Source organism: Brassica napus, chromosome A1, assembly GCF_020379485.1.
Source record: "Brassica napus cultivar Da-Ae chromosome A1, Da-Ae, whole genome shotgun sequence".
In the NCBI taxonomy this organism is placed as follows: domain Eukaryota; kingdom Viridiplantae; phylum Streptophyta; class Magnoliopsida; order Brassicales; family Brassicaceae; genus Brassica; species Brassica napus.
Genome location: NC_063434.1, coordinates 13,953,886 through 14,098,064, shown reverse-complemented (window position 1 = coordinate 14,098,064; position 144,179 = coordinate 13,953,886). Strand labels below are relative to the sequence as shown.

At 34.9% G+C, this 144,179-nt stretch overlaps 12 protein-coding genes, 1 long non-coding RNA gene and 1 pseudogene across 16 annotated transcripts; 4 read left to right on the top strand and 10 right to left on the bottom strand.

Annotated features, from left to right (window-relative positions):
- The first annotated feature begins 18,352 nt into the window (after positions 1–18,352).
- On the top strand, positions 18,353–18,949 carry LOC125607870. Its single transcript, XM_048777355.1, has one exon. The coding sequence runs from the start codon at positions 18,353–18,355 to the stop codon at positions 18,947–18,949; it is 597 nt and encodes a 198-aa protein (XP_048633312.1).
- A 2,438-nt stretch (positions 18,950–21,387) lies between these two features.
- On the bottom strand, positions 21,388–23,676 carry LOC106353715 (acetolactate synthase 3, chloroplastic). The gene has a single exon (XM_013793507.3). It carries the CDS (start codon positions 23,530–23,532, stop codon positions 21,574–21,576), a length of 1,959 nt encoding a protein of 652 aa, XP_013648961.2. The 5' UTR covers positions 23,533–23,676; the 3' UTR covers positions 21,388–21,573.
- An 8,360-nt stretch (positions 23,677–32,036) lies between these two features.
- LOC106361406 (zinc finger MYM-type protein 1-like) lies at positions 32,037–35,608 on the bottom strand. The gene has a single exon (XM_022693337.2). It carries the CDS (start codon positions 35,519–35,521, stop codon positions 33,167–33,169), a length of 2,355 nt encoding a protein of 784 aa, XP_022549058.2. The 5' UTR covers positions 35,522–35,608; the 3' UTR covers positions 32,037–33,166.
- A 614-nt stretch (positions 35,609–36,222) lies between these two features.
- Positions 36,223–38,612, bottom strand: LOC111214734 (zinc finger MYM-type protein 1-like). Its single transcript, XM_048776948.1, has one exon. It carries the CDS (start codon positions 38,599–38,601, stop codon positions 36,247–36,249), a length of 2,355 nt encoding a protein of 784 aa, XP_048632905.1. The 5' UTR covers positions 38,602–38,612; the 3' UTR covers positions 36,223–36,246.
- A 489-nt stretch (positions 38,613–39,101) lies between these two features.
- Positions 39,102–40,488, top strand: LOC106361399 (probable xyloglucan endotransglucosylase/hydrolase protein 11). Its single transcript, XM_022719127.2, has 4 exons — positions 39,102–39,337; positions 39,448–39,548; positions 39,637–39,824; positions 39,907–40,488. The coding sequence occupies exons 1-4, from the start codon at positions 39,139–39,141 to the stop codon at positions 40,265–40,267; spliced, it is 849 nt and encodes a 282-aa protein (XP_022574848.1). The 5' UTR covers positions 39,102–39,138; the 3' UTR covers positions 40,268–40,488.
- A 19,470-nt stretch (positions 40,489–59,958) lies between these two features.
- On the bottom strand, positions 59,959–66,564 carry LOC106447644 (WAT1-related protein At4g01450-like). 3 transcript variants are annotated; one of them, XM_013889621.3, is made up of 6 exons: positions 66,245–66,562; positions 65,989–66,051; positions 65,771–65,887; positions 62,847–63,234; positions 62,622–62,773; positions 59,959–60,353 (listed from the first exon to the last, which is right to left on the bottom strand). In XM_013889621.3, the coding sequence occupies exons 1-6, from the start codon at positions 66,430–66,432 to the stop codon at positions 60,203–60,205; spliced, it is 1,059 nt and encodes a 352-aa protein (XP_013745075.2). In that variant the 5' UTR covers positions 66,433–66,562; the 3' UTR covers positions 59,959–60,202. The 3 variants fall into 3 exon arrangements, with proteins under 3 accessions (XP_013745075.2, XP_013745083.2, XP_048632882.1); XM_013889629.3 differs by having other exon boundaries at positions 66,365–66,561; XM_048776925.1 differs by having other exon boundaries at positions 59,959–62,773; positions 62,933–63,234; positions 66,245–66,564.
- Positions 66,565–76,617: 10,053 nt separating this feature from the next.
- Positions 76,618–77,828, bottom strand: LOC125607128. Its single transcript, XR_007338438.1, has 3 exons — positions 77,527–77,828; positions 76,996–77,430; positions 76,618–76,810 (listed from the first exon to the last, which is right to left on the bottom strand). It is a non-coding gene; the product is annotated as an uncharacterized LOC125607128 (long non-coding RNA).
- A 7,810-nt stretch (positions 77,829–85,638) lies between these two features.
- Positions 85,639–92,161, bottom strand: LOC125575463 (non-specific phospholipase C6-like). Its single transcript, XM_048776886.1, has 3 exons — positions 91,405–92,161; positions 90,467–90,969; positions 85,639–86,265 (listed from the first exon to the last, which is right to left on the bottom strand). The coding sequence occupies exons 1-3, from the start codon at positions 91,980–91,982 to the stop codon at positions 85,793–85,795; spliced, it is 1,554 nt and encodes a 517-aa protein (XP_048632843.1). The 5' UTR covers positions 91,983–92,161; the 3' UTR covers positions 85,639–85,792.
- A 323-nt stretch (positions 92,162–92,484) lies between these two features.
- On the top strand, positions 92,485–99,893 carry LOC125607126. 2 transcript variants are annotated; one of them, XM_048776894.1, is made up of 2 exons: positions 92,485–93,202; positions 94,163–99,893. In XM_048776894.1, the coding sequence occupies exon 2, from the start codon at positions 95,140–95,142 to the stop codon at positions 96,043–96,045; it is 906 nt and encodes a 301-aa protein (XP_048632851.1). In that variant the 5' UTR covers positions 92,485–93,202; positions 94,163–95,139; the 3' UTR covers positions 96,046–99,893. The 2 variants fall into 2 exon arrangements, 1 of the variants encoding a protein (XP_048632851.1); XR_007338436.1 differs by having other exon boundaries at positions 92,493–96,772; positions 97,733–99,893.
- Positions 99,894–100,423: 530 nt separating this feature from the next.
- LOC106376642 lies at positions 100,424–100,955 on the top strand. The gene has a single exon (XM_013816746.3). It carries the CDS (start codon positions 100,567–100,569, stop codon positions 100,774–100,776), a length of 210 nt encoding a protein of 69 aa, XP_013672200.1. The 5' UTR covers positions 100,424–100,566; the 3' UTR covers positions 100,777–100,955.
- A 354-nt stretch (positions 100,956–101,309) lies between these two features.
- On the bottom strand, positions 101,310–108,214 carry LOC106447613 (annotated as a pseudogene).
- Positions 102,966–107,697, bottom strand: LOC125607121. The gene is made up of 2 exons (XM_048776867.1): positions 107,294–107,697; positions 102,966–105,774 (listed from the first exon to the last, which is right to left on the bottom strand). The coding sequence occupies exon 2, from the start codon at positions 105,771–105,773 to the stop codon at positions 104,709–104,711; it is 1,065 nt and encodes a 354-aa protein (XP_048632824.1). The 5' UTR covers position 105,774; positions 107,294–107,697; the 3' UTR covers positions 102,966–104,708.
- An 8,546-nt stretch (positions 108,215–116,760) lies between the features above and the next one.
- On the bottom strand, positions 116,761–117,919 carry LOC125607114 (probable carboxylesterase 12). Its single transcript, XM_048776854.1, has one exon. It carries the CDS (start codon positions 117,847–117,849, stop codon positions 116,875–116,877), a length of 975 nt encoding a protein of 324 aa, XP_048632811.1. The 5' UTR covers positions 117,850–117,919; the 3' UTR covers positions 116,761–116,874.
- A 1,491-nt stretch (positions 117,920–119,410) lies between these two features.
- On the bottom strand, positions 119,411–123,537 carry LOC106447604 (bidirectional sugar transporter SWEET11-like). Its single transcript, XM_013889571.3, has 6 exons — positions 123,267–123,537; positions 123,100–123,136; positions 122,750–122,960; positions 122,504–122,665; positions 122,295–122,414; positions 119,411–119,973 (listed from the first exon to the last, which is right to left on the bottom strand). Exons 1-6 carry the CDS (start codon positions 123,316–123,318, stop codon positions 119,695–119,697), a joined length of 861 nt encoding a protein of 286 aa, XP_013745025.1. The 5' UTR covers positions 123,319–123,537; the 3' UTR covers positions 119,411–119,694.
- Positions 123,538–144,179: the final 20,642 nt, after the last annotated feature.

The following is a 144,179-nucleotide window of genomic DNA, read 5'->3' as shown; positions in this document are numbered from 1 at the left end:
TCAAGCGACTACTTTTGAAGATGGGTTTCTCTAGTGATTGGGTGGCTTTGATGATGCAATGCATCTCTTCCGTTAATTACAAGGTTCTCTTGAATGGGCAGCCGAAAGGGCATATTGTCCCAGAGAGAGGTTTAAGACAAGGAGATCCGTTGTCTCCGTATTTATTTATTTTATGCACCGAGGCCCTTATAGCAAATATTAAGAAGGAGGAACGAGAGAAACGACTAACGGGTTTGAAAATCGCGCGCGGCAGCCCGCATATCTCTCATCTTTTATTTGCGGATGATAGTTTATTCTTTTGTAAGGCTACGAAGGAGGAGTGTGGTGTAATTTTAAAACTGCTTAAAGACTACGAGGCAGTTTCGGGTCAACAAATTAACTTTCAGAAATCATCAGTACAATTTGGTCACAAGGTTCCGGACAATATAAGATTGGAAATTCACAATATTCTGGGTATTACTAATTTGGGTGGGATGAGCAATTATTTGGGTATTCCGGAAAGTCTTGGGGGGTCCAAAATACAAATTTTTGGTTACCTAAATGACCGAGTAAATAATAAAGTTAATGGCTGGACAGTTCGGTTTCTCACAAGAGGGGGAAAGGAAGTTTTGATCAAATCAGTGGCTACACCGATGCCAACACATGTAATGTCATGTTTCAGGCTTCCTAAAGGAGTGACTAAGAAAATAACGAGCACCCTCTCTCATTTCTGGTGGGGTGGTAGTGGTAATAAAAAAGGAATTCATTGGCTTTCTTGGGATAAAGTGTGTACTCCTAAGGAGGAGGGGGGGCTGAGTTTTAGAGATCTTCAAGATTTTAATACAGCTCTGTTGGCTAAACAATTCTGGCGGTTAATAGATAAACCAGATTGTTTGTTTTCAAAAGTTTTTAAAGGACGTTATTATCGGAATACCGATCCTTTGGACGATCACAGATCATATTCATCCTCTTATGGATGGAGAAGCATCTGCTCAGCTAGATCTCTGGTTAAAAAAGGGCTAATCAAAAGAGTGGGAACAGGACAATCTATCTCTGTATGGACAGATCCGTGGATCCCCGCTCCTCGCCCGAGGTCAGCAATACCAAAAACAAATACTCAATTTTTAAATCCTTCATTAAAGGTGGAACATTTCATTAATCCGATTGACTGCTCCTGGAATGTAGATTTGCTTAATGCTTATATACATGCTGATGATGTGAAACTCATTAGAGGTTTAGCAGTAAGTAGATCCTACAAACTAGATACAGTGGGATGGAGTTTTACGGAGTCTGGTAAATATTCGGTTAAATCAGGTTTCAGAACTGAATCTTTATATCCAGATAGAGTGCATAGGAGTATTTGCTATGGACCAACTGTTAAACCGTTATTAGCCTTTTCTTGGAAACTGAAGTGTCCTCCAAAATTGAGACATTTTGTGTGGCAATTTCTTTCTGGCACATTACCAGTTTCAAAGAATCTTACAACTCGAGGGATTGTTTGTGATACACGATGTAGTATGTGTGGGGCAGAAGAGGAATCAACTAACCATGTACTCTTCGAGTGTCCCCCAGCTTTACAAACATGGGCACTTTCTAGGATTCCTTCCTCTCCAGCGATCTTTCCATTGTCGTCCATTTTCACTAATATGGATTATCTATTTTGGAGACTACCAAAGGAGGAGGATCTAAATTATTTTCCATGGATATTGTGGTATATTTGGAAGGCTAGGAATGATAAGATTTATTCAAATAAGGATGGCAATCCACAGGAGATATTGCGGTTGGCCGAGGTGGAAAGTAAGCTATGGATGGAGGCACAGTTAACCGTGAATGACCCTAGGGAGAATTCATATAATGGGAGTTTACAACAATCTGCGGATTTAGACCTGGAAGTTTCTAGAGTTTGTTATATTGACGGAGCTTGGAAAGAGGAAGACATATTTACGGGACAAGGTTGGTTTTGCAGAAAGAGTGGATCGACTGATGTCATGATGGGGGCAATGAATATTCGTAGAAGTTTGTCACCCTTGCATGCTGAGTTTGAAGCACTAATCTGGGCAATGGAATGCATGAAGACCCTCCAATTTTCTGACGTAGTGTTTGCAACGGATTGTTCTCAGCTGGTGAAGATGGTGTCGACACCTGATGAATGGCCTGCTTTCTCTACACATATAGAAGAATTCAATCGCAGTAAGACTTTCTTCCTTCAATTCCGGATCAGACATATCCTTAGAGCACAAAATACCTTGGCGGACAAGCTTGCACGCGGTGCGAGGAGTTCTCCTTCAGCTTTGCTTTATGTCGATTCAATCCTACCGGTTTGGCTTGCTAGACCGGTTGGAGTTTCTAGTTAGTTTTAGTTGATGTTGTCAAAAAAAAAAAAAAAAAAAAAAAACAACAAACTTTATACTGATTTGAATCTAGGTGAATTGGGAATCAAGACTAATCTTATAACCGGTATATGTGCCTATGTATACGTAATATATGTTAGTGTTATCATTATGTACTTGTATAAACAACAAACATTAATTAGCTCTTCTTTTCAACAAAAAAAAATTTAGCTCTTTTGTTGAAGATAAAATTAGCTATTAACTATAGCATATAAATGGAGGTTCAGTTAGTTCTAATAATAGGGGGAAGAAGAAGAGGCCAAGTTCGGTTGGATTTAAAAGAGAAAGTGACAATGCCCTTAGAATGGAAGGGAGTGAAAAGACAGTGTTAGGGAAGGAAGAGGGGACAATGGATGATGCAAGTTACTCTCATCATGTGATCCATCACTACTTTTATATCTAGTTTACATATATTTTATTAAACAAATAGTCCCTCTATAGTATTAACTGTCGTTGTAAAGCGAAAATTTTGTTTCAAAATAAATGTTGTTTGAAAATTTTAATACAATTTTTTTTAATTTTGTTTTTAATTTTATTTTGCTAATGGTTGAAATATGAATGTGTATAGATAATATTGTTTTTATTTAGAAACTGGATAAAATTAAATATTTTTTAAGCATGTGTGCATAAGTTTAAAATGACAATTAAATGAAAATGAGGAAATATTACAAAAATTCCATCAATTAAATAGCCAAAGATTGACATTAAACAAAAGATGTTGGGATTCTCTACAATTGAAACACAACCAAAAGAGATAAATTTGAACTAAAGTTGCTTTCCAAAAAACTATCCAACGCTATTAAACGACATAATATTAAAGAGAGTAATTAACAAAATATATAATTACTTAAAACGAAGTTATCATAATTATGTAAAATTTTGACTTTTTAATTTCATATTGCAGTGAACCTATTTTAAAAATATTACCGGGTCTAACTTTACATATATTAATACATGGATAAAAAAAAGTTAAAAACTATAACCGTAGTAAAACGATAGATAAACTAAAAACGAAATTGAAGGCAACTTAGAGCATCTCCAATTTATTACTCCAAATTTTACTCCAAAATGGAGTTGATTTTTACTCCAATGTATTACTCTATCTTTTTACTCCAATTTTTTTTATTTAGTTAATAATTGTTAGTAGTACCTTCAACTTATAAAAATTTAACAATTAACCAACTATTTTATGTTTACAAAATTTTCATAATAATATATTTTATTTAAATTAAATATTTATCATTAATAATTCAAGTGCAGTTTTTATCATATGCATTTTTTATAATTCAAAAATATTTATATGCATTAAAAGAACATAAAAAAAAACAAAATTTTATTGTAATTTGAATTATGTATTGTGTCCCATTGTTTGTGCATATATCAAGTTCAACAAGTATACATGTTATCAATCAATATTTTGACCCACAAGATTAAAAAAATCATCTATTCCGTTTGAATAATACTTCACCGATTTTGGTAGTTTCGAAAACAATTTACAGAATTATTAAATTACTTATTTATATTATATTATATTATATTATATTTTATATTATTTATTCTTAGTTTTGACTTTTATGAGTTTATGCATATTTTATGTAAACTATTCAATAATCTTTTGCGGAGTATTATATTTTTCATATTATTATATTATTTTAATTATGAAATAAAAATATTAAAGATTAGAAGGACCATTTCATAAAATTGAAAAAGTTCAACTCCAAAATAGAGTAATGGGTAAGATTATTCCATAAATGGAGTAACCCTAGCAATTACTCTATTTTAGAATTGAATATGAAGTAGGGTCGGAGAAGATTTTACTCCAAAATTAAGTTTGGAATCAAAAATTGAGTAGGGTTAGAGATGCCCTTGTAATAAGAAATTGTTTCAGATTATGGATCATTCGATGACCATTTTTCACCTTACCCCTGATTAGAGGTAGACACTTTACCCGATATCCGAAGTGGCACTCGAACCCGATCCGAAAAACTCGAACCGAAATCCGAACCGAAGTAGCAAAATACCCGAAAGGGTATTAAATTAGGAGAGATTGGATACCCGAACGGATAATACCCAAACCCGAATAGATATCCGAAGATAACCGAACATATGTATAATGAACCTTATATTTCTAGTTTACATGTCTCATTTTATATAAAATATTTATATTGATACTACACATACTTTAAGTTCATATGATATACATACAATTACAGAAAAAAATTGATTTGCTACTCACTTAGAATGCATGTCAGGTTTACTATTTCAAAAATTAACAAAAAATTACATCCAAAATTTAAACAAATAACTAAATTAATACATTTTTAGTTTTAAAATATTATGTCCAAATCTATTAACCATGCAATCTATTAAAAAAAATTAGTTAAGTGAAAGTTATATTTTTAAATACAAGAAATTTGAGAAATGAAAATTTTAATTTTTTTCTCAAAATCTAAATATCCGAACCCGATCCGAAATAACCGAATCCTAACTAAAAATTCTCGAACCCGACCCGAAGTATATAAATACCCGAACGGGTCCTATACCTCTATACCGAAATATCTGAAAATCTAAAATACCCGATCCGAACCCGAACAGGTGCCCGAACGCCCACCCCTACCCCTGATAATTGAAGAATCTCTTTATATTTTGAGTATTTTTAGCATTTTAGAGTTTCTTATTGATCTTTTTATTCCTTTAAAAGAAAAACTAAACAAGTAGTAGTTTAGAATAGGCATGGGACTTATTATCCGGGATCCGAATTTGTTCCGAGATCCGCTCCGGACTCCCTCCGAAAATAGGATATCCGGGGTGCCTGGATCCGAATCCGGATAGTAAAATCTTGGATCCGTCCAAACTGAATCCGAATATCTTAATTTTTAGGCCCAGATATCCGGATCCGGATCCGTATTTTTAAAACACATTAACTTTTAAATTTCATTAATATTTATACATGAATTAATCTTATAATATTATATTTTATTTTTTACGATATTATAGACATATATAATATATGTATAAATATTTGATATATGTATTATATTAACAAAATTTGCATTTTTTTAAAAAAAAATATTATTTTTATTTATTTTTACGGATCTGGATCCGAATATCCGCGGATAATAGAATATCAGGACAGATATCCGAAATCCGGATCCATATATTAAATTCACGGATCCGACGGATCCGGATCCGAATCCGGGTACCCTGAATTTTCCGAATATCTGGATCCGTCCCATGCCTAGTTTAGAAGACACCATTCAAACAGTAATGAAAAACATAAATATATCTTCAAAAATGGCTAATTTCTTGTATCTTATATATTAAAACAGAAGTCACAACCTTGATTCATATGTAATTTTTTTAAAAATGAACTTAATGGACCTATTCCTAGAAAATCATGTAACATTTAATATCTAATCTTATCATTTAAATTTTGGGTCTACCAGAAATTTTTATTGGGCTATATCAATAATTAGATATAAATCAATTGGAATTATAGATATTATAAATTATATAATTTAATGTTGTAATACTATACCTCTATATGCTAAATATTTAAATATTTGTCGATGTTAACTTTTAAAATTATAAAGATTTTTCTTAAATAACAAAAATCATATTATCTAACAATGATTAATATTTACTATCTTAAACCAATGAAAACAAATTTTAAACTATATATTTTATTTTAAAAATTAAACATAAACTAAATGTTTAATTATTTACTTGATAATATAAATCTATAAAACTAAAAGTTTAATTTTTAAAAAACTTTATAAATTTGTGAAATGTTACAATATCTTTGAATATGACAATAAAATTATATTTTACTAATTTATATATATATAGTTACGGTTTTAATAATGAAATAATAATCCGAAAATATATATATAGAAGAAGATACTAATACATGTGAAAGTTTGATATAATCTATTCAATGAAAAAAATATACAGTAAATTTATAATGTTTTAAAAATTGATAAACACATATATATTATAATTATACTAATTTAGAATTGAAAACAAAATATTTATATAAAATTAAATATAAAAAATGTGCGTGATTGCACGGATCGAGATCTAGTGGAGATATATTAATGGTCCAAATCGCGTATTCAGTTGTTCCACTAATTAAAGAACCGAAAAGGTAATAACTAAAACTAAAGAATAGATCTAGGCTTAATTATATCAAAGTGTACGCGGAGCTGTTAGTACTCGTAAAGTTTTATGTTTTAAAGATAGTTTAGATCATGACCTGCGGGACGACGCGGATTTTGTTTTAAATTGATTTTTTAAAATAAATGAATTGAATATTATTTAGTGCTAAGACGAATTTATTTGTATAATATTTATTTTATATGATTTAATTAACATTATTATAGTTGTTTATGTAGTTTATCTTACTAATAATTAGTTCATATGATAAATTTGTTATTTATAATTAATGTTAGGGCTATTTGCAAAATTGAGTGAAAACTCATCCCTTTCACCCCATAAGTCAAATCTAAAACTAATCCATGTTTTTTTTTTTGATTTTTTTTTTGTCCTATTCACCCCATAAGTTCATATTATTCACGAAAATGTCATTAGTTTTTTTTTCTTTTCGAAAATTGTTTTTTTACTCTCTCAACCTCATCATCTTCAAGTATTTACAAGATTAACATTGCCATCAATACACCAACCACCATGAATAACCAATTTGAAGCTCGTAATGCATCTCAAATTGATTTACACTCTTTTTTTTTAATCAATTTTTATGAACTAAAAACAACATCTCTTTCACTTTCTCTCCATATTCATCCAAAGAAAACCTAAGATTTTGATTCTAAAATTTATATGGTTCACAGAGCCATTAAAGGTTACAATTCTTGGTGGGTCACTTTTGTTTGAGATTCTGGGTGCTTGGAGAAGACTTTTGTGTGCTAAAAATGATATCTCACTGGTTGAAACTATGAAATTAGTTTTTTTTTTCAGATCTATTTGTCCAGACGACTTCCGGGTAAGTCGTCTGGCTGTAGATGACATACATGGAAGTCTTCTGGTCAAGGCAGATGTTAGTTTTGCAACTGAAAATTAAAACAAAAAAATATTTTTGTCTAGACGACTTACACGGAAGTTGTCCTTACACGAAAGTCGTCCATGATTTTATTCCGAGATTCTTTTCAAACCTTGCTTATCTTGGTCGAATTCCATGTAAGTCGTGGAACGGACGACTTCCGTGTAAATCATCTAGAAAAAAATAATATTTCTTGTTTTATTTTTCAATTGCAAAACTACCTTGAGACGACTTGCATGGAAGTCGTCTAGGTATAACAAAATAATGATTTTTAATTTTCTACTGAACGACTTACATGTAAGTCGTCCAAAAAAGTTAAATTTCTGACACAATCTGATCAAATGCAAAACTAACTCGTTTACCTTAGACGACTTACATGGAAGTCTTCTCGAATTTTTTTTTTTAACAAACAAAGATGGACGACTTCCATGTAAGTCGCCTAGGTTAAAAATCAATTACAAAACTAACATAAATGGACGACTTCCTATAAGTCTACCAGACGACCTCCGTGGAAGTCGTCTGCGTCAATGTTTAATAAACTTTCATTTTCACTAAAACTATAAAGATTTTTTAATTTTTTTTTGTTAATTCATGTATATTAGTCAATATTGGGGCTACGAAGAGCGGAATATTTTTTTTTATTGTTGATAAGTATGATTTTTCTCGATGATGTAATTATGTAGTCGTCTTTATTTGTTAAAAATAATTATTTGGTATTTTTATTTTATTATGTAGTAATAGGTGATATGTTAATATATTTTGTGTTTGTTTTTTCAATAATGTGTTGTGTATATAGTAGTATTTGTTAGTGGTGACGTGAACCTCTCATATAAAGCATATTTAACTTCAATAACTTTGCATTTATATATTTGTTGCTTCTAAGATTAACGATTTCAGAGTCAAAATTATATTTTACATTTTTTCAAAATTTTGAACATTATTCTTTTGAGATGTTTTTTGCCATATCTCCATATTTTGATCTTGCCTATCACCATCTTTGTATTTTGTTTACCTCACCGGTGCTTCTCCCAAGAATGATTGTTATGTTTTGGAGTAGAGTTCTTATTGTCCGTCTTGTCCTGTGAGATTATCTCGTATTTGTTGTAGATTGTTGGGGTCAAAAACGGTTGCGACGAAGTTAACCTTCAAACGTCCGAAGAAATAAGTGAGAATATTTCTACGACAAATACTCTTTCGAAAAAGAGTTATTTTTACAAAGAACCTTGCAGAGAAAACACGAGACATCGGAGAAAAACCCGAATAAGGTCGCTGTGTAACGACCGAACGCGCAAACACGAGACATCGTAATTTTTATTGGGGTTTTTTCCAAAACTAACCCACAACTTGATTTTAACCCCAAACCTATACCCAAACTTGAATCAAATGCAAAACTAACCTAAAAGCCTTGTGAAATTACAGCTCAGTCCCTTGTGACCAAACAAAAAAACAGAAGATATTTTTACGAATATAGCCCTAGTAAGTCGTCTGAGTCGTCTGAGATGTTGGAAGTCGTCTGGACAACTTCAAAGTAAGTCTTCTGGTGTAGCTGATCTTAAAAATAATTTATAAATTTTTTAAAAAATATTTTGATAAGCGAAAAATTAAAATCAAGTAATTATAAACAGTTTAAAGTGATATAAATTAAAATATAACAAAATTGAATTGTTTTCAACATAGATGAGTGTAGGTAATGAATCATGGTATTCTTTGGTCTAGGGTTTGGGAACATATGTTATAGTATTGTATGTATTCTTAGGGTTAGATTTTGGAAAGCTTGAATGTTTTTTTGAAAAATTAATTTTTTACTTATACGTGTTTATTTTTGTGTATAGTAAACACTTTTGAAGTTTAATTTGATTTTATGAAGTGTTTAGTTAGTTAATTAAGTTAAGGGGTTATGTTTAGGGTCTAGACTACTTACATTTCAGTCGTCTGGTGGAGAAATTAAAACAGACGACTTACATGTAAGTCGTCCAAATATTCCCGCCTAAAATTTTTAAAAAAATTATTTTTCCGCTTAAATAATTTAAACCAGACGACTTACTTGTAAGTCATCTGGGAAGTCTTCTATTTTAGTTTCCAGCTAAAAATATTTTAATTTCCCGCTAAAAATATTAAAGTCTTCTGGACGACTTACAAGTAAGTCGTCTGAATCAAAAATATTTAACCTAATTGGATTTTTTGTCTCCCTATATAAAGAAAAATTTACACATTCTCTCTCCTCCTCTCCAATGGCTACAACAAAAATGTAATGTTCATCATTATAAAACTCTTCAACCTCTCTCTAATCTCTTTGACTTGAAAACACCAAACTTTATATGAATTTTTCAGTTTTGTCTCATGTATTTCCTACTAATCTATCTCTTTTGCAGGTTTTTAATCAGCTGGTACTCATCTTCTACTAATTTAAAGGTAGATCTATTAATTTTAGATATGTATTTTTGTATGTTCTGTAAAGGTAGATTTATCTAATCTTCCACTCATTTTCTCTGTTTTTAAGTCATTTGAACGTTTTTGGATATGCAGGTTTTTAAGATCTGGATTTGATATGCAGGTTTTTCAGATCTGGAAGACTTCTGAGACGACTTACATGTTAGTCGTCTAAAATATAATGCACTAGACGACTTCCAGGAAGTCGTCTGGACTTCCTGGAAGTCGTCTGGACTTCCTGGAAGTCGTCTGGACTTCCTGGAAGTCTTCTGGACTTCCTAGAAATCATCTGGATTTCATGGAAGTCTTTTGACGAAGTCTGCCTTTCATAATAGATCTGAGTGTTTTGGTAAGTTTTTATGTCTGATTTTTCTTCAGTTGGTAACTTCTTGTTGTATAAAGTTCTTACTTTTTTTGCCAAACTAAAACTCTCCAAACCCACTCTAATCTCTTTGACTTCAAAACACCAAACTTTATATGAATTTTTCAGTTTTGTCTCATGTCTTTCTTATTAATCTATCTTTTTTGCAGGTTTTTAGTCAAATGGTACTCATCTTCTACTCATTTAAAGGTAGATCTATTAATTTTATATATGTATTTTTGTGTGTTCTATAAATGTAGATTTATCTAATCTTCCACTCATTTTTTCTGTTTTTAAGTCATTTGAATGTTTTTGGATATGCAGGTTTTTCAGATCTAGATTTGATATGCAGGTTTTTCAGATGTGGAAGACTTCTCGGACGACTTACCTGTTAGTCGTCTAATATATAATGCACTAGACGACTTCCATGAAGTCTTCCAAACTATTTCCATTCCAGTCGTCTGGACTTCCTGGAAGTCGTTTGGACTTCCTGGAAGTCGTCTGGACTTCCTGGAAGTCGTCTGGACTTCCTGGAAGTCGTCTGGACTTCCTGGAAGTCGTCTGGACTTCCTGGAAGTCGTCTGGACTTCCTGGAAGTCGTCTGGACTTCCTGGAAGTCGTCTGGACTTCCTGGAAGTCGTCTGGACTTCCTGGAAGTCTTCTGACAAAGTATTCTTCCATATCAAGTGGAGTCCAAGCTTGTCTTTGTAGAAGAATGATCTATAATAATTTTGTTTGTGGTCTGTTTTATGAATCGCATGTCTACTCTTTTAGTTGTGATTTTTTTTGTAAAATCAGTAATAATGTTTCGCAAGATGTAATACATGTGCTAACAATGTGTTTACACATTTACAAATCAATGAAATAATAGATTTCAGTAGCCTTTTTCTTATCTTTGGATCTCTCATATGTAATAATAAACTCCAATGGCCTTTTTCTCATCTTAAGAAACAAGAATGTTGGTAGCTTCATATTGATACAACATTTTAAGAAGCATTTTAACCCTTCTTCCAACTCGTAACAATAATCATCATTAGTGTCTATAACAATAATATTTAAGAGATGGAAACAAACAATAGTAACTAGTCAAGGCATATCATATTTTTTATTTGAAAAACTTAGTCAAATTTAATAAAACTAAGGGAGAGAACATATTTTGTAAATATGAGTTTTACATATCTTGAAGTTACTTATCACTCTTAAAAATACAAGTTATTCAAAAACTAGCGTAGAAGACTCTAAAACTAGCGGAGAAGACTTCCACAGAAGTCTTCTCGGATCAGTTAGAAACTTTAATTAACGTGAATGTTGGTAACCTCATAAATATCACCAATTAAGTTATAAATTTCATTCAGTAGCCCAAATATTCATTAAGAAACATGAATTAACAAGAAAATGTTTAAAAGTTTTTATAGTTATAGAGAAAATGCAAGTTTATTAAACATTGACGTAGACGACATCCACGAAATTCATCTAGTAGACTTACAGAGAAGTCGTCCATTTAGGTCGACGCGGACGACTTCAATCTAAGTATTCCAGACGACTAAAATATAAGTCATCTGGTCAACGCAGAGGTTATTTTTGCAATTGACTGTGAAATCTTTTATTTGAGACGACTGAAAAATATGTCGTCCACTTTTGTTTGGTTAAAAAAAACTTCAAAAAAGCTAGACGACTTACATTTCAGTCGTCATAGGTTAGTTTTGCATTTGACTAGATTATTTCAGAAGTTTGACTTTCTTGGACGACTTACATTTCAGTCGTCTCGTAAAAATTAAAATATCAATATTTTTTAAAACTAGACGACTTACAATTAAGTCGTCATAGGTTAGTTTTGCAATTGGAAAAAAAAACTTCAATATTTAATTATACATAGACGACTTACAATTCAGTCGTCCGTCAGACGACTTACTTGTAAGTCGTCCAAGATTTACGAGGTTTGACCAGAATCTCGGAATAAAATCATGGACGACTTACATGTAAGTCGTCGGGCGGATGACTGAATTGTAAGTCGTCTGGGCATAATTAAATATTGAAGTTTTTTTTTTCAATTGCAAAACTAACCTATAACGACTTAATTGTAAGTCGTTTAGTGTTAATAAAATATTGATATTTCAATTTTCACCAGACGACTGAAATGTAAGTCGTCCGGGAAAGTCAAACTTCTGAAATAATCCAGTCAAATGCAAAACTAACCTATGACCACTGAAATTTAAGTCGTCTAGGTTCTTTGGAGATTTTTTTGTAACCAAACAAAATCAGACGACTTAACTTTCAGTCGTCTCAGAAAACATATTTCAAAGTCAATTGCAAAAATAACCTCTGCGTTGACTAGACGACTTCCAGGTAAGTCGTCTACAGCCCTGTAAGTTGTCTGGACGAACAGAACTGGAAAGAAACTCGATTTCATACTTTAAATTGGTGAGATAACTTCCTTAGCACACATAAGACTTCTACAAGAACACAGAATCTTAAACGAAAGTGACCCACCCATAATCGTTTGCTTCTTTGACTCTATGAACCATAAAAAAATGTAGAATCAAAATCTTGGGTTTTTTTAGCTTAATGTGGAGAGAAAGTGAGAGAGATGTTGTGTTTAGTTCATAAGAATGGAGAAAGAAGAAGGGTAAATCGATTTTGGGAGCATTAAGAGCTTCAAATTGGTTGTTCATGGTGGTTAGGGTATTGATGACAATGGCAATCTTGTAATTACTTGAAGATGATGAGGGTGTGAGAGTAAAAATGTCATTTTCGAAAAAAAAAATAAAAAAAAATTGATAGTATTTTCGTTAATTATATGAACTTGTGGGGTGAATAGGGCATAACTAATTTCCAAAAAAAAAGGGAGGTTAGTTTTGTGTTTGACTTTGAGTTGTAGGTCAATTTTGCAAAAAACCCATTTTTATTTTTATTTATCAACTTCAAAATAATTTTAATATTAAATTATAATAGTTTCCACCTCTAATCGATTGAAACACCAAAATTTTAAAATATAATCTATATTTCCAAAAAAAAATTGAAACATTATCTGCGCGTAGCGCGGCCAAGAACCTAGTACATTATAAGTTGTTGCTGATACAAAAAAATTGTTTGTGGTACACGTTTGAAAAGGTTAAAAAAATTGACTATATCATCAAAGTGTATTTATGTTTTTGGTCATCCAAAACAATTCTAGAATTGTGTGTACTTGATCTAGAGTTGTGGAAGGATGAATAACCATGAAAGGATTCACGATATCATGCAAATGAGGATAAATCACATAGAGAAATCATGTGATGATTACATGGTCAGTAAACAAGAATTATAAGCCTCCAAAAAAATTAGCTCACCGCGCGTCACAAGGGATGGGCCCACGGGCCGAGTGATCGGGTCTGGAAGGCCATTAGCCTTAGGAGGTCAGGGCATTACAAGTCTTGTATGGGCTCACATTCCTCAAGAAAGAACTCATGAGTTAAGTGTGCTTTAATTGGAATAGTGGAAGGATGCGTTACTTATCGAAAAATGATTTGTGATATCGTGCGAGTGAAGCTAAAGCAAGAGGAGAACTCATTGGTATTTCAGCCAGAAAACAAAGCTTATGATCTTTCAAAAAAATAAGTTACCGTCCATTTGCACGTAATGGAGTCTACAGACCGATTGAGCAGGCACAGAAAGCCCATTAACAATGGTGGTCGGGACGTTATAGTTTGTTTCAACATATAAATGAAGTTCACATGTTATTGACAGTTTGACACATACAAGAAGTGTGATGTGGCAATAAAGATATTTTCAAAAGGCTCCTTCGTATTGTACGTACTGGTGTAGCTTGGAGAAGAAGCACTTGACATCATACCAAAGAGTGCGGTGATATGAGAAGGAAAGTTGGAAATACCAAATATATTTTCTGTTGGCGGAGTCTTCTTTGTTTTATAGGAAATAAACATGCGCGACAACCTACGACGATTAGGAAGGGGATCATGCCCTTCGTAATAAATAGGAACAGATGGTGATTGAAATATTTACGTACCTAGGGTTCTACTGTGAAATGAACAGGGATATATGTGTGACGTCCTCACGACCAAACAAGTTGTTAGATGGGTTGGTGGTAATTCTAGGGACACTGCATTGTCGGAGAAGACATTGATGCACCAGTGCTGTTGATGGTAGTCAAGTATAATATGCTTGATACTGTACAATCTATATAACAGTAGATCACAGTAAGTGTACATGTTCTAAGAAGTGTGAGGCGCTAAACAGACAGTAACTCAACGCCTAACGCCTACAATGACTAATCAGAGCCTAAATTATTATTTAGGTGGTTTATGCGTTTATAAATTATAACAATATATTAAATATGTAATGTTTTATATTAAAACTTATTCTTCACAAAGTTTATTTTTATAAAATTATATACTATAATATATATCAACTAAGTGATTGTCTACGAATTCGCAAATTTAAATATTGTATGAATATATATATTATGTATATCATGCCCATAAGTTTTGAATAATGATTAGAAATATAAAAAGATAATTTTTAACTCAAAATAAAAATTCAGTATTCTAATTTTAGAAACGTTAAATTTAGTGATAATTCAAAATATTAATCTAAGTTGCTAAATTTATTTATTTTACATGAGTTAGATCAAATTATTAACGACCTCATGATCAGTGGAAGTAAAATATATTTTAAAGCATTTATATATCATGACATTAACTTATATATCACCCCCTTTAACTTTGATGCACAATAATTCCGAGTTGCAAAGTTTTCATAAGTTTAATACAAAATAAATAATGAGTATTTAGTAATAACAAATATTTGTGGAATTACATATGCAATTATCAAATTAACTTCTCCAATGCATATTATACATTTTCTTCGTATTTGTCTTATTTTGTATCTTCTTATTTATCTCATTATAATTTCTTTTTTTTTTATCACATTTAACACAATATGCTAATTTTTTCCTAATTTCCTTACATATTGTTTTGCCAAATATCTCAATCTCCCCCTAAATAATAACACAAACAATACAATCAATAATCAGTGAACCAAAAAAATCAATTTTAAAATATTTTTTCAACCTTCACATTATCTTATCTACTACATTATGGTCTCTTTGACTTAAACACAAAATATTTTATAATTGCAAAATTCTCATATGTCTTTAAAGCTTATATATTGAACGATTAACATATATATTCTTCAGTGTACATTGCTATAATCACACATTTATATTGACATCTAATTATCACATTTATTTTATTTTGTTTTTAATTGAATACATAACATTTTTCTATTGTAAGTTTCTAATCGTTGTTTATTTTTCTACTTTTATCTAATAAATAATTTATAAGTTCTTATAAATAATTTAAAATTTCTGATAAAATAATATTTAAATCATCATAATTAATTTTAAATGTTATTGAATTAATATAAATGACGTGTAGGGCTTGTATGAATTATATAATACACTATAGTTATTATATACTATATATTAATATAATTTTTAATGTAAAATATAAAATTATAATATTCACTTATATATTTTTTATTTATTTATATAGTTTATAAATATAAAAATAATTAATCAAACATCATAACTCTTTCTATAATTTCAATAATTAGTTACCATAAATCACCATTTGTAATATTATTAGATATTTGGCAAGTGATATTAATTTGTTCTGGATTTAATATTTATTTTTTAAATCAAACTAAAATAAATAAAAATTAGAAATCAGCGACCAACTAAATTATAACAAATGTTAAAGACTTCACCAATGATGAACACATAAGCAAGTGTCACTTAAGTGACTTCTTTTTAAATAAATAATTTACATTTTTATAAATGATTTTTGTAATTTTATAAATTATTTTTAAATTCAGATAAATTGATTTTGCAATAGATTATAAATGAGTTTTAAGTCTTAGAAAACATTATTAATGATTTATAAAGCATGCGTGGACCTGATATAATTTTAAAGTCATTATATAATTATATATGAATATAATTCATTATGTAAAATATAAAATTATTATATTTATTTTTATATAAATTTTTTTGTTCGCTATATTATATAGTTTATAAATATTAAAAATAATTGATCAAACATTATTAGCCTTTCTATAACTTCAAAAATTAGTTACCATAAGTTATTATTTGAAATATTTTTAACATTATTTGACAAGTGATGTATATTGATTCTAGACTTACCTTAAATGTTTAGATCTTATTACAATAAATAAAAATTAAAAATCATCAACCAATCAAATTTTAAAATGTTCATAAGATTTCACAAGTAAGTGACACATAAGAAAAAGTCACGTAAGTGACTTCTCATTTAATCTAAGATGATTATTATAACTTATGAATTGTAAATTATATATGTATAAATGATTTATTATTAGTAATTATTTATGCAGTTTAAAAGGTAATCGTCACAGTTTTATAGGGCATAGCGCATAGGTGCCTCAAGAGTATCAAGATACACATGCGGTAGTGATGATCGAAGATGCAATATTTTATTCGACATGAGGAGTGTGATGGTACTTGGGAGTAGCTTGTTAAGTTTCGTGAGATGAAGTGTTCGCTAAGTTAATCAACAGAAATGTGGTTGGATGCAACGCAACGGTGAAGGAAGAGATCATCGGACAAGTTTATTGGTTACAATGGTCATTATAGTGGGCATCAAACAGATTTATCAGAATTCGAAGAGGAACTGCCATGGGTAAGGATGAAGATGTTTTTTGATGGAGTTTAGCAGTTTAGACTTGTTAGTTGAGAACGGTGGGATGTGAGTCTGTCTATGATTGATGCAAGAGTTGTCTGTGTCAGAATGCAAATGGAATAGGATAACAATAGATTTTTGTTGTTGGGTCGCCAAGGACATGTCAATCAACCTATGTGGTATACATGTGTGCTGAGCTTGGAGAGGAAGTTGGTTAATGAATCTGATATTAGTTGAACCCATGCAAGACATTAGCTATGACTCGAGCAAATGGATATCCCCTATGAGACTTGTATGAGCAACCATGTTGGACCCCTTATGTTAGACCAAAGTGGGGGAGATCAAAATCTAGAGCCTAAGATGATCCAGAAAACCGTTTAGCAGATATAATTGTTGTTGATGAGCTACTTTATGAAAGGATAGAAGAGGTACATGACCATCAGAGGATTAAGCCGACAAGAGTGGTTGTGTTATGAAAATGCATACGAGATGAAAGGAATCTGAGGATGAGAACGCTTTTGGAGACTCGATTTGGGATTTAAGTAAGAGATGTTATGATTGTGGTACGTGGGGTCATTTATGAGTGTGAGAGGATTGATGCGGTGACAAGCCGGTTGGATCGCCTCAACGGACATTTGATTTCACAATTTTACCATGTGTCAGTCGAGCGAAGATTTTAAAGAACATTAGATGATTATTTTGAAGCCATCAGTAAGGATGTGTCTTAACAGAATGGGCTAGGTTGGTAGAAATGCGTAGAATGATGATGTTATGAAATGTTAAGAATGCATTTGATTGATTGTAGTGGCTAGTCAGTCATGGTTCCCGCATAGAGTAGTGTAGAGTGTCATGCGGGCAGGCTGGTCTATAGTCACTTCACTGAGTAACCCATTTACTCAGGCCTTCCCTTTCCATTTCTATGTGCGCATGACTGTAAGTAGAAGTATATGGATACGGGTGTGACAGTATTTCACAGAAGGTTATGCGTCCATCTACTCTTGGGACCAGTAACGGGACACGTAGGGTTGTCTAAACGAGTAGATATGTGTCCATAACACCCTTTCATAACCCCGGTCGGACGTGGAGGATCGGGCCATTACAATGTCACTAGGAATTATGGTTTGTATAAGACTCTGACCATTTAAGCAAGGAGAGAATGAAATGTGATGACATAGGGGTGTGTCTGATAGAATGTAGATATTCGGTTACTAACAAATCTGTATAGTTTAGATATTGTACAAGGATATTCTCCTAATATTCTGTAACAGACTTGGCTATTAAAGGCATGTGAATAAGATCGTATCCCTCAAGGGAATTTCATCAAATTACATGGTATCAGAGCCTCTTTGCTCCTGAACCAGTTCTCTTCGCTCTCTCTTTCTCTTCTAATCTCTTTACTTATTTCTCTTCTCATCTTTCAATGGCTGCAAATCCTCATCCCGTTGAACGAACGTTTGGGGTTACAAATATCAAAACCCACATTCCGCTAATCCTTGATTTGGAAGATCACAACTACGACGCCAAGCGGGAGTTGTTCCAAACTCATTGTCATGCCTTTGATGTTTTAGGACATCTCGACGGCACCTCTACTCCTGCCAACGACGATGATGTCCCCTGGCTCAAGAAAGACAGTCTCGTGAAGCTCAGGCTCTATGGAACGTTAGTGCCTAAGCTATTTTGCAGTTCATTCAAACCAGGCGGTACATCTCGAGACATATGGTTACGTGTTGAAAATCAATTCCGCAACAACAAGGAAGCAAGAGCCATACAGACTGATAACAAGCTTCGGACATTGGAGATCGGTGACATGACAATTCAAGCATACTGTCAAAAACTCAAGTCCTTTTCCGATCTTCTAGCAAATCTCGATGCCCCGATTGTGGATCGTACATTAGTAATGTACATGCTTAATGGTCTCATCGATCACTTTGACAATATCCTTAACGTCATCAAGCATCGTGATCCATTTCCTACCTTTGAGGCGGCTCAATCCATGCTGGAGATGGAAGAAAAGTGAATTCTCAAGTTCGACAAGACTACTACAATGACAAAAGATAATTCATCTTTCTCCTCCACGGTCCTTGCAGTCACGGAGGATCAAGACAAGAAACCGCCCACTCAGCAACCACGTCAGAACAACAACTACAACAATAATCGCGGGGGTCGTCGCAATGGAAACAGAGGACGGGGTCGTTACAATAACAACCGACAGCACTACAACACTTCTTCGCAGTAACAGCCCTGGTGATCTTTACTCGCTTCCATCATCACACTCAAATCCAACACCCACATCTTCCGCTTTGCTTTCTTTTTCACCAGACCTCTGGCTTAAGAGGCTTGCGCACATCAATAATTCTTCTTTGCGCTCTTTAGCTATTTCAGATTCTATTTTTTGTAATAAAGACAAACTTGCGAGTTCTTGCAAAGCTTGTCAGTTGGGAAAACACATAAAATTACCTTTCAGAGATTCAAACTCTTATGCTTCTATACCATTTGAGTTAATACATTCGGATGTCTGAACCTCGCATATTTCTTCTAACACAAACATTCGATACTTTCTTGATGATCATACTCACTTCTTATGGGTGTATCCTCTCAGACGGAAAAGTGAGGTTTTCTCAAAGTTTAAACACTTTTCTAACTATGTAGAAAACCAATTTCAGGCTCATATTCAGGATGTGCAATGTGACAATGGAGGTGAATACGATAATATAAGTTTTCATGAGTTTTGCGATGACAAATGAATCAAAATGCGGTTCTCATGCCCTCATACCTCCCAGCAAAATGGCAAATCGGAGAGGATGCCAGCAAAATGGCAAATCGGAGAGGATGATCAGAACCATTAACAATGCAATCCGGTCCTTGTTATTTCAAGCTCACATGGCGCCGGCGTATTGGGTGGAAGCCTTACATGTCGCGGGCACATCCTGAACATTCTTCCGTCTGTTGCTATAAAAAGCCAAATTCCTTTCACTCTTCTCTTCCATAAACCACCTACTTATGACCATCTTAAGGTATTTGGGTGTCTTTGCTTTCCAAATTTGAATCACTCTCACCTTCACAAGTTGGCGCCTAGATCCACACCGTGCCTCTTTCTTGGGTACCCCAAAAAGGTTATCGGTGCATGGATCTCAAAACCAACAAGATCATCATTTGTAGACAAGTCTATTTTGATGAATCTATTTTTCCTGCTGCTTCACCTAAAGGCACTCTGGCAACTTATCATTATTTAGGAGACAATGACGAACCTTCTCCTATTTTCAAAACAATTTTGCAAGGTTCCTCTCCTGTCGCAACGCCGGCTGTAGCTGCTTCAACCTCAAACACTGCCTCTGCTTCAGCTTCCTCTGTTTCGGCACCAGTCAATGCAAATGTGAACTGGCCTGAGCAGCCTATACATCACTCAATGCAGACTCGTAGTCAAACAGGTGTTCGAATAGCTAAGAAACAGTTTTCTCTTCTTTCCTCTGTTTCACCTTTGCCTACTAGCCATATAAATGCTTTAAAAGATCCAAACTGGACACCTGCAATGACTGTAGAAATGGATGCTTTTGATAAGGCTAAGACTTGGGATCTTGCTCCAAAGCCTACTAATACTAATATTATTTGTTGTATGTGGCTCTATAAACATAAGCTTGATGCAGAAGGCAAGCCTAAACGCCATAGAGCACGCCTGGTTGCAAATGGAAAGTCCCAAGAGGAAGGCATAGACTACACAGACACCTTCGCACCAGTGGTGAAACCGGCTACAATTCGTGATGTTCTTGATGTAAGTCTTGCGAGAGATTGGCCCATACATCAGCTTGACGTCAAGAATGCATTCCTTCGCGTGTTAAAGTTTATCTGATGTGAAACTGCTGTATGTGGTTTGGTTGTTTGATCTGTTAATGGGTTTGAACTGTCGCACTTAAATAAAAATGGGGATAATGAAAGAAAAGAACATGTGTTACATAGGTGTAAGACAGAAAAATTATTGTGTTCATAAAAAAAACGACAGAAATTATTGTTGTTACAATGAACCGAATGTTTATTTCAACACAGATGAAGTTGACATGTTATTGACACATGCACAAAGTGTGATGAGAGAATAAAAGATGTTTTCAAAAAGCTTCTTCGTATGTTGCTTACGACTGGTGTAGCTTAGAGAAGAAGCAATTTACATCATATTAAAGAGTGTGATGGATAATATGATAAAACGAAAGATAGAAATGTTTAAGAGCATACAACATCGATCAAACATATAAAATATAGTGTGTGAAATCTGAACTTTCATCGGCTACAAAACTGAAAATATGAGGTATGAACACAGTGAAACTGGCATCTTTGTAAACTAAGTCCTAATCTAAATCCGAATCATTGAACATGACAATCACACCCAATGTAAAGTGCAATTTCCTTGCAAGATTAGTAGATAATCGCAGTCTAGTAGCATTTCCTTGCATTGAGTCCCAAACATTATGTAAAAAAACCCAAGCAGTTTATTTATATATAAAAGAAAAAGGAAACAAAACAACAACAGCGAGTAAATCTGGGAACAAACCAAAAGCAGTACAACAACTGACAAACCCAAATTACCACACAAAAGAAACTGAAAACTGAAACTAAGTCTTTTACCATATGATCGATCACCAGCTTCATCTCTCAGTACTTAGTGCGACCATCCCCTTCGGTTATTACATCTTTGAAAGTGCCACCACTTGGGATCATCGGTAACACATGTTCTTGGTGCGGACAGATGACATCCAACAGGTACGGTCCAGGTGTATCCAGCATTGTCTGAATAGCTTCTCGGAGTTCTTCTTTCTTCGTCACTCTCGCAGCTGGAATCCCGCAAGCTCCTGCAAACTGCAGCATGTTAGGGAAGATCTCGTTCTCCCTTGCCGGGTCCCCGAGATAAGTGTGAGCTCTGTTAGCTTTGTAGAACCGATCTTCCCATTGCATGACCATCCCAAGATGCTGGTTGTTTAACAAGAGTATCTTCACAGGAAGATTCTCTACACGGATTGTGGCCAGCTCTTGAACGTTCATTATGAAGCTTCCATCACCGTCAATGTCCACAACAATCGCATCAGGGTTCGCCACAGACGCTCCAATCGCAGCAGGAAGTCCGAAACCCATAGCTCCGAGTCCTGAGGACGACAGCCACTGCCTCGGCTTCCTGTACTTGTAAAACTGCGCCGCCCACATCTGATGCTGTCCAACACCAGTACTGATAATTGCCTTCCCTTGGGTTAGCTCGTCTAGGACCTGAATCGCGTACTGCGGAGGAATGGCTTCTCCAAACGTTTTGAAGCTCAACGGGAACTTCTGTTTCTGCTCGCTCAACTCACTCCTCCAAACACCGAAATCAAGCTTGAGCTCCTCCGCCCGGTTCTCAAGAACCTTGTTCATCCCTTGCAAAGCCAGCTTTACATCACCACACACAGACACGTGAGGTGTCTTATTCTTCCCAATCTCAGCAGAATCAATGTCTATGTGCACAATCTTAGCCCTGCTCGCAAACGCCTCGAGCTTTCCCGTGACACGGTCATCAAACCTAACACCAAACGCCAGCAACAAATCACTATGCTCCACAGCGTAGTTAGCATACACAGTCCCGTGCATGCCAAGCATCTGCAGGGACAAGTCATCGTTACAAGGATAAGAGCCAAGCCCCATCAACGTACTCGCAACAGGGATCCCAGTAAGCTCGACAAATCTCCCCAGTTCTTCACTCGAGTTCAAGCTTCCACCACCAACGTACAAAACAGGCCTCTTAGACTCCGAGATCAACCTAACGATCTGACCTAACTGAGAAACTTCCGGTGGCTGAGGCAGCCTAGACATGTAGCCAGGCAAGCGCATAGGTTGATCCCAGTTAGGAATCGCAAGCTGCTGCTGAATATCCTTAGGAACATCAACCAAAACCGGTCCGGGTCTACCGGAAGTAGCTAGAAAGAAAGCTTCTTGAACGATCCTAGGTATGTCATCAACATCCATCACCAGATAGTTATGTTTCGTAATAGACCTCGTTACCTCAACGATTGGCGTCTCTTGGAACGCGTCAGTACCGATCATCCGGCGAGGGACCTGTCCTGTGATGGCGACGAGAGGAACACTGTCAAGCATCGCGTCGGCTAACCCGCTGACGAGGTTGGTAGCTCCGGGACCCGAAGTGGCTATGCAGATTCCCGGTTTGCCGGAGGAACGAGCGTAACCCTCGGCGGCGAAGACTCCTCCTTGTTCGTGACGGGGGAGGACGTTACGGATGGTGGAGGAGCGAGTCAAGGCTTGGTGGATCTCCATGGAAGCACCTCCGGGATAAGCGAAGACGGTTTCGACGCCTTGACGCTCGAGGGCTTCCACGAGGATATCAGCACCCTTGCGGGGCTCGTCGGGAGCGTAGCGGGAGATGAAAGTCTTGATCTTGTCGGTTTTTTCAGGTGCGACATTGACGGGTGAGTTGAGAACGGCGGAGATGGCGAGAGGACGGTGGAGACGGGAGGAGGGTTTCTGTGGGGTTAAGGAGAAGGGAAGGGAGAATCTGGAAATGGGTAGAGGGGATTTGGAAGAAGGTTTAGCGGTTAAGGAGATCGGAGAAGACGATGTTGCCGCCGCCATGGTTAGATGAGAGAGAGAGAAATGAGAGAGAGATGATGAATGAGTTTGTGAACGTGAATCGTTTTTATAAAACGAGGCTTGTGAGGGTTTTGTTTGTTTACGAAAATACCCTTGGAATATGATTTTTGTTTGTTTGGTCTTTTCTTTATTAATTATGGATGCAGAGGAACGAACTCTCAAGTGACAGAATCTAATCTCGTTTCTCTACTTGTCACTTTACTTATTAAATAAAATGTAGAATTTGTGGATCTTGTTAGATACAATAATAGCCATTAGGCTTTTATTAATAATGCGAACTAGAGCTTGACCCGCGCGCCCGCGCGGATGTTAGATGTATTTTTATAAATTGTTTAGTGACTTTTTAAATATATGGATTATTTGTCTAATGTTAGGTTCCTACGAACCTTCAAGGACCTGTAAGAATCTGATCCGAACCCAGTCCGAAAACTTTATTATATCTAAACAGAGTTTAATTTTAAAATCTAAAATCAATACCCAAAAACTGATATGTACTCTGAATATTCCTGCCTAACTAATTATGTAAACACATAAAACAATTATTTGTTAACCGGTTTGAATTTTTGTCACGAAATGGAGTAACTTCATTCAAATTTGTGAAATTATTATGGTTAATATGAAAAATAAATTATGTCAAATTATAGTAAATGAAATTAATAAAGTAGTTTGGAAAAGTGAAAAAATAAATGTAAAAGATATAATTAGGGTTGAGCAAAAAAATCGAATTCGAAGAACTGAACCTGACCCGAAAAAGTAGTACCGAACCCGAACCGAAATTGATTAAATATCCGAATGGGTTCAAAATTTTAGTATCTAAAGAACCGGAACCAAACCCGTCCCGAACTGAAGTGTTTCAGGTACCTGAATGTATCTGAAATTGATTTCTATACCCCTTATATAAATATATTTTAGATTTAATGTCTGTTAAAAACATCCAAAATATATAAAATATTTTTAAATTGTCCAAAATATTTAAAAATATATACAAATAGTCAAAGGTAGATGTCTAAAATAGTTAAAATATACTCAAATTGCCAAAATATATGAAATATTTATTGATTATCTATCCAAATATTCAAACCAAATCAAATTATACGTTAAGTTTAGGTATTTTGACATATGTTATTCAAATTTATATGTAATATAATATTTTGTTTATAGATTTTGAGAAATTTAAAGTATATAATGAATTTGAAAATTTGAAAAAAATTTTAATGGGTTATCCGAACCCGAACCGAATCCGCAAAGATCCGATCCGAACCGAACTGAAACTTAGAAATATCCGAATGTGGCTGAAATCTTTGACCCCGAAAATCCGAAACTCGGATAGATTCAAACCGAACCCGAATGGGTACCCGAACGCCCATCCCTAGATATAATAGTTATATCTTATAATTCTATAATAAATGAAGTCGAATTAATTAGAAAATATAATAAATTAAAGTGGTTAGAATTAGTTTAAAAGGAATGAAAATATGTAAGAAATCACATAAAATTAGGCAACTATTATTTTGTACTTCAGTTTTAATAGAATAAATTTTATCAAATTATATATGTTATTTATATTAATGTATATATTTATTATAACAAATTTCTATATTTAAAATAAAATTATTTAAGTAAATTATATATATGAAAAAATATCTTTATGAAATAGACTTAGTATGACTTTTTATTGTATATAAATTGTACTTCTCTTTTAATAGCGAAGAATATCATAAAAAGCGAACAAAACTCTTTGAATTATTCATTATTTATTTTCTATCTATGTGATACTATATGGAAAATAAATATTTGGTGATCTATTTGTGGTTAATGTGGTAGCTGAAAATTAGGTTCTTGTTAAGTTAAGTTAATAGGTAGTTGATTGATTTTAGGAATATTTTGTAACTACAAAGATATTACATGCAGTACACTTAGTAAAATAAAACTCCATGCAAGTTCGTATTTTTATAACTTAACACTAAACCGGAACTAAATTTCACAATTGGATGTAAACCGAGTCACATTTATAATATGCAATTGTATGCTAAATGTACTTAATGTTAATTACACGTAGGTTTGGTAATGCTTTTGTGTTTTAAGTTACAGAATGTATTTTATAATGTTAAAATATCAAAGGAATGAAAAAATGCAGTAGCTGCGGTAAAGTCAACCGAGTTGTAGCCTGGTCTGAGGTTCAAATAAATGATTAATTATAGTGGTCTTTGAGTTGGGCTGGTAAAAAACGCGAAAGACGAATTATTTAGTAAAGAACTACAGTTAATGACGATGGCACAAAATGTAATTAAAGAAGTGAATTAAGGGTTAATTTCCAATTGTACTTTAGTTTTAATAGATTAGATAAATTTTATCAAATTATATATGTTATTTATATTAATGTATATATTTATTATAACAAATTTCTATATTTAAAATAAAATTATTTAAGTAAATTATATATATGAAAAAATATCTTTATGAAATAGACTTAGTATGACTTTTTATTGTACATAAATTGTACTTCTCTTTTAATAGCGAAGAATATCATAAAAAGCGAACAAAACTCTTTGAATTATTCATTATTTATTTTCTATCTATGTGATACTATATGGAAAATAAATATTTGGTGATCTATTTGTGGTTAATGTGGTAGCTGAAAATTAGGTTCTTGTTAAGTTAAGTTAATAGGTAGTTGATTGATTTTAGGAATATTTTGTAACTACAAAGATATTACATGCAGTACACTTAGTAAAATAAAACTCCATGCAAGTTCGTATTTTTATAACTTAACACTAAACCGGAACTAAATTTCACAATTGGATGTAAACCGAGTCACATTTATAATATGCAATTGTATGCTAAATGTACTTAATGTTAATTACACGTAGGTTTGGTAATGCTTTTGTGTTTTAAGTTACAGAATGTATTTTATAATGTTAAAATATCAAAGGAATGAAAAAATGCAGTAGCTGCGGTAAAGTCAACCGAGTTGTAGCCTGGTCTGAGGTTCAAATAAATGATTAATTATAGTGGTCTTTGAGTTGGGCTGGTAAAAAACGCGAAAGACAAATTATTTAGTAAAGAACTACAGTTAATGACGATGGCACAAAATGTAATTAAAGAAGTGAATTAAGGGTTAATTTCCAATTGTACTTTAGTTTTAATAGATTAGATACAAATGACATTGGGCCTCAGATGTTATGACCCCAAATGAATGTCAATTAAATGAAATATGGTTAAGGGGAAGAGTCTCACATCGGCCAAGAGGAGAGAATTGGAGTGATATAAATATACTTTCTCACTATGAGAGCTTCAACGGCTTGGTGAGAGAGAAAGGGTCCCCACGCGCGCGCCGCCGCCGTCCGGCCGGTTCGGCTTGGGTTTGGGTGGACTAATTTAAGCTCAACGCTTTGCCATTTTATTTCTAAAAAGACATGTAGTTCGTTTAAAAACAACACGAAGTTTATCCGTTCAAAATGGATCAGAACGAGTCAACAAGAGAGAAACTTGCGGAGAAAGCTGCTCAACGTTCTACTCCGAGATCTTTGCGAGATTTTCGGAAAAACGTTCGCAACAGTTTCGAAAAACCGCTCCTAGTCTTCTCTTTAAATACGGACTCTCCTCTTCTCATTTTCTTGAACTTTTTCGGTATCGAAATCAACCAGCAAAAATCCCTCTGCGTAAGTCTATTCTGCGAGAGTGTTTCGTAGAGTTTATAGTTCGATAGGGCGATCACGAGTGAGGCGTGATTCGTCTGCCATGGTTTTATCCTGGGACTCTATATTCGTACAGTTCCGTCTCACTAACGGAGCGAATATTTTGAGTTAAGGAAAGAGATCATATCTCGACTCCATGTCTCTTTGCGAATACGATTTCTTATCGTTCTTGTATTCGTCTTTACATTCGTATATTTCCTTAACATCGTTTCTTATTTTATCGTTTATGTCAGTCCGGTTTTCCGGCTTTTACAGATCTAACCGTTCTTGATTTCTTGATTGTGAGACCTGAATCTAAGCAACAAGTTGGAAAACTGCAATAATAGAGTTTTTTTTTTGTTCAAACTAATTTCATTAAACTTTTAAACTTGGTCTAAAAAAGCCCATAAAACATGTTTGGCAACAGAGTCAGCTTTAACGTTAGCTGCTCTAAAGATAAAATTAAACATGATTGACTTAAATGAAAAGGATAGGAGGTAGATATTAAGAAGGCTTCCATAGAGTTGTTTATATAAAACAATGAAGTAATTTTATTTTACAGAAATTAAGACCAAATCCACAATATATCGACATTTAAAAATATGTACATAACAATGTTTAGGCTATGATATAATTTATATATAATAATAAACTCATTTTTTGTTAACCGCTGACGTCATCAAATTTTTATAGGAGAAAAAACAAAATCTAACGGTGAAGATAATTCTGAAAATATAATCTAAAGGATATAATTTTGTTTAGAATAAAACGTAGGACCCCATCGATTTAACAATCGATGCCTTCATCGTATTTCTTCAAAGACGTCTCTTAAAACAAATTGAAAGTTATTTTCCCTTTGAGAATTGTATTCTTTCACACTCATTGTTTCAGTGGAACCGTCTATTAATCCCAGACTCTATTATATTATTGTTAACCCTTATTTCTCTGCAATTCTCTAATTATCATAATTATTCCCTTTGGAGTTTCTGCAATTACAATAAGCATATTTTTGTTTAATCAAAACCTAACGGTGGAGATTTTTCTAAAAATATGATCTAAGGGATATACTTTTGTTTAAAGTGAAAGGTATGACACCATAGTTTTACCAATCGACGCCTTCATCCCACCAAGTCATACATGTTCAAAGGTGCCTCTTAAAAAAAACTGCAGAATTTTTCTCGTATCCCCCACTCGTCATCTTCCCTTAAGAGACATGTCTTTTCATAATGCTATATATTGAAGATTGAATAGGTTGTCAAATTTATTTGAGGTTTTCTCTTGTTCTCTCTTTCCCTTTGTTTTGTTGCCATGCTGTGCCGGATATCTTATTTCCTTTAATCCTCTCTCATTTTCAGGTAATTTCACTCTCATATTTTGTCTCTGTTGAGTTTATTGTCCCTATTTAGTTTCTTCAATCCGATATATTTCCCTGCAATACTGTCCTTGATGACTATCTGGTGAGTTTATTGTCTCCCTTCTCTTCCAGTAAATTCAGTTTCTTATTATGTCTCTGTTGAATTCACTTAGCTATTGAGTAATCCTATCTATTTCTTCTCTGCTATCACTCAATTTACTGTCCCTGTTGAATTTTTCATTCTTCCCATTCAGAATATCTCTAGAAACAGCAATTCAATACAAGTCATTTGTTCGCTCTATCATAGTAGCGAAAAAGTACCTTTCCAAGCTGACTTGGCATCCATATTAAAGAGACGTTAATGAATAGAAGTAGTAATTTCAACTAAATTCGACTGATTTTATGAATGTTTCCAAACGTAGAGATTTTTTGTTTTTAGGATGTGAGAATATTGATAGTATAGCTTCTACGTGTATACCAATGTTCTCCGGAAGATAAATGCCAAGCTTGGTGGACTGAATTGTATGTTAACTATGGAGCTCACCAGCAATGCTTTTAGTAACACAAGTTCCTACCATCTTGTTGGGATGGATGTATCTCATGGTACCCAGGACAGTCTGTTATACCATCAGTTGCTGCGGTTGTGAGCTTCATACAATGGCCACTCTTATCAAAATATAAGGCATGTGTGTGTGCGTACACAATCATCGGAAAGCGGTAATGATTCATAAGCTCGTCTAACCCGTCACAATCGAAGAGATTTTATGGTTTTAGATTGGAGAAAATTGATTGTGTAGATTGTAGACGTACACACACGAAAGATGCAATTCATTCCTTAGTAAACACAAGGAATCGCTTGTATAAGGTCACTCTAGAAGCCGAAGGCACTCAATGCATACACCTTACAACATCGACTGAATCATCAAGATGGCACACAAGACTTGGTCATATCCAATTTTTCCTCTTTAATGGTAGATGGTTCTAACTCAAAGAGCTAGTTATTCGTATACCCAATTTTCCCTCTTTAATGGTAGATGGTTCTAACTCAAAACTCTTTATTGTTATAAAAAAGTTTTCGGTTCACTTCGGTGAAATTTTCACCGACCCGAACTAACCGAATAACCCAAACCCGCAGCCCTATTTCACATTCGTGTTCGTTTATTATTAGATGGTGTTTGTGTGTGAGTAGTTTTATGGACTCTGTTTGGTAACGAGTCTCTAATGTTAAGAAAAAAAGCGTTTCAGCATTGGCCAGCGAACGAACACAGAACACAATAGTATGTAGTCTGGTCTAAATCAGATCTTGTTAGGTCAACACCTAATTCTCTCAGTTTTAAACCGCTCAAATATTTCATCATTCTGATAAAGTAATTTGTATGTGATTCACGCTGCTGATGACAATATAATGCATAGTTGAACACGTAAGCGACGTGGTATACTGCGGTATTGACATGTTGTGCAATGAACTGTCGTCTTGGTGGCAACTCTTTTGTACTCTGTTTATGTATTTACCATAAACAGAGCAAACAAACTACAAAAGTTAGAGTTGGCTGCACGTTAAGTCGATTCTCTCTCTATTTTAGAGAGAGATAATTTTCTCTCCATCCCTTCTTAACAATTTCAAATCATTCAGAAGGGGGAGAGATTTAATCGACTTTTTTGTATGTAATATACTTTCGATCTTTGATCGATTTTGATTTTCGCTAGGCGACCTTGTATTTTCGTTTAGACGATTTTGTACTGTTTTCAAACCAATTTCGAGTTCGTGCTTCATGTTTCTCTTTGTACCCGAGTTGGTTTGAATAAATAAAACTCCGACCTTGTGTTGATCGGAAGTTAAAGTCAGAGTTTCTTCTCCTTCTGTTTCGATTAATGTCTATGCCGTTGGACCTAGAGAGCCGATTCTCTTCTTTGTTAGAAAGCTTGGTTTTTGATTTTGAGTTGGTATCAATCTTTGCTTCATGTTTAGGCAAAGTATCCATGGGAATCAAGAACTGAGATTTGGATATGCTTTGGAGAATTTGATACAGAATTCAGAAGAGTTGGAGCTGCCCTATAGGGTAGTGTTCTGACAAAATTCTGTTATTGATTCTACTGGAGCTTTCTCTGAACTCATCTCTAACGATTAGAGAAGAAGACTTTTGGTTCCTCGGAGTTTGAAGGAAGAAGAACATACAAGCTTGTTCAAGCGAATCGGAGGCAGAGACTGAAGGTTTGTCCGGCGAGGTTTCCGGCACCGCTTCTCGTTCCTCGATTCTGAAGTAACGAAGCCACGTTGACGAGCACGTGTCCATCATGGAAGGATCGTGATCTTTAGTTGTTGGGTTTCGTTTTGGGCATAATAATGTTAATTGTATGGGCTTGAATTAGCTTGTAAAACTTGCCCATTGGGCTAATATAAATGCAATGGTTGACAAAAAAAAAAGAGTTGGCTGCACGTTTTGCTAAACCTAATTAATTATTCAAACCAAAAAAATAATGATAATTATTCAAGCCAACCAACAGTCACCATCCATTTCAGCTAATCTTTAATGATCTCTCTAGTCTTGAAAATCTTCTATATATTATTTGAGAAACATTGCAATATTTTTTTGTAGCCACATGTCATTACTAAAATGATTCTTAGAATCCTTAGAGAAATAGGTTGGTCCATCTAAATATATAATAAGCTTTTTATTAAACCATAATAAATACATTATTAATGTGCTTCATTATTTCCTTAAATAAAATTACGGAATTGCCTAATGTGGCTAAAGTATATATGACAATTAATTATTTTGAATAATAAAGATTTGATAAAATAAGTATGTATTATAATTTTTTTAAAAATTTTAAGCTATTGAAATAAATTAAACAATCATAGCAACCATGTAATAAAAATTAAAAAAATTATTTATATATATTATATTTTTAATTTTTAAAAACGAGTATAAATTACTAAAGCTGTTAAAAGTTTCATATTCAAATTTTGTGATATATGATTTAAAACTTTTGTTATGACATGATACAAATAATTAAAAAAAATATATAAGTTGAAAGTCTCATTTAATAAGTATCAAAAATAAAAGATATATAAATATATGTACCATTTTAAATTAAACTATATGCCATATAAAAATACATAAATATCTTAATTTTGAATTTACTTTGAACATGTTTTTGATAAAAAAAATTGAAAAAATATTGACAACTTAATTTTTAAAAATATTATAAATTACTTAAACCATTAATCAACAGTGAAAATTATGTTATCACTAATTTAGACTTTTTGCTATAACAAAAACAAATGATAAAAAAATATGAGCAAAAAGCATCATCTAATATATATTAATATTAAAATATACCCCATATATGTTACTATCATTTAAATTTAATTATATATCATATCAAATAGAAAAAATATTTTTTCGATTTATAAAATTTATTTATATGTTCGCACCAATTTAATTATATAAGTAGTAAATAATGACTTTTTAATTATTCAATATATATTTATTATTTCATAATATGTTATAAACATATAATATATAAAATAATATACATATATATATAATGTTCATTCCGCGCAAGGCACGGATCTTAACCTAGTATTTATTATTTTGATCACTAACCACAACGACAAACCTCCTTTCCTCTGGTTAATTACATTAAATATTACTCTTATTATTAGATTAGTAGTACAACTAGACATGAGTGTTATCAATTTGATTTATAGAGTTAATATGAGTCTGTATTTGTTGTAAAAAAAAAATTACTACTAGACTGGTAGTGGTATGTATGTTCATGTAAATATCATGTTTATCAGCATAACAATTGTCAACACTATGACTTTCCAACGAGAGACGACTACAGGAAACCAAACACGGAATTCTCGTGATAAATGGATCAGAACGAAGGAAAAAAACAAAGCAGTAACAAACTTTAATAAAAAGATTAGAAAATGTTATAAAAATTAAATGTAATATGACTAAAATTGAAAATTGATGTATTATAAACAATTAGTATTAAGGACTTGCAAGACATCACCAATGATTTACCATAATGAAAAAGTTTAGAATATAATGACCCAATGAGTACTAGCCAAAAGATAAATAGAGTTGCTCGACTTAATATTATATAGATAACTATTTAAGGCTAAAAAAAATGAATCGGGAAATTGTAGCTTTTGTGATGCATTGCTTGTTGCGTATAAAATAAGCTATTAATAGCTTTCACCACACTACGAAAAAGTTTATCGCAAACAGCTCAAATCCTAGCTAGAGGGGATAAACTAAAACAAAAAGACATCTTAATTAATTAATATGGACTATGATGATGCAATGAATAGATACCCATTTGGTGAAAATAAAAAGAACGTAACGTACGTGGCTGCTATATAATACAGCCAAGGAGGGTCGTGTTCTATTATTATGGTCAAGTGAAATGAGAAATAAGCAAAGAAAGAGAGATATGAAGATGAGAGGATCTGATCAGAAGAATATACTAATTGTTATGATGGTTGTAATCAGTGGCGGACCCAGGAATTTTTTTAACATGTGTCAGTATATAATTAAAAAAAAATATTCAAAAAGACAAAACAAATATTTTATAAAAGCACTCTGCGATCTTTCATATCCTGAAATCTTTTCATCACAGTCACATTCGTTATTTTTTCAAATACATCTTTCTCGATAAAACAAATTAAGCAATCATTCAGAAACTGATCTCCAATCCGATTTCGTCGATCTGTCTTCACGATCTTCATGGCTGAAAAACTTCTCTCAACAGTTGCAGTGGCAACCGGCAAAATCAAAATCAACTTCAGAAGCCTATAAACCAAAGGGAATGACAAATGTTTCCGTGTTTCCACCAAAGTACGAGCAAGTTCTCCAAGATCTTCTAAATGAGTAAACCTTTCATCACTTCGAATGTTATCAATATAGACATCTAACTGTTGATCAAGAGATATGCACTCTCCCTGACTAAAGTCAGATGGGTAGAAAGTCGATAATCTCATCAGTTTTGAATGGTCAAACTGAGAGAACAAATCGATGGGAGATAATGAAGCAGCACAAATAAGTAGTTCAGTGTTCACCTCATTAAAGCGGTCGTTGAATTCTTGAAGCTGCAAATCCAAAATTGCATATAAGCAATTAACCTTATAGTGATGTTCATTTGTCACTCCTGTTTTTTTCCTTCGCCTCCTTGTGTCAAGGAAATCTTCCTTCATATCAAGCTCTTCAATACCATGCTTCTTAGAGAAAGAAGAAACTTTAAGCATAAGAGCATTCCATCCATCATCTCTAAACTTCTGCAACTGTCTTTTCGTTGATGCTACTAAGGACATTGCGTTCAAAATATCTTGATCTCTGTTTTGAAGGGCCAATGACAAACTATTTGTGACTCCTAAAAGGTGAACCATCACTTGCAAATAGAACACAAAATCAAAGCTATCCACATAACTGAGGAGACCATATGCTTGACGTCTTTTTGAGTCATCTGCGCCATCCTTCTCAACACATGCAAGCACTTTAACGATAGAAGAAAAACACTCAACCACACGCAGCAAAGTTCTATAGTGAGAGCCCCAACGAGCCATCCCTGGTCTTTGAACAGAAACATCTTGATTTAACCCTTTTCCAGTTTTGCGTTCTCCATCATTAACTTCTTTCTCAATCGTTTCTTTGTGATTCTCTCTGAACGCATCTTTCCTCTTACATGAAGCTCCCACCACATTCAGTAGCAGAGAAATCATATCAAAGAAGTTTCCAACATCAAAATGCTTTTTGGCAACTGCCACAACAACTAACTGAAGCTGATGAGCAAAGCAATGAACATAATATGCTGATGTGTTTTCCTTTGAGATTAATGACCTTAGCCCATTGAACTCACCCTTCATGTTACTTGCACCATCATAACCTTGCCCTCTCACCTTTGTAATGCTTAATCCATACTTAGCAAACAAAGAATCAATTGCAGATTTCAAAGATGATGAAGATGTATCACTTACATGAGTAAGACTTATGAATCTCTCTTTGACTATCCCACTCTTGTCCACATACCGAAACACAACTGCCATTTGTTCTTTATAAGAAACATCAGCAGACTCATCCACCAACAAACCAAATACATCATGATCAATTTCATCAATAATGCTTTTGATTAGCTCTTCTGCAAAACACTGGACAATATCTTTCTGAATCTTTGGAGAAGTCATCTGATTGTTTCCAGGAGCATTTCTTAAAACAACCTTACTCACATCTTCATTTTGCTCGGCAGTGTATTTCAAGAGTTCAACAAAGTTACCATTATTAGCAGTTTCGTCTTTCTCTTCATGCCCACGAAAAGGTAACCCTTGGCGCAACAAGAATCTTGAAGCATCAATAGAAGCATTTAATCGAATGCGATACTCATTTTTCGTGATATCATCTTGTTTATGAAAAGCATGCTTGATAGACTGACCTTGCTTCATCAAGTTTTCACACTTCATTGCTGCATTGTTGTGAAAACTGTTAACAGCTCCTACATGCTCTGAAATATTTTTAGCTTTATTCCAGCTAGAAAAACCGTCAATGGTCCATGCATCATTTCTTCCACCTTTACCAGCATTGTCTCTGAACAAGTAACAATATAGACAAAAAGCTGCATCTTTCTTCACACTGTATTCTAACCAATTTGGAAACTGATCAAACCAAGCAGGATTAAAGCGTCTTAGCACGCCTCCTTTCATTGATTGTTTGAAAATATGACCACAAGGTTGACAAGGACCTCTCATCAAATATTTTCTGATTACCTCATTCCTTTGATTCGCATTATATTCTGATATTCTTTTCCGATCAGCAGGATCCCATGGTAAATTATCTAGATCATCTAAATCACTCTGAGATGATGATGGGGGAGGTGATGATGGAGGAGGTGATGATGGAGCTTTTCTTTTCAAATTTATCAAAAATTTCTCCATATCTTCAACTGAAAAAAGGAACGACAAACCAACTGTTAAAAAATCAATAGAAGTATACAAAATATAATACAATTAATAATTGAATAATATACAACATTCAAAAGTTACGTACTAAGAAAAACTTATAGCCTATACAATATTCAAAACTTCATCTAATTATAAAGTAGAAAATATTACTACTAAAATAAATTAACTAGATAACTAGATCACTAAAAGCAAATTAGATTTTTTTTAAAGATCAAAAGGGGCTTGCCTGTTTTGATGACGATTGATAGTCTGGTTTGCTTGATATTTTCTTAAAGAAGATGACAAACGTTTTCGATTACAGAGTAAAAGGTACAATTTTCTAACCTAAAATTATTTGGGCTTTTAAGTTTAAGGTAATTATTAATTAAATATACTTGTAAAATACGTGGGTTAGTTACTGGGCTTGTAGTAAAATTTTCTGTAATTAAATAATAAGAGAGTTAGTGGGTTAGAGATCAAAGGTGTGTCAAAATTATATTAAACGTGGTTCAATCATTCAATATTACAGAATGTGCATATATATTAATTTTTTTTTTAAATAAAAGTTGTGTCACCTGACACCCCTTTGACTAACATAGGTCCGCCTCTGGTTGTAATAGTTGCAGCGACGGCTCGAGGCAGTGGCGGACCCAGGAATTTTTTTAACATGTGTCAGTATATAATTAAAAAAAAATATTCAAAAAGACAAAACAAATATTTTATAAAAGCACTCTGCGATCTTTCATATCCTGAAATCTTTTCATCACAGTCACATTCGTTATTTTTTCAAATACATCTTTCTCGATAAAACAAATTAAGCAATCATTCAGAAACTGATCTCCAATCCGATTTCGTCGATCTGTCTTCACGATCTTCATGGCTGAAAAACTTCTCTCAACAGTTGCAGTGGCAACCGGCAAAATCAAAATCAACTTCAGAAGCCTATAAACCAAAGGGAATGACAAATGTTTCCGTGTTTCCACCAAAGTACGAGCAAGTTCTCCAAGATCTTCTAAATGAGTAAACCTTTCATCACTTCGAATGTTATCAATATAGACATCTAACTGTTGATCAAGAGATATGCACTCTCCCTGACTAAAGTCAGATGGGTAGAAAGTCGATAATCTCATCAGTTTTGAATGGTCAAACTGAGAGAACAAATCGATGGGAGATAATGAAGCAGCACAAATAAGTAGTTCAGTGTTCACCTCATTAAAGCGGTCGTTGAATTCTTGAAGCTGCAAATCCAAAATTGCATATAAGCAATTAACCTTATAGTGATGTTCATTTGTCACTCCTGTTTTTTTCCTTCGCCTCCTTGTGTCAAGGAAATCTTCCTTCATATCAAGCTCTTCAATACCATGCTTCTTAGAGAAAGAAGAAACTTTAAGCATAAGAGCATTCCATCCATCATCTCTAAACTTCTGCAACTGTCTTTTCGTTGATGCTACTAAGGACATTGCATTCAAAATATCTTGATCTCTGTTTTGAAGGGCCAATGAAAAACTATTTGTGACTCCTAAAAGGTGAACCATCACTTGCAAATAGAACACAAAATCAAAGCTATCCACATAACTGAGGAGACCATATGCTTGACGTCTTTTTGAGTCATCTGCGCCATCCTTCTCAACACATGCAAGCACTTTAACGATAGAAGAAAAACACTCAACCACACGCAGCAAAGTTCTATAGTGAGAGCCCCAACGAGCCATCCCTGGTCTTTGAACAGAAACATCTTGATTTAACCCTTTTCCAGTTTTGCGTTCTCCATCATTAACTTCTTTCTCAATCGTTTCTTTGTGATTCTCTCTGAACGCATCTTTCCTCTTACATGAAGCTCCCACCACATTCAGTAGCAGAGAAATCATATCAAAGAAGTTTCCAACATCAAAATGCTTTTTGGCAACTGCCACAACAACTAACTGAAGCTGATGAGCAAAGCAATGAACATAATATGCTGATGTGTTTTCCTTTGAGATTAATGACCTTAGCCCATTGAACTCACCCTTCATGTTACTTGCACCATCATAACCTTGCCCTCTCACCTTTGTAATGCTTAATCCATACTTAGCAAACAAAGAATCAATTGCAGATTTCAAAGATGATGAAGATGTATCACTTACATGAGTAAGACTTATGAATCTCTCTTTGACTATCCCACTCTTGTCCACATACCGAAACACAACTGCCATTTGTTCTTTATAAGAAACATCAGCAGACTCATCCACCAACAAACCAAATACATCATGATCAATTTCATCAATAATGCTTTTGATTAGCTCTTCTGCAAAACACTGGACAATATCTTTCTGAATCTTTGGAGAAGTCATCTGATTGTTTCCAGGAGCATTTCTTAAAACAACCTTACTCACATCTTCATTTTGCTCGGCAGTGTATTTCAAGAGTTCAACAAAGTTACCATTATTAGCAGTTTCGTCTTTCTCTTCATGCCCACGAAAAGGTAACCCTTGGCGCAACAAGAATCTTGAAGCATCAACAGAAGCATTTAATCGAATGCGATACTCATTTTTCGTGATATCATCTTGTTTATGAAAAGCATGCTTGATAGACTGACCTTGCTTCATCAAGTTTTCACACTTCATTGCTGCATTGTTGTGAAAACTGTTAACAGCTCCTACATGCTCTGAAATATTTTTAGCTTTATTCCAGCTAGAAAAACCGTCAATGGTCCATGCATCATTTCTTCCACCTTTACCAGCATTGTCTCTGAACAAGTAACAATATAGACAAAAAGCTGCATCTTTCTTCACACTGTATTCTAACCAATTTGGAAACTGATCAAACCAAGCAGGATTAAAGCGTCTTAGCACGCCTCCTTTCATTGATTGTTTGAAAATATGACCACGAGGTTGACAAGGACCTCTCATCAAATATTTTATGATTACCTCATTCTTTTGATTCGCATTATATTCTGATATTCTTTTCCGATCAGCAGGATCCCATGGTAAATTATCTAGATCATCTAAATCACTCTGAGATGATGATGGGGGAGGTGATGATGGAGGAGGTGATGATGGAGCTTTTCTTTTCAAATTTATCAAAAATTTCTCCATATCTTCAACTGAAAAAAGGAACGACAAACCAACTGTTAAAAAATCAATAGAAGTATACAAAATATAATACAATTAATAATTGAATAATATACAACATTCAAAAGTTACGTACTAAGAAAAACTTATAGCCTATACAATATTCAAAACTTCATCTAATTATAAAGTAGAAAATATTACTACTAAAATAAATTAACTAGATAACTAGATCACTAAAAGCAAATTAGATTTTTTTTTAAAGATCAAAAGGGGCTTGCCTGTTTTGATGACGATTGATAGTCTAGTTTGCTTGATATTTTCTTAAAGAAGATGACAAACGTTTTCGATTACAGAGTAAAAGGTACAATTTTCTAACCTAAATTTATTTGGGCTTTTAAGTTTAAGGTAATTATTAATTAAATATACTTGTAAAATACGTGGGTTAGTTACTGGGCTTGTAGTAAAATTTTCTGTAATTAAATAATAAGAGAGTTAGTGGGTTAGAGATCAAAAGTGTGTCAAAATTATATTAAACGTGGTTCACTCATTCAATATTACAGAATGTGCATATATATTAATTTTTTTTTTAAAATAAAAGGTGTGTCACCTGACACCCCTTTGACTAACATAGGTCCGCCTCTGGCTCGAGGTGAAGACGGGTTCGTGACATGGGGCGATAACTACTACACAACATGGGGACATCCAGCTTTGGTTATTAATGAAACCTCTGAGCTCCAGCTCACCCTCGATCATAAATCTGGTTTCTATCTTTTCTCTCTATTTGGTTGTGTGTTTTGTCTCTACATGTGTTATGAACTTGTGTTTGTGTCTCTATACGGTGCTTATGTTTGGTCAAATGTTCCTTGACAGGGTCCGGGTTTGAGTCCTACAAGATATACGGATCAGGATCTTTCAACATCAGAATCAAGGCACCCCAAAGCAAGTCTACGAAAGTGACTACTTCCTTCTACGTAAGTATGAATGATGGTGAGATTTACGTTACGTACCTACCTGGAGGAGTTCTTGAAATATGTTTTGATCTTGAATGCTATACTGCAGCTAAGATCCAAATCAAGCCGCAATGACGGGCTCTGTTTCCAGATTTTTGGAAACAAAACAGCGTATTTGCTGAATACAAATATATTTGTATACGGTGAAGGAGATAAATATCAGAGGTTTCGTCTTTGGTTTGATCCAACCAAAGATTATCATTCCTATAGGTTTCTTTGGAACCCATATCAAGTTGTGTGAGTATTTATTAATACCTAATGAGATCATCAATCAATTGATTAACATAACAAAATAGTGTTATTTTCTTCAAAATTTCAGGTTCTATGTAGATGATACAGCCATCCGGGTGTACAAGAAGAATCCAGACATTTACTACCCATCGGTGCAGACGATGTTCATGCATGGCAGTGTGGAAAACGGAACAATGGTTGACCCTATGGAGATGTCTTGCACTGCTAAGTTCCAGGCATCAAAGATCGATGGGTGTGCGACTGAGTTTATGAGCATAGATAAATGCTTTAGTCTTGAATACTGGTGGAACCGTAAAGAGAATTGGGAGCTAAGCTCTAAAGAGAGGAAACTGTATATGAATGCAAGGAAGGTTTACCTGGATTACGACTATTGCTTGGACAGAAAGCGATATCCAAAGGTGCCTCAAGAATGCAGAAGTTACGGTTAGAGAAAGATCAATACTTTTCAAAGAGTCATCAGCCTACAAAAACGAAAAACTTTGAGACAAGAACAAATGTTATTGTAACATGCTTTGTAATAAGTTGTTACTATCAAATATTAGGAGTATCATTTAAAATGACTACTCTGTTGCCATCGCTAGCTAATTAGTTGTATTGATTTTACTACAGTAACATTACAAGTTAACAGAGATACAAGAGTTGTGTTTTACTGTTTATTTGTAAAGCCTTTTAAATTAAATTTCAGGCATTGTCAATCAGACATCCAAATTCAAGGCAGAGTTGAGTAATATCCGTTGTCTTCAACAAAAAAGTAAACTAGCATTCATCTCGAATACTCTGAGCGAAAGCCTGTATATTTCCTTGATTGATTGAGTGAATGTACAAACGTATATAAAGACAAATAGGCCTGGAACTTATTATCCGAGATCCGAATTCGATCTGAGATCTGCTCTGGATCTGCTCCGAAAATAGGATATCCGGGGTGCCCGGATCCGAATCCGGATAGTAAAATCTGGAATCCGCCCAATCCAAATCCGGATATTTTAATTTTTAGGTTCAAATATCCGGATCCAGATCCGTATTTTTAAAATACATTAAATTTTTAAATTTTATTAATATTATATTTAATATATTAATATTTATACATGCACTAATCTTATAATATTATATTTTAGTTTTTACAATATTATAGAGATATATAAATATATTTATAAATATTTGATCTGGATCCGGATATCTGCGGGTAATAGAATATCGGGACGGATATCCGAAATCCATATATCCGGAAACCACGAATCCGGATCCGGATATTAAATTCACAGATCCGACGGATCCGGATCTGGGTACCCCAAATTTGGTAGAAAGTATTTGGAGAGCATTTGCATCATCTAAATGCTATTCTGAATGCTTTTCAAAAAATTATTGATTGAACAATAAACAGCATAATGTTTATCTTAATGCTCTGCCAATCAAGCCATAAATTGAATAAGAATAGAGATATTTCTAAACCCTAATTTTTTTTATTACAAGTATAGCCCCTAATGGTTAAATGACCAAAATGTTTGTTCAAACAGGTAAATAAACATTTATACCTTTATGTTTAGCTAATTTATACTTAAGGTTTAGATTTGAGGGTTGAACTTTGGGGATGTGCTTTAGAATTTTGTTTAAAAAAATGTAAATGCTTAAAATTTAAAATAAAATTTTAAAATAGTTTAAAAAGAATTTTATTAATTTCATCAAAACAAAATTTCTTACAAAACTTTAAAAATTATTTTTTGATTTTTTTATAAAATTTTGAATTCAATAATGTATAATTCGAAAAATATAAAAATATAAATTTTTATTTATTTAAATAATTTTTTTATATTTATTTATTTTATTTACAACTATTTTATATATCTATAAAATAAGGGTACAAGTATCTTTTGGCTCTTTAATAAAACTTTTTTGGTTATTTTCTTTGTTGTGATTTTTTGGTAAAAAAACTATTTTAGTGTTATCGGAAAGAATTGCCCTTAAGAACATTATAAAATCTTTCACCCTCGTGGACGCGTATCTTCAAAAGGTCAAGCCGTATCTGAACGTGTTGAACATAAATTTTTGTTTTTAGTTTAAATGTTATATTTATACCATACTAAGGGGGTGTCCGCGCTTCGCGCACAATATTATTTTATTGTTGTTAAAAGTATGATTTTTTGGATAATGTAATTATGTGATCACTTTTATTTGTTAAGAACTGGTATTTGGTGTTTTTATTGTGTTATGTAGTAGTAATAGTAATATGTTAATATATTTTATCTTTGTTTTTTCAATAATTTGGTTTGCCTGTATATTATTTGTTAGTAGTGAAGTGAGTCTCTAATGTAAAAACTATATTGAATTTCAATAACTTTGCATTTATGCATTTGTTGATTCTAAGATTAACGGTTTCAGCGTCAAAATTGTCTTTTATTTATTTTTATATTTTTGAACATTATAACTTTCAAGATGTTTTTGCCTTTTTCCCATATTTTGACATTGAACCTTCAACATCTATGTATTTTGTTTACCTTTCTGGTATGCGGTGTTTCTCATCATCACCGAAAAAGACTCACCTCCTCCTCTTTTTCTTTATCGCCTTCTTCACCTTGAGATTTCTTGTATTTGTTGTAGATCGGGTTTAGGAGTTCCCAGTTGTGCGGTTGTTTCTCGCGTCATTTTAGGCTGCTCCATTCGATATTGGATGCTCCTCTTCTTCCTTAGATTTCAGCTGATGTTAGGAACTGCATCTCTTTGGGTTGGGTCAGAGTTTAGTCGTCTTTGAAGTTGGTTTTCTTGTCGTTGGCTTACCATCGATACTCCCTTCTTGTCTTGGTTTTCAAGATATGGGTTTTGGTGATATGAATTCTATAGCTCGAGGACGGCTCTACGATTTGATGATTTAGTTTTGTCTACCCTTCCATCTATGTCCCCTCATCCGTTGCAGCTTTCACCGCTGCTTGCATTTCTGTGACTCTCCCTTTCGCTATCTTTGCCACTCTAGGTTTGGATAGTGTTCTCCTCCGAGTATGCTCTGTAGATTTGGAAGATTGTTTCTGGTCTCAAGTCTGGGCTCATGTTTCTCGGAGGTTGGCTTCCGTTCTCCCTCACTCATGTTGTTCTCTTCTTCTCTTGCTTCCCTTAGTATAAGTGTGCGGTATTAGTCTCTTGGAGCTTTGGTCCCTTCTATCCAGAGCTTTGTGGTTCTTCACCGGCATAGGCGTCTTGTTTGTGCTTGTTTAGTTTGTGGAGTGTTTCTTACCTCTTATCTGTTGGTTGTGCTTATCATTCCTTATGTATGTCTCTTCCTGCTTCGTGGTGATTTTGGCCTTCTGTTGATTATTCTTCCTCTATCCTGCTTTTTTGGTTCTTTACATTGGTCATTGATCACGCTCATTTGTGTTTGAGGGATTTCTTTATCTCAAGATTATCTTTCTACATTTTACTGATTTTTTATTGTTCTGGCCAAGACAATCTATAATAAAGTGGGGTAAGTTAGTTTTCGTTCTTGATCGCCTTTGTGCTCTGGACCTTTATTGAGTTAGTGTTACTTTGGCATTTTTTTCTCTGTGATCATGGAGGTTTTGTGTTTAGATTATGTGTTCTCCTTTAGTTTGGTTAATATTAAGATAAATGTATAGTTGTAAATGAAATAATAGAAAATATTAAAAAATAATAAAATAGCAAAAATTTATGTTATTTTTAGCTGTGCATAAATTAAATATTTAAAATATATTTCTATTTTTTACTTATTTCTTTATTCGTTTTGTTATTTTTTGAACAATAAAATAGATTAAAATAGATTATCAAACTTCAAATGATGATGGTTAGTGTGAGAATGATTAGATATTGTATAATTAGAAAATAGTGAACCATATCGAAGATAACGATAACGAACATGAGTCATTCGTCTGTCTGCCAATTCAGTGGAGCGACAAGGAGAAAATGGAGGGAAGTGCAGTTGGTTTATACTTGAGTGGAACCTCCGACCATCGTCAAAGGTTCCTCTCAAGTACAAACCAGCTGCACTTCCGTCCACTTTCTCCTTGTCGTTCCACTGAATTGGCAGACAGACGAACGACACAGGTTTCTTATCGTTGTCTTAGAAATAGTAAATAGTGGGTTAACAACGCAATTACGACGAAACCAACGAAACCAAATTTCGTCGTAAACGCCATGTAATATTACGACGTAAGTACGTCGAAAAGAAAACTTTACATCGATATTACAACGAATCATGTTACCGTTATATTTAGGTGAAAAACTTATCGAAGTTCGTTGTAAAGTCGTTGTAAAAAAACTATGTAAAATCCATGTAAAAGTTTCCTTGTAAAATCGTTGTTATATTTCAACTACCCAACTCGAAAATTTCTCTATATATATGTCATTTCCCACAACTCTCTTCCTCACAACACACAACTCTCTTCCTCACAAGACCCAAACGGAAAAAAAAAATTTAAAAAAAAAATAGAAGAAAAAATGGTCGGTGGCGGTAGTATTTACGAGTTACGAAGTTGGATGTATTTGCACAAAGATTCCAACGGGAGAGTGACGAATGCATTTCTGAACGGGCTAGAGAAATTCATGCACCAGGCGGGCTGTACACCGATCACGCAGGAAAGCGGTAAGATGTTCTGCCCCTGTTCAAAATGCAAGAATTCGAAATTTGCACGTAGTGAAACTGTATGGAATCATTTAGTAAACAGAGGATTTACACCACAGTACTACATTTGGTATCAACATGGAGAGGGTTATGGGGGAAATGAAGCTAGTAGTAGTAATGCTAATTTTGAGGATGCTCATCATAATGAAGAACTGAATCATGTGCATAATGAATATAATTATCATCAAGAGGAGCAGATGGTAGATCATGATAGGGTTCAAGATATGATTAGTGATGCATTTTTAGAAACAACTACAACAATAGCAGATGGAACTGGAAATGTAGAAGAACCTAATTTGGATGCAAAAAGGTTTTATGAAATGCTAGATGCTGCAAATCAACCAATCTACACTGGTTGTAGAGAAGGTCTCTCTAAATTGTCTCTAGCAGCTAGGATGATGAATATTAAAACGGATCATAATTTACCTGAGAATTGCATGGATGCATGGGCGGAGTTGTTTAAAGAGTATTTGCCAGAAGACAACGTGTTTGCTGAATCTTATTATGAGATTCAGAAATTGGTTTATAGTCTTGGGTTACCCTCGGAGATGATTGATGTTTGCATCGACAACTGCATGATCTACTGGAAGGAAGATGACAAGTTAGAAGAGTGTCGATTCTGCAAAAAACCACGATTCAAACCGCAAGGCCGTGGGAGGAATAGGGTACCGTACCAAAGGATGTGGTACCTACCAATTACAGACATATTGAAAAGATTATATCAATCTGAGAGGACTGCTGCGTCGATGAGGTGGCATGCCGAACATGTCCAGAGAGATGGTGAGGTTGCACATCCATCAGACGCAAGAGCGTGGAAACATTTCAACAAGGTATACGGAGATTTTGCTACAAATATTCGGAATGTCTATCTTGGGTTATGCACCGATGGATTTAGTCCATTTGGAATGTCTGGTAGACAATATTCTTTGTGGCCAGTCATTCTTACGCCGTATAATTTACCGCCGGATATGTGCATGGAACAAGAATTTCTATTTTTGACCATATTAATCCCAGGGCCGAAGCATCCAAAACGGTCTCTTGATGTTTTTCTTCAACCGTTGATAGAAGAGCTAAAGCAATTGTGGTCAGAAGGGGTGAGGACGTACGATTGTTCCTTGAAAAACAATTTTACGATGCGAGCAGTTCTGATGTGGACGATAAGTGATTTCCCTGCTTATGGGATGTTGTCTGGCTGGACAACACATGGAAGATTATCTTGTCCGTATTGTCTTGGATCCACGGATGCTTTCCAACTGAAGAATCGTAGGAAGAGTTGTTGGTTTGATTGTCATCGTCGGTTTCTTCCACTTGCCCATCCATACAGAAGAAATAAGACATTGTTTCGACACAAAAAAATTGTCAGAGACAGTCCTCCTCCATATCTCACCGGCCAGCAGATCGAAGCGGACATTGATTATTACGGAGCTCAGGAAACAGTTAAGGTTGGAGGAAATTGGCATGTTTCTGGAAATATGTCTGATGGGTATGGTGTATCTCACAATTGGCATAAGAAGAGTATATTTTGGGAGCTACCCTATTGGAAGGATCTTCTCTTACGCCACAATCTGGATGTCATGCATATCGAGAAGAACTTTTTTGAGAACATCATGAATACATTACTTAACGTCCCTAGGAAGACAAAAGATAACAAAAAGTCAAGGATGGACTTACCTGATATTTGCTCAAGAAGTGAGTTACATATCAAGAGCAATGGAAACGTTCCTGTTCCCATCTTCCGGTTGTCATCAGCAGCCAAAACAACCTTGTTTGACTGGGTTGCATCGGAAGTTAAGTTTCCTGATGGTTATGTTTCAAATATGTCAAGATGTATTGAACGAGGTCAAAAGTTCTCCGGAATGAAAAGTCATGATTGTCATGTGTTTATGCAACGACTGCTTCCATTTGATTTTGCCGAGCTCCTTCCAGCAAATGTCCACGAAGCACTTGCAGGTAATTATAAATTTATATATATACATATGTTACGAAATGTTATTAATTTGATTCCTTTTAAAATATACAGCCATCGGAGCATTTTTCAGAGATCTTAGCACACGTACGTTCAAAAAAGAAGTCATCGAACAACTTCATCAGAACATTCCGATCATATTGTGCAACCTGGAGAAGATATTTCCTCCTTCATTTTTTGACGTCATGGAGCATCTAGTTGTCCACCTACCGTATGAAGCATTGCTTCGTGGACCTGTTCACAACGGATGGATGTATCCGTATGAGCGACAGATGAAACATTTGAAGGGGAAAGCAAGAAATCTTGCAAAGGTAGAAGGTTCAATAGTTGCAGGGAGTTTGACAGCCGAAACATCTAACTTCACATCATACTACTTTGCTCCAACTGTTCGTACGAGAAAAAGAGTTCCTAGGAGATATGATGATGGTGGAGTACCGACATCATATCCAATTGATGGTGTTCCTGACATTTTCTGCGAAATTGGACGGTTTGGTGGTAAAACGAAAGAAGTATGGTGGTCATGTGAAGAAGATAAACAGAGTGCCCACACTTATATTCTGCTCAACTGCGAGGATGCAATGACCCGTTACTTTGAAAGGTAAATATTTTTGTGAATGTTAATTATATGAATTAAAGTTAATTATGTATGATTTGATTATTTGTTCAATTTGCAGGATGTTTGTATCTCAAGTTGAAGAAGCAATACCAGGAATATCTGCAACTGATGTAGATACACGTAAAGATAAGCACTTTGTCAAGTGGTTAAAATCGCAGGTAATATATCTCATATTATTATATTAATTAAGTAAGTGTTTAAGAAGATATATATGTTTTTTGCAGGTTGATTATGACGATCCTTATTATCCCGTATGGTTTCACGAATTGGTTCAAGGTCCAGTTGCAAAGGTCACCACATCACCTATGTTTTCATTATTCTAGATATAATTTAATATTATTTAAACTTTGTGACCAATTGCAAAATACTGATTTTTTTCTTATTGGTTGAATTTATTTCATTTAATGATATTTTTATGTAACAAAGACAAATTGTATAGAAGTTTGTATTTTCTTAATTCAAGTGTAAAAACTTTAAAAATCACTTAAATTGATAGAGAGGGAATACATATTTTAGACTTTTCACACATTTTAATAAAACACATTAAATTTGCATAAGTTTTGTGATTATCTTTTTCCCATAATTTTAAGCCAATAAAAATCTAATAAGTGCAATTAAGTTTTTTAAAGTTTGCAATTAGTTAATAAAACATGCATTAAAAATACAAAAAAATTAGATTTTTTTTAAACAAAAAATTTCTCTAGAAGATGTAACTTTATGAAACGGAAGGAGTATATCTGTTTATTGGAACGCAGTGGAACCCTTAGAACTTTTATTTCAGTTACTTTTTCTTGAACAACACAAAAATTCAATTCCACATGTTTTGTTCGTTGTTGGTTGACATGATACATAGTTAGTTGATTGGTAAAAAGTACTTCTTCCGTTTCATATTAAGTGTCATTGTAGAGAATTTTTTTTCGTTACAAAATAAGTGTCGTTTTTCGACTTTCAATGCAAAATTTATTAGTTTTATTTAATAATTTATTTTTCTATTGGTTGAAATATGGTTAGGTGTATTGGTAATTGTGTTTTTATATAGGAAATGTACAAAACTAATTGTTTCCTTAATCCGTGTGCACAAACCCAAAACGACATTTAATATGAAACAGAGGGAGTAGATAACAAATCCGTGTAAACAATAAAAAATCAAACGTCTCTTTCACTCATCTGGAATCCGCCGCGCTGGTGATTGTAAAGACCACCATCATTGTTGACGTTAAGCTTGAAGAAGTCTCGATTTACAGATTTTCTCTCCTTGAAGATGACTTCTAACATGATCATCCTCAAATTCCTTCATTACGAATAACATTTATGTTGGCTAGCAATTTTGTAATTACCCGACATTACATACGTACCAGTAGACTCTCAATTCTTCATCGTCGTTTAGGATACATGTTAATTAATAAGTGGTTAGTATAATGTTACATAATAATTATTCTTATTTGATACATGGTGTTAGTGATGGCAATTAGAATCACCCGCCCGCCGTGTCCCACCCCTTCGCCGTCTCGATCTCTGGCGGATCAATGCGGGTCAGCCCGCCGTGACTGCAGTACTCAACACCTCTGCCCAAACCTGCGCTGCTAACTAGATAGGCCTTTGCGGGATATCCCGCAGGCCGTGAAAATGCAGTGTTTATTCCATATGTTCCAAATTCCAACAGCTGCTGCAACACGTTTGTTGTGGTTTGGACATTGTAGAGTTCTAATTCCTTGGTTGTTGCTTGGAAAGAAAGGTACTTTACCTAGGATAACAAGAGAGAACATAAATATAAGTTGTAATTTGTAGTTTGCTGTGTGTATTACTCGTATGTAGCTCGAGTGTATCATATGTAATCCGCTTCACAAACCAATGCTTCGTAACCAAGTCATTACCAAACCATTACCAATGCTTCATTTACGTATGTAGCTCGTGTGTATTACTCGTATGATGTGGGAACCGAAATTTGCACTGTCGATTTCCGTTTAAATTAGGAAAGTAGGAGAACCCTAGTTTCCCAGAGTTCCAGATATCTGCTAATATCACACGCCAAGCAATCAGAATACGACATAACAACGATAAAAATATAAAAAAATCGTAAAAAGAGCAAAAGGTGTCTTATTCCGATTCGCGTATGAGCGTTACAACAAGGTAGAAGTCTCGGCTATGAGAGCTGTCGGCGAGATTGCTAAGTTTGCTCTGAAAAAGTTTTCCCCCATGCCTCTCGCCTAGGACTCCTTATATACTCGCTCCTAGGTCGGTTTACGCTTTTCTCCTTCTGCCCTTAAGCCGTTATAGCCAAAAAATGGAGATATTCTATTTTTCCCTATCTTCGTAATTATCTTCGAAAATTTCGTATTTATCCGCGGAAACTTGACATTTTTCTTTCCTTGCGAACCAAGCGTAAACCGTCCTACGGTTTAAGGGCTGTTGGTTAAGAAATCATAATATGGGCTTCGAGTCATGTCTTAGGTCCCTTTGGGCCATCTTTTGGCTCGAAGCGTTTATTACGGCTTCTTCTGATAAAAAACGAACTTTCCGCGGTTTTTATCGTAAAGTTCGATTGATGATTTCAAATGTCGAGAAACATGAAATGGGTTTGCTACGGTCTTCGGGAGATAGCATCAAAGAGTAGACGAGAATGCATGGATTCGTGTTGTTTTCGACGTTTCGGGAAAGCTCGGTCGTTATGCGCTTCGCACGGGATACTTTTTATATTGTTGTTAATTATAATTTTTAGGATGATGTAATTATGTGGTCGTCTTATTTATTAAAAGAATGATTTGGTGTTTTTATTGTGTTATTCAGTAGTAGGTGATATGTTAATATATTTAATTTATGTTTGTTTTTTCAATAATGTGTTGTTGTGTATATACTGGACTTGTTAATAATGAAGTGAGCCTCTATTTAAAGCATATTAAATTTTAATAAATTTGCATTTAGGTATTTTCTGATTCTAAGATTTACGGTTTCAACGTCAAAAGTGTATATTATTTCTTTCAACATTTTGAAAATCATTATTTTAAGTTTATTTTATCCTCTCCCTATATTTTAATCTTGAGGCGTCACCATCTATGCATTTTTGTTTACCTTTCCGGTGTGTGGTGCTTCTCACCATAACCAGAAAACACTCACCTATGTGCTATTGTTCTTCCTCGCCTTCTTCTCCTGTGAGATTATCTAGTATTTGTTGTAGATCGGATTCATGATTTCTCAGTTGTGCGGTTGTTCCTTACGGCCTTGTAGGATGTTCCGGTTAATATTGGCTACTCATATTCTTCCTTAGATTTCACCTGATGTTAGGGATTGCATCTCCATGGGTTGGGTCAGAGTTAGTTGTCTTTGATGGTGTCTTCCTTGTTATTGGCTTGCCGTCGATATTCCCTGCTCGTCTTTGTTTTCAAGATATGGTTTTTAGTGATCAGCTTCTATGCTCTCTTTCATAGCTCAAGGACGGCTCCACAGTTTTTTTTATTCACTTTTCTCTCCTTCCCTCTCTGTTCTCTCATCTTGTTGCAGCTTTCATCGCAGCTCATATCTTTAGTGACTCTGCCTTTCGCCATGTTTGCCACTCCAGATTTGGATAGTGTTTTTCTCTGTGTACGCTCTGTGTGTTTGGAAGATTATTTCTGGCCTCAAGCTTGGGCTCTGATTTCTCGGTGGTTGTCTTTCATTCTCCCTCCCTCAGGTGTTTTTCTTTTCTTCTCCTGCTTCACTTGGTGTAGGTGTGCGGAGTTAGTCTCTTAGAGCTCTGGTCTATTCTATCTAGAGTTTTGTGGTTCTTCGTTGGCATCAGCAACTTGTCTGTGCTTGTTTAGTTTGTAAGGTATTTCTTACCTCTTAGCTGGTGGTTGTGCTTCTTGTGCTTTAGGCATGTGTCTTCTTGTTTGCGGTGACTTTGGCCTTCCAGTGATTATTCTTCCTCTTACCTGCTTTCTTGGTTATTTGCGTTGGTGCTTGATCATGCTCCTTTAATTTGTGTTCGAGGGATTGCTTTATCTCAGATTTTATCATTCTGCCGTTTTCCGACCTCTACTTATTCTAGCCAAGACACTCTATGGTAAGGTAAGGTAAGGTAAGTTAGTCTTTGTTCTTGATCTCTTTTCAGCGCCAAACCTTTATTGAGTTAGTGATACTATGACATTTTGCTATTCTATGTGATTGTAGAGGTATTAGAATTACATTTGTGTTGTGTTCTAGTTTTTTCTTCTTGTTAGTTTGATTATTTTATGATTTTTAATAGTTAAATAAATATGTAATTTTCTAAATAAATGATAGAAAATAGTAAATAATAATAAATATAGTAAATGTTTATGTTATTTTTAGTTGTAAATAAATTAAATATAAAAAATATATTTATATTATTTTATTTATTTATTTATTCATCTTGAATTTTAATGACCAATAAAATAGTTTATCAAAACTTCATAAGATGATGGTTAATGCGAGAAGGATTAACTAAAAGCTTCAGACCTGTCATACTATCAAATTAGATCATGTTTAATTTAGTGATTGAAATTAAAAGAGAAAATAGACATTTACAAAAAGAAAATGCTCTTTTAACTACCTCTCGCTTTGATACCCTATTTTATTGATTTTCCAAATCTCAAATACTTAAACCAACAAAAAGAAACTATAGCTCCGAATATTTACAAACCGCATTGCTATTTTAGTAACCAAATCTCCACATACCTATATATCTATATGTTTTTGTTACTATTAGTACTACACTGCAGTTGTTCTGCATGTTGCCACTTAGACGCTATAACTTGAACCATTTTTTTATTGTGTGCTGAGACCACGTTTTCGTTTGCTATTTGTAATGGAAAAAGAAAACATTTTTCTTAACCAAAAAATTAGTCTCTTTCTCAAATATTTTTTAAATACCTATAGAGTTCTAGGTTTTTACATTTATAGTGGATTCGATGATGACAAATCCAATAAGAATTTGTAGACTTTTTTTTCTCTTGAGAAAAATCGGTGATCATCAAGATCAATGGAATGATTGTAGCTTCAAATCTAGAGATAGAGAAAGATGGGAGGTAGCATGTGACGTCTCATATTTTTGATCATTTTAGTGCTCTGAGTTGTATTTAAGAGTCATTTGTATGTATGGTTAGGGCCACGATTAAAAAATTTGTGACCAATCGAAGAAGAAAAGTGCACAACTAGAAAGTGTTAGGCCAGATTGCATTATTCTAAAAGAAGAACGACTTAAAATGTAAAAAGAAAGAATATATGGGACATGTGTCAGCAAATCCGCTTTACACATTTCATAAGAATAGAAAAAAACCTACTTTATATGTATAGATAGATATATGTGAATAATTTACCATTTTCAAAAGCTTCATTTCCCTTTAGCCATTTCCTACTACATATTAGATCTTTCACATATTTTGGAAGTAGACTCATGTATTTGTTAAGAACTCGCTATCCAATGCTAAAGGATGACTCTGAAGTCCATGTTGTAATAGAAATACTAAGTTGATCACAAGCCATTGCTAACAAATCTTCATACCTACGAGTATTATCTTTCCAGAACTAGGGACTGTACAAGCTCTCAAAATTACCACAGTTCAATGCTTGTTCATCAAGATAAGATTGTAGAGCTGTCTTTCCACTTGCAACGACACTGACTTTGTAAAATGTAAAGAAATCCTATGAAGGTTAAAAAATATCAGAACCAATCCTTTAAAAAAATCAGAATGTAATTAATTGGAAGAAACACTCACATCATAGTTGTTAAACATTGCCTTAGGTCTCTCATCATAAACATTTTCTGCAACCGTCTCACATGGCTCTTTAGACGGTGAGCTGAATTTGATATTTTATCGCAGGATTCAGACAGAGTATCCATCTTAAAGCTCAAATTCTTCAACTTCAAATCACATGTACTCATGTAAAGCCTCCATAAACAATATTCTGAAAGTGTAAGCTTCAGACGTGGATCAAAGACTGATGCCATAGTGAAAACATCACTAACTTCTTCCAAGTACTTATCAAACTTCTCCTTCATTGGTATGACCATGTGTTTGAATATATCATCTTCTCTTTCCTCATTCACTTGAAGCCAATTATGGATTTCTCTGACCTTGTAGATATATAAGTTTGAAGTTGGGTAATTTGAACCTGACATCAAACAATTTATCTCAGTAAAAGGGTTCAAGAAACCGCACATCTTCTCAGCTCTTTTCCATTCCTCAGCTGTAGGCAAGAACTTGTAGGTTCTCCTATCAAATTTTTCCAAGTTATCGAATGCTTCACGGTACTGGATGGCTCTTTTAAGCATATGGTAAGTAGAATTCAATCTTGTCTGCACATCCAAAATCAAACATGCTTTCAGCTTTGCACCTGCAACATTAATGCAATTTCCAAACAATATCTCATGCGCCTCTATTGTTGTAACATATTTAATACTCTCTATCTTACTTTGTGCAAAGAGCCTCTAATATCCTTTAAATCATCTTGCACAATGAGGTTGAGTATGTTAGCTGCACATTTGACATGGAAAACTCGCCTCCACACAACAAGTCATCCCTCAACATCAGCTGTGATTTGACAATATCTTGCATCGAGTCATTACTTGTAGCATTATCTAATGTGAGAAAAAAAAACTTTTTCTTTCAATTTCCTATTCTTATAAAGATTCAAGAAGCTGCATCGCAGGTGGTGGGAGAGCACAAAAAGTCAAAATTTTAGAGTTTAACTTATTATTCCTATCAATATAATGAGCTGTCATACACAAATAACCCTCAAGTTCTAGTGATGAAAACAAATCAGACGTGAAGGATACTCTTCAAGGAAGACTCGTTAATTCCCTCTTCATTGTCTCTCTCTCGCTTTCATAAAACTGATACACATCTGCTTTCGCCGTGTTTCAACACCAGCATTCAAATATTTTCAAGTTTCTCTCACTTTTTCATATTCCACATAAGAATAAGGTAGGTCATGCTGGACTATCTTCTTAGCTACCAGCTGCCTAAACACAAGATGATCATACTTGCGAGGTTGTAATTTGCCTTCGGTTGTAATTTGCCTTCAACATTAAAATTCATTTTTCCATTAATCCTTGCATACTTATTAGATGATGCCTTCTCAAAGCGGAATTTCCATGCGAGTGAGAGCTCCATGCATACTCATTCTTGCAATGATGGCATTTAGCTTTCTCCTCGCCATTGGGTTTTCGAATCACAACAAAATCAACCCAAACATCTGACATTTGCCTACTCTCCTTTTCATCATCCATATCATCCTCATCATAATCAACATTCGTTAATCTCCTCATCATGAATTTTCTTCTTCTTTTTCGGCTAAATCAAGTCTGCCTGGAAAACGTTCTTCTTTCTATTGTTTGGAATCGGCTTGGAAGACTTTCTTCCTCCACGTATTGCAGCAGCAACCATTTTTTTCTACCTTGACTCGCCTTTGAAGACGATGCAATTCCATCGGATATAGATGACTGGATCATGGTTTTCTTTGATTTTGAGACACTCCCTGATCCAAAACTAGATTGTTTGCGAGGCTGAGAGGATTGGGTTGGAGGAGGAGGGATTTCAACATCAGTATCAACTTCTATCTGCCTAAGAAGAGTGAAGAAGAAGCTTGGTCGAAATTCATGAGGAGAAGGCTGCAACCACCATTGTCTCAACCAGCACCTACTTCATTTAAGTCTTTTTATTTTATGCTTCTATCTAGTGATGGCAATTGGGTTGTACCGACCGCCTTGTCCCGCCCGCCGCGGTACACGGTCAATGCGGGTCTTGGCAGTACATGCCCGCGTGGGATGCTGTCCGTAGAAGTGTTGCCCAATCCCGACCCACGACTTGCACAAGCCTTGGAGGTTCAGCCCCGCGTGACTCCGATATTCATCAACACCTGCGTATATCACCTGCAAGAAGAAGAGACCAATAGAGATGAGAACACAACATAAGTCCTTCTATGAATCATTTAAACACAATGATGCTCAGCCTAAGCATTGGGAATCGTAGGAATGGAGCAGAGCTGAGGAATGGAGCAGATAGAACAAGACAAGCGTACACAGAAACATACAAAAATAACCAGCAACAGAACAAACATCACCGGAGCTTACACATTAAGACAATCTCCATGTTGTCGAGCTTATTTTCAAGGCTCATCAATATCATCTCCTGACAATTCTTCAATCCATTAGGACCCACATTGTACACTGATCTTATGACAAGAGACGAATATTATTATATTAGCCAAATATTTAGTATATTGAAAGTTTGGTATCACATTTGAGATAACTAAACCACTGGCTCCATCACGGAACGTCGTATGGTAGATTGTTCTTCTTGCTAAGACACAAGCTTCTTCAACTGACAGAAGCTTTCTCTTTTTTTGTCATCTCATGTACATGGGCACTTGGATAGACAAATAAATCAAGATATTAGCCATAGTTTCATCACAATGAAAACTTCAAGAAATATTAACCGATGTTTTAAGCAAAAAATAAAAAAAAAAACTTACCAAAGTATCGGAGCTTGAATCGTCGTCGCCGGAGCACAAGAACCACTGTCAGAGCTTTGTCAGTGATCCAAACTTCTTTTTCTTTGTCGGTGAGACTCTGATGGTATCGAAGATGTAGGTACCACAAGAACCACCGTCGGAGCTCAAACGCCATCACTGGACCTTCCCCAAGAACCATCGTCGGCATAGATATACTCTAAATCGCATATCTCTCACTCTTCTCGTTTTTTTCAGGTGAAGAGGCTACTGGAGAGAATGATGTGGATCCTCAATTTCCCGCAGACTCATCTGGGCCCATCCCGCACAGTCCCTATCCAGCTAGACCCGCTAAGAAAATGAGCCTGAATCTTCATGCCCAATCCCGCCCCGCTGCAGAGCTTAACGGGCCCGGCCACAGGCAATCCTCCAAATTGCCATCTCTACTTTTATCTATTTCAAAGCTGTCATGCAAGCCTTGTGTTGCTTCCAAGGTAGACATGCAAGCCTTATTTGTTTTCTATTTAAATACATTGTATGTTTAATTTCAGATCATTCAACTTTTTTTATCAAACAAAACATTTTCTTAGACTTGTTGAATCATTTGTATGTATGGACATCGTACTTCTATTCTGAGGTCTGCGAATCTGAGCAACAAATCCTCCTAGGTTTTGTTGGTGCGTCTTATCATTGGGCTTAGGAGTGGGTAAATCAAAGGTCTTCTGAAACCTTTATGTGACCCTTCGTTCCACTTTCCTTTGATCGATTATTCGATTCAAAGCCTATCCATTTACCAACCTTCAAGTTCTGATTCCCAGGGAGTTTTCACTAGTGTGGGATCATGATTTGGGGTCTTCTTGAAGAAATCATATCCAGTGAAATTTATAAAGATTATGATTCATCTCCCATGATGGTTTCTTTTATTTATTTCATCATAAAGATGGAATTCTCTTTTTCATCCTTGACCACGATAGCGGTTTCTACTGTGTCCACGTCCTCGTCTTTTCAAAGTATTATAACTCGATAATGCAAAACTCACTTCAGAGAGTGGATCAGATCCATTACAACGGGCATGATGGTTTATTATCATAAGTTCCTTCTTTGTAGTCAATTTACACGGAGGAGTTACATGGTGAATCCTATTTCAAAGATTTAATCACTCAAAGATCTCCAAGATCTTTTCTCATGATACATCTTATCTTATAAACCATCACTGAAGTGGTGTAAAATATCCCTTTCTCATCCGATAAAATTTTGAATTTATCAATGATTTCTAAAAGCTCATTTTCTTCTTAGGGCTAAAGATGGCAATTGGAAACCTGGAGCGCGGGCCTGGCCCAATAATTACTGTTGTCGGGCGGGTTTAGGCCGGCATTTTTTAGGCCCATAAAAAGCGGGCCTTGCGGGGCAGGTTGAAACGCGACTTGGTCAAAAGCAGGATGGCCTTGGTTGTACTGCGGGACATCCGTAATCCCGCGAATTCCGTTGACTCTTCGTGTTTTATTCTTCACCGAGAGGCGACTCTTCGATCCACCTCCAGTCCACCATGAATTGTCTTGTTCTGCACCTTCTAGTTCCGATTCACTACCAGACCTTGTTTTCTTTCTCACTCAGTCACTCGTCTAATTCATCACTTTGGATTTTCAAAACACCACTACGATCTTCTTCTCGTCACTTTGAAGCTGTTCTCAACGCCAGAGTTTGCCTTTACCTGCTTCATCTTCTCACTATTTCTAACGAAATGGTTACATTATTTGTTGGTCTCTAACTATCTGTGAATCTTCAATCAAAGGAATTTATTCAGTTGTTTGTTTGTTTGTCAAGTTGAGTGCTTGTTTGTTTGTCGGGTTTTAACCCTTGAGAAGAAAACCTTGTCGGGTCATGAGTAGAAACCTTGTTGAGTACATGAAAATGCTTTAAGATTTGATTTGTTGTTAAGTTTTTGTAATGTTGAACTGAATTTTTTTGCTTTTACAATTAAATTGTTTTATTGTTAAGTTGTTAAGCTTTTTTGGGTCTTCTGTGTGCTTGCTTCGTATTGTGATAAAGAGCTTAATATTGATATATTTTGATTGAAAGTAGCTAGCTACAAACAGAGTAGTCATCTGTGTGCTTGCTTTGGTTATGAACTTATTTCGCTTCAATTTCACATGTGTTGATGCCAATTCGTGCCCTGAACCATTTTATTGTTGTTGCTAATTCTCATCTTTAAAGTACTGAAGTTACTTATGTACTTTAGCCAAAACGAGCTAGTCTTGAATGGCATAGCTAGTACCATAACAGAATACGTCAGTCCATAACACAGTCTATCTCATGTGCAGGCAGTTGAAGATCGGAAGTCCTGCGGGCTGATCCGCAAAGGCCTACATATTTTGCGGTATGAGTTTGGTCAGCCATTATGAAGACCGCAATCCGTGGGCTTGATCCGCTGTGACCAGCTTCCATACGAACCCGCTGCAATACAGAACGAAACGGGATGAATCAACATGTTTGTCATTCCTACTTAGGGCCATCTTTGCACCTACTACCAAGGTCATATAATTATTCTCAGTAATATCAGTGACATTTATTTCGAGATTTGTTAAATTTGACATGATAAATGTATTAATAAAACAGTAATGTAAAAATATAATAAAGAAGAGAATTTAAATACGGAAACTAACTGCAGAAATTAAATGCAGAAATTTAAAAAACGTAAATAAAATTGGAGACTTTCCTACCACATGATCGAAGAGACATAGTTTACCATAATGATCATTTTTTTTATTCGGGGAGGCAAAACCTTCCACAGATTCGAAGAGGCATAGTCTACCATTTTGACCATTTTTTATTCAATGAGGCAAAGCCTTTCATATGATCCGAGGAAACATGGTCTACCATTTTGAATCTTTTTATATTCAAGAAGGCAAAGTCTTCCTATGGTCAGTGGATACATACTATTTTGATCTTTTTTATTTACGGAGGTAAAACCTAATATGTAATCCTTTGATAGTGAAAGCATAGTTTACCATAACGATAAGTTGTAGAAAACAACGCCTAGCTTCCCAAAAATTAAACAGAGAAGGTCTAAGTATCACTCCAGAACAATAATAAAATTAAATTAAATTAAATTCATTGAAAGACATAAATTAAAATTTATCTCGTTGGTATGGTATCGTTCGTGTAATATATTTATATATTAGTGTTTATTATAATATATATATATATTGTTTGTGTTTGGAGAAGAGAAAACATGAGAGAGGGAGAAAAACAAGACTTGTGCGTTTTTATATTTTCATGTTTCTCTTATAAGTTATAAATAAAGTGACTACTATTTATAGTAGATTAAATGATCGACACACATTCATAATTACACCCCAAAAAAACATGTGTACTAGTAACTAGGACAAACATAATACTGATCATGGGACAACTGTTCTATAAATGATTAATCATCTCTTATAACACAACCTTTTTTTTTCTCTTGTTCTCAACTCCTCCTTTTCTTTTCGTTCTCTTTTTCCTTCACCACTTTATCAGATTCTCTTCTTCTCCTCATCCGTGATTCTTCAAACAATCTTCACAAGCTACTTTCTCATCTCATTTATTCTCGCCTGAAAACCGGTTGAGCAGAGATGGTGGAGGTGGTGTTGTGTCGAGCAGTGATGGTGGCGGTAAAGAAAGGTCACAACTCTCTCTTTTTTTCTTTTCGAATGAATGTTAAATTTATTCAAAAAAACCTTATTACATAGAATGCATACTGTTTACTTCAAAGAAAGCTATACTACTAACCCATAGCTACTCAGTACTGAGAAAATTACATTCTAGTACTAAACCAGTATTGCATTAAACCCTCCATTCCCTTGACCCCATGTCTGCTCATCAAAGTAATTCTATTTCGAACCCCCTTGTCGATCATCCGTATCAGAACATGAAGTGATAACAACTTGTCACCATGCCTGAGCTTATTCCTCTCCCTCTAAACCGCATATAGTACCGCTTGGAAAGCAGATCGAATACAGAACAGACTTTTCTTGTGTCTAGTCAAATCTGCTAGAATCTCCATAATCTCAGACCAAGAATTATTGAAGGAGTTACACAGTGTATGAACACTCAAAGAATAGGTGATTTCTCGATTGAAGACACCCTTTGCAGAGAACACAGGTAGTATCGATACCCTGGTTCCATTTCGCAATTCTATCCAATGTTGACAAGCGATCACGAACTGATATCCAAGCCATAAATACAAATTTCGGCGTAGCTTGAGTAAACCAGAGACCTCTTGCCCAAGTACAAACCGAGTAATGCTCTCTCACCAAATCCCAAGTCTCTTGAGTGGAAAAACTTGACCTGAACCCTTTTCTTCCTCTCCAAAGACTAGTATCATTACTGTCTAAATTTAGTTTCCTTGCAGTGATACTTCTCTCTCTCTCTCTCTCTCTCTCTCTCTCTCTCTCCATTAGTGATTCATACTAAAGAAATCTTCTAATTGAAAATTGTCCAAAGAAATATTAATTTTTTTATAAAAATTACAATATCCAGATTAAGTCACTGGAAAGTAAAATCCAAAAGGTTAACACTGCAACACACGCGATAATATACTTCAATAACAATCAAATGACCACTTTCATATCTTCTTCATAGTTGATTCGTAGGTCATATCGATCTTTCTGGACAAAAAAAAAGGGTTTAGGAAAGTAGATAAAGTACTCATGGGATAACTAAAAGACAACCTAATTGTTAACATTTGTATGGTCTTCTTCTTCCTTTCCTTCCTTTACTGTAGTAGTAGGCAACTTAGTGATTTTACTGATATCTATTTGTTTTCTCTTACTCCATAAAAATATGTATAAACCGATAATAACTACTACAGATCCAATAACACTGCATTGATAACAAAGAAAAATTTGAATTAGTAACGTATGTAGATTGTTTTGACACTAACCCAGTGGTTTCTTACACTGTACGAAGTATTTAAAATTTAAATTTCATTCTTTTAAAAAAATCTAAAATTTGAATATAAATTAAAATTTAAATTTAAAACTTAATATGCGTTTAGTTATGAAATTAACCATATTAAATATATTTAAATATAATATAGTTTTAAATTTTAATCAAAGTTTTCTTAATTTCTGTATTGTTAAAATAATGAATTATTATAATTTTGATAAAATATAGATATTTTTACAAAATTTGTTAAATTTTATTCTTGTTTAAATTGAATTTTTATATACTAAACACATGAAATCCTTTTCATGAATCAATATGATAAAAGGGAAATTACCACATTAATAATACCACTTTTTGGTTTACAATAATCATTTTTACCATCACCACTTTTAACGAAGGATAAAAAATTTCTATACCCCCCCCCTAGTGTTAACTAATCTAGACTTTAGATTTAGAGTTGAGAGATGGGATCGGGTTTTTGAAATGCGAAATTTAATATTCTAATAAATACTTAAATATTAAAAAAAAAATATAGTTTCAAACATAATTTTCGATTTTCAAAAAATAATTTTGAAAAAGAAAAATCAAAAAACAATTATAAAAAAGTTTGAATTTGAAAAAATATAATCTGAAAACATAATATATGTTTATTTTTATTTTACTTTTATTTGTTTAAATAATTATTTATTATATATATAGAGAACAAGTATAAAGAGTTTTTTGTCGTGTAATGAATGTTGGAGAAAAATACTCCAGTATTACTATTCTCCAGGCCTCGGGCAGGATACCGGCCTCCAGACTCCTTCGATATGAGAAACGGGCTCCTACCCCTGTTTCCGGACCTGCCTCCGGGTAAAATGGAAGTTTTCTACTAAGAGTGATTCTTAAATATATATATGGAAGAGTCTGACATGTTCAACCTACTTCTCTACGACTATATAAGGGGAGCCCATACCCTAGAATAAAAGATCGACATTCATAAACAAAGAAATTAAAGCTAAACGGCTAGAACTAGGGTTTATACACCAACCGTTGTAGTTCCTGCTCAATTTGTCAATAAAACATCTTTTAGTCTCGATTTCTTATATTTGTTCTCGCTCTTCTATTGTTCCATAGTACTTACAAAAATCCTACATAAAAATTCCCTAACAATAAAGAAGTTATTTTTGAAAATGTTCATTTAGTAATGGAAGATGGTAAAGATGAACAATGGTATCATGAAAATGGTAAACATGAAATTTCCTATGATGATATCACAAAAAATTATTATACTGTATCATTTTAAAAAAATTTTAAAGATAGAAACTCGATTGATCTCGTCTACCTATGATGATTTATGGGTATAATTATACATTTTAAGCACTTAACTATAATTAAATTTTGAATGTTAAATAAATTTAGATTAGTTTATGTTTGATACAAAACTTGTTAAATTTTATCCTCAGTTAAATTTCTTATATTTGTGTTAATATTACTGTTTATAATTTTAAAAATAATTGTTTACTTGATTTATTATCGGGTATTTAACCAAATTTAGCTATTATAAATATATATATTTATATATATATATATATCATTAATCCAAATTTAACCATTATCTTATTATAGGAATATTACTAAAAAGTATTGATAACTAAATTTGTAGATGTCATTATATAATTGAAGCTATGTCGTATTTTTATACTAAGCCATATCCTATTTTTATTTATCACTGAATATAGTGGTGACATATAAAAAAATTTTAAAAAGTCACTTCACAAATAAAATAATGTTTAGGTATTAATTTGTGTTTGATACAAAACTTGTTAACTTTTATTCTAAGTTAAATGAAAAATTTCTTATATTTTTGTTATCTTAGTTTTTAGTATTTTAACAGTAATTATGTATTTAATTAAAAAATTTGTTATGCAACCAATTTAGTTATTAGAAATCTTTAAAAAAAAACAATAATTAATTATAATTGAACCATATTTAAGTATTATCTTATTTTGGAATTTTATCAAAAGTAAAAATATTTATCACTAAAAATGTATGTGTTATAATATGATTGAAACCATGTTATAGTTTTCACTAGGTTATCTCATCTCTCTTTAAGACGATGGTAATGATAACACATAAGTAATTTTTTTTAAGCACTTTAGAAATAATGTTCAGGGGATTTGCACAATTTTTTTTTGTACTAAAAACACAGTTTTATTTTACCTTCCCAAATAAATAATACGATGAAGTATCAAGAAATCGAAAACGGTTGCGAACATAAGTGTGACAGGACTGAATGCTGATGTAAAGACAGGTCCACGTTGTTTGATGCACCATGATATTCCCACCGTACACATTCCTTGTGCACCCACACCCTACAGACATATATACACAAATAGACGATAATTTTTTTATTGTCGTGAATTTACATAATATATGTATTTATACCGCTATAATGACGGTGATGATGGTGAGTTTGTCTCTGAGAATCCAATCTTCCACATGTCTAGTCTTGATCAAGCTAAGAAGAGCACACTGAAGCGTCCCAAAGACCGATAAAATGACCGTACCTGAGTATGGACACGGGTAGCTCACGTTGACCTTGGCTTGTATAAGCATCCATGAACTGAAAAATATAACTCCTAAGGATAAAAGAAAACAGCCTTTGATCCAGTTCTCATGTCCTTTTTGGATGTGTGAAATCGTTGCGTGTTCGTGAGGGTTCGATAATGGAATGCCTTGGTACAACGTAAGAATTAAAGCTCCAGCTAAGCTTATCATAGCTCCAAGTACGACGCCGTACCCTGCCTTTGTTTTCACACTTAGCTTTTCGAATCTGAAAAAATGAACATTAACATGTGTTATATTATAGCATTATTATTGGTTAGATAATTTATAGGATAGATAATTTATATGAGTGCTCAGTCCGGTAAACATATTGATCCAAATTAAACAAAAAAAAATACATTCAAATTTGCTTATACCATAAAGTTTAAATGTTGTTATCTAGAAATTGTATATAAATATGTTTTAGATATAAATCAATCGAACAAAAACAAAACATAAAAATGATTGATTAAAATAAAAAAAGCAGATAATAGTGTTGTTATATGTAAACTATATAATATAAACAGTATTATTTATATTTAAATGATTTTATTGATATAACTTTTATTTAAAATTTGGATTTTATTAATATTATATTATTTAAATTCTAATTTTCTCATATTCATAGATCTTAAATAAAATATATCTTCTTTCTTATATTGCAAATTTTGTGTTTAACTCTATTTATTTAAGACTAAAAATATCAATAGTTTTTGTTATTTTTAATTATGATTCTTCAATGAGTCCTTGTTTGAATTACTATTATGCAATTAATAATATTTAATAAATGGATTAATAAAAACCTGGAATAAAATAATCGATTTATATTATAATAAATCTATTTATAACTATATCAAATAAAAATACAAAAATTTAATATAAAAATGATAATATGTTTTGGTTAAAGCCGAATAAATACACAACAAAAAGGTTTTTGAGCTGAACCAAACCAAAGTATTAGCTAATCGTTATAAATAGAAAACTGAATATAAAAAAAAATTAAAATCAAATCGAAATCCAAATTAAACCCCCCCCCCCCCCCACACTATATTTAACAATCCAACCAAATATAAGATGATTACTTCTTTTTAATTAAATTTCAATCATTAAGTTCAAAAAGCTAAACCGATTATATAATAACATGTGAAAATGAGTTTCTAAAAAAAAATTGAATGTCTCATTTAAGATACTTTTCTCACATTTCTATATGTTTCCTCCTTATTAGTCTCCTTTTCATATTAGTTAGAAACCCTTTGAAAATATGGTTTTATCCACTTGAAATGATAACATGTATGAAAACTCTTATATAGGCGTATTAAGTCTATAACTTTTCAATGATTTGGAGCAATTTGATTTTTAATAAGTTTATATAGGGCTGGGCAAATAAACCGAACCCGAAAATTCGAACCGAATCCGATCCGATAAAAATAAATCCGAACCGATCCGAACACGACGTAAATACTGATTGGATGGTTTTGTGGTATTTTGGGTTATGAGTATTATCCGAACCCTGAACTTAAATGGATACCCGATAGAACCCGAAAGATTCATAATCTCCAAAAATAGCTTGTATCAAACATGATATTAATTCCTAATATGTATCCAAAATACACTAAGAAATTATTGAACATCTAAAGTAATTATCTATTACATTAATGTTGATGGTTGAAGCTTGAAGCTTGAAGTTTTTAGATTTTGGTTTTGTTTTCATTGAATAATATTTTTCATTTCATGAGAACTTGGTTTTTCGTTTTATGCTTTATTTAATTTTGTATTCCTTCTATCAATAACTATATTTACCTTTCGTTTAATTTTGAATGATCGCATTTGATGTTCCTTTCTTATTTTTGAATTGATTTTACTTATGTTTTGGTTACAAAATAGATATAAATCAGGTATTTTAAAACCGAAGAACCGATTTTACTTATGTTTTGGTTACAAAGTAAATACAAATTATGTACTTTTAAACCAAAGAACCGATTGGGACCCGAACCTGAAAGTACATCGGGTTGTACCGGTTCTTTGAAGATTTACTAACCCGACCTGAACCCGAAAGAACCCTAACCAATCCCGAACCAAACTTTTGTATAACCCGAATGGAGCTGATTTTGATAAACCCGAAAATCCGAGACCCGATTGGAAAAATCGAAACCCGATTGGGACCCCGAATGCCCATGCATAAGTTTATATATGATTTTAGGTGAATTGAAAAGACTATGATTTTACTTAAAGCAATACTCCCTCCGTTTTTTTAAAATAAGTCGTTTTACAATTGTGCACACAAATTAAGAAAATCATTAATTTCTTACATTTTCTAAATAAAAACATCATTAATTATTTACCTAACCAGAAATTAACCAATAATAAAATAAAAGGTATATTATCATTGGTCATATAACATTAATTGTTAATAAATTTTACATAGAAAATTTAAAATGTCATATAATTTGAAACATAAAAATTTCTCTAAAACGACTTATATTAAAAGACGGAAGGAGTATAAAATACAATTTAAAACAATTAGATTTGAAATTTAACCATTTTAACTAAAACTCCAAAAAAAACGCTTTAAAATCAATAAGAACCTCTTAAATTTCATAACTTAATTTATCTTTGATAACAGTAAATGATTTAATAACACTAAATTTTAAGAAAAAATTTAAAATTCATATTTGAATAACAACGAATGTGATTTCAACAGTAATCATTTTAAACTCTCAATTAAAAACTCCTTAAATTGTAATAATGCTTGATAATAAGTGTACCTAAATATTAATGCCAGAATGAAAGTTATAGCAGGCAATGTGCCCCAGAAAGCAGATCCCAAGGTGGCAGAAGTGTAGCTGAGGCCAAGCAAGTAGAAATATTGCATCAAACTCGCCCTGCCAAAATAATAGTTCAATAAAGATTAAAATGAGTCTAACAATAAAAGTGGGACTGAATTGTAAGCAATTATGAGCTAAGGGACTAAGAGAAAACATACCCAAAAAGGCCACTGACGAAAAGCTGAAACGAGATGCTTGTTGTTAGCTTCGGCCTTGTATTCCTGACCAAATATGAAATAGAGTATTTATTTTGTCCGGAACACAAAATTATGATTCTGTCTATAGTCTACACATAAAACCTCATTAAACGTCAATAAGGAAGTAAGTATTGAATTTTTTTTATTAAGCAGTTAAAATTATATAGATTGAAGTCTAAGAAGCAAAATAATTATTAAAATTTAAAATTAGATTTACCGTTCCCAAAAATAAGCGATCGGAAGAAGAAAAAATGTAGAAATACCCAAACGATAGGTAGCAATAATCATATGATTAATGCCTCCATCAAGAACTTTCTTAGTCAAAGCGTTAACCAACCCGTTAATCATGTTAATCACGATAATCATTATTATCACCGGTGCCGATTTTCCATCGATAAAACCCATGATTAGTAATCAAACGTGTCTTATCCTAGTCTCCCACTCTTAGTCTCTATTCTCTCCCTAACTCGCTAACGTGCTGCTCTTATCTATCTCTTCTTTAATAAACTGATGGAGTAGTAGAGACCAGTTAGATGATTATATAGATCACATATGCTGAGTTGGAGGCAATTTTTTTTTTTTTTGAAAAGAAATATTTGAAGAGTGATTCGGTGGCCAAGAAATAATTTTATCACCAGGAACAATTTAATTTCAGAACTGTATATTTAATTTCTTTTAGGAGCTTAGGACTATAAAACTTTGCGTTTTAATCTAGAGAAAGACTTGGGTTCACCCCTATAGTGAACCTTTAGATTCACCAAAAAATCAAAAATTAGCATACTAAATGTAGTCTTTTTCATAAAAGGAAACAAAATATTTCGAATTAACTTCTTAAAATAAATAGATAAAAAATGAATAAAAATATTAGTAGATCTAAAAAACATTTTTTCTAAAAGTTGTTAACGTCCACACTAAATCCTAAACTCTAAATCATAAACACTAATCATAAACACTAAATCCTAAACTCTTAGATAAACTCTAAACCCTTGTGTAAATCATAAATCTTTAGATAAACCCTAAAAACTAAAACCTAAAACTTAAGGTAAACCCTAAACCCTTGGGTAAATCTGAAACCCTTGAGTAAATCTTAATCCTTGGGAAAATTTTAAACCATTGAATAAAATCTTATGGGTTTAGGGTTTTACCCAAAAGTTTAGGATTTATCCAAGAATTTAGAGTTTATCCAAAGGCTTAGGGTTTAGTGTTTAGGATTATGAATTTAGGGTTTAGTATTTATGATTTACATAAGGATTTATGATTTACATAAGGGTTTAGGGTTTACCTAAGAGTTCAGGGTTTTAGTGTTTAGGGTTTAGATTTAGCGTTTATGATTTAGGATTTAGGGTAGACAAAATTAACAATTTATATTAAAAAATATTTTTTTTACAGCTACTAATATTTTTATTTATTTTTATATATTTATTTTAAGAAGTAAATTCAAAATATTTTGTTTCCTTTTATGAAAAAAACTGCATTTAATATACTATTTTTTGATTGGTTGGTGAACCTACATAGAGGTGAACCCAAGTTTTTCTCATTAATCTACAGCTGTTGTTTTCCAACGTTGGTGTAATTTAGGAAACTTAAATTAAACGCTGTTTTTTGTCATCTGTAAATTATATAGTTTTGATACAACAGCAACAAGTTAGAACAAGGGGATCACTACAAACAACCATCCAAAACCTACAGAACATCCCAAAAGCCAACCAAGATGCGATGAGAATACTCTCCCAATCATCAGAACCAAAAAATCAAGCCTCTTCACTGCCATATACCAAAACAGAGGATCTGATTTCCTCACTCTCGAACAAAGCGTGTAACCAACTAGGAAAGCCATGCGCCATGTAAGATTGAATGCGCCTTCCTTTGGTTACACTCTAAGCAATGAGGAAAGCTCCTCTGTTAGTACATCTTTCTTACACTCCTATTCTCCACCGCTCTATTTTAGATAGACATTTTAAAACCTCAAGAGCTTCAAATCTGAAATTCGGCCAAGCCTTGGGTCGAACTATCATCCCCACCGAAGCTTGTCTTCCATTGCTAGCATCACCCTATTGATCTTGTGTGACGCCAGGCTGTCAATCGTCCACACCAAGGCTTTAAAAGTAGCCTCCCGCTTACTTCAGGTATTGAAGAAAGCTCTTCTGCTATTCCTGTTAGGATCTCTGACCACCCAAGCTGCTCCTCCCATTTTTTCTTCTCTATTCCAATCAACACCCATATTGCATTTTACCCACCCATTCTGAGGAGCTTCCCAAACCTTCTGCTCTTGGCCTTCAGTCCTTAATTCTTCCATTCTAGTCTTCTCAGCGACCTGAGCCATGAGCCAGACCTCTGCCTCTTCATAGATTTTCACCACTGTCTCCGAAGCAGTGAACCTTCTATCTTCAAACAAAATGCCATTGCGGAACTTTCATAGGAACCAGATCGTCCAAGGAATAACCTGAGATATTCTCACCGGTAATTTATCTTCTGTCATAGTCCTTAGGAGGAAGTGAAAATTCGAGAAATGAGACACCAGATCAAAGCCCCCTTCTGGACTTGGAACACTGGCCAAAGCCCAAACCTGTCTCGCAATAGAACATGTGAATAGAATGTGATTGATTGATTCCCCTTCAAAACCACATGTCTGACACACTGGATCCATTCTGATCCCTCTTCTTACCAACAATTCACCTGCTGGGATAGCATTGCTGATCGCCCTCCAAATTAACATTTTTATCTTCGGTGGAGTTTTGATCTTCCAAGTTTCAGACTTGAGGTCGTTGAGTGATGGTCTTACTTCCGCTTGTATTATCTCTTCCACTTTACTCACCCTGTTTCTGAGCCAGTAACCGGATTTAACTGAGTACGCCCCACTCTTGTTATGCACCCACACCCAGTAATCTTCCAACTCGAAAACCGGATTCATGGCCAGAATACTGTCAACATCAGCCTCATAGAATAGCTCTTGCAGCTTATCAATATTCCAAGACCTATTCTGGATGTCCAATAAAGCTGCCACCGGGAGCATAAGGTCCACGTAAATGTTCTTCATGAGAGGTCTTCTTGGGATTTCACCAACTATCCATTCATCCACCCACACTGATATCGATGTACAATTTCCAAGCTGTTTTCTCAGCCCTTGAATGAGAAGCTCTTTACCGAATTGGATGCTTCTCCACGCATACGAAGGTTGTTACCCCATTGCAGCTGAAAGGAAATCTTTTTGCGGGAAGTACCTGCTTCTAAAGAGGCGAGCAAATAATTAAGCGTTGTTTAGAATGTGGAATTTTGCCAATTAATAGAAAAAACTGTACCAGATATCTATAGCTTAGCGAAAATAGTACCACTAAGCATGAATCCTCATAAACCAGGTAGAATTATCTGCTGTAAACTAATATGTAGTATTTTTTATAGTTTATAATATTATAATTATCCAACGTTAAAAAATACGTTTAAAAAATACCTAAAATCATATGTTTTAATAATGTTCTCTAATCTAACATAGTATAAACAAATTTATATAAATAAAAAGTATATAATTGAAACTTTATATAACTTTATATTTATATATTAATTAATATTTAAATTTAATTCATATTTGAACACTTTTACAAGTAATTGTAGTCATTTTTAACTAGTAATTTTGGTAGTTATTAGATAAAACATTATAATTTGTTTACTGTTTGTATTGTTACGTTTTGTAAAGTATTTTATTATATAAAGTTTGGTTCTTAAAAGTTGTTAATTAACATGATCGCGACACATGAAAATTATATATTTAAGATTTGACATGTGTTAATCTATCTCATAATTAAAAATATATATACTAAGATATTAACAAAAATAAATTTTATTAAAAAGAATTATAAATATTATTTAATAATAGTTTTCCTTTTTCAGAATCCTAATCAAAAGATAATTGCAAAAAATTATTTGATACTAATTTTCTTTCTAATATTGTGACATGTGTTTAAATATATAATGATTTAAATAAATAAATATATATATATATAATAAGATAATAAAAATGAATTTTGAAAATGGCAACTTTTAAACAAAGTTAATGTTATTTAAATTTTTTTTTATTGTAAATAAAAAAGAGATTTATAAAATAGAATGTTTTCCTTTTTTTTAAAAAATCCTAGAAAAATAAAATTTTAAAGATTTATTTAATAAAACATTAAATTAGTACATAAGAAAATGTATAATTTTGTCATTGACTCGATTGGTGTATTTGACTTTCATTTCTTTTTAATTTTCATTCAATTTCTTATCTCAGGTTGTGTTCAATTTAAATGTTTAGGTATAATATTTTCTCTAATCCGAGGTACAAAGTTTATAACAATTAATCTATGTATCATGATTATAAAATACAAATATTAACTTGAAGTTATGTGTGAAAACGGGTTTTAATTATAAAATAAATCTCAAACTACATATGCAAAAAAACAATCATAAAACTGTAATAAAATGATTTATTATTTTACGATTTTATTAAATTAAAACATCAAACAATTTGAAAATGGCAACTTTTAAAAATAGTTAATATTATTTAATATTATTTTTTATATTTTTATTGTAAATAAAAAGGATATTTATAAAATAGAATGTTTTCCTTTTTTGAAAAATCCTAGAAAAATAAAACTTTAAAGACTTATTTAATAAAACAATAAATTAGTACATATGAACATGTATAATTTTGTCATTGACTCGATTGGTGTATTTGAATTTTATTTCTTTTTAATTTTTATTCAATTTCTTATCTCGGATTGTGTTCAATTTTAATGTTTAGGTATAATATTTTCTCTAATCCGAAATATAAAGTTTATAACAATTCATCTATGCACCATGATAATAAAATATAAATATTAACTTTAACTTATGTATGAAAATGATATTTAATATAAAATAAATCTCAAACTATATATGTAAAAAATAATCATAAAACTCTAATAAAATGATTTATTATTTTATGATTTTTATTAAATTAAAATATCAAACAAAACCCGTTGGAACGCAACGGGCTCATATCTTATATTAATATAAATTAAAAATATAAATATGTATGTACTAAATGAGTTAACAATATTTGATTTAATTTCTTTTTTATTGATGAGGTAGAGACTGAGAAAAAACTACCTATTTGTATAATAAATTTAAACGCACATGGTTGAAATAGTGAAAGGATAAAAAAGGATTAGGAATGGTTGAAATAGCGAAAGGACAAAAAAGGATTAGGAATATATGATCTTCCAAAGTGAATATCAACCCTTAAATGAGAATAAATAAAGACACGTTAGTTACCTAACTTCTATTAAAACATTTCTTAGTGGTGTAGTGGAATCCAATACACTACTTTATTTGGGTTTATTATTCTTAATTACTGTTTTATTCTCATCTGATATATTCCATAACACTGGTGGACATGATGATATGCAGAGCCGGACTTCACAAATTTGGGGGCCCTATCCAATATTTTTAAAATCAAATAAAAACACTTTAAAAAAAATTTATTGTACATACCTATCTTATTATATAAAGTTTGGTTCTTCAAAGTTGGTAATTAATATGATTGTGACATATGGTAATTATATATTTAAGATTGTGATATGTGTTAAACTTAAAAATATATATAATTAGATAATAACAAAAACCTGATTTGTAAAAAAAGTAATTATAAATATTATTTAATAATAATTTTATTTTTTTTAAATATTAAGCAAATAATATATGATATCGATTTTCCTTGTAATATATCGACATGTGTTAAAATCTCTCATAAATTAAATATATATATATGCTAAGATAATAAATATAAAATTTGAAAATGATTTAATAGAAATAATTAATTTCAAAATTTATTTAATATTAGCTGTTTCTAGAAAAATTCCTTTTTACAAATCCTAAAACAAATATTTGTAAAATAACATACTTAATATTAATTTCCCTTTTCTAAAATCCTAAAGAAAAGATAATTGTAAAATATATATTTTTGTCAGCATTGTAAAATATGATAGTAATTTTTCTTTTAAAATTGTAATGTATATTAAAGTTTGGTTCTTCAAAGTTGCTAATTAACATGATTGTGACATATGGCAATTATATATTTAAGATTGTGACATGTGTTAAACTTAAAAATATATATAATTAGATAATAACAAAAACGTGATTTGTAAAAAAAGTAACTATAAATATTATTTACTAATAACTTTATTTTTAAAAAATATTAAGCAAATAATATATGATATCGATTTTCCTTTTAATATATCGACATGTGTTAAAATCTCTCATAATTAAATATATATATATATATATATATATATATATGCTAAGATAATAAATTTGAAATTTGAAAATGATTGAATAGAAATAATTAATTTCAAAATTTATTTAATATTAGCTGTTTCTAGAAAAATTCCTTTTTACAAATCCTAAAACAAATATTTGTAAAATAACATACTTAATATTAATTTCCCTTTTCTAAAATCCTAAAGAAAAGATAATTGTAAAATATATATTTTTGTCAGCATTTGAAAATATGATAGTAATTTTTCTTTTAAAATTGTGATGTATATTAAAATATCTCATGGTTAATAATTATATAAGATAAGATAATAAAAATGATTTTATAAAGGAAGTAAGTTTAAAAATTGCTTAATAGTATTTTTTACCAAATTTGTTTCTTTTTAAAAATTCTAAACAAAAAGTATTTGTAAAATAATTTATCTAATACTAATTTTCCTTTTCTAAAATCCTAAAGAAATGATAACTATAAAACATATTTGATAGTAATTGTCCTTTTCTAAATTTTAAACATAGGAAAATTGTAACAGAGTGTTTAATAGTAATTTTCCTTAAATTGTAGAATAATTATTTCAGTATTTTTATGAATAATCAACTCTTCTAATTAAATATTTAATTTTCTGTTTAAAAATCATAAACCAAAAGGAACTACAGTTATTCACATATGTATTTTGGATTAAGCTCTCTCATATTTGGCCAGCAAACATAATAAGAGTAGAAGAAAAATAGTAGGTGAGTTTTTCTGCATATTTTTTCATATCTTTGCGTGATCTTCTTTTTGACACATATTGACGAAATAACTAGGTTTCCTGATCGTCACATTTTTTTCTTCTTAAACTGATTTTGATTTTTTTTGTCATAATTGTCGTGATGATGTACGTTAGTTATTGCCACCCACGATTATACTTTGGTGTTTGTACATATAGCCAAATAGATGTTATGCAGTTATGTTGTTGTACAAAAATTAATGTGATTGTTATGCTTATAAGTGTTTGTTCTTATCGAAAATATAAATTGGTTACACTGTTGTAGTTAAGTTAATGTCAATGTCAATTTATTTATGAATAATTGACTTTTATATTTGGGTAAGTTTTTCTGTATGTCCTTTCACATCTAAACTGATGTTCACATAATTTACTTTCTGAGACAGACAACAAATTTTTCTTGCAAAAAAATGCAGCTCCTATTGAATGCATTACAACGTATATATAAACAAGAATTATCTCATCTAAAAAGCAATGTTTACTCCAAAGAATAAGGAATGAAAAAGTTGGTGAAGTGAATAATATGGTAATTTGCTTAGAAGGTGAGCAAAAAGAATATTTGTGTTCTGATAGTATTGGTAACGACAAAGAAAAAATTATAAATCAGCATATTATGTATCCCATATATTTTTAAATACGTTCAAATTTTCAGGGATTTCAAATCACGAATTTGATCTCAAGATAGATGTTCCAGTCATGTTATTAAAGCATTTAAATCAACGAAAAGAAATTTGCAATGGAATACTAATAACCAGCCTAGACAACATGATCACGAAAGCATAAATCCTAACTAAAATCAATAATCAACAGATTCTTATTCCCAAAATAACGGATTCTTATTCTCAAAATAATTCTCACACTAACAGATGCAAGATGGTCTCTCATGGACAATTGTATGCTTCACTATCAAAGAGTCACTACAACTGCATGACTCAACATTCTTAAAGTAGACACAAAACATATCAATAATGTTCTATAAAATATTGTATATCAAGAAATTTTCAATAATATATAATATATAGAAAGATGTTATAGTCACACTATTGATGCTAAGGTAGGGTAGCATGAACCAAATTTGATGTTTATCAATCAATATATTTTATATTTAGCTGAATATCTATCATACATATTTATTGGTGTTGTCTAACATCAATTTTGATTTTCATTTTTTTTTGAATTTTTTTACATAACATAAATAACATAGGTAGTTTACACCAATTCTATATGTTTCAATTAACTACAATATTAAAAATGATTTAAAGTGAATTTTTCAGAAAAAAATTAATATACTATTTTAAAACATCATGATTATTGAAGTAGAAATACTAATCAAAATTTATGTTGGAAAACTGATTATTATACTATAATAAGTCTTACACCAAGATATACTGAAAAATTCAAGAACTAATGCGAAAAATATTTTTATTCTTTTTATGTTTTCGTAAAGTTCAAACATCAAATAAAATGTATATATATAAAGTTGGTTTTCTCCCTTCTTCTGACAAGTAGCAGAGGGCTTTTGCGATACGTCGCATCCAGATTTGTTTTTACATTTTAGGTCCTTATTCTTTTAGATTATTGCAATTTGGCCAAGTACTTTATAATCGTGAACTATCTAATCATTTTCAGTCTTTCCGGTCAGTCGAAAATCTTGATTAAGGAATTTAAAAAAATCATGAGGACATTTTTATAGTTTTATTGGTAAGAATTTGCTAACTACAATATACCTCTCCGCTATTGAAGAATATTTCATACCCATTTGCAATGTATCCCTTAAAATGTCTGAAAACCAAATGCATTTATTTGTGGAATAATTCTATTTATGTATGCGTCGAAAAATCAAATTGAAATAAAGGATCAGATAAAACCAAAACTAAGGAAAGATACAAAATGAAAGATGATATAAAATGTTTTTGTAAACATGACCATGGAGTCGAGATGTAACATCTCTTTTCTTAACTATTTATATTTCCTCCGTAAATGCGACGAATAATAACAAATAGGAGTCTCAGGATAAAAACCATTATAGACCTTCACGCGGCACTCGCGAATGATCCCTAAGAACTACTAAACTACGAAACACTCTTGAGATTTACTTTGAGAGTTTGCTGGTATTTGTTCTGTGAAAAACTTGAGAAATGAATGAAGACAATCACTTTATTCATAAAGTCAGACAAGAGAGATGTTAGATCCACAAGTAGGCACGTGCGCACATGGCATGAGACTAAGGATCGTCGCTCGACGTGCGGAGAGGGATAGATCGTTGGCCGGAATTATGATAAGATTTAGGTCAATTTTTTGGTATATTACGAAAAATGAAGGCATAAAAACATATGGTTTTGCCATAATTAATCAACCAAAACTTGGCCCAAAAGAATTCTAAGGCACTTCACCTAGACCCAAGACCCAAGCCAACCGAGTTGAACTAGCCGGGCAATGGCAGCGCACGCACTCGCGTGTCGGATCCATTTTACCCTCTAGCATTCGTTAAACACATGCTCTGCATGTCCATATATATGCACAGCTCAATTTTGCTTCCTCTCAGCAATGTGGGATATTTATAGTTCCAATTCATTAAAGCGATAGGTTTTTCCTTTAACCCGTAGGACAATTTCATTTCATATTCTCACAACTATTTTCCAAGTCCATCTGGCTTAAATAATTGATCCAGTAACTCCCACATAAATAGAAATGAATCTAAACATATGAAAACTAAATTGACTCAAAATACTCTAAAGACTACTAACTCATGAAAGTTTTTGTGGAAACTCATGATTTATAACGTTTAAGAAAAGTTTCAGAAACATTTTGCAGAGATAATAAAAGGAAATCGCAAAAAAAAAATCTGATAGAAAACCAAAAAACATATAGAAAATCTTATAAGAAATCGTTTTATAACACATCATATTAAACTCAATCCAAGCTTTAGAGAGAAAGCAATTACGAGTTAATATTGTACAGACCAAAAAACAAATTGAAATAAACAATTAGAAAGGCAATAGTAAGAAAAGTTATTCAATGAAAGATGAAATAAAATGTTTTCATAAACATGACCATGGAGTCGAGATGTAGCATCTCTTTCTTTAACTCTTTACATTGTCTCCGTAAATGCAGCGGATCATAGCGAATAGGAATTCCAAATAAAATCATGATAGACCTTCACGTGACACTCGTGAACGGTCTCTACCAACTACTAAACTACGAAACACTCTGGAGACTTGACTTATTTTGAAAGATTATTGGTATTTTTTGTGAAAATGTGAGAAATGAAGAAGACCATCTCTTTGTTATAAAGGCATGCAAGAGTATTGTTAGCCCCGCAATGGGAGGCGCGTGCACACGTGGCGTGAGAGTCGGGATCATTGCTCGAATTTTTGGTATATTTTTTTCAAATTTAAAACACAAATGAAGGGAAAAAACATATGGTTAATCCATAATTAATCAACCAAAATTTGGCTGTTCACTAAGACTAAGAGCACCTCCATCCATAGGAACCTCTTATGGGTTCTTCAGATTAATTTAAGAATTAAAAAGGTGATTTGAAAGCTGAAGAACCTTGGTTAATGGTAATTAATATTTTGACCTCCAATGGGAGAACCCCAATGGGGTTCTAAATGTTTGACAACAAAGAGTGATGACACCAGTAAGCAAACTACAGAATCGAGTCTTCTCTTGTGTCACAAGTCTTCACCTGATGGCTTGGCTGATCCAACATCAAGGCCTCGGTACACCTGTGGCCAATCAAAACAAAGCAATAACTTTTTTTTGTGGACTTTGATCAAAAACTTCAACTTTATCATTTCAGACAAAACTCTTGAACTGAAAGTACACAGTCTTGAACTGAATGTATCTACCTAAATTCCATTTAAACCCAACTTAAACAATGTCAAACACGCATTAAAGGATTGGTACTTACCTGTTGACAGGTTTGATCCGCTTTGATGACGCGTGATCCGTATCTTGCTGCTCCCAGCAAGACCTTTGTCCATGTCTCTTCTCCTTTACTGTTACCCACGCAGCTAACCTTGTCATTTCAAATAAAAACCCAACACTATAGTTAACTTATGAAACTTGGAACAGAGTAAAAAAATAAAGATTTAATCAATTAAGTGTTTTGAATCAAAACCAGAGTCTACTCAAACTTCAAAATCAAGACAAAGAAAGAACCTTTAACACATCAAACAATTAAACAGAGTAAAGCAATGACCTTTGTAATTGAACTATTGAAGCAGGGCAGTGACAATTTGGCGAGTTGAGTCATCGGATTCGACAAGCAAAAAACATGAGCCTCTGTTCATCATCGTCTCCATAGTCCCTTCGTCGCTGCTAAAACCACAACTCCCCTATCGATCTGAAATAAACAGTCCAATCTCATCATCGCAACAAAATTGGCAATAATAATCGAAGGAATCAAATTCACGGGAATAAAAAGCTTTATGAAACGGACTTTCATGGTGATTGCATGCACGAGTCTGGAGGAGAACATCGACGAAGAAAAAAACGAATCAAACGACATCTCCGTTCGAGGTTTCGACGGAATCAACGAGGAAGAGAGAGACCCGAGGATGTGATTTCGAGGAAATCGAACAAGAGAGAGTCATGATCATCGACGAACAAACAGATGAAAGATCGTCTCCCTCGGAGATTTTTGAAAAAGCGAAGGCGAAGAGATGTCAAGATGAACTGAAAGAGAAAGAGAAAGAGAAAGAGAAAGAGAAAGAGACGACATTTATTTCCCGTAAAATGCATCGCCCAATACGCTCCTGCCACGTATGGGGTTTTACCCAACTCTTCGTTTGGCAGCGATTCTTTCTAATAAAACCATTTTTGATTTATTTTTTTCATTTTTTGGGTTTAGAACCCCTTCCTCAACCGACCGATGGAGTTGGTCTAATGCCTAAGCCCAGCCAGCGGCAGTGCACGCACATGGTGGATCCGTTCTCCTCTCTAGCATTCTGTAAACATATGCAAAGCATGTCCATATGTATATAACTCAATTTTCTTTTTTATCGATGTGAGATGTTATATATTCTATTATAACTGAAGTATAAATATGAACTAACCCCTAAAATAAGCTTTTATTTACGCTTAATGTCATTCCTTCTTTTTTGTTTTACTTTTAACCATAATAAACTTTATTTTAATCAACTTACAAAAAAAAATCTCAGTTTTCTTAAAAGAATTTGTGTTCCACCAAATTGCCTAATACTTAGCTAACATAAAATATTGCAATCGTTTTTTCAAGAAGCTTTTACTGGCGTCAAACATTTAGACATAATATTGTTTGGACTTCATTTCTCCAACTGATCAAGAAAATAGTTATAAAACCAAACCATTGATATATAATTGCTCGTTTGAGGTCATGTGAAACGTGTTTAATGTGAGAACAAAAATTCGCAATGTTGATTTTAGTAATCGGAGGAAAGTAAAAAAGCTGTCTACTTTCCCTGAGAATCCAGATTCTCTGTAAGTCAACAACAAACGATCAAACAATGAACAAAACGAAAAATAACAATGCGAAATTTAAGAGCAAAAAGAGGATGATCTTATTTCGGATATGTGTATGAGCATTACAACAGCTGAAAAAGCCTTGGCCGCAAGAGCTGTCAGCGTGTTCTCTAGTTCTAACCACCTAAGACCTTAAGACCTAGTCGAGTCGCTCAATAACAAAAACAAAAAAAATTCCTAAAAACTGCTCCAAGTGCTAAAGTTGCTATGTATTTTTTGTGTCTCCCCCGTGCTCCTCGCTTGGGCTCTCCTTATATATGTCTCTAAGGTCGGCCATTTTTTTCATTTCCGCCCCTGATTGGAGTTTATCTCTTTACGGAAGTTTTCATTATCTTCTTGATTTCCATGTTTATCTTGGAAGTTTTACATTTACCTTTATCCAAATCGAATAAATCGTCATTGTAATTTGGGAATGTTCTTGTTTTAAATCATAAGTGGAATTTCATTGTGTTTTTACGATTATTCTCGGAGAAATCATCGATTTGTCTGCTGCACGTTTTCAAAATGTTGTTGGTCTTATGAACCAAACCAAATCAATTCATCAAGTCGAGGATATTATGGTGTTAAGTTAACCTATATCACCCTGACGTTTCACTTGAACTCTTATGAGAAAACGACGTCATGCTTGTTTTCTTTGTAAAATCTCAACTAAACTCCGATTGAGACTAAACGAAAGAAATTTTGACCGAGATTCAAAGGAGAACATGATGAGACCCTTGTGGGCGATGAGAATGTTTTGTGGTGATCAGGAGGAGCGAGAAGAGTTGTGTGGCGATGTGAAGAGCCTTGTGAGGCAATGTGAGCCTTATGTGGCAATGAGACGAGCTCTGTGAGGCGATGTGAGCTCTTGTGTGGCGATATGAGCCTTTTATGAGGCGATGTGAGCTTGTGTGTGGCTATGTGAGCTCATGTGAGGTGATGTGAGCTTGTGTGAGGCGATGTGAGCCCGTGTGAGGTGATGTGAGCTCATGTGAGGCGATGTGAGCCTTGTGTGTTTGTGTGTGTGTGGCCCATGAGAGAGTGTGTGTGGCGATGTGAAGCTGTGTGGCTAAGTGAGCGAGTGTGTGTGGCGATGTGAAGCCATGAGGGTGTGTGTGTTGCAATGTGAAGGCATGAGGGAGTGTGTGTGACGATGTGAAGATGTGTGGCTAAGTGAGGGAGTGTGTGTGGCGAAGTGAAGCCATGAGGGAGTGTGTGTAACGATGGGAAGATGTGTGGCTAAGTGAGGGAGTGTGTGTGGCAATGTGAAGCTGTGTGGCTAAGTGAGGGAGTGTGTGTGGCGATTTGAGTGAGTGGGAAGGGTGCTGGTTCCTTTCTTCTGTTCTTCATTATCTAAGTTGATCGCTTTGTAGACTTTCAAAAACACTTGATTTGTTTTACGTAGGTTTTTCTTCAAAGATTTCCCGAAAATTGTTTTACGAAAGATTATTTTTATAGATTTCTTGAGAGGTTTTTCTGCGGAAATTTTTCAAATTTTGTTTTGTCAAGACTGTTGCGTAAAACTTCTAAATTATCGTAAAAATCCTTCGCAAGAACATTTTCTGATCTTTTCATGTTTGAACAGAAACTCTTTCATTTATGGTCCGCGATGAAATACATGGAGCTTTGTTATCTTATTCTTATTTATGGTCCGAGTCGGCTTATGTGTGGTGTAGTTAATTTGAAATTTCCGGCTTGTATTTAATTAAAGAATATTTTATCGGAATATTTTAGGCGTTGATTTCGTTGTGACCGATTTTAACTCCAATATTTAATATTTAGCATATTTTATACTTAACATAAATGTTCTTTTTGATATAACTTAGCATAAATGTACTGGTAATTATATATGGGTTTATACATCATACATCTATTATTATTTATATAGATAACGGGTTTAGGCATAAATTTGAGATCACTGGAAATCGACCATTAAACCATCCATATTCTGGTTAATATACATGTATATATAATTATATAGTTATCAACCGCAGTTATTTCTCGGTTTATATGTCATACATGCATCAGTTTTTATACATCATACAAGTACCAGTATTGATATTTGTACACTGTTGGGGTCAAAATCGGTCACGATGAAATCAATATCTGAAAGTTCGTAAAAATCAACATGAACATTTTTACGAAAAGTAATCCTCGTAAAGATATCTTTACGAAGAGCTTTGCGGTAGAATCTTGTTTAAATCTCAATCGAACCACTAAATACGATTGTCCGAAGGCAACATACATGTATCCAAATCAGCCGCGGACAAGCTCGAGTATGGCAATCGGACCGCAGACAAGCCAAGCTCGATCGATACGCGGCGACCAAGCATGCACACAGCTCGGTCGCTACGTAGCGACCGAGCGTCCGTTCCGCTCGGTCGCTGCGTAGCGACCGAGCTCGAGCCAAAGCTCGGTCGCTACGTAGCGACCGAGCTCTTCCGAAACATCGATACGACACCAGTCCATGCATTCTCGTCTATCCTTCGATGCTATCTCCCGAACACCGTAGCGAACTCAGTTCATGTTTTCCGCCATTCTAAATCATCGATCAAACTTTGCGGTAAAACCCGCGGAAAGTCTGTTCTTTATCGAAAGAAGTCGCAATAAACGTTTCGAGTCGGAATACGGCCCAAAGGGACCTAAGGCACGACTCGAGGACCATCTTACGATTTCTTAACCAAAAGCCCGTAAACCGTAGGACGGTTTACGCTTGGTTCACAAGGAAAGATAAATGTCAAGTTTCCGCGGATAAATACGGAATTTTGAAGATAATTACGAAGATCGGAAAAAATGGAATATCTCCATTTTTTGCTATGATGGCTTAAGGGCAGAAGAGTAAAAGCGTAAACCGACCTTGGAGCGAGTATATAAGGAGTCCTAGGCGAGAGACATGGGGGGGAACTTTTTATACTCGGAATTCTCTGCACTTAGAAACTTTAGGCTTTATTCTCGACAAGTTTGGTTTCTATGACTGGCACTCAATTACTAGACGAACTCGCCCAGGCAGTTCGATCTCTTGTCCAGCTCTATCAATTGAACTACGTTCAGCTTGATCATCGAAAGGGGTACGTAGGCAGCCTTCAACAAGGTTCAGTCCGAAATCAATCAAAAACCTTTTCTGTATCTATTTCGTCTTTTGTTATCGAGCTGCGACTAAACTAGGTTTGAGCTATTAGGCCGCTAGAACTAAGTAACTCGTTGACAGCCTTTGCGGCCAAAGCTTTTATGATCTCTTGTAATGATCGCAACGCTCTTACGCGGACTCGACATAAGATCTACTGTTTTCTCTAAACTCGTTTGTTATCTTTTCATGATTTTCGTATATATTTGGTCTCTTGTCGTTGGCTCTCGCAGAGATCCGGGTCCTCTGGGAAATTAAGGTTTTCCTAGTTTTCCAATTTAAACGGAAATCGATAGTGCGAATTTTGGTTCCCACATACACTATAGTTTATATGAAAAATGTATTATCTTATTGCAAATGGACATATATAAAATTATACTGTTAATGGATTGAAATAAGCACTAATCTAGATCGACGTTTAATGATGAATCTACGTTATAATGAGCCATTGTGCTGCTCACTCTTCGGCGCACCACATCAGCATTTTGTAGGTCCTACTTTTAAAAACTATGAAAAAGTGTCAAATCCATGACTCGAACATATGTTGTTTAGATATATACATCAATATTTATACCACTAAACTAAAGAATATTTTATACATTGATGGTCGAAACTAATATATTTTTATAAAGGTCGGAAGCCCTTGCTTTCTTCGGCTTCTTCTGAGGGTCGAGCCTACAAGTGTATTATGGGTTTCATTTTTAAATGGGATTCATCACGATATATAAAAAAAAACACAAATTTGCAACAATTATAATTTTCCTATATTGTAAATTGTCGTCGTTTAACATGAGTTAGAGTTCTTTTCATCATTGTCTTAGACAAGTCTGAGTTACAGAGTTGCGCTGTGTGACTGTTCGTAATCTATTTTTTTCACCGGTGAACTCTTCATCTCCCCATCTTAAATCACTTGATCATAAATGTTCATGATTTTTAGCCCCTCTGTAAACCCTATATATATGATTCTCATCTTTGATGAACCCAATATGCATCTCCACAAAACTCATTGATTCCTTTTAGCTTTAACTATCTTCTAGAAAATGCATCTTTCTGCCTCTCCAGTTCCTCAAACCAGCATCCCCGGCATCCGTCACTTAATCTTCGAGTCTCTTCGTCTTGGTCGTAGTAGTCAGAGCATAGCCTCTGGCCTCCTCGGCTTCTGAGATTCCCTGAACTTCAAGAAAGACAGTGAGTTTATGGGAATCACGGTTCTCTTCCTTGATGAAAAGGTAAGTTAATTTTCGATCTATCACACTTATTTAACATAATTGTTTTTAATTGATTTCCGATTCTTTGTTGAATAATGTTATTTGTAGATTTTGTGATTCATGAGTTTATTCTCGCCGGACGTGCTAATCATGGGTTTATTCTCGCCGGACGTGCTAATCATGGGTTTATTTCCGCCGGACGTGCTAATCATTACATGTCATCTTTGAAAGCCGGTTCTATTGTGAAATCGATCATTTTGAGGTTGCAAGGTGCTCAAGCATATACAAGATAACTGATCATCCATTCCTCATTCGTTTCATCTCACCAACTATTATTGATGAAGTCATCACGGGTGCTCCTGAGATCAATCTTCAGTCATGATTAGACTGTTCGACAATCTCCAAGTGATTGCGAACACAAACCTAAAACTCTCATGTATATTATCATATTGCATTTGAGTTTATATTATGTTTCGATATCATAACTGATATTTAAACTCAGAGATGTGATTAGAAAAATCTATTATGTCCAGGGCTCTGACCTCACCAAAGAAACAATTCGAGTCGTTATCTGTCTCCTCATTTGATCTCTAAGAAACGATCAACACTCAATTCTCTTTATATTACTCTTTATATTGCGTTAACATCAATAATCAAAAATATTTTCTACCGAAGATATGTGGTCGTCTATTTATCTCCCTTACTTATCAAACTAATTTTGCAGAAACTTTTATTTTACAGTTTAAAAAAAAACCACAACAACTCAAACAATCAAACCACCAAAAACTCGAATCCCAAAAAAAGACGAATCAATAATGATCACCTCTCTTTTTTGTCTAATCTTACAAATAAACTTCAATATACCAAACCAATCACCTAAACTAAAACTAAACGACATATACATCGAGTCAGCTAAACAAATACAAACTACACGACCATCTATTTAACAATTTACAAATTTACTTTTGCAAATGCTTACGAAGAAGACCAAGACGACAACCAAGATCAATGAAATTACCTAAACAAAAAATCAGAGTAAGTTACGAACTCTAATAAATACAACTAACAATGATTTTTGTTTATATATTACCCATCAAATAAAAGGAAAACAAACACAGTCACACCAGGAGACAAGAGACAATCCCGACAGACACAAAGGCGACAACAACATCTCTACCTGCTCACTTCTCTTGTCTTATGAAAATAGCTTACATGACTAATGTCAATAGACCAATACTATTGTCTTCTTATAAGAAATACATAAATTCGTTTAAAACCCATTAAGCTCAAATACTCAGAATTGACACTCATTTTATAATTAGTTCTACAAGTCTTCATGTATTTGTTTTAAAGGTCCGGTAAAAGCAACAAGTTTAAAAATAAAATAAAAACATATAACAAACATAATAAGGATAATAAAAATTATTACTTAATACACACAACTTATACAACTAAACTGGAAAAAATATATCCAAAAACAAAAGGTGCTATCAACAACCTTAATATACTTTATGTACTCTCAACAGTACAAGAAATATATTAAAATGATAAACAAACAATAAGTCTTAGTGACACAACAAGCAACACCACGAACTATATCAATCACATTACTAACACAGTTTAGTCATTCATAAGTGGAGAACAATGCATATATAGTTCATCGTCACAACTCTAACCCTATAACAATAAAAATCTTGAAAAACAATGATTAACCCAAAATGCAAAATTCACAACTACAATAATCCTAGCAAATATTGAGATGAAACAGAACTATGTCCACAACTTCGTGCTTGCGCAGGGGCAATGCCCCTAGTAATTGCCCCTAGTAGATCATAATAAGACAGATTTTCTTATTTAAACAAAAAAAAACTAAAATAATCCACCAAATTAGCATATCCAATATATAAGTGAATAAAATATCAAAATATCTCAATAGTAATTTTCCAAAAAAGTTTAATATAAATGATTTTTCTTAATTAATATGACATTATTTTGCTATGAAATCTGTGTATTTAAAAAATAAATATATTTTATCTTTACAAACATATTAAGTACTATGTTTTATAAATACACTAGAAAAATATATTATTTTGTAAAATGTTATCAAATGTTTTATATAACATATCATTTTGCTTACTTGGATATCCAAAAGACATGAGCAACCAACACCATGTAAAAACAATTAAAATTATTATCAGTTCTATATTTGATTATGAAAAGAAAAATGAAAATATTTATGGTACGGATCAAGATCTAGTAATCGTTAAAACCGAATATATATTAACTGGGGCTTCTAGCTCTGGTGGTATAGGGCTCACGGCTGTGAGTTCCGCCACATGGGTTCGAAACCCGGCTACTGGGGAATTTACATGCGGACCCTCCAGCGCCCGAGACCAAAGACCGTTAACAGTGAGTCACATGGTGACGCTCTGGCAATGTCTTTGCTCGCTTCGGTCTCTAGTATGGACCACCACGGTAGATCCAGAACACTCGGTTATCAAAAAAAAAAACTGAAAATATTCTTTTTAACCCATATGCCCTTTTCATTTCACAATTCACAAATTAAAGCCCATTTGAGTTAAATAATTTGATCCAACCGCTTTTATTAAATAAAGTCCATTTACAACGAACAGCTATTTTATTATTTAAATTTGAAATGGTTTTGATTACTAATAAAATAAAATTTTCTAAGATAATTTAAGATAATGATAATCTTTAAACACGTGAAATAAAAACTATATAAATTAAAAATATTGAAATTATGATAAATTATTAGTTTATAAGGTCATCAAATCCCATATCTTCGGATCAAAACATAGGAATTAAAATTGCAAGGAAAACAAAAACAAACCTACAAATTTACACAAAGGTTTGTTATCATTCTTTTTCGTTTGTCACAGGTTCCGTGGCCGTGTAGTGAGCGAAGATCGCATATCAACAATGGCAGATTTATCGGCACCAAGTTTCATTGCTTCTTTGCTAGCTCTAATGAAACGAGAAGTAGCTCCTTTGACATACTCATGAGCTTGTTTCACATTCATCTTCTTCCCAACTTCGTCCGGGAAGCTATTGAGGAAGTGATCGCCATTAAGAACCGCTGCAAGCTGAACCACTTCACCCTGAAACTCAGAAAGGGCTGCGTTTTCATTAGGCTCAGTGGTTCTCATGGGTGCAACGTCAGGTAGAGTCATGGGACAATCAGTTCGAGGAGAGGTTAAGTGAGAAACCACGTCTTCGAAAGTAGCAGCCCAAGCATCTCTGTGTGTTAAGTAATTGGAAGAAAGATTGAAAAGTTTCTTGATAGTCGCTGGTATTGATGAATGCTCGAACTCTGAGCTCTCTGTTGGTCCTTTTGCCTCACTCACCACTTCACTCACACGAGCCATATTAAAAAATGTTGTAAGCTAAAATTTAGTGAAACGTTATATTATAGTTGAATTACGATAAAAGTTATAGTTCGATGTAACATTTTTTTAGAATGTAACATGCAGTAAAAACTATGTAGTAAAAACCGTAAATTTATATAGTGAGTTCGCAGTAAAAATATGAATTATGATATTTTGAGATGTGTATATATTATGTAGAAAAAAATTATGAATATCGATAATAACAAAATTTCTTATAAATTAAATAAAATTAATTAAATTTATAATAACTAAATATAATAATATACTTATGCATTTATTCTAACAAAAGATACCTATGTATATTTATATATAATTTTATGTATGTGAATCTTTTAGTTACCAAATAGAATTAGCTTAGATAATTTAAATGTAAATAGTAGATTATAAATTGACTTACTAGTAAACATATATGTAAAATTTTGAAAGTGCTTTATTAACTAACAAAAATCAAACGTGAGACAACCATGCATATATTAAAGAAAAGTAAAATTGTTAAAAATTAAAAGTAACCGTAGGGTAACTAACATAAAACCAAAACAGTATAAGTCAACTTCTAGTGCATGAAAATTTGTTGATGTTGAGTTAATATTTTTGACTTATCAATTTTTTCAAAGAGATAACTCATATATAATATATTGTAACTCAAAGAACAACTCAAAAAAAATAAAAAAATATATATGAATAGTAACATTTTTGAGTTATATTCTTAATTTAAATTTATTCAAGGGTAATTCATGTCACCAATCAAAGTCATAATAAAATAAATTGTTGACAAAAAAAAAAGAAAAAAAAATTAATCAAATGGATAGTCAGAGTATGGTTGAAAACACGAGTCACGCGACGACGCCGACAAATTCTAATTAATATACATCTTTGAATGGAATAATCAATAGATTTCAAATTATTTCTACACCACAATTAATGAATACAATCAAGATTCAAGAAGATATTAAAATAATGTTATATAGTTGTCAAATCTATGTCTTTTTTTTGTATCCATGTGATTTTGCTAGCAAATGTCAATAGGCTGTCGAAAATAGTACAGTAAAAAGTGGAAACACATGAAGTACAAGCATTTCATATTAGCAATAGATTTTCTTAATTATTGGAGAATAAGCATTTTCGATAATTTTAGGTGGAAAGTATAAATAAAAAGAATAAGTATGTTGAAATGATAAACTTTCATGGTAAATTTTTCGAAATAAATTATTATAGGATACACATTTTTAATCAACAATTAATTAAAGGCTACAATGCTTTGTCAAAATAAAAAAAGGCTACAATATTTATATATGCATAATATATACACTCCGCAAGCTATAACTCTTTTTTCAACACGCTAGATTTATATGCAACTAGTGGCATGCCCGCCCTACGGGCGGGGCGGTTGTATTTTTGGTGATATTTTTATGTTTTTGATGTAGCCATGTTTCGGAGTTAGTTGTTTGTGGTGAATTTACTTCATTTTTGAAAGTTAGGTAATGTTTGAATGAATAATAGATAGGCCGAGACCTAAATGTAGAAAAGTCGTAAGTCATTTTAATAACCCCGAAAATTTGGTTTCAAATAGTCATCAAGATTGTTGCGTACTGTTTTTTTTTGTCCACGTTCCTGCGTTCTTCAGTGAAAGCAAGCAACAGCAATCCAGTAATAAAGTTTCTTACTTTTTCACGATAAGAAATGTTATAACTTTTTTAAGCATCCATTAACTTTTTTAGCATGAAAATCTAAATCTTTATAGACAAAACAGAGTAATCTTCCACAAATTAGAATAAAAAAAAAGACAGAAGATTTGATCACAAAAACCAGAAGCCGAGACCACATCTTAAAATAAGAGACCGACCTTGTGTACGTTGTGGTAAAGAATGAATGTTTGTAACAACAAAACTTGCCGTTAACGTTTTAGTAAACGGCACGAATGTTTGTTGTTAAGAAAAAACAGCATGAATGTTGTAATAATATATTTCTGTTTTGTTGTTTCAGTAAACACTAAACAGCGTGATTGTTGTAATAATATATTTTAATTTAGGTGGTGTCGTAAGATTTTAAATTTCCTATGTGAATGGAGGCAAGAACCATATGTGTTGTTGTTTCGCGTGCCTGACAAGTTACATAAGGTGACGGCATTGATGCTTTGGAGCTTCTTTGTGCATTTGGAGCATCCGATATAGCACCATCCCTTATCCGACTGAAGACTGGTCACCTCGGCCTTGCATAGAAACTCAATATCCTGAGACCAATAAGAATGCTCGTAGAATTAGAAGGAAACACACGAAATAAAAGATTCTGTTTGGAATAATTTAACCTGTGGGTCAGCGGCAAGGACATATTGGTTCAGTTCAGCAACGGTCAAGGGCTCGATTTTCTGAGCTGAGACCACTTTTGATTTAGAAGAGCTCGAATTGGCTCCATCACCAACCAGCCTAGCGTGCAAACAACACGCAAGAGAAATCAGATGGAAACAAACCAATAAGGTGAACTATATCAATCTCAGCATAAAACACTTACTTTTCATAATGCTCTTTTCCAGCTGCTGTTTCACAGTAAAAATAAAAGTGCGTACCAGACGTAACGTTGAGATAAAGCTTCCCTGAAAGTGGAAAATGCGTAAGTGAACCGTGCTAATGAAGGGCGCTTAGGTGAAAACACGTATCTTACCTCCAACAACTTTGGGATTGATACTTGTAAACAGTATAACCCTTGGCTCAGAGACGTGCTCGTCAAACTTAGTATGGAAAGTTACAGCACGATCATCAAACATACTGACACAGACATTGACATCCCTGATGCAATTTGATGTCGTGTTAGCAACAAAGACTATGTTAATTACTGGATAAACAAATATACAGCTTACCCTTCCAAACGCAGAGTCACCATTACACGCTGAGGACCGCGTAGACCGTCGGTGATTGTGCTCCTCACGGAACTTACTTCACCAACGATATCTTGAAATTTAAAAAAAAAAAAAAAATAAGAAAACAAACGTTAATAGAGGTGAGAAAAGGCAATTGGATAAGTGTATTAGTACAGAAGAGATAAACCTGGGAGTTCTCTGTTAGTATTTGCCAATGCCAGAAGCTGTTCATGGCTGCGAAACCTGAATAACGTAACTCAGTCGGAATGTCCTTGTCCGAGTCAGTTTTTGGCTCAAAAAAAGTTCCATCATTGAAGCGTATGGACACCGGAGAGTCAGAGAGTCGGAATTTTGGGTTAGCCCGTGCCACGTCGAAACCACTGAGAGAGTAGACGGAGCCTTCACTGAGCCGCCTCCGGAAAGTGTCAACGCGGCTTGAGTTGATGCTCCCGTGTATCAGCGTAGACTGCGACGAGCCAAGAATAAACCAAACAATTAGACAGCAAGATCTAACTGACAGAAATAAGAAACAGAACACAATCGGATTTACCTGTTCATCAAGGAGAAGCATGTCAAGGCTCATAAGCTCTCCATCTTTCCTGACGTTGCGCGCTTCCCAGAACCTCAGAAGACGAACTTCAGCGGTGTTTGAGCAACGGCCTGCTCTCAAGTTAGCGAGAAGAACATATGAAGACATATCGGAAGGCGCGTCGGATTGCTTAAGCTATAAATCTCAGAGCTGTAGATCCTCATCGCTCCAAGACGAACTTATTTATAGCGCCAGCTTCGATCTGTTACAAAACCGAGTCGTCCATAAGAGTAAATGAGATGGAGTGGGAAGAAAGGTGGGGTGAAAATTGATGATCGAATTAAGATCGATTTCAATGTCGAAGACTACGTTACAGAGAGGTGAGAAAGAAAAAAACGGTGGAAAGAGGAAGGCGGAGATGGCAACGCCGTGAGCATAAAACGTTAACCCTAAAAAAATCACTTGGGCCCAAAGCAAAAACAAAAGCCCAACCAAAACCAAATCTCCTCCCGTAACCAAACTCTCGCGTAAGAAAAAACACAAAATCCCTCCGTCTGCGACACGTGTCAGCAAAACGAACTGGGTGTGATGACGTGGCAGCCTCTGGAGCCTTTCTGTCCTACTTTATTAGTATAGATGTTTATATGTCAATAAATCATGTTCAAAAGCGGAGTTAATATACTCTATTGATTTAGTTATAAAAGTTGAAATTTTTTACTAAAAGAACAAGATTGTAAAACACTAAAACTATTATAGAGAGAAAAAAAAAAGAACTTACCGGTGCCTTTCTGAATCCAAGGTGAAACCATAATGGTAGGAACCCGAACACCTAACCGGTCGAATTTAAAGAAGCCAGGGGCCGGTCCGGTATTTCCATCCGGATTGGGTATGCCGACAAAAGGAGTTTTCACATGATCATAAAATCCACCATGCTCATCATAGGTTATGACTAGGAGCGTCTCGTTCCACTGTGGACTCGACCTAAGTGTCTCGTACACTTCTTTAACCAGCTTTTGACCATTAGCCACGTCATGCGATGGGTGATCGTCGTTGGCCGGTAAGCCCTTGAGGTCGAAATATCTAGGTTCGATGACGGTTAAGCTCGGTAACTTTCCTTTTGCTGCGTCTCTCTGGAATTTCAGATCGTATTGATGAAATTTGAATATGTACTTTAGTTGTCGGAGATTACGATAGAATAATGTCGTCGGAATATTCTGGAAGTATATTCCGAAATCGATGTCGTTGCTGTGGAGCGAATCGAATATTGTTTTTTGAGGATACCTGAAATCAAATGATGATAATATGTTAATACTTAATATCCGTTTAGTATTACTCCTACGATATCACATTAAATTTATTTATAGTTGCAAATTTACAAATTATAATGGTAATCTTATAAATAAGGTCTGACAATTAAGTTATTGCTACAGAGTAGTATTTAAAATGAAATTGTATTAATATCAGTATCTTTAAACCGTTACAACCCCCCCCCCCCCCCAAGACATTCATTACAAAAAAATAAATAATTTTGAAATCGATTAAAATGAATTAAATCATTGCTATTAATAGCATATAATAACTATTTTCTAAAATTAGGAATTTCGCTCATTCAGTTATTCAAGATTTGTTATGGAAAATCCTCGAGTACTAAATTCCATGATTAAGTTCAAATTAAGTACCAAGAAAATAATAAAGAAAGAATCTGAAAAGGTGTACCCTTGAGCAAGCTGCTTCTTGACATGGCTTGTGGAACCATGTGAAGTGGCCGAATAGACAAACAACCGGTTCGGTTGAGTCGGACCAGGTATGGAAGAAAACCATCGGTCGAACACAGCGAATTCTTTAACCAGCTCAGCGTAAACCGGTACAGCTTCAGGCCGGAAGCCTTTCATGACGGTTTCCGACAAATTACCCGGCATCGAAAGCGCTTGCTCAACGAAACCCATCATTGACGGGATCTGACCCTGACCCGACCCGAATACCTGTCGCTCTACAGCTTCGAACGAATGACCCGGATCCGGATCCACAAACTCAGCATCACTCGTGAAACATATGGTTTGAGTAGAATTCGGAACCGGGTTACATTCTTCACCCGTTACACCGTCTATGGAAGGGTTAACCGATTTCTTCATCCAGCCTAGGAGGTGATCGAAGGACCGATTCTCCATGACCAAAACAACGACGGTTTTGATTGGTGATTGCCATTGATGGGAAGCTTGAGCTACATGGGTCAATGTGAGAAGAAAGTAGAGTGCAAGAAAGTGTGAGAAAGTAAAAGAAGCTGATGGCTTCATGAATGGATTAGTTTTCTCAGCAAGGTGTGAGAAAGAAGATTTGATTCTGTGGTTTTGTTTTCGCTTGGATTGATTTTAGAAAGAACATAAAGACAGTGGAGAGATAATTGTCTCTTTGAACCAAAAAGCAATAAATCAAAAGATGAAGAGAGAGAGCGAAGTACAGAGTGAGAAGGTTTGATTTAAACGAGAAACTCTTATGGCGTCTATTTACTGCTTTTATTTTTACTTTTGTTTTTGCTTTAATTTTGGTGGGCTCGTTACGTAAAAGAAGATTCTGTTCTCACTGATAAAATAATTCGGTACACAGAGATTTACTCTTTTTTCCTGGTCAATGTAACTCCGAAATTGAGGGTTATTTATCTGAATTTTTTTTTTTTTTTTTGTAAAAATGTAAAGATATTATTACCAATTTTCAGATTTTTGACAGAAATACAATGGTAACAAGAAGCTGAAGAAAAAAAAAAATCTAAACAGTAACTCGATCAAGTCTAAACAAGAACAAACACAACAAGTAATAACTGCAATCCAGGGCCTCAACCAATCCGCACTTACAGCTTCCCGCAAAAAGAAGAGCCACAGTTATATCGAGAGTCGTAACCCGGTAATTTTGGCCTCCCCGATAATCCGCTCTTAAAGATTTAGCTCGACCAAGAACAGCTCGCTGAAGACTTCCCGAGCATCCGCTAACCCGAACAGACAGCCACACTAGAGGTCCATCACCCGCATCAACTTGAGGAGCATTATTCGGACAGGACAGCCTCCAAGGATCGCCACACGCCAAAGACCTATACCAAAAATGTAACACCCCAAAACCAGCCCATTAAATTTTTTTTAATGCTATTGGGTCCTCTGCAGCCCAATTGGAAAACCCTAGGGTTTTCCCTATCTCTTCCCCTATAAAAGCAAGCCTCCACTTCTTCTTTTCTCTCATCAGAAATCTAGAAGCGAAGCCCTGCGGAGAATTCCCGGAGACTGGAAGCCCTAGCCGTCGACTCTCTCTCTCTCCTCGCGCCGCCTCTCTCCTCCTTCTCTCTCTTCGCCGCGTCTCTTCTCTCTCTCTCTCCTCTCCGCGTTCCCTTCTCTCTCTCTCGGCCGCGTCTCTCTCTCCTCGCCGTGAGCAGCCGCGAGTGGTGGTGGTGGCCGCGTGGTGTCATAGATCGCAGATCCCGTTTTCTCTTACCTCCTATTCTCAGATCCAGATCCAGATCTAGGCTAAGGTGAGGTGTTCTACCCAGATCTCTTTCATGTTCTTCTATATTGTTGAATGTGGATCTAGGATTGAGTAGATCCTGGTTGTTGTTAGGTTGATAGACCATATTGCATTAGAACTCTCGTACCGATTTAAGATTCTAAATAAACTGGTGTGTTGGTGATTGATTGTTTGTTTGACTGGTTGAAGATCTGTGGTTGTGATTGAGAGCTAGGATGGTTAGAAAGAAATGAACGTAGGATAATAAGAGAACTGTTAACCGGTCTGGTTAGATGAATGATAGGATATCTATGAATGATTGTTAGCTGGATTGAGTGTGACACCGAGAACGGGTGGCGTCTAAAAAGGAAAGTAAGAAAGAGTCTAAGGGTTTAAGGAAAAGGAAATGATAAGGAAAAAGGAAAGGTTAAATGATTGAAATACGAACCACCGAGGAACTGGTGGGGAGTATGGGAATGAATAGAAATGGAATACGAACCACCGAGGGACTGGTGGGGAGTATGGGAAAATGCGGCGGCCGTAGCATTCAAAAACGGCAGGTTAAGAATAGAGGCGCCGGTAAGATTGAGTCACGCCGAGTCTTGGCGGGAAGGGGCCGTAATACACTGCAAAGGGTATAGACTACATCCAAGGGAACCGGATGCCGAGTGTACCAGGGCAGGCGGCTCCACAGGAACGCAGCAAGAAAGGGGAGGGTTGGTCCGCTTGAGCTGTGTAGGTCCTAGAGTTATAGGATGAATGGAGTCTTAAATAATAAACCGAAATGTGTGAATTGAGCGATGACTGAGTTCATTGCACTGCTTGTTTTGTGAAATGAATCCTTAATAGTTAATTAAGAATTGGGTGTAGTGACTAGTCGGTTCTCGTTTCGCATTGAGCGGTATAAAAGCTCATGGGGGAGACTGGTCTAGAATCGCTTCACTGAGTATTAATACTCACCCCTCTTTTCCCTCTCCCATTTTTGCAGAACTATAAGTGGAAATGTCGACGGTAAGGAAGGAAATGCACCTGAAACTCATGGGACCAGAAACGGGACACACGGAGATGTCGGAAAAGTAGACATGTGTGTCCTAAACCCCGCGCCCTGGAACCCGGTTGGAAATGGGGAGGGACGGGTGTTTCAATTGGTATCAGAGCCAGTTTGAGGTCCCTTAATACTAACTTAAGGGATCAGCATTTCTCACCATTGCCCATTTCCCTTATGGTTCTGTTCGACCGTCATAGCTAATGTTGAAGGAGAATTCGAACAGCTCAGAGTTTCCGGCCGAGATCGGGTTAACAAAAAGTCTTCGTACTGCGGTGTAGTGGAGTTTCAGAGGTTCAGGAATGGGTAACAAGGAGTTGTAAGGCAAGTATACAGAGGGATTAGTCGCCTAGCACGTCAAGTCAAAGGGGTAATGGAAATCCGGACATTCGAGCTGGAGGGAAGCGTCTCGCGGACGACACCGCCCCACACCGGGCCGGGGAGGCCGGGGAAGGAGAGACGGACGCAAGGCCGAGGCGTGCGCAGCTTCACGGAAGGATTAAACCCTGCAAAGAAATGGACTTCTGGCATTCAGATATCACAGTGAAGCTTGTTCCCAGTAAAAAAAAAAAAAAAAAAAAAAGAAGAAACATGGGCGTGGGCCCCACCACCAGGGCGTGGGCCGCCGACGAGGAAGGAGCAACACCGGGGCGGCCAAGGGACGGTCGGATGCACAGTAGGAGAAAACTGATTCCAGATTAGGGTAACTAAGCAAAGGATCATCTTGGGGTAAAAAAGATGATGGAGAGTCATCTTGGAGCAGAATGCAAAATGCTAATAAGGATATGAGATCTTCTTAGGGAAAAAGGGTTGACTGTAAAAAGGATCATCTTGGGGCAAAAAGGGATGATAAGAACCACACCGGGGATATTGTCTGTTTAAGCAGCTCTAGTTTGAGAATGGATTGAAAACTGCCATCTATGCATGACTACTACTATGTTCTGATCAGGTCTTTGTTTTTACGCTGCAGGATGTCTTCACCAGTGCATCACGAGCTCGGAGAAAGACGCATGCGCTATGGACCAAAAGGGACAAGCGCTTACGCCCGCAAGCCCTACCGTGACGCTTGGGGCGATGTGGTACCTGCACTCTTCCCAGACAAAGAGGAAGTGGAGTTCGCGGAGCCGCCGAACGCCCCCATCCAGGAGACGACTGTGAGGCGTCGGATTTTGATGCCCCATTTCCAGCGGGCAGCCGAGTACAGGCGATTGTACCAGGGTCAGGGTACTTTCCAGTTTGCACCGGAAGTTGACACGACGCCGCCCACAAGGGGCCGAGGGCGCCCCAGGAAGACGGGGCCGACCAGGGAAGGTCCGGGACCGATCCGGATGGAGGACAGTGTACCAACGAGGAAGCGGGGACGCCCAAGGAAGATTCCGAGCATTGATGCAGAGAGTCTGAGGAGAATAACCGGAATATGTCGGTGTGGAACATTGACGCAGGCCAGGCAAGGACCGCGCTCAGTCCGGGAGTACACAGAGGAATTCCTGGAGTCAGCCAAAAGATGCAAGCCCAAGACAGCGGAGGATTGGTGCCGGTGGTATACGGCAGGACTCCGCGAGGAGATTCGGGGCAAGCTGATTGGTGTGTTGGAACCATGGGAATTCGCCTTGGTGAACCGGATGGCCGGTCAGGCAATGGAGGCTGAACGGACACTTGCTCGTCGGGTCGTTGCCATCTCAAGCTCTGAGGAGGACGTAGAGGTGGAGGAGGATCCATCGGAGGACTCAGCGTGGGAAGAGGAGCCGGCGTCGTCGACAGGGAGTGGCCGCGTGGCTGGTCCTAAGCCGGAAGGGGAGCAGAAGTCTCCAGTACGAAGTGGCTAGATGTGATTTCTGAGTCAGCTAGAAGGAGTAGGACACGGTTTTTCTTCCTTCCGTATTGGTTTTTGCTTTTCATTTCTTGTTATAAGGTTATTCGCGGATTTTGGCGATACCTTGAGACCTATTTATTCGTTGTAGTCCTACTCCATTTCATTTATTAAATTCATTGTTGGTTTTAAATGATCTTGAGCAAGTAGGATGTCATTTCGTGCTTCTCTTGATTGTGTTTGGAAACTCACCCCAGTTTTGGGATGTTAAGTTCGAACTGAGGATTTGGAATTCGGGACGAATTCCGAATAAGAGGGGGAGAATTGTAACACCCCAAAACCAGCCCATTAAATTTTTTTTAATGCTATTGGGTCCTCTGCAGCCCAATTGGAAAACCCTAGGGTTTTCCCTATCTCTTCCCCTATAAAAGCAAGCCTCCACTTCTTCTTTTCTCTCATCAGAAATCTAGAAGCGAAGCCCTGCGGAGAATTCCCGGAGACTGGAAGCCCTAGCCGTCGACTCTCTCTCTCTCCTCGCGCCGCCTCTCTCCTCCTTCTCTCTCTTCGCCGCGTCTCTTCTCTCTCTCTCCTCTCCGCGTTCCCTTCTCTCTCTCTCGGCCGCGTCTCTCTCTCCTCGCCGTGAGCAGCCGCGAGTGGTGGTGGTGGCCGCGTGGTGTCATAGATCGCAGATCCCGTTTTCTCTTACCTCCTATTCTCAGATCCAGATCCAGATCTAGGCTAAGGTGAGGTGTTCTACCCAGATCTCTTTCATGTTCTTCTATATTGTTGAATGTGGATCTAGGATTGAGTAGATCCTGGTTGTTGTTAGGTTGATAGACCATATTGCATTAGAACTCTCGTACCGATTTAAGATTCTAAGTAAACTGGTGTGTTGGTGATTGATTGTTTGTTTGACTGGTTGAAGATCTGTGGTTGTGATTGAGAGCTAGGATGGTTAGAAAGAAATGAACGTAGGATAATAAGAGAACTGTTAACCGGTCTGGTTAGATGAATGATAGGATATCTATGAATGATTGTTAGCTGGATTGAGTGTGACACCGAGAACGGGTGGCGTCTAAAAAGGAAAGTAAGAAAGAGTCTAAGGGTTTAAGGAAAAGGAAATGATAAGGAAAAAGGAAAGGTTAAATGATTGAAATACGAACCACCGAGGAACTGGTGGGGAGTATGGGAATGAATAGAAATGGAATACGAACCACCGAGGGACTGGTGGGGAGTATGGGAAAACGCGGCGGCCGTAGCGTTCAAAAACGGCAGGTTAAGAATAGAGGCGCCGGTAAGATTGAGTCACGCCGAGTCTTGGCGGGAAGGGGCCGTAATACACTGCAAAGGGTATAGACTACATCCAAGGGAACCGGATGCCGAGTGTACCAGGGCAGGCGGCTCCACAGGAACGCAGCAAGAAAGGGGAGGGTTGGTCCGCTTGAGCTGTGTAGGTCCTAGAGTTATAGGATGAATGGAGTCTTAAATAATAAACCGAAATGTGTGAATTGAGCGATGACTGAGTTCATTGCACTGCTTGTTTTGTGAAATGAATCCTTAATAGTTAATTAAGAATTGGGTGTAGTGACTAGTCGGTTCTCGTTTCGCATTGAGCGGTATAAAAGCTCATGGGGGAGACTGGTCTAGAATCGCTTCACTGAGTATTAATACTCACCCCTCTTTTCCCTCTCCCATTTTTGCAGAACTATAAGTGGAAATGTCGACGGTAAGGAAGGAAATGCACCTGAAACTCATGGGACCAGAAACGGGACACACGGAGATGTCGGAAAAGTAGACATGTGTGTCCTAAACCCCGCGCCCTGGAACCCGGTTGGAAATGGGGAGGGACGGGTGTTTCAAAAAAGATAAAGAGAGCAGGCACCACCTTGAAAAGGTGGAGAAGAGGCAGCCCAAGATCAAGCCTCTGAAGCCGACATGCTCAGTACGCGACACCACCAAGAAAGATAGACGTGGTTGACAAGACCAACTTCTATACTCCTCTCGCGCACCCACAACGGAGAACCCGTAGCGGACCTTCTAGGTTGGAACCAAAATGCATCCCAAAGAAGAACTACTCCTGATTATTCCATATATACAATTGCCAACTGAACAGCAAGAAACCGGGCCAGAGAAAGCCGCTGAATACAGCTCGGACTGAGCTCACAAGACCTGAACAATGAGATTAGAGAGCCAGCACAGCCGTAGATATCATGAGACAGATACGCTCCTGGGAAATGCTAACCCTCCGTACAGTACCACCAAGGAGTCGCAAAGTTCACTGACCAACCGAACCCACAACCTCCAATGCCGTACGCCCTCTGCGAGAATCGAAAGAGGGTAATAGATTGCTGTCGAGATGCTGAGACCGGTGGTAACGGAGACAGCCCAAGAAAAGAACACGAGCTCGACACACTTAGAAGCTTGTCTACTAAGCTCCGGTGGTGATGTCCAAAACAGATTCCAGGAAGCAAAGACTAGATGAAAGGGGACCAATGGTGTTATATGAAACTTTGAAATGCATATACACGAGAAGACATGGCCTTGCGAAAACCACGTAGATGATCATTTGTTTTCTTCTTGATGCTATATGTGGATTCCTAGAGTTCTTAGTTGTTTGGTTTATTTTGTGAGATCTTGATGAACAGTTTAGTTTGTATACATAAAAAAAGTTTAGTTTGGATATTAATATTTTTTTACTAGGATAAATAATCTTAAAAATGTGTATACTAGAGACTAAACTTTAATTCTGATTTAAGCTATTTTAGGAGTATGGTTATAAATTAATCTGTACCTATAGTGCTCATATACATTAACTACACTTTACCAAAAAATAATCACCATCATGATCACTATTTTTGGCTAACGTGCCCCGCTGATTTCCATTTACAAAATTCGGGATTAAAGAAATACCTGATCTTTAGTGACTCAACCAAAAAAATTGTATATATATATACAATGTATATATAGTGCTTAACATACAAGAAAATGATAGTGCTTTTAAGTTACCATATAGTTGTTTTCAGAATTTATTTGATTGTTCTATGTAGTTTTATTTTTGTGATCTTAGACGATGCTGAAGAACAAGTACATATCTACTGCTCCTATGATCTCATCTATAGCTTTTTTTTTTCTGTCACAAGATCTCATCTATAGCTATTTACAAGAAGAATGAAGCCAAAAAAGGTATAAATAACAGGAGAAAAAAAGTCGCCCACTAGTTCGGCACTGAGCTCGTGAGTACTGAACTGATCACGACATACCAACCAACTAGATTTGGTCGTGTGAACACTGAATGCATTCATATGCACAAACCACAAGACGTCTTAACTTTGTCCTTAACCGATTTAATATACATCTATATATACAGTGGCGAAGCGGAAGCCAAAGAGAGAGAAAACTGGGTGCACCATGCACGGATTATCTTTTGAAACTTTTCAATGTAAAATTATATGGATTAATAGATAGTTAATTATGAAAAGTGTGCATGCAGCACAATTTGGATCTGCATTCGCCCCTGGATATGTATATACAGTTCACCCATTTTTGAAAAGTAGAGAAGAATATGTCAGTGACTCAGTGCAAGACTGCAAGTGGATATTGAGGAGATTAAGAAAAAACCTACCCAACTTGGCAAAGATTAATATTACTGTGCTGTATGTTACATGGAAATGGAAGCGGGTACGTAAAAGCGGAAGTGTATGGAAGCACAGAAGCGAGATTTTTTAAAAAATTAAGAAGTGAATACGTGTTAGAGACATATATTCATATCTATATATACATATACATATTAAAATATAATTAAAAAATTAGGACTAAGAATTATATGATATAAATTTAAAATAAAGTATTTATTCATTTATAATAATTTTGAAATGATTTCGTACTAAAACTGTGAAAATATACATAAATTAAGTTAAAAAGAAATTATTATATTAATACTTCATAAATAATTAACACAATATATTTGAATATATGATATATGTTTAATAAAAACCTCAATACATAAAAATAATTTATAGTATTAATTTTAATATTTTAATATTTATATTCTCTCGATTCATTACTATAAAAATTTGGATTTTATATAAATTAAAAACTATGATTATATTTTCTATTGATATATGACATTATATTATTTTTTTAAAGAACAGAAGTGTGATTCCAAACGGAATTATAAGCTTTTAACGTGTTTTTAAAGAGAATATTTTGGAATCATAAGGTTTTGATTCCGGTTCCGGTTCTGGAAGCTCCAGCTTTGTATTTTATATGTATTGGGCCAAATTGAGATTAGGCTCAGATAGAATCAGATAATAGATGAGGCCATTTTAATCTTTGCTCTGTCATATTCTTTAACTTTGAGTCCATCAATCATTAGTCGTCACGGTTCACGTGTCGAGTCTTTCGAAAACAACGCATCCACGTGACATTGCCAACGGCCGTCTCATTTTCACATAGCACAAGACGTTTCGAACTCTTCAAATCCAAAAAGGAAACCGTCGCACGCTGTCAACTTCTTCTCTGCTAATTCTCTCAAAGTATGGCGGATTGGGGACCTGTAGTGGTCGCTGTGATACTATTTGTGCTTCTGACTCCGGGACTTCTCTTTCAGATTCCGGCGAGAGGTCGAGTCGTCGAATTTGGGAATATGCACACAAGCGGAGCATCGATTCTTGTACACACCATCATTTACTTCGGTCTCATCACCATCTTCACCATCGCTATTTGTCTCCACATCTACGCCGGTTAATGCTACCCTGACGAATTTATATTTGTTTTTTTCGGTTGTCTGGTTTATCATTGTGTTCTTCGTACCGGTTTGTTTTAAAATGTAATATTCGTCCTCTTGTTTTGGTTATAACTTGCGGTGTCTGGTGTAAACGCACATCTTTGGAATATGTGAATCTGAATATGCATTAAGTTTAAATATTCAGAATCTGCCATGTTTGATTCTCGGATTGGTTTAAGGGTTTTGTGGTGTGAAAGTTAGCTCCGTTAGAATCCGGTTTAAGTTTTAACAGTTTTTTAGATTCCTGGTTTTGGCTTTACTTCAATTGGCATTTCTTCCGTTTAGTCTTGTTCGGTTCGCGTGTTATTGCTTGAGACTGTTTTATTCAGTTTGAGAGAGATGGAAAGCAAATCAGACGCTATTCTCTTTGTGATTATCCACTACGGCCATTTTTCTTCTAGTGAGGCCATCCATGTTTAGCCAAGCCCCAACGATCCCTGTTTGATGGCGTGGTCATGTCTCTTTAATGTCCAAAGTTGCGTGGAAGAGATCTATACACAAATGAATCAATACCATTTTCCAAACATTGGATGACTTGTAAAGTATTTTCAGCTAAATATATAAACTGTTGGTCGCATACGTTTCCATTCTTCCCTCTTCTTCATAAAAACAGTTGTGTGCGCTCCATGGCCTCATCGAACTGTGGGGTGCCATCCAGTGAGGTTTATTCCTACACTTACTAATGAGGAGAACCTTTGAATCCTGAAACTCGCTGTTGCTATTAACCACCTCTTCTCTGAGTTCTTGCCTTACTCAACTGTCTATCTAAAGTTTGAGAAATTCAAGAAATCCCTTTTGTATTGCCGTCTAGAAAGCTTTTCATTAACAGGTTTAATCACTACTCCTCTCATCTAGAATTTTCCATTATGTTTCTTAACTGGTTTCGAATCTGATCTTGATAAATAGCTGCGGAACAACAACAAAGCAAAGCTCTGTTTCAAACGTTTCTTCTCTTTTTGTTTTGTAAAATTCACGTCCTTGTGTTCAAACTTTGTATAAGATGATAAATGTGATAATTTTATTTTCCTGAAAATATTAAGCTGGAGGGACCAAATATCAGTAGTAGCTACTTACATGTCTCCCTTAATAAAGCTTGCGAACTTCTTCACGAGTTCATGAGCTTTCTCAGAATCAGGATTCTTCAAATGAAAGACATGTTTTTCTCCTTCAGTCTCCATCACCTCCACTTCTCCCTTCCAACCACTCCTCTCAAGCTTCGCCGCGTAACACCAATCTTGCCTCACTAGCAAATCTAACTCCGCCACCATCACCAAAACCTTTCCGCATCCCAAGCCGGAGATATCCACCGACTCTGCTTGAACGACGTTGATAAACGGATCATCCACTCCGTCTTTGCTACTAGGACTCGCTATCTTCCAGAGCGTCTCCGATCTGGACCTCGTCGTTACATCCGTCGTATCCTTGTCGTCGACTGGTGTTTTCGACCAGAAGTAAGGATGAACCAAGATGATTCCCGTTATTCCTGAACCGCTCAAATGGGGACTCAGTTTCTCCTTCGCAGCTCTCATCGTCATGTGATGAGTGATGTTCGCGCCGGCGCTGTCTCCGGCGACGAACACTTTGCTGAAGTCGGCGTATTTGTTCAGCCAACTCTCCGGTCCACAACCGGCGATGTGGGTGAATACCCATTTGAGAGACGTCCATGAATCTTCGTAAGGGATCGGAATGGGATGCTCCGGTGGACGCCGGTAGTCCACCGACACTGCTATGCAGTCGGGAAGCAGATACAGACGTCGTGAGGAAAGTGTGGTAAGTCGGTGAGAAAGGGGTTTCGATGATGAATGCTCCTCCGTGGAAGTAAACGAGGAGAGGGAGCTTCTCACCGGTCTTCGCGGCTTTCTCCGGGAGGAAAACACGGACGGAGAGTGTAACAACCCGATCCCCCGGCGTCCGACCGGGGTTATCGAAGGGGCGTTATGGACACGTGTCTACTCATTTAGACAACCCTACGTGTCCCGTTACTGGTCCCGAGAGACGAGCGCATAACCTTCTTTGAAAATACCGTCACACCCACATCCATATACTTCTACTTACAGTCCTGCGCACAGGGAAAAATGGAAATGGAGGGGGTGAGCAACAAGTTACTCAGTGAAGTGGCTCTAGACCAGCCTGCCCGCATGACACTCTATACTACTCTATGCGGGAACTAGGACTGACTAGCCACTACAATCAGTTAATGCATTTTATCATTTTCTATCACCATCTGTAATTTCTACACACACTTCCATTCACTTCTAACAACCTAGTAATCAATCGATACAATGATCTCACTCATTGCCACACACGCCATCCCTAGACTTAACCGACTCATCTTACCAGTCCGACTAAATCCTATGACTTCTTTAACTTCCTGTACCCGACCATGAGCTAAAACCCTACAATGCATATCCTTTTCGTCTTTTCCTCTTTTCCTCTTTTCCTCTTTTCCTCTTTTCCTCTTTTCCTCAGTGGGTAGCCCCCCACTAGGCTTCTACCCCATATTCATGTGGATTCGCCACATCTCCTATGGGTGCTTCCATATTCATGTGGATTCGCCACATCTCCTATGGATACCTAGCGTGGACTACTTACCCCACCTACTTTCCTTAGACTCTCTATATGCTTTCCCACCCATGCTTAACCTTAACAACGTTCTTTCATACTTTTACTTATCCTTTCACTTCCTTATCGCTTTCACTTAACCCTTTCCATTCCCAATTACTTCCCCTTTTCATTTCTACTTGTACTTGGACTCAATCACTAGACGCCACCCGTTATCGGTGTCACACACAATACACATCGCATTCAAGTTCTACTTCAATAACTTTTATAATCATTGTTCATCTATCACCCTAGCATTTATTTCTCTCTAGCATCCTAACTTCAATCGCAACCACACATGGGACATCACAACCAAGCAACCAAGTATCAGCTACCAATCAGCCATTACCACAACAATTCAATTCAGTTCATCAAGTCCCATTTATCAATATGAGGGTTCTTATGCATCATGATTCATTCCTCTATCATCCTAGCAATACCATGTACTATCAACCTAACTCCCAAACAGGGTCTAATCAACCCAACTCCAACATATAGGAGTATACAGAACCATGAAAGAAGGTTGGGTTCGAAACACTCCACCTTAGTCTTAGATCTGGATCTGGATCTGGAAACGAGGATTGAGAAGGTTGAGATCTGGTCAGCACCACCACTTCACGGCGCCGGCGAGAGGGAGAGAGAGAGAGCGTGCGACGGCAAGGAGAGAGAGAGGGTGACGGCGAGGAGAGAGAGAGAGAGCGACGCGCGGGAGAGAGAGAGAGGAGAGAGAGAGGCGGCGCAGGAGAGAAGGAGAGAGAGCTCGACGGCTAGGGTTTTCGACCTCCGGGAATTCTCTGCAGAGCTTCGCTTCAGATTTGTGATGAGGCAGGAAGGGAGACTGCATCTCTTTTTATAGTAAAGGGAAGGGGAAGCCCTAGGGTTTTGCCAAATGGGCCGTAGAGAAGCCCATATTCTTTGGGAAATTTTTATGGGCCAGGAACCGGGCCGTTACAATCCTCCCCCGTTAATCGGAATTCGTCCCCGAATTCCAAGGCCCACATCTTTCAGACCAATCGTTCGTTACCAAAATGGATTCACACATTCACACAACAATCAAGGGAGGCATACATGACACGATAACTCTACTGGAATCTTTAAAACCAACGAAGGAATGTCATAAATAATAAAAGGAGTAGGACTACAATAGTTTGTAAAAGAAAACTCAGCACATCTGCACAAATACAGAATGCCGTAAATAAGGGGAAAAACACCAACCCCAATAACCAATAAATGAAATAAAACCAATAGCGGAACACGTGTCCTACTCCTACGAATCGTCCCTAGGATCTCGTCTAGCCACATTGACATGGCGAGGGGCAGCGGGACTCAGATCCCAGGTCTTCCTCGCCCTCTGCGACGCGGTCATCCTCGGCCTCCGCCTCCTTTTCCGCCAACCACTCCTCCGCATGCAGTGCTTGGTTAGCCATCCTTCTCACCAGTGCAAATTCCAGAGGCTCCAGGACTCCCACGAGTTCTTCACGAATATCCCCACGTAGCCCAGCCCTAAACAGATGACACCACTCCTCAGCTGGCTTCGGTTGACACATCTTGGCCGTATCCAAGAACTCCTCCAGGTAATCTCTCACCTTGCGTGGCTTCTGAACCATCTGGACCAGTACGTCACAATCACATGTCACTGTAGGTAGTTTTCGCGGACGCCCCCGCTTTCCCTTAGCGGGTGCCCCTACCGGCACCTCATGGCCATCAACGTCCCTACCTGGGTTTCCTCCTTCCATGCTCGAGAGAGCGGCCACATCGGCTGCAATCTTCTCTTCTGCCTCCATGGCGAAGCCTGCCATCCGCCTCACTAGCGCGAACTCCAAGGGCTCCAAAACACCCCTCAACTGCGCCTGGAGTTCCTTGCGTAGCCCGTTCTTATACCATATGCACCACGTCTCTGCATTCTTTGGTTTGCACAGCTTGGCTTGGTTGATGAAGTCCTCCGTGTATCCAGCGACTGATCGGTCCTCCTGGGCATTCTTGCTCAGCACTCCACACTGGCACTTCCCGGTGAACACCCTTGAGGGTCCCCCTGCTGCACTTGGCGTCTTGCATGGACGGCCACGCTTCCTCGGGGGTCCCTCTTCGGTTGCCAGCTGGAACCTCGCATTGCCCTGCAGTAGGCGTTCCTCCATAGCCATCCTCTGGAAATGTGGCATCAACACCTTATGCTTCACAGTCTGCTCGTGCGGGTACCTGAATGGAAACTCCCTGTACTGTTCTTCAGGATCCGGAAACATGGGTAGCACCAAGTTACCCTCCCTGTCGTAGTGACGCCTTTGGGCGTACTCCCTGGTGTTCCTCCGTCCGTAGTGCATACGCGGCATCCTCCACTCGTAATGGTCAAGCGAAAACATCCTGCAATAAAATTTCAATCAGAACCATAATAGAAGTATGGATATAGTGGGATTTTCAATTAATCTTTCACAATCCGAAAATACTCAGTAATTTTGCAAAGAATTTTTTTTTTTTTTTTTTTTTTTTTTTTTTTCCGAAAACGAAATATATAGAAATGTTTTTTTTTTTTTTTTTTTTTTTTTTTTTTTTTTTTTTTTTAAACGTCGGAAATGCCGATCCCTTAGGACAGAACTAAGGGATCTTAACCCGCTCTGATACCAATTGTAACAACCCGATCCCCCGGCGTCCGACCGGGGTTATCGAAGGGGCGTTATGGACACGTGTCTACTCATTTAGACAACCCTACGTGTCCCGTTACTGGTCCCGAGAGACGAGCGCATAACCTTCTTTGAAAATACCGTCACACCCACATCCATATACTTCTACTTACAGTCCTGCGCACAGGGAAAAATGGAAATGGAGGGGGTGAGCAACAAGTTACTCAGTGAAGTGGCTCTAGACCAGCCTGCCCGCATGACACTCTATACTACTCTATGCGGGAACTAGGACTGACTAGCCACTACAATCAGTTAATGCATTTTATCATTTCCTATCACCATCTGTAATTTCTACACACACTTCCATTCACTTCTAACAACCTAGTAATCAATCGATACAATGATCTCACTCATTGCCACACACGCCATCCCTAGACTTAACCGACTCATCTTACCAGTCCGACTAAATCCTATGACTTCTTTAACTTCCTGTACCCGACCATGAGCTAAAACCCTACAATGCATATCCTTTTCGTCTTTTCCTCTTTTCCTCTTTTCCTCTTTTCCTCTTTTCCTCTTTTCCTCAGTGGGTAGCCCCCCACTAGGCTTCTACCCCATATTCATGTGGATTCGCCACATCTCCTATGGGTGCTTCCATATTCATGTGGATTCGCCACATCTCCTATGGATACCTAGCGTGGACTACTTACCCCACCTACTTTCCTTAGACTCTCTATATGCTTTCCCACCCATGCTTAACCTTAACAACGTTCTTTCATACTTTTACTTATCCTTTCACTTCCTTATCGCTTTCACTTAACCCTTTCCATTCCCAATTACTTCCCCTTTTCATTTCTACTTGTACTTGGACTCAATCACTAGACGCCACCCGTTATCGGTGTCACACACAATACACATCGCATTCAAGTTCTACTTCAATAACTTTTATAATCATTGTTCATCTATCACCCTAGCATTTATTTCTCTCTAGCATCCTAACTTCAATCGCAACCACACATGGGACATCACAACCAAGCAACCAAGTATCAGCTACCAATCAGCCATTACCACAACAATTCAATTCAGTTCATCAAGTCCCATTTATCAATATGAGGGTTCTTATGCATCATGATTCATTCCTCTATCATCCTAGCAATACCATGTACTATCAACCTAACTCCCAAACAGGGTCTAATCAACCCAACTCCAACATATAGGAGTATACAGAACCATGAAAGAAGGTTGGGTTCGAAACACTCCACCTTAGTCTTAGATCTGGATCTGGATCTGGAAACGAGGATTGAGAAGGTTGAGATCTGGTCAGCACCACCACTTCACGGCGCCGGCGAGAGGGAGAGAGAGAGAGCGTGCGACGGCAAGGAGAGAGAGAGGGTGACGGCGAGGAGAGAGAGAGAGAGCGACGCGCGGGAGAGAGAGAGAGGAGAGAGAGAGGCGGCGCAGGAGAGAAGGAGAGAGAGCTCGACGGCTAGGGTTTTCGACCTCCGGGAATTCTCTGCAGAGCTTCGCTTCAGATTTGTGATGAGGCAGGAAGGGAGACTGCATCTCTTTTTATAGTAAAGGGAAGGGGAAGCCCTAGGGTTTTGCCAAATGGGCCGTAGAGAAGCCCATATTCTTTGGGAAATTTTTATGGGCCAGGAACCGGGCCGTTACAGAGAGATTCTCGCCGGGAGAATAAACGACGTCCTTAGAAACGACGCCGTTGTGGGGAGTTAAAGAAGATTGGACGATGGTTTCACCGGTGAGGCGCTCGATGCGGCCACTCTTGTAGATTATGAACGCTGGAGAGAAGTCGTAGGCGATCTCTGAATCCATGGTTTCCGTTGACTTGATTGAAAGACTTCGATAGTTGTTTGGTTTGTGTATGTGTGTGTTGGGTTTATATTGACCAATGGTGTGTGTTTGTCTCTCTCCTATTTTATTGGAGGTTGGTCACGCGTTATCTGTTAAAGATTCATTTCATATTGAAACTACATCTGATTTTATGTCATTTCAGTCTAATAATTGTGATTTTCGGCCCGGTAATCTGTCAGCCCATAAATATTATATGAGGCTTTCGTTGTGAAAAATAGCAACTCTCGTACTGAGAATGGATTTCTAGTACCCTTATGGATCATCAACCTAAAAAAGCTAGACGAAATGATCAATGGTGTAATAGAGCTTGCATTCGTCTTCCACCACATGGAGTGCTAAAATGCAACTATGGTGCAGCTTACAATTTAAACAACCAACAAATTCAATGCGGATGGATAGGTCAAGACAGTTATGGAGTTACAAAATTGTGGGGATCCCGTATATGCAAGTAGGTTCAGTTTTGGAAGCAGAGGCAATGTCCCTCCTCTTCACAATGCAATCAACATGGAGTACTAGTATTCCTAATGTTATATTTGAAGGCGATTCTAATGTTTTGATTAGTAATATTCATCACAACCGAAAAGATATAGCTCTCCATAATCTCTTATGCGATATTTGGTTATGGACTACAAGATACACTTCGTCCTTCCATAGATTTACCTTAAGAAATGGAAATCTTGCTGTTCACTTAATTATTAGCAAAACGAAGTCCACCTAATATACTTTTTTAAAATTTTTGTTACTATCTATGTTCATGGATAAACTAAACTTTGTACTCTGACTATGTTCTTCCATCATTTGTGCTACCGAAAATTTATGGCTGAGTCTTCAGATTAGGGCTTATCATATGATTATGAAATTGACAATTTTCTCAAATAGTTCTTTTTTTAAGTTTTTGTTATAAAAATAGTTCTGAAAGAGGAAAATGACCAAAATAGCATTTTTTTATTTTGAAAATTTTAATTTTAATTTTTTTATTTTTTAAAAACTGAAATCCTATCCTCAAAACCCCACCTTTTAACTCTAAATCCTAAGTCTATATTAGTTAACCCTATGGTATAAATGTAATTTTATCCTTAAATAAAACTTTTTTGTATTTTTTTTTCTTTGAAAGCTATTTTTGTGAAAATAAACTAAAAATTACTATCGTAGTGAATTTTTCTTATGAAATTGCCGGAGAAAACATTATCATATATGTCACATTCTCTACATAAACTGGCAATGTTGAACAAAAAAAAAACATAAACTGGCAATAAGATGGTGGAATATCTTCTACAAGATTGGATGCAATTATTTTGTACCCAAAAAAGAAAGAATTACTTCCACTTTCCTTCAAAAATAATTCACAATTTATTTAGAGTCCATGATGATAAGCTGCAAAGTAAAACACAAAGAGAAGTGACTATTTAAGGTTGTGTTTGGTAATGACTTTTGGTATTAGGCTTTAACATTGTAGAAACTTTAACGGCTTTCAGTAAAAATCAGGTTTTATAGGCTTTAGAAAGAGTCCAACGTTTAGTGCACAAAAAGAAATGAAATATGGTTTTGACTTTTGAGTGTTTTTAGGAGACTTTAAAGGCTTTTAGATCAATAAAGCCCGATTGGGTAAATAATGACTTCCAAGACTATAGAATTATCTTAAAGTCTTTAAAACTTTTAAAGCCCAAATCACCGATCACAACCTAAGACAATTGTGTGAGTGAAGAACATCTTCATTAAAGTGTTAATTTTTTGGGGTTTCCAACTTAAAAGCAATTGGTATTAAATGAATTGGTCCAGATCTTTTATTTATTAGTCATGTCCTACTAACTCCTAATGTGGAAGATTTGTATTCTCACCCGTCCCCTTGTAATAATATTATGTATAACTATTAGTTTTGACAATATCCAGTCTATGATTCAGTTCGGTCAGACCATTGAAATCAAGCTAGTTTAAAACTGATCAGACCTCTTTAGATAGGCCGGATCAATTTTGGTTTGCTTGGGTAGCGCGTGTTTGGATTTTGATAGTATATTAAATTTTTTAGGCTTCAAACTTAAAACAAATTGATTATAAGTTAGAAATTCATAAAATTTAACACATAGTCTCTCATGGAGCCTCTCAACATTTTTTACATTGTTTTGACATCTTCTATCAATATTATAAATATCAATTTCTTTTATAAATAATACCAATCTCTCCTCTGTGTTTTATCTACTTCCTCTAGCCTTTTGATCTTCTGTCTCTGGTGACCGGTGCCACGCCAAAACCCACAAAAATTTTTTTTTTGCAAAAACCGTAATAACAAGTTTTCCCACCAAAACATGGAAAAATAATTTTTCGCCAAAACCGTAAAAATGATTTTTTCCGCCAAAAATCACAAAATAATTTTTCCTGCCAAAGGGGTTTCCCGCCAAAAACAAAAATGAATTTTTCTGCCAAAACAAGTTTTCCTGCCATAAAACAAATTTTATCGCCAAAAACCGCAAAAACGAGTTTTTTTCCGCCACAGATCATGCAGCTGTGGTTGTGGTTGGTGTTGGCGGCACATATGATGTTCCAATTCTAGATCTGGTATCTCTGCCCGGTTTGACGTAGTCTTACCCAATCTTCTCTTCATGTGGTAGCGATAATGTAAGATTTTGAAAAAATCACTTCCATCTTTGCGGGTTCTTGATGGGGGCGTTAGCTGTTTTGGTTTGCAACAGGGTTTCTTCAAGTAAATTTTCGGTGAAGGCAATGGTTGTTCATTTCTGTTGAACCGGCGTGGGTTCCGGCGTTCTGCGGAGCTGTCTTTCGAGTTCTTCACCAACTTTCTTTATGGTTCTGTTGATAAATGATTTTCAGGTTTGCCTCAGAGTTACTTACCTGGTTCGTTCCTTTAAGTTGGAGTTTGTTTTGTTCTTCTCTTCAAAGTGCAATCATTAGTGCCGAGTTCAAGATTCTTAAGTCTCGCCGGAAGTTCAAGTATTCTCTTACATAATCTTGGTTTTAGGCTTTAGATATGTGATGCCTCTATGCTTGTCTGTAATCTTTTATTGTTTCCTTCCAAAAATAGGTTGCTCCCGTCCGGTTTAAGGCTCCGAAAAAATTGGGATCCTTGTCGTTTCTTGGCTCCGGAAAGACTAATGTCTTTGTGTGCTGTTGTACCTTCTTTTATGTTAATATTATTTTCTAAATGACAAAAAATAGAAAGAGAGAGAAAGAGACTGTCTCTCATTTAAAAGATTTTAAACAAATGACTAGAAACTCAAAAATGATGTGTTTTCAAGTAAATGGTTTAGTTTTCTTATATACTTAAATTGAAGTTACATATTTAAACTAAACTAATATTATATAACTAAGATATTTGTTGAAATACTCATCCCTGATGCTTTAAGCATGCCATCCAACAAAATAAGCTTAAAGTATATCAACCACAAGCCGAAACCATTTTTAAGAAACTGATTATTATAATATAGCCCACTTGTAATAAGTATCAGAGGACATAAAGGGGCGGACGGAGAACATTATTTAGTATGGGGTACAAATTTTAATTTGTATATAAAATAAGCATTTATAAATAAATTTTGATTAATTACTAAAAAAAGTAAAAAAAATTAGTGTGGGGTATGTGCCACACCTACTTTTTACCTAAGACCGCCCCTGGGGAAATAAGAATTAGAGAGTGAATGGGAGTATTTAGGAGAAGAAAATGGATAAAAAAACCAAGGGGGTGATTGGTTGGGTTGTAACTGTAGAAAATTTACTTTAACATTTTGTCTGTAGGATTTTTGATTTAGCTTTAAGTGATGTAAATTTAAAATTTCCTACAGCTAAAAAAAATGAGGCTTTAGAAAATAAGACTTTTACAACCATTTTTTGTGTGTTTTTGCTGTAACTTTAATTTTTTGGTTGTAGCTTTAAAAACCAAAATAAAGCATGATTGGTTGTATTTAAGGTTGTAGATGAAAATTAAAGCTAAAGTCACTTTCTACAACCCAACCAATCACCCCCCAAATTCTTAGGGGATAATTGGAAGGAGCTGTAGCTTTATATTTTTGCTTTAGAAATAAAACTGTAGATTTTGCTCCGGCTGTAGATAATTTTGCTGTAGAATATCAGATGTAGGTTTAAAAAGATTCAATGACTTACAAATAAATTTTCTAAAGCAAAAAAATAAGTGCTCTACAGCTAAAAATAAATAAAAAGGAAAGAAAAACCTGTAACTTTAAAAAATCTTTAGAAAGCATGATTGAGAAAAATTTAGACTGTAGAAATAATTTAAGCCGTAGAGAGATGTTACAACATTTCTAAAGCACTTGCCAATCAACTCCTTAGTGAGACAAATAGGTCATAAATACCTTTGAGGAAAATCAACTAAACTCTCAAAGTATCAAGAGAATATCTCTAAATGAGTCATGTCATACTTTCCATGCATAGACGACTTGAACAGATCTCACCCTAAATTTGTTTTCCGTGGCAAATAAAACAAACTGCCTACATCGAAGCTTTGTTCAACAACTCATGGTTATATTATATCAAGTCAACTTCAGTATCACCTACGCAAAGTTTGCAGAAGAGTATTAATCATAAGCCCAAGCCATCATTTAGAAGCCCAATATTACGCCATAGCCATGTGTTTAAAGTCTTTTTCCAAGTGATTTGATATATATGCGAGTGTTGTCTTTCACCTCCTGTAACTTTTCTATATGAGCATCAATCTCTCATTTGTTCAAGCTTGCTTTCATAATAAACCACAAGAAAAATTGGTGAAATCTGCTATTTTCTTCTCTATTTTGTCTTTTCACAGCAGCATAGTCCAAGCCAAGTCCAAGCCTTATAATAATATTGGGCATGCTATTAAGAAGAACCAACAAGGCAACTGTTGGAGAAGAATTTAACATTCTCCGCAAGGCCCATCAAACAATGGGCATTTTCCCCGTTTACATCGACAATCCGATCAAGACCGGTTTAGCTGACGGATCGATCGGCCAGAACATTTGATCGATCGGTTCGACCCATTAATCGATTGAATCGTTTATTCGACGTCAGCCCGACGAGCCTTCGCTTTACTCGAAAGCCCATTTCGCTTAGACTTGGGCTAGGCTTCTAGGACGAACTAACTTTAGGGCGTACGAAGAGAAGACAAACCGAGTCTATAAAAGGACAACATAAAGAACAGAGAAAAGGATCCGCAAATAGACACTAAAACACTGACGGCAAGATCTAGGGTTTACGACCGATCGCTCTGCTTAGTGTTTCTGTCGGAGTCTTTCAACAAAGCTCCGACCTTTTCCTTCTTTCCCTAATCTCTTTGTAATCTCGTTCGTTTATCTCATATTGTGAATAAAACTTCTTTGTAAGACCCACGAAACCGAGTTCATTTCATTATCATTCGACCTACACAACTCGTATTCAACACTTTCGTTCGCCCGACAATACTCTTCTAAGTCTAGTAGCACGACGACCAAACAGCTGAAGATAACATGTTGAGACTCATCATCAAGAAAAAATGCTCGGCGTTAGGGCAACCAATTGATCGACAAGTAACGGATCAACGATTGAGTGACCGATCGACCGTTGGATAGCTGATTGAGCAGGCCTAATCCCATTGTTTTCAAAACCAATTCTTGAAATCCTAATACGAAGAACCGTGACCCTTCGTAAAAGGACTTGGGGGGGGGCTTACTGTTGGAAAGGAATTTAACATTCTCCGCAAGGCCCATCAAACAATGGGCATTTGGCTCGCTTACATCGACAATCCGGTCAAGACCGGTTTAGCTGACGGATCGATCGGCCAGAACATTCGATCGATCGGTTCGACCCATTAATCGATTGAGTCGTTTATTCAACGTCAGCCCGACGAGCCTTCGCTTTACTCGAAAGCCAATTTCGCTTAGACTTGGGCCAAGCTTCTAGGGCGAACTAACTTTAGGGCGAACGAAGAGAAAACCAACCGAGTCTATAAAAGGACAACATAAAGAACAGAGAAAAAGATCCGCAAACAGACACTAAGACACTGACGGCAAGATCTAGGGTTTACGACCAATCGCTCTGCTTAGTGTTTCTGTCGGAGTCTTTCAACAAAGCTCCGACCTTTTCCTTCTTTCTCTAATCTCTTTGTAATCTCGTTCGTTTATCTTATATTGTGAATAAAACTTCTTTGTAAGACCCACAAAACCGAGTTCATTTCATTATCATTCGACCTACCAAACTCGTATTCAACAACAACAACCCTTCCTTCGATATGAAAATATTAAAAATAACAGCTTTTGTGTTGTGATAATTCGGTTTTTGTTAGACCTAGATGTATGCAGACTTCTGTTTTTTTTTTCAAGAAATGCGGGTTGTCTCTAACCAGTGAGTATATCAGGAAATAAGCTAAACTTCATGTGGTTTATGTTTTTTTTTTTTTTTTGACATCGAACGGCCATTCTATTACTCAAACTTGAGGTGGTCTGGGTAACCAGACCGGAATAGAACAACCAATGAAAAGTAACTCCCTATGGAAGGATCTAGCATTCTTAGCTAAAAAGTCTAAAAATTGATTCCTCGCTCGTGGAACATGAGTGATGCTAAACTCCGGAAAGCATATCCGTAGCGTCTCTATCTTCTCCAATTTTGTCGCAAATCTAGGCCACGCATGAGGGTCATCTAACATTGCGATCAGCTCCTTACAGTCTGTCCCAAAGCGCTGGCATGTTGAGTGCTGTAGCATATTCTCCATTGCCCACCGTAGTGCCTCTACTTCCAAATGCAAGGCTGATTCCCGTTGAAAAAGATTCTTCATGCCCATGAGCTGAGTATTTCCCCTATTGTCCATCCAAACTCATCCAAGTCCACTGAAGTTGGCAGATGATGTCCATGATCCGTCCAACAAGCATATATTACCCAAGCTTATGACTTGGGGGTTCACCATATTAGTCGCTCGTACCATAGGTTGTGCCACATCTTTCGCATCGAACCAGGCCTGACATTCACTCTCTGCATAGCGAACTAACTCCAAAGGGTCTCTATCTATCCCCTTGAATAGTTTATCATTCCTAGCCTTCCAGATATACCAAATTATCCAGGGGAAAGGATCCCTGTCTTGTTCCGGCTCAATAATAGAGTTTTTCCTCCAGAATAGGTAGTCCATATTGGCGTAAACACTTGGTACTGGAAAAACCTCTGGGCTTGTTGGAGTTGCCGATAATGTCCAAGCTTGCAGCGCTGGCGGGCATTCAAAGATAGCATGTGTGACAGATTCTTCCAATTCTCCACATCTTGGGCAGTAGTTATCGCATCTCATATTACGCCTTGCTAAATTCCTTGTTACTGCAACATGCCCAGTTAATAACTGCCAAATAAGATGACATATTTTCGTAGGCGCTTTTAACTTCCAAGCAAAGGCTTGAAGCTTGGTAATACTCGGTTCCAATATCTCATGTGCTTCCCCTGTCTTTAATAAATTCTGGGCCACCCAGTATCCAGATTTAACCGAATATTGGCCATTCCTTGTGTAGCTCCAGCAAAAAGTATCGCGCCGGTGTGATGAACTTATGGCCAAACTCCTTATAAGCGGTATGTCTTCAGGATTTACATAATTCTCCAATAATCCAACATCCCAATCCTTCCCTGTCTGATCAATGAGATCGCTTACTCTCATATTGGGATGCATAACTGGTGCCACAGGGATAGCCGGCCTTGCTGGGATCGTTGGGATCCACGGATCCTCCCACACCTTTACTTCATAACCTGAGTGTATCTTTTGTCTGATTCCCAGTAATAACAACTTCCTTGCAGCAGAGATGCTAGTCCACACATAAGATGGGCAGCTAGCCGAGTTTACTCTCAGCGGCGAGCTTAATCTGTAGTATCTCCCCTTCAAAACCCGAGCGACCAATGAGTCTGGAAATTGAACCAACCTCCATAATTGTTTTGCCAACAATGCCAGATTGAACTCATGGATCATACGAAACCCAATCCCTCCTTCCTCTCTTGGTAAACATACTTTTTCCCATTTCGCCCAGTGAATTCCTCTCTTTGGTGGGGTTGAACTCCACCAGAAGCGTGCGATGGCACTAGCTAGGTTTTCACATATCTCCAAAGGGAGCAGGAAAGTATACATGACATAAGTCGGAAGAGCTAGCAGAATAGATTTTATTAGAACTTCCTTCCCTCCTTTTGAAAGCCATCTACCCGTCCATCCATTTACTTTGTGCATTAACTTATCCTTGAGGAATGCAAACAATTTGCACTTGGATCCACTTATATCTTCAGGGATACCTAAGTAGGTTCCCATCCCTCCTTCGTTTTGTATACCCATTGCATCTTTGATCTCTTGCCTGGTATTTGCATTAATCCGCTTACCAAAGAGTAAGGACGATTTGTCGAAATTGATACATTGGCCAGAAGCTTTACCATATTTCCTGACTACTTTCATTACTTCTTCACATTCACGGAGCTTCGCCTTACAGAAGAAAAGGCTATCATCAGCAAAGAGAAGATGAGATACCGAGGGGCACGCGCGTGTGACACGCATCCCCATTATCTTCTCCTGATTCTCTGCATGATTAAGAAGGCTAGCGAGCGCTTCCGTGCATAGAATAAAAATGAAAGGAGACAAAGGATCTCCTTGTTGTGGTTTATGTTTTGGGGTTCATCAGAAGGTTTGTGTATGAAATAAGCTAAACTTCATGTGGTTTATGTTTTGGGGTTCATCAGAAGGTTTGTGTATGAAAAATTGTGGACTGTACATTTCTTAACTCTTAAGGCTGAATCCCAACGTTAATGAATTTGGAACAATAGGCTAATAAACCTTGTGTCAAACTATCAGTTTCCTCTCATCATGATTGTAAGTTTGTAACATAGCACAAATAATGTCTCACTTGTTGCTCTTGTCATGTGCATATGGTATTATTAATGTCTCTTGTATTATTCGTGCAAATATGATAAAATCACTATAACATTGCAGAAACTGAGAGAGACCAAACTATATCTTCATCTCTCTACACAGGCAGCACAGCTACTACATCAGTCCCTTAAGAAAGCGTGCGAATATCTTCATAGCCTCGAGAGCTTTCTCACAATCAGGTCTCATCAAATGAAAAACATGGTCTTCTCCTTCACTCTCCACCAACTCCACTTTCCCTTTCCACTCACTCTTCTCAAGCTTCGCAGCGTACCCCCAACCTTGCCTGGCCAAGGCGTCTTTCTCAGCCACCATCACCAACACTTTCCCGCAACCCAACCCGGAGATGTCCACCGACTCTGACTGAACCACGTTGATCAACGGATCATCGACTCCGTCTTTGTTGTTTGGAGTAGCAGCCATCATCCAAAACGCTTCGATCTTGGACCTCAACGTTTCATCTTTGGTCTCCTTGTCATCGATTGGTGTTTTCGACCAAAAGTAAGGATGCACCAGGATGATCCCGGAGATTCCTGAGTCGCTTAACTCGGGACTGAGATTCTCCTTCGCAGCTCTCATCGCCATGTGATGAGCGATGGTCGCGCCGGCGCTGTCTCCGGCGAGGAACAGTTTGCTGAAGTCGACGTGTTTGTTCAACCAACTCTCCGAGCCAGATCCGGCGATGTGGGTGAATACCCATTTGAGACATGTCCACGAGTCATCGAAAGAGATCGGAATGGGATGCTCAGGTGCACGCCTGTAATCCACGGACACGGCTACGCAGTCGGAAGCAGAGACAGCCGCCGTGAGGAAAGTGTGGTACGTCGGCGAGAAAGCGGTTTCGATGATGAATCCTCCGCCGTGGAAGTAGACGAGGAGGGGGAGTTTCTCACCGGTCTCCGGGGCTTTCACCGGGAGGTACATGCGGACGGAGAGATTGTCGTCGGGAGAATAAACGACGTCCTTGGATACGACGCCGTTCTGTGGGGTTAAAGAGGCTGGGACGGTGGTTTCGCCCATGAGACGCTCGATGCGGCCACTCTTGTAGATCTTGAGCAACGGAGAGCAGTCGACGGCGATCTCAGAATCCATCGTTTTTGGTTGATTTGGGAATAGTAAAACTTGGCTGAGAGTTGTGATGTGGGTGTTGGGATTATATCGAGAAATGGTGTGTGTGTCTCTGTAATACTAATTACACTATTGGACCTTGGTTTGGTTGAGGCACGTGATGTGTGTTGTTGTTACACGGACTATATATTTGCCAGCAATTCAAGGTAGATGTAAATTTGTTGACTAGTTAGGTTAAAGACAGGTCGATATATGGTACGTCATTTTGTTCAGTAACGTTTCCTATCTTTAGATGTGAACAGTTGGTATGGAGTTTTGAGTTTCAATGATTTCGGTTTTTGAAAATAAATGAAATAATTCTTAGCACATGAAAATAAATGAATTTAATACATCAACACTCGGTTAGAACTGTCAAGAGAAGCTCTATCGACCACAAGACAGTTCAGTTGAGACATTAATTTATCAAGTCGATTTTATTTTAAATACTAACCAACCAATCTTCAAACTGGTCGAGAGAAATTTTTCTTGACCAAAAATTCATTTGCTCGTGAGGATCATTACATTATATCCTCTTTATATTAATTGAAAGACACTACAACTTCTTTTTATAGTCACGTGTCATCACTATGATGATTCTTATAATCATTAGAGAAATAGGTTTGTCCATCTAATTATATAATAAGTCTTTTATTAAATTAACCATAAATTCATTATTAATGTTCTTTATTATTTGCTCAAATAAAACTAACAGAATTGTCTAATGTGGCAAGTATATATGATAGTTAATAATTTTGAATAATAAATATTTGATAAAAATTAGTGTATCTTCTATCATATTTGTTTAATTTTAAACTATTAAAATAAACTAAACAACCACATTAACCATATAAAAAATTTAAAATTTTCTTTATATGTATATTTTGAATTTTCAAAAACAACTATAAATTACTTAAACTTTTACAAGTCTCACATTCAAATTTTGTGATCTATGGTTTAAAATTTTTGTTATGACAAAATACAAATGATTACAAAGCATATAAGTAAAATGTCTAATTAAATTAATTATTAAGATTAAAAGATATATATATATATATATATTGTTTTAAATTAAACTATATACCATATAAAATACATAAATTTTAATTTCAAATTTTACTTTGAACAATTTTTTTTGAGAAAAGCTTTGAACAAACATTGACAGCTTAATTTAAATTTTTTTTTATAAATTACTAAAAGTATTAATCCCATAATGAAAATTTTGTTATCAGTAATTTAAAATTTTTGTTATAAAAGATACAAATTCTCAAAAAACCATATGAGTAGAAAGCATCATTTAATAGACATTAATTTTATAAATATACTATGTATGTTAATATCATTTAAATTTAATTATATATCATTTGAAATTGAAAAAAAAATACTGTTCGGATTAATAAAATTGATTTATATGTTCGCACCAATTTAATTATATATGTAATAGTTACTGACTTTTAATTATTTAATATATATTTATTATTTCATAATATATAAAAACATATAATACATAAAATAATTTTTATATATAATGTTCATCCGCGTAACGCGCTGATCTTAACCTAGTTATTGATTAAATCGGAAAATAGCAAATGTACATATCCCCAATAGGTAATTACATAATTTTTTAAAAAAGAAGTGGAGAATTTAATTCCAGAAATACATATATAACATTGGCAAATGCACATATATTTTCCCGGAAATTATTTCTTTACTTCGCACGCTTGATAAACTCAGAAAAATACGACGGCGTAACGGGTACACGTGGTGGTTGGTATATCAAGATGGGGTAAGAATCAACATTGCATAGTCGTAAACGAGATTGTTTATTCGTGTTCATGTAGGTGTTGCGGAAGAGGACTGCTTGCCGTTTTGTCCATCTTCAGTCTCAGATCTCTGATCATTTCCGCAGGTACACTTGTTCGTTTGACGAACGAATGCAATTGGCTCAGGGGATGACACTGTGCCTAGCTTCAACATATCGAGACTCACCTCGGGTAACTTTGCAGCTTCTACTTCTTTCTCACCCAACTGCGGCGGCGTTTTACAGTATCTGTAGACCACATAGAGTATCATTTGAAGTGCACCGAGAGCAAAGCCAAGCACGTTAGGGAACTGGAAAAAGACAAAAGCCAAAAAAATTGTTTAGTGGCAATTAGGGGTGGGCAAAAAAATCGAACCGAACCGATCGAACCGAACTGACTGAACCGAAACCGATTCGAACCAAACCAAAATCCATTTCAAATCATTCAGTTGAAGATTTTCCCAACCCGAACGGTTCAGTTCAGTTTAAACCGAACCGAACCGATAAACCGAAATGTTTTTATAGTTATTTAAATTAAAAATATTAGTAATATCAAGATATTAAAATCCTAAATTAAAAATGTTCCCTGCTGCGTTTCTTTTCTGCGTCTCCTACTCTCCTTCCTGCATATTTTTCCTTTTGGTGGTGTCAATTCTAATAACTTCAAATTCTCTCAAAGACGTGTTCTGTTTTCAATTTTAGTTAGTGAAAAGAACAATACGGAATCATCATGGGTGTAGAGTTATAGTAAAAATATAGATAAATACTCGTATAGTATTTGATGATTTGTTGCAGGTTTTTTTATGATATCACATGGAAGATGATTCATTCCAGGCTTTTTTTAATTCTTAATGCTATAAGAGACAACAATATTATTTTTTTCTTTTTATTTAGGTAATTTTCGTTTGATTGAATTCTTATAAAGTTATAAACTATATTTGTAACTTTTTAAAAGGTTTTTATTTTGGTTTTATATTGAATTTAATTTACATACTTAATTTTTTATTATGACCAACGCGATTATTTCATGACAACCATACATTTAAAAGATTTCTTGTACAATAAATAAACTAAGAAAAATCTGATGAAACCGAACCGAAATACAAACCGAATCAAATACAAACCAAACCGAATATAAACCGAACCGAACATAACCGAACCGAAATCGATCCAAACCAAATTAACTATGGTTTATTTCAGCTGGAAAAATTCTAGAACCAAACTAACCAAACCGAACCGAACTCAAACCGAACCGATAAAATAACCGAAGTGCCCACCCCTAGTGGCAATAACATGATAATAATGATTTAATACTCACTTTTCCACTTTATAATTCATGAATAAAGTGCGTAAAAATAAGCTTATTACAAAAGTAAAGTCTATGACAAACTTGTGCGCCATGGATAGAAGTTACGTACAATATATAATTTCTACGTAACAATAGAGATAAAAGAATTCTAGTATTAAATTTCTTTTGCAAAAGCTATACTTATTTAATATTGACTAATTCTAGGTTCACCAACCAATAGAATTGTGTTATTTCAAATTCGAGATCTTTTATAAAAGAAAATAAAATATTATCAAGTTATATTATGTTTTTAAAATAAAAAGAAAAAAGAAAAATAAATAAAAAATAGTAGTAATTACAAAAAAAAATATCTTTTAACCATCAAAACACTAAATCTTAAATCCTAATCCTTAAACTCTAAATACTAAACCCTAAACCTTTGGGTAAACACTAAAACCTTAGATAAATCTTAAACTCTAAATCAAAAACACTAAACACTAAAACACTCAAGGGTTTAGGTTTAGTGTTTAGTGTTTTTCATTTAGAGTTTATGATTTTTCCAAGGGTTTAAGGTTTACCCAAGGGTTTAGAGTTTACCCAAGGATTTACCCAAAGGTTTAGAGTTTAGGATTTAGGGTTTAGTGTTTTGCTGGCGACGTTAAAAATTTTTTTTTTAATTCTTTTTTCTAGAATTACTTTTTTTTTTAAATTTATTTTTTTGTTTTACATCAGAATATAACTTCACAATATTTTGTTTCATTTTCTAAAAGATATCGAATTTGAAATAATGAAATTTTATTGGTCGGTGAACCCAAGAATAACTCTTTAATATTTCTTTGGAATATAAAGCGAGTCTCTCTCCAATATGTCTTATCGTTTTTAATCGTAAAGGACAATACCAAACAAAAGGGTTTGCTTTCTTTAATTGTTTATCTTTTGCCAATCCGTATCTCTTTTTATCTATAGATCTATGATTTAGAACCTCAAAGTCTCAGGTACATTAGAAACATATATAAGCACCTCCTTTCATGTAATATAGATTTTGATTTCCCTATCTCTTTTTAAATTCTGGCGAAAAACAATGATTCTACATCTTAGAATAAACCGGAATCTGGTTTATGATTTCAACGGTAAGGGTAATTTAAAAACCGGATCTGTAATGGTTTATGATAAACCAGGTATATGTGATCTGCTATAGCCTATAGGGATTACGGTGGTCAGTAAATTTATATATTGAGTTTGTCAGTTTCCACGAGTATCTAGACGGTACATGCAAATATGCTATATGTACAAATTAGTATATAAATAAATAAATAAACAGAGAAAGTCGAAGAAATGCCTTACAGCAACATATATGTCCTTGAGAGCAAGACCATAAAGGAGCCATACGACAGCACTGATTGTAAGGGTTAAGGATAAGCTAAAGGGCATGTACTCCACACTCCTTGTCTTTATTACCGTCCTCTGTGTTTTAAATCATAAATTTGTTAATTATTGAAACTATATATTAATTACTCACCACTTTATATACTTAGCTCTTGTGAAATGCTTACGATTATGCTTAGAGGAGCAGCAAAAACACAAACAGAGAATCCGACACATATTCCTCCGATGATCTTGGCACGTGTAGTTCCTTTTGCCAAGAATTGGCATAGAAGGAGAATCAGACAGAATCCTCCAAAGTTCATGAGAAGAAGTAACTTAACTGTCAACATCTGCATCCATTAAGTATTTTAGTTAGAGTATTGATTTGAATTTGTAAACACATATTCCTATTTAAATTGAGTATGTTTAGATACCCGAGCTTTCTTGGGGGCGAAGGCAAGGAAGATAGAGATGTAGATAGTTTCTATGAAACATCCAAAAGAGTTGATGGTGACGAGGAGGAAGACATCTTTCTTCTGTGTTGCGTAGTAAAGCCAAAGTGTTGCGCTGAAGAGCGCCACAACGTAAGGAAGAGACTGAAACCCTTCCGTTGTCTTCTTCTTCCAAACCCTATAGAACGTTGGCCTGCATCCATTTCATATAATCTCATTATAGAGGATACTTTTGATGTAGAAAAATGTATTAACACGTGATAACACAAAGATAAGTATTTTATGTCTTGTTTATCTAATATATATTGAGGTAATATGTGAATAGAACTTACACAGGAGAGAGGAACACCGCGAAGGAGATGACATTTCCTGGAAAGTACAGAGAATATAACAAAAATGGTATTAATAAATCCATACTAAATCCCTGCAAATCGATAAGGATTTTAGAATTTGTAGATAATTATGCTATATGAAATGAACACAACAGTTAGTATCATACCCATCAAACCAAAGACAAAGGCCCATGTGTTGTGAGTGTCGAAGAGAGGCATGGTTTTCTTTTGGTTGAAATAAACTTTTTAAGGTGTTTAGGAGGAAGAAGAAGAAGAAGAAGAAGAAAGATCGCACTCAGATTTGTAAATGTTCTTAATATAAAAGCTGATGGCACGAACTTAGCATTTCGAGGACTTCGTGTTTATATAGAGGGCTAGGACCAAAGAGAGGAATGGGGTTTGTGTAGGAGGAGATGGAAAAGTAAAATGTTTGTGTGAACAATAATATTTTGAATAATTTTACAAAATGTATATTAGAATGCATTAGACCAAAAAAAAAAAAAGCATTAGTGTCACTGTAGTTGTATCATAAAAAAAAAGAAGAAAAATATTATAGGCACATATAACAATAATTCACACGTTAATCCATTACCAAAATGTATACATGTTGACGTAAGAAAAAAAACACCCTTTACCAAAATAAATGTTTTAACTTTTGTTTTGGTTTAAGAGAAAAATACTTGGTTAGTTATGTTACTAATGCGTATCAATCTCAGTTTAGGCATGTTCTTTTTAAGGATTATGTCTACATTCAACCTATGCATCCGTATATACGCAAAATAGTTCTGATTGGAAAACTCGAGAATGAAAGAAACTATGACGTAATTAATTATTTCCCAATTATGTGGTTTTGACCAATTTTCTTATTTATTTAGAAGACATAATAAAAAAATTTCCATACGGTATTGTTTTGACCTAATAAAATATTTATTGGCTACATTGCTGACACATAGTATTAAGTTTGAGTTGCAGTATATATTATAAATCGATGTAAAAATTATGTGATAAAAATTGTAAATATATGTAATAATTTTGCAGTAAAAATAAAAGTTATCATTTTACTAAAATTAGTGACTGATAACAGTTTTGATATATAAGTTGCGTATATTTTTTCAGTAAAATTATTAAAAAAAATAAACATAATGAATATTTATCCAAAACAAAGAAAATATTAACTTATTATAAAAATAATTTGATAGAGTTGTATAATATTGTTAAATTAATAATTTCAAATAAAAAAAATAAACATAAGATATTACTAAGTTTGTGATAGTTCAACAAAAAAAAAGGTTTTTGAGTTTAACAACTATAAAAAAATTGCAAATTTACAAACAAACTGAGGTAACTTCATCTTTGAAACTAGTATTTGAACTTTTTTTTTGTTTTAGTCTCTTATAAATATTGCTAAATTTGTGGGTTTAAAACTTTAATAAATTACAATTTACAATTAGAAAATCTACTCACGTAGCTCAATTTCTTATAGTATTTGAATTCCTTTTACATAATTTAAGGTGTGACTCTTATGAGGCGTTTGTATAAGAAAAAGAACGAAACTACTATTTTATAATGTTTTAGACAGCATACAAGAAAGTTCACAATGTAACATATAGTTTTCTTTAACTTATAAACGTCCAAACGTAGCTCAATTTCTTTAAGTATTTTTCTTTAACATATATCACGAAACCTTAGTGTTTCCTTTTAAACAGGAAAGGGTATTGGATTTAGAAATTTGATAGAATTAGAAGGAATTATAGTTTCCATTGAATTCCACTGTTATTCAATTATTGATTTCATCAATTCTTTTAAATTCTTGTGTTATTAGATTAAGCATTGTAATCATTCTTTTATTTACTTTAAATTCTGTTGTTATTCAATATTTGATAGATTTTGTAGTAATGTTATTTGATAAGAATTTAATGGAATATGTCCTATAGAAATACAAAGAGCCAATTCTTTGCCTTAAAGGAGAGATTTGTTATGCTCATGGGAATCTGCATTTCACGAACTCATGTCCTATCATTTTTCACTTTGGATTTCATGAACTCACATAAAAACAAAAGAATTGAAGTAACATAATTTTTTCAATGGTTTTTTTTTTGAAAAAGGACTAATCTTTTTTCTGATGTTTTCATAAAATCCCTACAAAATAGCATTTATTATAAAGTGCTAGTTACAAAACTTCAAACTGGTGTTGACAATATATTCTAATCAAATAATCTAATATAAAATCCCAACAAAATAGTAATTACCATTTTTTAATAATGTTCATTTATTAGATCTATCTCTCATATAAATCCCTACTCAACCATATAGCATCTAATCCCTATAAAATAGTTCTTATATTTTTCTAAAGAAACAAAACATAGATCAGTTGTCCTATAAAGTAGTACTAATTATTATTTTTCTTTCAGTCTTAAGATTAAATAATTTTCATTAACTTTTTAAATATACAAAGATTCAAAAATTTCATAGAAGAGGAATTCGTATCCTATAAAATTTATGTATATTCCTTTAAAATCCATCATAAAAAGAATTGGATAAATGCATTAAAATCTCATCAAATCTTTTAAAATACTGCAAAAGTTCTTACTTATGAATTCTTTCAAATTCAATTACATTCATGGATTCAATACCACTTAAAACTCTAACTCAACTTCTAAAACATGGTTTTTCTTTGATGTTGCATTAAGTTTTGGTTTATCAAATGAAGAATATATACAAGTCTTAAGTCCACATCCGGTTAAATCAATGTAAGCATAATCAGTTTGTGATTATGCTGGTTTGAGTTCAGTAAACCGTCTCTCTCTTGGATGTGATGTGTGTCGTACAGTGTAGGATGATCTAGATGGGTGAGTGTTAATATTAAAGATCGAACTGTTCAGATCAATTCAATTGTTGATCTGATAACCAGCGAAAGAGAGGGAGAGAGAAAGAGAGACGGTTGAGATTATCCCCGGTGGGTATAGCAGCTTCTCTTATCTTTGGGGAAGTGTGGTGAAGACCGGATAAACAAATATTTTGCATTTTTTTGCTTTCAATCTTTACTTAGTTTTCTTTGTTATCAATTGTACATAAACAAGAACGAAATCAAGAGAGATAGAGAGATCAAGAACAGGTACAGGGAAGATAGTAAATCTTCACAAATTGGTATCAAAGTCAGGTTATCTGAGACCTGAGCCGAAGATCCAGCCAGAAGAAGGAATAGATCGGTTTCGAGATGTTGACACACAAGATTAAAGTTGCAATGACGATGTTCGATAGCACCAGAGAATTCGGGATCTGGAAGAAGAGGATCCTGGTGAATCTAAACATTCAAGGTATTAAGGACGTTCAATTTCCACAATCACAAGCTTTGGTGATTTTGAAGACTAGAGATGAAGATGAAGACACGAAGAAGAAACGAGATCTTGAAGAAGTTACAAGACTTGAAATAGATGAGAAGGCGATGAATCTGAAGAAGGAATCGATCGGTTTCGAGATGTCGCCACACAATATTAAAGTGGCAATGACGATGTTCGATAGCACCAGAGACTTCGAGATCTGGAAGAAGAGGATCCTGGTGAATCTAAAAGTTCAAGGTATTAAGGACGTTTAATTTCCACAATCACAAGCTTTGGTGTTTTTGAAGACTGGAGATGAAGATGAAGACACGAAGAAGAAATGAGATCTTGAAGAAGTTGCAAGACTTGAAATAGATGAGAAGGCGATGAATCTGATCTTCATGAGTGTAGGCGATCATGTTCTAAGGAAACTCGATAATTATAAGACAACATCGGAAGTATGGGAACTTCTCGATCGTCTGTACATGGCGAAGACATTACCTAATCGAGATACCAGAGGAGGTTCAGGCCATTCTAATACTCAATGCATTGCCATGCAGGTATGACTCTCTAAAAGAAACTCGAAAATACATTAGAGTAGATGAGATTACTAGTACTTCTAAGTCTAAATAAATGGAGTATAATGACTTATCTACTGCTAGGTTGAATGGAGAAGAAAACTTTGTTAAAAGTAGGTCGGATAATAGAAATAGAAATATATTTTATAAAATGTATTTTCTATTGTATTATCATTTAGTTTTAATATTTTAACTCTAATATTTCTAATTGTTAATATTTAAATCTACCTATAATTTAGGAAACTACTTATATCTATCTATAATTTAAGAAACTATAAATGCTACAAAATGATTTTGTGGCTAAAATTGATTAATAAAGCATTATATCTACCTCACGTCTAACAATTCTATCTATTCAACACATTGACTATGATTACTTATTATCATTCAAATTCACATAAAACTGTATGAATCTCATCATTCTCATTCGTGGACAATATTATTATAATTATTATTTGAATCTCTTCATCCTCATATCTTCTGCCACTCCTATATCAATGGTAACCCACTATATTTTTTAACTGAAATAAATTAATACGGTAAGTTCTTTAACAAAAATATAGTTTATACTTGATAAAAATTGCAATTAAAACGTGAATTCTATTTTATTATATATATATATATATATATATAATACAATAGAAATATATTTTATAAAGATGTAAGAGTTAAATAGTTGTATAAAAACTTAAGCATGACACCAGTCAGAATTTTTATCAAAGCTTAGAATTTCAAATACACCAAAACAACTAAAATAAATCCAGCACATAAATTTGAATGTATGTACAAAATTTAAAAAGACTTAAATAACCTGCACTTTAAAAGCGTGTATCTGTAAGAAGTTAAAAAAAAAAACAAAACTCATATCAGTGAAACAAAAATAAGAAGAAAATTACAATTTTATAGAGGTAAATATGAAATCAGTTATGGAGATTCAATAGTTAACAAATTGAGAGCAGAAAACTAATTCTCTTTCGCAACTTTACAATAGATATTGTCTATCTGGATTTTGTGATTTTTGTCAGCCACAAATTTTAATTTTTTGTTTTGTGCATATGAAATCTTAAAAATAATTAAAATAAGTTGTAATACATTAAACTCTTCAACAATGATGTACATTTAAGAGACCAACGTTTATATTCATCATTTTACAATCGATTGCAAAATGATAAAACAGTTTAATAAACAAACATTAGTATGAAAAAATTCACTCCGTGCTTGCGCGTGGGATATCATCTAGTATTTTTGTAAAATACGGGTTAGCATCTAGTATTGTTGTAAAATATGTCTCCTAGACATTAATTGATAAGTGATTTATCACATGTTCTCTCTATAATCACTTTCACAAAACAAATGTCACATGACTGCTGAAATTGATGACATGGTTTATGACTAAATATGACATGCACAATTACATTTAATGTTGATTTATATTTTTGGTAAACTTTTTATAAATTGTAATAACTCATATATTACATTTATTGCTGATTTATATTTTTGGTAATAAATCATCAATCATCATTAAAATAAATATATTCAAATATGACATTAAAAATCCTTAAATAAATATTTTCAAATATGACATTTAAAAATCCTTAAATAAATATTTTCAAATATGTCATTAAAAATCCTTAAATATCATTATTTATATATATACATATATATCTCTTAATTTATATATATATATATATCTAAATTTTATAAATACTGTTTAGTTTTAAATTTTGATAATTAAACAATTTTATATCAATTTTTTTATTAATTTATTCAAATTTATTTAATATATTTAACAAAAAAATAGATAAAAGAATCTATCTAAGAATATAAGTTTAAATATATGTATATATATACATATATATTATACATATATATATATATATATTCTTAAATATAATTTAGAATAAAAATTATTTTTATTTTATATGTAATTAAATAAAATTTATATTAAAATATTGGTAACAAAATAATAAAATATAAAATATTAATAAATCTTTTTATTTTAAACTATATATTTAAAATTTACTACTGTACATGGTGCATGAAAAAACCTAGTATCTTTTATTCAGGATACTAAAACTTTGTAAGTGAATGGAATGTATGAAATACACTATTTCGTTTGTAATTCCAGTTTTTTTTTTTCATTTCATCCATTTTTATTTTATTTTATTTCATAAACGACCATTCCTTTTAGTTATAATGGTAACTATGAAATAAAATTAGTGGAATAAAAGTGGATGAAATAAAATGTAGAATTAACTGGAATATATTCATTTCATTTATTTTTTATCAAAATTGTAAAAAAATGTTTATGAATATTTCTATTTTTGAATAGTTATGAAATTGATGGAATGAGTAATTTTATTTAAGTTAAATGGTATAAAATCATGAAATTGATGGATTATGTCACATATCGTAAAATTCCAAAAATTAAGAATTGAATTGCAGCCAATATCCATTATCAAATTCATAAACAATAACAAACTACACTCCATCATGTGAAATATCAGGAAAAACGTTCATATGCTTGCTGCACCTATACTTGGGATTAGTCTTGACCCTTCCAGTAGTCAGAATATCTCCAGGTTAATTAAAAAAAAATTACTAAATATTGTAGAACCTAAAATCTACACTAAGTATTTGATAGTGATCGGGAGTTTGATCTAGGAAAAATAAAATATGTAGGCAACAATATCTTTAGAACACAACAATGTTAAAAGTTTCCGGTAGGCAAAAATGGATTTTATTGATGAATAGGATCGAATACAATAAGTTGAACTAGATCGAATTACACAAGTGAGATCGATAATGGAAAGGATCTAAGAACGGGAGAAAACAAGGTCGATATATGTGTGTAGCTCTCTCTAGAATTTTCAACATATCCCTCTCCGTGTTTTTCCTTCCTCCTTTATAGTAAGTCGATCCCGTGATGTTTGCAACTTCTCCGAGATCTTCGATTCTTGTTCCGCGATCTCCGACGACTTCGACGACTCTTCTTCGAACTCGATCATTTGCTATGGACTTCGGCTCTCTAAGACATATGTCTTTGATCGCGGTCCGTTAAGGTATTATCCAAAAGACCAAAATTGGATCCAACAGATATGACTAATTATGTATGAGGATAAGCATGGAGGATGTGAAAAAGTTATGTTAACCCTGAAAAATAATTTGGAACATGAAAAAAGTTACATTTATGTCACTAGTGAAGGAAGGAACATGATTTCTAAAGGTTGAACTTAATTTCCAATAGTTCATAACAATTTTTTGTTATTTACGTAAATTATTTAATAATATAGATAATTATCAAAATTAAAAATAGCAAAAATAATCATCCATTAAATCTAATTTTTAGTTTGTTAAGTCTACATCAACCATCCAACTTTCGGGTCATATACTGTTTGAATGCCCACCTGCCTTTCAATGCTGGATTCTTTCGCCGATACCAACACCTCCGGGGCTTTTCCCGTGTACTTCCCTATATGCGAATTTTGAATATCTCTTGCAACAGGTGGCTACAGCAGAAGGAGAGAATGGCTTCTCAATGTTTCCCTGGCTGATTTGGTATGTGTGGAAGGCAAGGAATGAGAAGTGCTTCAATGCAAAAGATATATCCCCTCTTGATTCCCTTCAAATGGCGCAACAAGAAGCTGTAACATGGAAGGTCGCCCAGCTGGGAGACGAGATTACAGAAGAAGAAGAACCCCCAGCACAAAGAAACCAATCCCTATCGCCGTCATATACTAGAACGGATCGTCGGTACACTTGCCAAGTAGATGGCTCGTGGGCAGCGAGTGACGAACGGATGGGAATGGGTTTTGTTATCTTAGTGGCGGGGGAAGAGATCCTTCAAGGACAGAGTTGTACTCACAGAGTTCAGTCACCTATACATGCCGAAGCGGAGGGTATCATCTGGGCCATGAAAGAAGCTCGAGCTCGAAGTCTTGATGATATCACCTTCGCCTCAGACTGTCAACAACTGGTGAACCTAGTGAACAGAGATGAAGTATGGCCTGCGCTATCAACAGAGTTGGATGAAATTAAATACTTGTTGTCTAAGTTTCAGAGTGTTGGATTAATCTTTTTACCGCGTTCTTGTAATATCCGTGCGGACTCCTTGGCTAAAGGAGGACGTTCACGTGCGTACTGCTTTGCGGCTGTAAACTCCCTGGTCCCCTTCTTGCCTGCTCTAGAAGCTCGCCATGAAGAACCAGTATGATTCTATATATTTAAGCTAGTTTGATGCCAAAAAAAAAAAAAAAATCCAACTTTCGTCTCTAACACAATTTCTAATATTACTTATACTTCCAATATCAACTATATCAACAAATTTGAATTAAGAGTTGCTCGTCTTCATGATCACTTTTTATTAAATTCATATTAGAAGATTTTGAAGATGAATTATTTTGCGTACCAAACCTCAAATACTAGTGTGACCTTATAATTTAGTTTTTATTGACTTAATTTCAAATAGATTTTTTGATATATATATTAAAATTGTAGGAGATATACACTTGTTTCTTTTTCTTGACAGACGACAAAGATATAAGATTATGTTATTTCTAGTTATCCTACGCATATATTCTTCCGACTTCACACAGTAATTGATAATTGTTCCACTATTTCTGTATAAATAGTGTTTTAGATTCATAAAGAAAAAGGTTTTAAAATACATGTAAAGTATCCTTAACTTTTCGGGTCCGGATTCAGATATTTAGGATATGAAAAGGATACGAAATACGAAAAATCCTTCGGTCAAAATATGTCATATATATTTAAATTTTACAAAATAACTTAAAATAAACTATTAAAAAATTAAAATAAAACATTTTTAAACTCTAAACTATACATTCAAAACTTCATATTACTTAAAAATGCTACAAAATAATAACAAAAATTATTAACAAAATATATTTTAGAGAAATACCCTAGGATAGCAATAAAAAAGTTTATTTCACAAATATAGACTATAAAGATCAAAATGACCAAAATGTTTCCATTAAAGAGGTAAATATACACTTATGCCTCTAGGGTTAACTAATCCAAACTTTAGAGTTTAGAGTTGAGGGGTGGGGATTTGGGATTGAGATTTAAAATTTTATAAAATAAAGAATAAATATTAAAATTTGAAAATAAAAATTTTAAAAATAATTTCAAAAAGTATTTTCGAATTACAAAAAGATATTTGAAAAAAAAAAATTTTAAAAAAATTATAAAAAGTTTGAATTTGAAAACATATAATCTAAAACTATAAAAAAATTATTTTTTTTTAATTTTTTTTAATTTTTTATATTTTTTATATATCTAGGGTATTAGGATCCTTTTACCTATTAAATGAAACTGTCCTATATTTTAAAAATTTCCCTTTTAATTTGGTCATTTTCTTTGTTGTGGTCTATTTTTGTGATCAAAACTTGAAAATTGTCTATTTAGGAGAATTTCTCTATATTTTAACTAAATAATAAAATGAAATATAGAAAATTCAAAACAAAAAACCATAGTTTTGAATATTGGTGTTTTTAAATTTGGTATGAATCAGCTCTTATTAGGTCAGGTTTATTCGGTCGGTTCTTTTCGGATCCGGATCTATTCGGGTCGGCTTTCGGATATAATTTTTTTGGACCCAATAGATACTTGTAAATTTTATGTTCAGTTTGGATCTGATATTTTCGGATCGGATCCGGTTCGAGTTTTCGGGTCGGATCCGGTTCAGGTTTTCAGATCCGGATAAAATGTCGAGGCCTATGATTTAATATCATTTTAAGAAATAACTACTGACCCTAGACACGTGCTTATGCGTCATTAATATACATACTCGTATATATGCAAAATTAAGTAAAATAAAAAAAATAGTACACATTATTGGTTACGTTTCCAAATTCCAACCTCCTCCACCATCTAAGCACTACTTAGAAAGTTCATACAATTTGAGCCTTTGCTTTAAATATGATCGCCCACCACATTTCCTTCGAAACTCCTTTTATATTCTGAGATCATTCATGGCAATATTTAGAAATGTTAATATTTGTGATCCTAGATGTGTAGTGGACTAGTTATCATCTAATAATATGTTCCGAATTTTCCCAGTCACGTGTTTCAAACCACCACGTTGGTTAAAACAATTATAACATCTATTTTTTTTATAACATCTATTTTGTATTAAGTAGAAGAAGGAAAATACAGAAAATTTCACTAACCAAAAGGGTGATGTTTAAATCTCTTTATCATGCAGCATGATTCATGCTAATGACAAAAAGATCATATAAAATCAAGTTATAATCACTAAAAAATCAAGCTTTTAACAACGTTTATAAGTTTAAAAGCTTGCCACAAGCCTTTTTCTAAATCGTGATTTATATTACTAGAGTTTCGTTAAGAGTGGTATGTATATTGTTATGCCAAAGTACTGAGTGGAAAAAAAATGTACCGAAGGCTATAGAAGATGTTGTTTACATATAACCAAGCATCACAAAACTCCAAGTCTTTGCTTAGAAGTTAAATGCTCGTCAAAACATTGGTCAATTTATATCGCAATTGATCACATGACATGTAATTGTCACAAAGAATTTTACTCGTCACCTTCTGAGATGTGATAATATTTATCCTAGATGTGGGACACCTGATGAGTCTGTAACACACACTATCTTCAAATGTCCACTGTCATTCTTTATAAGTGTGGGCTTTATCAACCACACCGTCTCATCCAAACATTTTTTTGGTTTCCAATATATACACTAACATGGATTATCTTTTTTAGACAGAAGAATAGTATTGAAGATTTGGAGGTGGACATAGATCCATATCCATTAATTTGGTATATACTGAAAGCACGAAATGATAAATTACTCAGAGAGATTGACAGAGACCCGTTTGAGCTGATAAGATATGCAGAAGGAGAATTTCAATCATGGTTCACAGCAAATGAACCAACTACTGAATCGATCTCAACACCAGCAACAACATCAAAAGTCTTACGCTTAGAGAGTATATGTTTGATAGATGATTCTTGGCCCTCTAAATCAATATTTAGTGGATATGGATGGATGCAGAAAGATAGCAATGGAGGAACATAACTTATGGGTATACAAAATTGAAAAGGAAGAGTATTCACATTGCATGATTGTAAGTGATATGCTAGGCAATGGAAAGCATGTTGCATCTTTCGACATGTCAGCACTTCATGACGAACTGTAAGGACTTGATAACGGTGTTAGGGGAACCTCATGTATGACCGAATTTGTCGACAGAGTTGAAGGATATACGAGAATTGAATGGAAGATTTCAAGATTCCAAGATATACTATACTCCTGGGGACAAAATGGAACTGCATATCATTTAGCTTAAACTGCTCGATCATTTAGCTAACACTACTCGATCTTTTCATTTGATTTTTTATTTTGTTGGTTGTTTAGTCCAGTATAGTTACCCAATCCACCTCAATTTTGAGTAGTATAATGACATTTTTGTGTAAACAAATTATAATATGCTTAATTATATCCTAAAAGCAATCTTTAAAATATTTATTTAACCATTAACATATAAAATATTATAACTATCCAAATGCTCAGCGGATTAATAAAACCATATTAATTCAATCTACTTTAACTTCTTAAAGTTGGTTTACGAACGAATTGGAAAAAGATGTACCAGCGTATTTTTTGTAACTAATTATAAATTTACGTTGAATAAATATCTTAAAAGTATATAATTCATAGGTAAAATGTTACAATAAATACATGTTAACAAAGTATTATATATTCTAAATTTACGTTAGTATAATCATTGGGGCTCATATATATCGTTATTTTAAGAATTTATCATAATATTATTTTACGCAATACCTTAGAAATCACGCTAAACTGTAAATATCATATAAATGAAAATAGATTTACAAGAAGATCTAGGTTTGAGACATCTTGGCAAAACGAAAAATAAAAAAAAGCAAGATGGATCATTGAAATTAACTTCTACGCATAAAGCACTATCTGAGCCACATGACCATAAGCGAGTGGAATTGTTTGCTTAGTCTTCTAGCAGATAGAATTTTTCTCAATTCCTTGTTAATGCAATATAAGACTGATACTGGAGGAAGCGAAGTATCATTATGAATCAGACTGTTCCTTTGCTTCCACAGATGGAAAACAACAGTTTGAACAGCAAGTTAACGAAGAAGAGTTAGCTTTCTTGACAGTGAAGCTCGGATTCAAGAAAGGAGCTCGGACCAGCACATGAAAATGGTTTGTGGTGGTTGGCACCTGATAAGCACATCCCTCCAAACTTCCTGACTGAATTCGCATGACAGCATAAGATGGTCTCGACGAATCTTGAGCAGAATGAGCAGTTAGCAGAGATAGGCAGTCCCCAACCAGCCAGTCTTGACTTAGTAGGGAGCATTTCATAATTCGCTGTCCACATTGTGAAGGAGTACTTCAGAACAGCTCTTTTGAACCAGACTACATCAGTCCAGTCCTTCGTCTCTTGTCTTTGGACGAAGCACTTCCCAAGTGGTAGAGGACCTGAAAATACGCAAAGATGTATCACCAGAAATCCATTCATGTTCATCATTTATATTGGGATCTAATAGAAGAGTCAATGTTGTAAGATAAGCATGAAGGTCAACTTCCTCGTGGGATCTCGGATGTGGTAAAGACCAAGTAGAACCGGGGATAGCATCTGCCACCATTTCGTTCTTCCTGATTCTAAGTCTTCTAGGACCAGTTGGGCCTATGTAACTGAACAGCTGTCTGATACACTAAAATTGTGTCTTATCTACTGCAAACTAAGAGTGTAGATGTAGTATTTTGAGATTCAATTCCACAGGACCAGTTCACACTTTATTTCTATGGGATCAATATCAAGCTAAAATAATATGGGGGTTTTAAAATCAGTGAAATCATAACAATCAAGTAACATGGTTGATTTGGGGTTTTCAGATGAATAAGAGAGCTAAGCCTAGGGTGAATAATTGGAAATCAATGAGCATGAGTCAAACATCTATTCAAGAAATAACTCACAGCAAGTCTTAAACTCGAACAACATATCAAGATCGATCCACTTTCGTGGCATCTATCCTTTTATCATGCATTCCTAATATCTAAACTGTCGTTTGCATCAGAGAAAGATGACAAATATTAAGACCAGATTCGATAAGTTCACAATTTGCCCTAAAATCTACTTTCGCTGGTTAGGGACAAATCCCCCATTCATGATATTTCTAGCAACCTAAAACACTTTTGATGATTAGATTAAACCTAGTTTCAAACACTAAATGGTTAGTTTAATGCAGGCAGTAAGCGTAACCATGAATGGAAACAATCAAAACATCAATCTTTATTTGTGTTTAGCTCATGAGTCTATGATCTCCTAACATCCTAGACTAAGCAAATCGGCTACTCAGCCATAACCAGAGAAAACACAGAGATAAAGACTGAAATAAACATGGATATGATTGCAAAATAAGTAGAGATAGAGTTCAGGGGATTCTTCTCTAAATCGAGAGAGATGGCCTTATCCCTTTACAAACTAGCAAATCCCAAAGTACAAAGCTCTAAAGTATGGTTTTCTCCTCCAAAACTATCGTAGAAAAATAATAGAAAATAAGAAAATATATATATTGCAGGTCTCTGGCGGCTGCAGGAGAGAAAATTGGGATGATTAGAACAAATCCCGAAATATTAGAAGTTTCCTTAAAATTCTCTGCCGCTGGAGCAGGTACTCCGTTGCTCTGAATAGTTAGGAGCACCCACCAGGCTGCTCCATGTGAAAATATCCAATTTGTACTCTATTCTACCTCTTTTGCTGCAGGTGATCCATCTCTCATCCAATGCAACTCCAGACCTATAATAACTCGAAAAAGACTCAAAAATACTTTGGAAAACATTGTTAGAAGGTGTCAAAAACACCAAATATTACTGCGCCAAAGGGGTCCAAACATCAAACCAGAAACTTGTTGTCCACCCGTTCCCAAGGAAGATTTTACTGAATTGGAGAGCCAGGGGTCTGAGATCAAGGAGCTTTCTCCACGCCCAAGAGTCACTAGGCGCAGGTTCAATGATCGAGAAAGACTTCTCATTTAAGTGCGTGCTCCAGTGCCATTCAACCCACAGCTAGGGATGTCAAATGGGCTTAATGACCATGGGTTAACCAAGACCAACCCCAAATGGTCTAACCATATTACGCCCAAATTTAAAGTTGTCCAATTGGACTGAAACCCATTAAGTCCAAATTAGATGGGCTAAAACCATTTGGACATGGACGTCCAATAAACCTTAAAATATATAACTTTTTTTTTAAATATAGAAAATGTTTTAAAAAAAAAATCAGAAAGTAAAAACATATTTTCCCGCCAAATTTACAAAATTCTATTTTTCCACCAAAACCATAAAATCACGTTTTCCCGCCAAAACTGTAAAATCATGTTTTCCCATAAATTTGCAAACTCCCATTTTCCCGCCAAAACCACAAAATCACGTTTTCCACCAAAACTGCAAAATAATGTTTTCCCGGCAAAACCGCAAAAACATGTTCTTCCACCAAAACCATAATATCATGTTTTCCCGCCAAAACTGTAAAATCACGTTTTTCCGCCAAAATTGCAGAATAATGTTTTTCCGCCAAAACTGCAAAATCGCGTTTTTCCGTCAAAACCGCAAAATCATGTTTTTCCGCCAAAACCGCAAAATCATGTTCTTCCACCAAAACCATAATATCACGTTTTTCCGCCAAAACTGTAAAATTGCGTTTTTCCGCCAAAACAGCAAAATAGCATTTTTCCGTCAAAACCGCAAAATTGTGTGTTTTCTGCCAAAACCGCCAAAACCCACAGCTAGAGATGTCAATTGGGCTGTCCATGTCCAATGGGTATGTCCAAATGGACAAAGCAGTTTATTGGACATTATTTTTCTTAAGTCCAAATTGTACCTAGTCCAAATTGTCTAAACCCAAAATAGACCATTCCAAATGGACCGTCCGCGGAGCCCAAATAAAATGTATGCTTTAATACTAAATCTATTGAAAAAACATAATTTCATATTCAATTTATATAAAAGTACATATACAATGTGAGAAATATGATTTTACGATTTTAACAAGAAAACACAATTTTGAAAATTTAACGAAAACATGATTTTGCAAATTTATGGGAAAACGTGATTTTGCGCTTTTGCGGGAAAACACGATTTTTGTGGTTTTGGTAGGAAAACACGTTGAGGTCTTGGAGGGGGAACGAGATTTTACAGTTTTGGCGGGAAAATGTGATTTTATGGTTTTGGCGAGAAAATGGAATTTTGCGGTTTTGGCGGAAAAACATGATTTTACAGTTTTGGCGAAAAAACATGATTTTATGGTTTTGGTGGAAGAACAGGATTTTGCGGTTTTGGCGGAAAACACACAATTTTGCGGTTTTGACGGAAAAACGCGATTTTACGGTTTTGGCGGGAAAACATTATTCTGTAATTTTGGCGGAAAAACGCGATTTTACAGTTTTGGCGGGAAAACGTGATATTATGGTTTTGGTGGAAGAACATGATTTTGCGGTTTTGGCGGAAAAACACAATTTTGCGGTTTTGACGGAAAAACGCGATTTTGCGGTTTTGACGGAAAAACGCGATTTTGCGGTTTTGGCAGAAAAACATTATTCTGCAATTTTGGTGGAAAAACGTGATTTTACAGTTTTAGCGGGAAAACGTGATATTATGGTTTTGGTGGAAGAACATATTTTTGCGGTTTTGCCGGGAAACATTATTTTGCAGTTTTGGTGGAAGAACGTGATTTTGTGGTTTTGGCGGGAAAATGGGAGTTTGCAAATTTATGGGAAAACATGATTTTACGGTTTTGGCGGGAAAACGTGATTTTATGGTTTTGGTGGAAAAATATAATTTTGTAAATTTGGCGGGAAAATATGTTTTTTACTTTCTGATTTTTTTTAAAAAAAACTTTCTATATTTAAAAAAAAAATTATATATTTTAAGGTTTATTGGACGTTCATGTCCAAATGGTTTTAACCCATCTAATTTAGACTTAATGGGTTTCAGTCCAATTGGACAACTTTAAATTTGGGCGTAATATGGTTAGACCATTTGGGTTTGATCTTGGTTAACCCATGGTCATTAAGCCCATTTGACATCCCTACCCACAGCGAGAGAGACTTTGAGAGCAGTAGCCAAATGAACTTAAGGCAAAGAACTTGATTCCAAATAGTGAAGTTCTTGAGGCCAAGGCCCACTTCTTCCTTCGGGAAACAAACCGTTGACCGAGTAACCTTAGCTATGTCTTTTTCTCAATGTTCCCAGACCATAAGAAGCGGCAACACATAAATTCAATACTCTTTATACAACCTTTCGGGAGTATAAAATCTGATATCTAGGAATTCACAGTGCTGAATATAACAGTTTTGAGGAAATGCAGCCGACCAGAAAATGGGAGAATCTTTGCCGACCAAGAAATGAAACTCAAGGTGATTTTCGTCATTAACGGAGCATACTCAGATATCTTGAGTTTGCGACTCATAAGCGGGAAACCTAGGTACCGTATGGAGAATTTACCAGATGGAAATCCATAGCTAATCATAGCAGATGATTCCCATTGGTCTAAACCCGAGGTGAAGAGCTCCGTTTTTGTCGGGTTTATTTGCAGACCAGACCAATAAGCAAACTTAGCTTGATAAATGATACATTAGATTTAAGTGCATATAAATTAGCTTGATACATTAGATTAAGTGCATATAAATTCTGATACAAAAGGAACTTGATTTTAAAAATAACAAAATGAATAATTCAAAACAAGATAGTTCCAGCTGCAGGTTATATAATAGTTAATTTTCTTGATGGTTGTTCCGCTAGGAAATTTTTGTTACTTTTTTCCTCTAATGAAGGCAGAAGAATTCGAATAGCATAGAAAAATAAATTAATAAAGATAAAAGCAAAACAAGAGGAGAGGAGACACTACGCTAAATTGTGGCTCTTCTACTATACGTAGTTGCTCTCAGACTCTCGATCAAATGTCATTCTCTCGCTCCATATATTTTTCCTCTTCTTTTTTTCAAAAGATATATCTTCTGATAATATATTTTTATCATCAACCAATTTGCATGTCTTTTTTTTGTTAACACTGAATTTCATTTATTTGAAGTGGTCCAACAGGACAATATAGCAAAACAGTCTATGGGTAGAACACCCGAAGCAAATATAACAACAAAAACATAAAAAAGAAGATCAAAGTGATACTAGTAAGTACCATCAAAAGCTCATATAGAACACCTCATAAAGCAGATCTTATAGAGGGCGAGCAGAAGCATGAAACGAATGGAGACTCTCACCAATTTGCATGTCTTGAATATACATATATACGTGAGCAGCGCTGGTGTTATTTGCGTTTATAAAAGTTAAAAGTATCCGGACTTCCAATTTGAAAAATTCTTCAAATTTGAATCGAGATTTTTTATGTCTAGAATAGATTCTTGATTTAAATTTTAGTTTTGTTTTCAGCTTGCATGGAATAATTGGTTTTTTTTTTTTTTTTTTTTTTTTTTTAGAATAATTGTTTCGTTAGACTATTTTCTAGTTACTATACATTTACAGAAGGAGTCGAACACTTGGCCTCATGTAGATGAAAGAAAAAAAGTAGACATTGACCCAACGTAATCCTCCAATTCTTATCAATAAAATTATCTTAATGCATAATGGAAATACTCTAATAGAAAGCCTCAGTTCAAAAAAAAAAGGAAAAACTCACAAGAAACAGTGAAATTCCTTTAAATTGTTATGATTGATTTGTACTCCAAACTTTTTGGCAAATCATGGCTAGCCATGTCCACCGTTATTTCGTGAGGTGCGTGTGCGTTCGTTTCATGCAAAATTGCTTTATAAGATAACGAAAATATAATAAAAAGGAAATAACGAAAATAAAAAGGAAAATAACGATCCATGAAGATAGCGATCACGTCGGCTTTACCTTGAGATCTTATAAAAAGATAAAGATTAAAAGATAGGTAGGAGAAGATAATCATATGATTGGCCAGATTTGTTGTTGCCATTAAGTAAAATGCATTTTAATTTTGTTTTCTTGAAATTATCTGTGTCACATTTCTTTCCATGCCGCCCGTAACCTTATATAAGGTCGGATGACAAAGTTTAATTTATTTCCAGGTCTTGATTTTATGAGTTTCTTGCTATCCTAACTATTGGGAGTAAAACCTTACACATAAAACTGAAAGCAATATTGTTTTCCTTGAAGTTTACGTTCCATTTACATCCAGATATATATATATAGCACCAGAACCGGTCCTAGTTATTATGTGGCTAGAAGCCAATTAAAAAATGTGGCTGATGTCCCTCGAACCCGCAACCTGAAACACTAATAACACTAGACAACCGCTGAGCTACTACAAACTTTATGTCCAGATGTGGCCGTTTAGAGTGGTAATATTTGGCGGCCGGAAGCACCAGCTTCATTGGCTTTCCTCCAAGGCCGGCTCTGTATAGCACATACCGTTTCTATAAATCATATATTACACTTATCTATTCTAAACAGAGAATATTCAGAAAATATTACTTAGTATCCATCATTTTTCCGCAGTTTGAGCGTCAGGATTAGCTATTGAGAAGTAATTCGCGTTATCGTATGAGTGAGGTCAAAACATAGAGAAAGGTCATGTGGTGATCGAAGGATTAATACACAAGACTAATGAGCCTCCAAAAAATTAATGTACCGCCCATAGCACAAAATGGAGCCCACAGGACGAGTGAGCAAAAGTGGGATCCCATTAGTTGTGGGCGGTTGGGGCGTTACAAGTGGTATCAGAGTTGGTTAGCCATCTCGGTTCTGACAAGAGACGCGTCTTGAGACCTGTCGTGGTGCGCAACAGGGGCGTTGCGCTCTGTGAGTGGAGGTGAAGTGTAACACCCTAATTTCTGGTATATGATGAAAGACTTAAGAGAATTGATTTGACTACCTATGTCACCAACGTGCTTTTACCTTTTTGGGTACACATCGGTTTAGAACTCTAGAGTTAGGTGTACTTAGTAGAAGGATGGATGACATATCGGAAAGTGATTCGTGATATCATGCGAGTGAGGCCAAAGCACATGAAAAATCATGTGGTGATTGCAGGGTTAGTAAACAAAACTAATGAGCCTTGGAAAAATTAACGCACCGCCCGTCGCACGAAATGGGGTCCACAGGCCGAGTGAGCGGGCGTAGAATACCCAATAACTGTGGGTGGTCGGAGCGTTACAAATAACTTCGGCCAAACATCATAATTGTGACCATCAATGTCCAATAGTATAGGGATATGGGCTTGTTATTAGTAACAACATATGCTCTTTCTAGATTTGGAGGTTGTGCCGCCATTGGATAAAATAGAGGAACTCTAAAATATATTAGAATGAGAAGAATCTGCTAGTATATTACTAGAATGATGAGTGATGTAATAAAAGGAAAGAGGATAAACATCAAGATAATTCATTAATATTTTGAAAGATTTTAAAGAGTTTATTGCATTGAGTGCTCGGATTAACTTACAAGTGTCAGAATCTTACATGTAGGATGATAAAGTTGTAGGAATTGTCAAAGCTTTCGAGCACCTCCAATAGGGGATTCTTTTCCAAAGTTTCTTAATATATATCTTTGTATGAAATTATGAAAAATGGTTTGTGAAGATTGGGAAGATTCCTCGAGTAATATTATCTTTACTTGCGTTAATATTTTCACTCAGTAATTATAGTTAAAGAAGATTCATCCGAGATTTGTAATTTGTTTTTTTCCAAACTGCATCTGTGTGGGAAATGATCTGATTGAAACGATGTTTTATATAAATCTTCTTCAGTTTTACAATAAACTAGATGATAATCCGCGCTCTGCGCGGAGTGATTTTTTAAAAATACGTTGTATTTAAATAGTATACTTTGCTATGAATAACTTTTTTTTTACATTTGAATCTTAGGAGTGGACACTCGGGTACCATTTGGTTCGGTTCGATTTGGTTCGGTTCGGTTTGTTATGATCTTTGCGAGTTCGATTTAATTTGAATCTTTGCGGGTTTGGTTTGAGTTTGGATTCGGATAACTCATATAACTTTTAAAACAAAATAAAATTCATATATACTTTAAATATCTCAAAATCTAAAATAAAAATAATATATAACATATAAATTTGAATAATGTATGCCAAAATACCTAAACTTAAAATAAAATTTGGTTTACCTTAAATATTTGGATATGAAATAAATAGATATTTTAAGTAATTTTGGTATTTTGAGTATCCTTTAACTATTTTAAATATGTACTTTTAACTATTTATATATATTTTTAAGTATTTTGGACAACTTAAAAACATCTTATATATTTTGTATATTCTTTAAATATTAAATTTAAAAATAATTAATATATTGAAGTATATAAATATGGTTCGAATATATTCGGATACCCGAAATAGTTTGTTTCGGATCCGGTTCCATTCTGGTTCTATAGATACCAAAATTTTGAACCCGTTCGAATATCTAACCAATTTTGATTAAAGTTCATTACTACCTTTCGGATTATATTTGGTACGATTTTTTGGATTCAGATTTTTTGCCCAAACCTATATTTTTTATTGTAACAAAATTTTAAACGAAATTGATGATGATTCGTATTGATTTTGGGTATGCAATCATTTTTAGGCCAAAATACATTCTTCAATGTACGTGACCCATCTAGTTAAGGAAAACAATGGACTGAACTAAAGAAAACATTACCATTTCAGATTTTTAATCGACACTTTCAAATTATTCATTTTCGGTATTGTGACGAAGAGAAAGGGAGTAAAGGTCACGAAAGCAAATTTGTTGTGCAATCCATATTCTCGCTAGGTGATTTCAATAGCTTCTAAATAAATCTTTGTTGTATCGACTGAGATTTAGTAATTTATAGACGTTTTAAAAAATTCAAAATATAACATATAAGAAAAAATCTAATTTTTTATTATATAGTTAATGTGATTGTTTAATTTATTTTAAAAATATAAACTTTCAAATATGAGAGAATCTCGTAATAAATAAATTGTATTAAGTTGTTATCAATTATTTGGTGTGCAAGTCAAGTTAGTATGAATAATATCTTGTTAAGAATCTTGTAGATAAGGATTATATTTTTGAAATATTTGCTGAATAATATCTTTGTAATTTTCTTGTAGATAAGGATTATATTTTCGA

Bases quoted from the DNA above. Each gene is read 5' to 3' on its own strand.
- LOC125607870 (XM_048777355.1), top strand. From the start codon at position 18,353: ATGGCTGCAAATCCTCATCCCGTTGAACGAACGTTTGGGGTTACAAAT.
- LOC106353715 (XM_013793507.3), bottom strand. From the start codon at position 23,532: ATGGCGGCGGCAACATCGTCTTCTCCGATCTCCTTAACCGCTAAACCT.
- LOC106361406 (XM_022693337.2), bottom strand. From the start codon at position 35,521: ATGGAGAAATTTTTGATAAATTTGAAAAGAAAAGCTCCATCATCACCT.
- LOC111214734 (XM_048776948.1), bottom strand. From the start codon at position 38,601: ATGGAGAAATTTTTGATAAATTTGAAAAGAAAAGCTCCATCATCACCT.
- LOC106361399 (XM_022719127.2), top strand. From the start codon at position 39,139: ATGTGCATATATATTAATTTTTTTTTTAAAATAAAAGGTGTGTCACCT. The intron at 39,338-39,447 runs GTTTCTATCTTT...GTTCCTTGACAG, and splicing joins CACCCTCGATCATAAATCTG to GGTCCGGGTTTGAGTCCTAC. The intron at 39,825-39,906 runs GTGAGTATTTAT...TCAAAATTTCAG, and splicing joins TGGAACCCATATCAAGTTGT to GTTCTATGTAGATGATACAG.
- LOC106447644 (XM_013889621.3), bottom strand. From the start codon at position 66,432: ATGGGTTTTATCGATGGAAAATCGGCACCGGTGATAATAATGATTATC. The intron at 62,774-62,846 runs GTATAAATACAT...ATATGTCTGTAG, and splicing joins TCATCACCGTCATTATAGCG to GGTGTGGGTGCACAAGGAAT. The intron at 60,354-62,621 runs GTAAAATAAAAC...TTATCAATGCAG, and splicing joins CGTATTATTTATTTGGGAAG to TGTTATTGGATCTGTAGTAG.
- LOC125575463 (XM_048776886.1), bottom strand. From the start codon at position 91,982: ATGAAGCCATCAGCTTCTTTTACTTTCTCACACTTTCTTGCACTCTAC. The intron at 90,970-91,404 runs GTACACCTTTTC...ATTTGATTTCAG, and splicing joins AAGAAGCAGCTTGCTCAAGG to GTATCCTCAAAAAACAATAT. The intron at 86,266-90,466 runs GTAAGTTCTTTT...GTGTGAGTGAAG, and splicing joins TTGGATTCAGAAAGGCACCG to TGGTGAGTGAGGCAAAAGGA.
- LOC125607126 (XM_048776894.1), top strand. From the start codon at position 95,140: ATGCATGACTACTACTATGTTCTGATCAGGTCTTTGTTTTTACGCTGC.
- LOC106376642 (XM_013816746.3), top strand. From the start codon at position 100,567: ATGGCGGATTGGGGACCTGTAGTGGTCGCTGTGATACTATTTGTGCTT.
- LOC125607121 (XM_048776867.1), bottom strand. From the start codon at position 105,773: ATGTTTTCGCTTGACCATTACGAGTGGAGGATGCCGCGTATGCACTAC.
- LOC125607114 (XM_048776854.1), bottom strand. From the start codon at position 117,849: ATGGATTCTGAGATCGCCGTCGACTGCTCTCCGTTGCTCAAGATCTAC.
- LOC106447604 (XM_013889571.3), bottom strand. From the start codon at position 123,318: ATGCCTCTCTTCGACACTCACAACACATGGGCCTTTGTCTTTGGTTTG. The intron at 123,137-123,266 runs GTATGATACTAA...TGTACTTTCCAG, and splicing joins CTTTGTCTTTGGTTTGATGG to GAAATGTCATCTCCTTCGCG. The intron at 119,974-122,294 runs GTAAGGCATTTC...GTCTTTTTCCAG, and splicing joins TCAAGGACATATATGTTGCT to TTCCCTAACGTGCTTGGCTT.